This window comes from Mytilus galloprovincialis, chromosome 9 (assembly GCF_965363235.1).
Source record: "Mytilus galloprovincialis chromosome 9, xbMytGall1.hap1.1, whole genome shotgun sequence".
NCBI lineage: Eukaryota > Metazoa > Mollusca > Bivalvia > Mytilida > Mytilidae > Mytilus > Mytilus galloprovincialis.
The window spans coordinates 16828243-16950138 of record NC_134846.1 but is presented as its reverse complement, the minus strand read 5'-3'; the positions used below and the strand labels follow the sequence as shown (position 1 = coordinate 16950138).

The 121896-nt window shown below is 33.1% G+C and overlaps 1 protein-coding gene and 1 long non-coding RNA gene across 2 annotated transcripts in view; one reads left to right on the top strand and one right to left on the bottom strand.

Moving 5' to 3' along the window:
• Window positions 1-19378: 19378 nt before the first annotated feature.
• Window positions 19379-71990, top strand: LOC143044520 (tubulin-specific chaperone D-like). The gene is made up of 37 exons (XM_076216575.1): window positions 19379-19556; window positions 21898-21948; window positions 22420-22517; window positions 23070-23171; window positions 26093-26239; window positions 27047-27185; window positions 31630-31725; window positions 33646-33778; window positions 34408-34547; window positions 35277-35337; window positions 37407-37513; window positions 38484-38546; window positions 39826-39982; window positions 40806-40893; window positions 43071-43237; window positions 43766-43839; window positions 45465-45582; window positions 46277-46337; window positions 47310-47364; window positions 47766-47828; window positions 50697-50758; window positions 52750-52831; window positions 54384-54438; window positions 55318-55473; window positions 56210-56350; window positions 58443-58526; window positions 59494-59595; window positions 60334-60387; window positions 61735-61873; window positions 62748-62869; window positions 63684-63761; window positions 64421-64510; window positions 64967-65054; window positions 65493-65602; window positions 67739-67817; window positions 71023-71079; window positions 71752-71990. The coding sequence occupies exons 1-36, from the start codon at window positions 19400-19402 to the stop codon at window positions 71068-71070; spliced, it is 3567 nt and encodes a 1188-aa protein (XP_076072690.1). The 5' UTR covers window positions 19379-19399; the 3' UTR covers window positions 71071-71079; window positions 71752-71990.
• A 44088-nt stretch (window positions 71991-116078) lies between these two features.
• LOC143044519 (uncharacterized) overlaps window positions 116079-121896 on the bottom strand; it is a 13448-nt gene continuing 7630 nt past the window's right edge. Inside the window, exon 2 of the long non-coding RNA XR_012968699.1 lies at window positions 116079-121896. This exon is cut by the window's right edge and continues 590 nt beyond it. This is a non-coding gene — a long non-coding RNA (uncharacterized LOC143044519).

The following is a 121896-nucleotide window of genomic DNA, read 5'->3' as shown; positions in this document are numbered from 1 at the left end:
GATAAATTATTTTCACTGCTACTGATAAATAGACAAATGAATTCATTATAGCTCAATTTATCTCTCTCTGTTTTTCTACACAGCTGTCGTTAAATAACCCAATGGTATTTCAAAGTATAGAATAAAAAGACAGACGGTTTAGTTAAGGGCCATCGGGTCGATGGCAAGGCATACATTTATTCTACACCGCTGTCGTTAAAAACTTGAAAGATCCATGTCGTATTTCAAAGTATAGAATAAAAAGACAGCCGGTTCAGGTAAAGGCTACCAGGTCGCTTTTGGATATATTATTTTCACTGCTACTGATAACCACACCAATAATGCATTATAGCTTAAATTGTCTCTCTGTTATTCTTCACGCTTGTCATTGAATACATGTAAAATCCATGACCTATTTCAAAGTATAGGATAAACACTAGGGATGTCAACTTGGTGGAAATTTACTACTCGATTACTCGTTGGATTTACCGAGCGATATTCGAGTACTAGCTCGGTAAAACATTTACAAAAGGAAAACACAAAATTATGTCCCTTTTATGTATTGTGTGCCGATGCCTAATGATAGTAAAAACCCCAACATTATCACAAAGGAATTTTAAACCTTAATACTAATTTACTACTTGTACTAATTATTTAAACTGGTAATTAAGTATTATCTATAGAAAAATTATTACTCAAATATTGTTTGTGACAGTAGTTGGGAACCATAAAAAAAACATTTAATGATCAACAAAGAGGGGAATGACTAGATGTCATTAATAATTTTCTGAGTGTTGATACAGGATAAAAAATATGTTCTTATTTGAATTACATTATCTTGCCCACTTTTTTTCCCGGGACGTATCGATTTCTCAAATTCAATAGGTAACTAAGAGTTCTGCTGTTGAAAATATATGCTCTGACGATACAGATGGGGTAGTCACTAGGATTAAGGAATTGTATATATTAGATTTAAATAAACAATTCTTTGCTAGGATTATTAATAGTTTAAAGTTTCAGGCAATTGGAAAAATGCTCGTGTTCATATGTCCTACATGACTGTACAGCTGTTTGGAGAAAATTTTAAATGACAGTTAAAAGCAAACATTCGAATTATATTTCAGTTCTTATTAATTTTGATATATATCATATAATTTATCGGCTCTCTCGATGAACATATTTTTGTTTAAAGTTAAGAAGTAACAACATTTTAACAGGAAACCGATTAGTCGAGTATCATTTTGGTAATCGATACTCGGTACTACCGAGCGATACTCGAGTACTCGTTGACATCCCTGATAAAAACACAACCGGTTCAGTCAAAGGCTACCAGGTAGATGACAAGCCAATGGAGTCATGCATTTTAACAAATCCCCGACATTTTACGAAGTAGGAGGTAAGGGAAGTGAACTACACTTTTTCTGCAATGTCCTATGAAGATTTATGTTATTCGAAATATACACTCGCTTTCATATGTTTGAAATGTATTGTTTTGTACGGATTTTTTTAAACTTCGCATTTAACTTTTCCAGCACGCTACACAAAACCCCACTAATATGGAAGAAGGTTACATTTCTAAATTCTAAAGCGTATGAAAAGAATGCGGCTACAGAACCCAACTCCTATCAATGAAGTATGTATTGAAGAGGCCTTCCGAGTGTTCAACCGATCATTCTCCTCAGATAATGCATGTTCAAAGTTCAGAATACAACAGTTGTTTTTCAGTCGTTTCGTCAATTCATTTACCCCATTGACGATTTTTCGTAAATATTTCAGAGTTCGGTCTTTTAATTATTTATTTGTATATTGATATTGTCAAATTCACTATAAGAAATGTTAGACTACTATCATAAACGAACATCAATCCCAAAATCTCCTGTTGACATATTTGAAGTTGTCTGTGCGCCAATTTTAGAGTCACATTCTTATTCATACGTACTTCTCTTTATATAACATGAAGTTTCTCGAAGTAAAATTAAAAACATCGCCTAATATCTTACGGCATAAATATTCCACAGAGCACAGATTCCATACAACAATTGCTTCTAAAACCATTTAATAGTTTGCTGTTCACGAATTCACTATTAACAAAGTATTTGGATTTCTTTGAAGCGAAATATATTGAGTCATGTGCGTGGTGCTTATAAAAATGAACAGGCCTTTAATGAAGCTGATAACATATCATGTCATCAGCGTAATATACTGTCAATGAACTGTCTCCTAATGACTTTGAAAATACAAGTAATATTTGAAGCAATATTGTCGTAGCTGCCACATGTTAAGCAAGATCTGCTTACCCTTCCGGAGCACCTGAGGTCACCTCCAGTTGTTAGTGGGGTTCGTGTTGTTTGGTCTTCAGTTTTCTATGTTGTGTGTCATGTGTACTATTATTTGTTTGTTTGTTTTTTTCATTTTTAGCTATGGCGTTGTCAGTTTATTTCGATCTATGAGTTTGACTGCTACCCTGATATCTTTCGCCCTCTTTTTTCATAATGTTCTACTACTAAAGGCACATAGAGGTTGTAGAATATTGATTTAGCATAAAGTCGATGTCGACAACTTGTTTTGTAACTTCTAACGTTGAAAATACACTTTTTAGAAACCCCAAAAATTGACAAAAGGTATATAATGACACTTTGGGAGCAACCAATACACTTAAAAGGGGTAGGAGGGTTTTTTATGAGTCAGTATTTCTTTCGCGCCAACATCTTTATTTAGTTTTTCGACGTTATCCATCATACTATTATTTTCAAAACTTGATACTATAAGGTATAGATGGGGAAATCTGGAGTAAGATTTCTTTTTTTTGTCATCTGCTTGGACAGCATATTCTTTCTTTTTTTCCATCAAATTGGGGATCCGAATATTTTTAGGAAACTCTATACCACCGCCTCTTTAATGTTAAATGGTCGTTTCCTTAATGGAAATTAAAATCACAAAAATACTGAACACCGAGGAAAATTCAAAACGGAGAGTCCCTAATCAAATAGCAAAATCAAATGATAAAACACATCAAACGAATGGATACTGTCATATTCCTGACTTGGTACAGGCATTTTCAAATGTAGAAAATGGTGGACCATTTATTTTTATATGAATTGATATATATAAAAAAACAAATGTATAGCATCAGATGAATATGAATAGTTTATCTGCAAAATCAACTCTTCTGCCCCGCATCCTCACCCCACACTTATACTACATATCAAATGCTCGTTCCTTTATAAGCTAACGTTCTTGTCAAGTCCCTTCTTTGGCACAAGAAATGAAGATTTTTCACGAAATGAGATTTATTAAAATATTACAATCAATTATTATTCTTTTCCCAGTTACTGTTGTAAATAAAAAATATCACCAACAATAAAGCGTACTACTTTGAATCAGTTGTTTTACTTTGTTTTGGTTCCGACTTCAGACTTTGTACACGACTTGTGTTTAAATTAGCAACAGCAACAAAGAACCCTTGCAGTCCACAAAGAATTGTAAACAATATGTCTAACCACTGTATCTCATAGATTGCAGAAATGATTCCGGTTGTCCAAAAAACTCCCGACAAGGCAACAATTCTGAGGTAAATCTGCGCATCTCTGTATAAATTTAATTTACGTATACGTCTCAGCTCCAATCGTACCCTACAAATCTGGGAAATAATGTATGTTAGACAAACAAAATCTATTCCCACTGCCAAAACTACGGGCCCCGAAAACAAAACTACATTTGAAGGAAACCGATTAGGAAAGCACACTGCACCACCATATCCTAGTGACCAATATTCTGGGCCAGTTTGATCAATTACAATTCCTGACACAACAATCAGTAAAGGGATAAGAATACCAATACCAGTAACATGGCGCCGCTTGCGTACAAGGTCTCGTTTTGGTACTTCTCGACGAGATTTTATTGCTAATAAGTTAGACATAATGTAAACAACAGCAATCGACATGAATGCAAAGACAGTCAACCATAAAAAGTTGAGAGTAACGCCAACAACATAGCATACTACTGGAACACTTGACGCTCCAATACCAAATATAAACAACAGGTTTGATAGTAAAAGTGATATGGACAAGTTCTCTAAATTCGAGCCAGGAATGCTTGCATAAAGATCTTGTTTCCTGTTAAAAATTATCAAAACGACTAATGAAATAATGGACACTGAGAAACAAATATATGTAATAATTGCTGAAGCTGACCAATTTGAAGATATCTTGCCATTACCATTATTATGGGTAATATGACAACGAACATTACCTGCATCAATGTTAAAAGATCCATCAGGCTTGACATCAACAGTTACTTGCTGATCTATACAAAAATCATCAAATTTTGCATGATTATAAATATCAAACCGTTTCAATCTTCGCAAAAGAAATGAAGAATCAGCGAACACAAATTTAAGAACGTATAGTGAATTAAATTTAGCTGATTGATTTCCTGTGCTTAGTATAATATCCTTTCTGTTTTCAACCCGAAAAATGGACTCCGTGTCATTTCGTCTTATAACGATACTAGTTTTACGTTCATGAAATGAGTTTTCAATTAAACGTTTTTCAAGATGGAATACTTTCTTCAGAACTTTCAAGATTACGTTAACTCTAAGCATCGTTTTACTTTCGCTCACTGCTATAACAGTTCGTCTTGTGAATTGCGTAAAGTTCATAACGGACAATGGTAAAATGGCTATAAGTTCTAATCTAATTAACTCTTCGTCAGTATAATTCTTTGTCAATATCACATAATAAACCAGATGTATTTCGAAATTGAGATATGTTTCTAAATGTGTACACATATGACTTCTCTCAACCTGAAAAAATAATGTTAAAAAAAAATCACATACACACATGTGTCTCTCTATCTCGTTTTTCCTTGTTTAAACGGTTTTGGAGTATCATTATTAAAATCAAACATTCAATACAGGTTAATTGATACCTTATTTAATGTCTGGACGTTTTAGGGAGAGCCATGCTTATTGTTAAAAACATCATACCCATGTAAATATGGGTTTGAGTATCTGTGTCGTGGAGTTGATGTTAGAATGGTGTGAACACCAGATAAATTATACAAAAACAACCACATAGCTAGATTATCAACGTACAAAAGAGGCAACATAAATCGTAGACTTACAACGAACAAGATCAGAAGTGTGATATAATTAGCGGATCGCAACAAGATAGATAAATTGAATAGCTTACCGGTGAAATGAATCATTTTCTGATTCCACTTCGTATTTGTTTATTATAATCTCGTTGCATGTTAAGCAGAATCTGCTTACTCTTCCGGGACACCTGATATCACCCGTGTTTGGTGAAGTTCGTGTTGCTTAGTCTTTAGTTTTCTGTATGGTGTCTATTGTTTGTCTGTTTGTCTTTTCTCTTTTAGCCATGGCATTATCAGTTTATTTTCGATCTATGAGTTAGATTGTCCCTTTGGTACATTGTACGTATCTTTCGCCCCTCTTTTACCTTAAGTCGTAAATATTAAATAAGTGTAAATTAAGGTATTCTTATGAGTGATTACGAGATTGTAATAATTACACGTTAAGCTCATGGTGTATAGGTAAGTCCTTATAGACGGTCCATGTGAGATTGTAATAATTACACGTTAAGCTCATGGTGTATAGGTAAGTCCTTATAGACGGTCCATGTGAGATTGTAATAATTACACGTTAAGCTCATGGTGTATAGGTAAGCCCTTATAGACGGTCCATGTGAGATTGTAATAATTACACGTTAAGCTCATGGTGTATAGGTAAGCCCTTATAGACGGTCCATGTGAGATTGTAATAATTACACGTTAAGCTCATGGTGTATAGGTAAGTCCTTATAGACGGTCCATGTGAGATTGTAATAATTACACGTTAAGCTCATGGTGTATAGGTAAGCCCTTATAGACGGTCCATGTGAGATTGTAATAATTACACGTTAAGCTCATGGTGTATAGGTAAGTCCTTATAGACGGTCCATGTGAGATTGTAATAATTACACGTTAAGCTCATGGTGTATAGGTAAGTCCTTATAGACGGTCCATGTGAGATTGTAATAATTACACGTTAAGCTCATGGTGTATAGGTAAGCCCTTATAGACGGTCCATGTGAGATTGTAATAATTACACGTTAAGCTCATGGTGTATAGGTAAGCCCTTATAGACGGTCCATGTGAGATTGTAATAATTACACGTTAAGCTCATGGTGTATAGGTAAGCCCTTATAGACGGTCCATGTGAGATTGTAATAATTACACGTTAAGCTCATGGTGTATAGGTAAGTCCTTATAGACGGTCCATGTGAGATTGTAATAATTACACGTTAAGCTCATGGTGTATAGGTAAGTCCTTATAGACGGTCCATGTGAGATTGTAATAATTACACGTTAAGCTCATGGTGTACAGGTAAGTCCTTATAGACGGTCCATGTGAGATTGTAATAATTACACGTTAAGCTCATGGTGTATAGGTAAGTCCTTATGGACGATCCATGTGAGATTGTAATAATTACACGTTAAGCTCATGGTGTATAGGTAAGTCCTTATAGACGGTCCATGTGAGATTGTAATAATTACACGTTAAGCTCATGGTGTATAGGTAAGTCCTTATAGACGGTCCATGTGAGATTGTAATAATTACACGTTAAGCTCATGGTGTATAGGTAAGTCCTTATAGACGGTCCATGTTTACTTTTTTGATGTATACATTAATTCAATTATTTCTTGCCTTGTATCCGTGTAGTCCATTGCATTATATCAAACATTGTACGTTTAATCGAGAATTTGACCCTATTTTCAATGTTTATTGATCCAAGTTCGTGATATCAACTACAATAAGACAACTGCAAAGTTAATAATTACCTCTATAGACCATTCTTTGCAGGAGTAATCATCATTTACATATGACTTTGGTTCTCTGAAGGAGAAAATGACAGACAAACTGTGTACGTCATTAGATTGCCATACAGAGTTCAAGAGGTATGGGAAACATTGAACCTCAGGCAGTCTTGCATTACTAGATATACAAAACGAGTTCCTGTATGCATCAAGACGTCTTCCATCCATTTGCACTATTGGATTGACATACCTCTTACATAAAGGATGGCTATTTTCTATCATTTCTGCTACACATGTCCTTAATTTGACTCCTTTGAGAGGTATGAGTTCGTAATCAGCATTTGTGAACAAGAAACTCAGCTTTGAATCTTTTGTTAAATTTTGAAAATGGTCCATTTCATCGGCAGACATTTTTGCATTGTAAAATTTTATATCAAAAGGAATATAGTCAAAAACATTATTACAGATTGCACAGTACATATTTTTGAAAATATCCTTTTTTTCATAGTCTACAACGGGGGGACCATTTTCTACCATGTTGTCTTTCAGGCATTTCTGTTTAATGGTATTATCGCGATATTTCAAAGAACACATCGATATTGTCTGAAATCCTTTTAGATGGTATTTCTCGGTATTCATTCTAACACACTTATATCTATCCTGAGCAATATTCGTGGTCGTATTATGTTTCTCACAGCAATCTTTGTAATAATAACATTTCTCATCACAGTAGCAATACCGATCTATTAAACGTTCCTGTAATTTACACCCACCGAATGCCGAACATTCATCTTCTATCATATTGGGGTTAGTAGACGTTTGTTGATCTGACTTGGTTGTTTTCTCTATAGGATTTCTTTTGCCAGTTTTATTCCTGAACACCGCAGTACCATTAACTTGTAATATACTTCTAGATGTTGTATCTGACGTTGTTGTTTCGTTTACAGTTTTCCTGGACACGTCCGAACCAGTGATCATACCTCTATGTATTGTATCTGAGGTTGTTGTTTCATTTACAGTTTTCCTGGACACGTCCGAACCAGTGATCATACCTCTATGTATTGTATCTGAGGTTGTTGTTTCGTTTACAGTTTTCCTGGACACGTCTGAACCAGTGATCATACCTCTATGTATTGTATCTGAGGTTGTTTCATTTACAGTTTTCCTGGACACGTCCGAACCAGTGATCATACCTCTATGTATTGTATCTGAGGTTGTTGTTTCGTTTACAGTTTTCCTGGACACGTCCGAACCAGTGATCATACCTCTATGTATTGTATCTGAGGTTGTTGTTTCATTTACAGTTTTCCTGGACACGTCCGAACCAGTGATCATACCTCTATGTATTGTATCTGAGGTTGTTGTTTCGTTTACAGTTTTCCTGGACACGTCTGAACCAGTGATCATACCTCTATGTATTGTATCTGAGGTTGTTGTTTCATTTACAGTTTTCCTGGACACGTCCGAACCAGTGATCATACCTCTATGTATTGTATCTGATGTTGTTTTTTCATTTACAGTTTTTCTGGACACGTCCGAACCAGTGATCATACCTCTATGTATTGTATCTGAGGTTGTTGTTTCATTTACAGTTTTTCTGGACACGTCCGAACCAGAGACCATACCTCTATGTATTGTATCTGATGTTGTTGTTTGATTTATCCATTCTCGTCCACGCACAAGAAGTGGTAAACACAAAACAAAAATCGAAGCAAATAAAAACAGTGAGATCTTCATCGTTCCTGTTTTAATTTGTTTTAAGGCCTGCTCTCATGAACACTGTTTTATACAACAGACACGCTATTTAATATGTATGTATGAATGCTAATATTCTTAGATAATAGATTGTTTAAAGGGTAGAATAGATCTTTAAATTATGATACTAGCGTAATTGTGGTTTATTAGTTTATTGACATGTCCATTCGTTAATTGTAACGCTAGACTCCGCCGCATTGGGCGGAGCATATTTCGTAATTAACTCCATCAGTTTAAACGCGTTTGTTAGTTAAAGAGATATGAAAAAGAAAGCGGTCTATAATATAACATTTATATAGTGTAAATGAATCGTAGGTCAGTTGATTAATACTACATCCAAGACTCATCTGCCAGTAGTCCTTCATCATGGTTAGCGGGCTGACAAGCTGACCAATCTGGTCCTGAAAGCAGCTGTTGTGAAGTAAATAAACATCAAAATAGTAAAAACCAAAAACAACTCATCAAGACTAAGATGGCGGCCTACCTAAAATGGCGTCCTCACATGTTCCTAACCCACCGCAGAAAATATTTAAAAGCTTACCAAACGCCTTCGGGCACCGAGCCGACCGTTTGAGGGCTGAAAAGTCAGTCAAGGTCGTTAAACACTTCCATCATCATATAGAAGAAAAGAAAATATTAAATTTACAACATTCAACATATGAACTCTGTTTCAGCTGCAGGTACTACGAGATGAAGGACGAACATCGCATTGTTTAAGACAGTAAATAAATACTAGTCATCTCTTAAAATAAAGTAAAACATGAAAATAATAATTAAGTTAAGACCAGAATATCATGCGGTCTCGCAATAACGGTTATACTAATATATGTTTACAGGGTCAACAATTTGCTGTGTATAAACTAATCATCGGATATTTCCAAACTTGCGCAATAAACTGTACAAGCAAACATAACATATTTTAAAAAAAGATGACTGTATATGACCTTATTTTATCAGTTTTGCTTACATCCGATTGCATATAGTGTTTATGTTTTCAAAAAAACATACAAGACTACCCTCATTTCAGAGTAGACTAGTCCGACAGATAACAAATCTATCTGTCTTTATGACTAGACTACTTCGAAAGCAGGCCAGCATACCTTACAAACTAATGACTTCACGGTTCAGGTAGCAAGCAAACTAACCAAAGATAATGCCTTTACCTACATATTCAATGCGATTTGCTGTAATTTCTACATTTTCGTTTGTGTAATAACGTGTTTTTAAAACCTTGGTCAAATAGTGAGAAGGTATAAGAAGACTTAAGACCAAACAGCAAGAAACCTACAAAAAGCTCATGCATGTTTTAACCAGGTAATATCTCTAACAAAAAAGGTCACATTCGGGGGAAATGAGGATTGTGGTTACGACGATTCTAAATAAAGGCAACAATAGTATACCGCTGTTTAAAACTCGTAAATCTATGGACAAAAAAACAAAATCGGGGTAACAAACTAAAACTGAGGAAAACGCATTAAATATAAGAGGAGAACAACGACACAACATTAAAATGTAACACACACAGAAACGGACTAAGCATTAGACAAAATCCTATGAGAATAAAAAATATAACAGCAAAACCAAATACATGAATTTGGGATAGAAAAGTACCGTGACACGTCTTATAGTAATGTGAATTCACACTCAAATATAAGAGAAAATAAACGACATCCGTCGTCATCATTCGGCAATCCTTGGAAAAATCCGCTACTCTCCGTTTATCCCTAGGTTAGATGAGGGTACGGAATCGGCCGAGTTGAGACGAATGCCGTCGTCATCTGTGAAAGAGAAATTCCGAATGACAGTCAGAAAACTCGAGATGGCAAAAATATTAGGTGAGAATAAATAATGCTATAGTGTTTAGAAGGGAAATATCAATAAAACTACGCTTTTAAGAAACAAATAATGCTTGATTAATATATTTTGTTGATTTTTTTTTTCTTTTATCTATTTCATATATAGACAGAAGATATATCAGAATACAAATTACTTCATTAAAAACTAATTATCTCTCATCTGTTCCTGTTTTCTTTTTGTTTGAAAGGAAGATAGATATTTGGTAAAGAATAAAACAGTAATAGAATAAAATTACCACAGGTTCAATCAAAGGACAACGGGGCTAGTTCAGTGACCAAGGGTATACGTAAAGATTTATTCGAGGAAAATTTTGAACTGAGTTTTTGTTCTTCTTAGAATTTCAAGCAAATACTTTTTAAGGCACAGAAATGGTTGATTTTGTTTTTAATTCTTAAAACTTAATTGCTATGGTACTAGCCATTAAGATTTTATTAAAGACGATTAAACCTAAATTATTGTTCCATTTAGAAAAAGAGTAGCCTCCTCGTGGTTTTTTTTATTATGTGTCTACTTGCATGGGTTTTTTGATTATGTGTCTACTTGCATGGTTTTTTTTATGTGTCTACTTGGCCGTTTTTTATAGTGATTATTTGACTATCAGACCAAAGATGTCATATCTGGGACTGTCTTTTTTATTATTTGATTATCTTGTTAAAAAATAAATAATTATTTAATGTGTTATTATATTGGACAAATATTTGTGATTATGTATTAACTTTGACAACCCCATGAAGGCCCTCTTTATGTTTTAAAACGTATATTTACCAAAATTGAAACCATTTGTAAAGAATCCGTACAAAATAGATTATTTCAGTTGTATTTGGCAACATTTTTAGTGGGATTTTAGAGTATCTATATGGCATTTTGTTTTTACCTTGTTGACATTTTTGTTTGTTTTTATACTAATGAGGATTATAACACATTGTTGACTGCTGTACCCCTATTTTGTAAAGAATTCGTACAAAATCGAACGATCTCGGCATGTGCTGAATGAATCCCTAGGGAAAACGGTACTATTTCATTTTCCCATCATTAGGTTGGCCTTTTGTGTACCCAAAGACAGGTGAAGGAAGTCAACTTATGAGGGCTGTGATTGGATGTAAGGGTACAATATATTTTTTTATTTATCTATGAATAACTGCAGTGTGTAAATTTTCAATATAAATTTTAGAAACCTATTGAAATATTTTCTAGATAATAATTCAAAGAGGTTTCCAAAATTTCATAAATTTGGTGTAAAATGACGGTTGGCATGGATAACATAAACAAGATCCGTTTGAAATTGGTCATGATACTATTTGGCTTCAATTTTTAAAATAAAGTAATAAAGTACTAACACCACATATAACTGTTTTATCCAGGTTTTTATTATAAAACTGGTAAATTGAAAAAATGTTAGTATTGTCGCCTATGGCAGAAAAAATAGTACCGTTTTCCCTCTAAGAAGATATATAACAAGTAAATAGCTAATGTATTTGTCACGTGACACATTAACTTGTCACTGCTGCCGTAGGTTATTTCCCGAGAACCATCACCAGCCCAGTAGTTAGCACTTCCGGGTCGTGTCAAATGGAATATCATTGATGTGTTCATAATTATAAATCAACACTTTACACAACTTTGATGAAAAAAACTAATAAAAAGATTATTTCAGTTGTATTTGGCAACATTTTTGGTGGGATTTTAGAGTGAATATATGTCATAACATTTTGTTTAAATATACTTTTTCACTTTTTTAGTCTTTTGGAAAATGTTGTTTGTGCTGTATTTAGACCCTCCTACGACGAAATTTGTTTTACATGTACACGTATAAAAATTGCGGTTTTTATCAAACGCAATCATAGGTTTGAACATAGTTTTCAATTTAGACTCGTTTATATTTTTTCGTTTGGGCTTGTATCATATTTTCCCTCCGGTGTATTTGATCCGTTCATCCTATATTGACTCTTAAAATTCAGGGAGAGATCCGTTTGCGCCAAAAATGCGTCCTTTTGCGCCACAACTTTTTTTGTCCAATGCTACGTTTGCGCCACCTGTTTTAAAATTACATGGTATCATTTGCGCCAAAAATAACACATACGATTGCGCCATTTATAGAAGAAAAATCACTTCCCTCCTCCTTTATTCGGACTTGGAACCGGCAGTTTACACGGCAAATATTTCCTTTTCTGAAACATACTTTCTTCTTACCGCCTTACTACTTCCCAATTTAATGTATGTAGTAGCTTGTAACTTCACTTTATTGTCCAAAAAGACAAACATTTAAAGATGAAATACATAAAACAGTTCATAATAATTCCTGTGGAATACTTCTGTTCTATTACTGATAGATAGAGTTTCAGCCCAAACGGATGGTGGGATCACAGCACTGTGTCATCAACATATGTGCATGGCTAAAAAAATTATCAGCAAAAGCTTCTATTTTCTTCTCTTTTTTGGCATATCTTGTATTAAATATTCAGCAAAGCAATAATGTTTCTTCTCTCTCTGTACATGGACTGTCTAGCTAATACACTTCAAGTCTCCAGAAGCTCATTTTCATGGTGAAATATATCTCCGAACATATAATACTTTTTAAGCCAAACATAAGAATAAATATTAATCATTAATATTTATGATATACATGTGTACAGGTAAAGTGGCGCAAATGAGTTCCGAATATTGGCGCAATTGATACATTTGGAAAACAAAATTTTGGCGCAAATGATACCACTGAAAAACGGTAATTGGCGCAAAAGGAGTGTTGCCAAAATTCAAGAGTCTATCTTAAATTGAGGGTAAATTATATGGCCTTCCAAATACCGTTTCGATCCCTAACATCACTGAAGAGACGTTTATTGTCAAAATTCGGATCTGGTGTACTAAAAAAATATTGACACCTTATGTTTGTGGCATAACATCTTGGCCCCAAGTTTATTGTTTTCTGTTTAGTATTAAAGTTATATTAAGATCCATTTCGTTACATCTTGTGATCAATTTTATTTGGCAATCGCCAATGGCAGTCAGCAGGGTTAAAGAACATCAGTTGTTCGACCTGTTAGTCAAATGCGTTTTGTTTAAATATACTTTTCCATTTTTTGGGTCTTTTGGAAAATGTTGTTTGTGCTGTATGTAGACCCTTCTACGACGAAATTTGTTTTACATGCACACGTATAAAAATTGCGGTGTTTATCCAACGCAACCATAGGGTTGAACGTAGTTTTCAATTTAGACCCGTTTACATTAATTTGTAGGATCCTTTACTATATATAATTTAGCTGATCTGTAAAAATAACATCACCATGCCTTATATATCACGTACTGTAGTACGACGTTAGATTAAAACTGACGTGGAAAGGTAACACCCGGCCACCGAAAGCTTCATTTTTATGAAGCCTAGGTGGTGATGTGGTCTAGCGGTACGGCTACAGTGCAGGCGATTTGGTGTCACGATATCTCAGTAGCATGGGTTCGAATCCCGGCGAGGGAAGAACAAAAAAATTGTGAAAGCAAATTTACAGATCTAACATTGTTGGGTTGATGTTTGGACGAGTTGAATATATATACATTTATATATATATAATTTTCATCCATTTGTATATCATTCTATTCTACTAGTTTAATAATAGTGCAGTACAAGTACATGGAAGACACTCTTCTGTAATAATTCGATTTTTCTAATAGATTGGATTTGAGTCGGCACTCATATTTTCCCGCTAAACGATCTTGTGATATTTTTCCACAAGCCAATTTTTAACATACCTTTAAAATCTTATAAGAAAGAAGAGACCTCCCGAACTGAGGAACCATTAAAACTAACCCCTGGTTTTCTGGACATCTTAAATTAGTTTACTATTGTAATAGATGTGACTTGATGTGGCTAGGTTAATTCCCCTTAATTTTGACAGATTAATTATTTAGTATTTAAATGTTTATTTTACTATATATAAGTTTAATTTGATATAAACATAGTAAGACTAAAGTAAGGATTGTTTATTTTACTGTTTTTAAAAGTATTTAACTTTTGATGTTTTATAGTGTTTTAAGAATATTCATTTATTCAACTTGCTTTAGTATCTTTTCTATTAAAGTTAGTTTGATTAATGACAAGCTTATAGAATTTCATTTGATATTCAGTCGGAGTCGGCCTTGCACAGGCCTCCAAATACTCGCCGGAATGTATTATTCCACTCGAGGCTCTCGGGAACTAAAATAGTACCACCGGAGCATAGAGGATTAGCCACCACTTCGGTGCAGTTTGCCAGAGTTAGTCACCCCTTTTTGGTGCAAATTTTACTACTTTAAAACACAACGAGAAGCTAATTGGCTTAACTTTTAAGACTATCTCTGGGAACACTTTATTTTCATTTTACATTTGAAATTAAATAAAACTCTAATTTTGAACATCGTTTAAGATCACCCCTAGTTTTTTATGGGGTTCGTGTTGTTTATTCTTTAGTTTTCTATGTTGTGTAATGTTTACTATTGTTTTTCTGTTTGTCTTTTTCATTTTTAGCCATGGCGTTGTCAGTTTGTTTTAGATTTATGAGTTTGACTGTCCCTTTGGTATCTTTCGTCCCTCTTTTAAGAAAGTTATATACTCTGTTTATTTCCGACTTTGTTTGATGCAATTATTGTACATTTGTGAATAAAATTTGTTTCATTTGATTTATTGTCTGTTGTTCAGCCATAATCTGATATCAGGTATCCCGATGGTCGAATAGGGGCGAAGTACTGGCCACTACACGTGCCGGGAGGTGTCTTCACCGACCCCCTCCGTTACACTATGTAGCGCATTAATCCTCAATGTCAAGTTTTATAATACAAACTGATAGACAAGTAAATTTTGGCTCAAAAGGGTCTTAATACATTTTTCTTTCAACAAAACTTTCATTTCGGCCAATATAGGCACTTCGAAGCCATACTCCTTTGTTGGTTAGTTTAAATTAAACAATGACATCAAATGTATTATTTTTGGTACGAGTAGTGTGCATAGATATTAATGATTATTTACCTTTATATATATTTCTAACGACAAATCATTTTTATATTATTAATTTATGTTCTAAAAAAATATGTTTATGATTATTTATTGAATAAATAATTTTTAATGACTGTTATTTTGCACTCGATATTGTCCGCGAATTTATACGGTCGGTTAAAATCGAAGGTAAAACCTCTGTGTGGGTTTGTGGTCTATTGGTTAAGACCGATGGCTACAGTGCTGAAGGTCCCGAGTTCGATTCTCACTCGAGACGTCGAATTTTCAGTACATCAGTAGGGTGATTTTCACCCTTCCACACACATCTCTGGTATCCAGACTGGAGTTTAAACTAGATTGAATACCTCGCGATCGGTAGGACAAAGTTGTTCCCAGCTTGACCTGAAAATCAATCTTCTGAAATCTCTTCGGGTTGTCTGTTCCCGCCGAAAAGCCCGGTGGTTCTCTCCGAGTACTTCGGCTTCCTCCAACATAATAACAGACTTCCCGGTGTCCTACACGCTCCCTTTGGTGGTGTTGGGGTGTTGATTGTTCTGGTGGTGGGTTTATTATGTAAAGGACACATCTCCATTAATCCTAAGGGAGTGTGCAGGAATCCGCAGTACCATTGCAGTCAATCAAGGGGTGCGTCTACACTGGTAGGAATCTCGAAGACAATACATACATACATGTTGCAACAATACATCGGAATGCCCTCACGGTCATCGACGCGATGTAAAAATGGTCAAATAGATTATGATATGACGGTATAATATCGTCAACTACCCCGATGACTTACAATCCTATCAAGGATGAGAAAGACATTTCTATCAATGATGGTCTTGGAGGAGGTGCGTTCATAAAGTGTTCCAAAAATGGTTAGTCTAATAACTCACGTAATCATTATCAAACCAAATTGACGACACAGCACCACCAAGACAATAAGACGACAAACATTTCTACTTACTGTAAAAGCTTTATGACAAACGGTATCAACTACATCTGTACGTTTTTTATTCACAAGCGCTTACCAAAATTCATTCTCCGTAAAACATGTTTGAAAATCTTAATCATACATATCCGCATTCAAACTAAAACAAACTTACAGCGCTCATTTCCGACAGCGGAAGTCACGTCCTATTCAGACTGGTTTGCATTCAAAAAAATGAATTGGAGAATTATATCTTTATGGAATTTTCTTTGCCATGAAATATCTCGATTACATCAACTAAGGCAATAACATTCATCTGAAATCAGTTCAATCTAAACTGAATACCTCCCTACTTAGTTGATTACGTACCTATCATCTCTTACTTAAGAATGAAAATGGGGGATGTTTCAAACAGACAAGACCAAAGGACAGAAAATATTTACCTATAGCAAGCCTATTGCAATTTAAAAGTTGACGACTTTCAAAAATAAACGTGACTCCAGCCCTGTGCTATTCCCTTATTCATAGATAACAGAACATTGTCAAAATCTGGGAGATGTGTGATTCAAAAGTTCAAAATAACGTGAGCCAAATCATAGGCGGATCCTGGGTTGGGGGTGGCTAGGGCACGCCCCCTTTTTGTGAGGAAAATTTGGTTGATTATATAGGGAATCACTGAAGCATGACTGGAACGGGCTCCCCTTATGAAAAGTTCTGTATCCGCCACTGCAAATATATCAGATGGTAGCACAACTTTAATATACTAATAGAGTCAGTCGAGAATTATACCAGGCAATGGTCTTTAACCGAAAAAGAAGACATCGATTTAAAACCTAAATATTGCTAAGCATAATAATTATGTTTTACCTCAATCAAAAATATGTTATTATCCCCGTTAATAAAGCCCCAAACATCATTGTTTTAGAGTGATTTACACATTACATTAAATGATTGATACAGGAATATAATAAGGTATTGACGATTGACATCGATAGTCAGCATATTCTCCCAAAACACTTACCAAAGTGAAAATCCTGAATAATCGTGGGTTTGTCATGTGTTCCTTTCGAATTTCAACCAAAGATGAAGAATTGAACTTCATTTTTTTAAACAAAATACACAAGTGTCCTAGAGAAGGCAGGAAAATATGGTAAAGCATTTGAGTGGCCACAACCCAAAGATTAGATATGGATAGAAAAAATATAACATACTTACTGTATTAAAAGAACCACGAATCGGAGGAAAATTGAAACGAATCAGATTTCAATTTGATGTAAAGGAAATAAATGCATGAGATTAAAAAAAAAAAACATTTGATGAATGAAGTTATCATTGTTTATTGTGTTTTCACTAAGATTCTTGACTGTTCATTTGCATATTAACTCAGTGTGTTCATCTTAATTAAGGCAAAGCGGTTCATGTCAATTGCGCATGTTATACTTTTTTGGGAGGAAATATGATATATAAAAGAAGAATATGTGGTATGATTGCCAATGAGACAGCTGTCCACAAGAGATCAAAATGACACAGACATTAACAACTATAGGTCACCGTAAGGCCTTTAACAATGAGCAAAGCCCATACCGCATAGTCAGCTATAAAAGGCCCCTATGAGACAATGTAAAACAATTCAAACGAGAAAAATAACGGCCTTATTTATGTAAAAAAAAAAATGAACGAAAAACAAATATGTAACACATAAATAAACGACAACCACTGAATTACAGGCTCCTGACTTGGGACAGGCACATACAAAAATAATGTGGCGGGGTTAAACATGTTAGCGGGATGCATACTTTGTTGTTGTAATAAAATTGGGCTACATTCTTCACATGCACATCTGTATGGTATTCAAGCTATCATTTGTCTGGTACGGGTCAAAAACAAAAGGAGTGTTCTTCCAAGATTAATTTTGAACTTATACTTCAAATTGATGCATGATCCTACACATATTATTTTTTTATAAATAGCATGAAAATTACATTTAAAAGAAGAAAAGTATATATAATACAGGTCCGTCAGTTATATCATCTGTTTCTGTTCTTTCTTACTACATGTACTAATAACTTCCGTAACGAAATTTTTTGCAGGTTTGTAAAATGAGTCAAAATATAAAAATGAAAGGATATTTGTGGGTATTTTGTTGTTTTCTTATCACATTGTGTGTTTATAAATATATGAAGGAAAAATACTACATAGCATAAATTTGGGGAATATTTCAGTTTTCGCTTTATTTTTTTGGAATTGGTTCAAATTGACTGACTGAAATTTGTTCAGCGTCGTTATATGAGCGTCACTGATGAGTCATAGTAGACGAAAAGCGCGGCGTCTGGCGCAATTAAATTGAAATTTTCAATCCTGGTATATATGATGAGTTTATTATTATTACTGGGTCTTCCACGAAATATTTCCAAGACAATTATAAATTACAGTATAACGGGCTTTTTAGAGGGTGTCATTTATTCTCGTTTTAGGGGCAACAAAGAATACAGAATTTGTGGCGGGTTCTTGATTACCAATTTAAAAAAAAATGGCGGATACTGAATTAAATGCTGTTAAACAAAATACGAAAATAGGAAGAACAAAGTGATTTTTTCCAAAGTGAAAGTTTAGTATTTTTGTGATTTTACTTTTTACTGTCTACAATGTAGTTAGGATATTTTGATGTGATACATGTTTTATTGAAATTATATATGTCTACATCTTTTCATTACATTGTTAATTGTTTTTTCTGTCTTTGGCTTTAATTGAAGTGCCTTACATTGTATCCGAACAACCATGACCACTCCCCTCGCACACACATAATTTTATGATATTTATCATCTATTCAATATTTTTAATGTTTCCTGATTCTTACTGTTATTTTTTAACGATGAACCAATCATTTCTCTTTGGATTATCACTTTTGAAAATGCTGTCAGGTGTCGAATTTAATATCGAGTGGCGTTTTTAAATTTAAATAACTGCCGAAAGAGCCGAATTGACTTGGAAAAAAAACCGCGAAAATCAAGGGCAGATAATGCAGCAAAACCCGATGACTCTCGTATTTTTCCGATACATCAACAGAAAAAGTCCGTAATGTTATTCGATTCCTAAGCATGGCGGACAACATCGAAGACGATGAAAAAGAAATTGGAAAAGGCCACATACTTGAAGAATTCAAGGAAATCAATGAAATCAAAGGACTGATAGACAATCTGAAAGATATATTTAAAGACCAGGTAGCAGTTGAAACCACTGTCGAGAGATTTACATGTAAGAAAGCTACGATAAAATTTGTTACACTGATAAAGACAAACAAACATAACTCATGACTCATTAAAAATAGTTAAACATGATCAAACATAATTTACTGTAATTGAATACATATTTCAATCAGAAATTATGACCAGCACCTTTTAAAAGTTCAGATTTGTGAACCAGGCATGAAAAGTAGAATTGAACAACAGTGCCCAACTATAAACATGAAAAGAAAAAAAGGGGGATCTGATTTCGAAATCCAGAACTTAATTTGATTGATTGATTGATTGTTGGTTGCTTAACGTCCAGTGGCAAATATTTCATGCATATTCAGGACGAGAACAAGTTCACAATAAATACAATAGGTAGGTCTTGTCATAATAGAGGCCATAAGGGATGATAGTCAGGGAAATTTCGACTGCCACTGGAAAATGAGGTTATATTGGATAGGGACAGAAATTTTGCCTTACAACAGGCCACCTACGGGCCCTCAACAAGTTGTTGTAAGGGTTCTTAGCGTGCAAAGAGCGTGGCACTCTCTATACACTAGACATCGGATTTAACGTCCCAATTCTAACCGGACGTGACTGAACTTAATACCAGAGTTCGCTAAATCTTTTTTTCCCTGGTGGTCCATGAAGAAAATCTACTGGTCCTCACTACTAATTCTATTGAAAAATACTAAAATTGTGTCAGTCCTATGAAAATTTTGGTGGTAAAATCCTGACGACTGACACTTTTCGTGAACTCTGTAATACATCCCGCACAGCCAAACGGACGCCCCACTTTGGCAAGCGTTTTATTGCCGGTTGGGAGAAGACCAAGTGACCATATTTCTATTCCCCAGTCACCCTTGGGGGAGAATTTAATTTGAAAAAACGTGCAAAATTCTAAAGACTAAAGTGATCTGGGAAAACACAATGGAGATTTTTTTTTAATTTAAAGTAGACAGGTATGGGATAGTTATATATTATTTAATAAGGATTTAAATGTTGCTTTATACAATGTTACGTATTATCATGATCAGTGTTCCCTCTAGGTCGTTTTCAGAGGGCGCGGTGCCCGCCCTTCCTGAATGCCGCCCTGTGCCCTTTTTACAGTTTCCAGGGCGCCCTGCCTTTTTGAAGATTGATTGTATATTATTTTGTTCCTATTAATGATATGATGCGCTAATTACTAAATTTTACCTGGCGATAAGTTATGACTTTGTTTACGACCCCAAGCTAATCAACGGTTTTAACTGGTGTCATAATCTGTTGTTATAGGTAATCCGTTTATTGGATGGGTCATTAATGATCATCAACATTAATTCATTCAAATAGAATCGGTCAATCTGCAATTATATTTGAAGAAATGTGCATACGACAACTTAGGCACAATTTGCAATGTTTACCGTAGTTTCATGGAGAAAATGTAATGACAGAAAGTTGAAAACCATAAACAACTCGTGGAAGACATCGTTCTACTGGTTCTCCGTGAAATAAATAGCAAATTCAGACGTATTTGTTATTGACTGCCCTCATATTATTGTTGATCATATTTACATCTTCTAAGTACTGTTTATAATCCTCCAAAGAAGGAGCACACCTGAATAAAGAAAGATAACTCAATCTGATTATTTCATAGCATTGAGTAACCCACTTAACATATTCTAAAATATGTCTTCATACTTCTTGCTTAAGAATATACATGTATATGTATAAGTATTTTGAGTAATTGGAAAAGTTAAAGAGGGTCTTAGTAGCAGTGTTGGTAGGGTGTCTTGGTCATCTTTTTCTGTATTCTTTATTTTTAATACAAATTTTCACTGTTGCTATATCCTAACACTGCACACAGCTGTTTTGTGCTGTATTGCCATTAAGCACAGCAGAGGTAGAAATGTGAAACTGGTAAAGTGTGTCAGACCATAGAAACAGAATGAAGCAGGTCACCTTTCAAAACATACTGCATATAAAGCTCAACTGTGCCAATCAATGAACTAAAAACTTGTCTGACAAGCTGTTTGACAAGTTTTTCAGCCTTAAAAGTAGAAAGATAGAGTTCTAAATGGACTTATGATGTTGCTCTTGTGTAACCAGTGATTCAATGAATAAATACAATGTTTGATAAATAATATCTTTATTAAAACATGCCCTTTTCATATTATCATATTACGCGTTAAATGCCCTTTTTCAGGATTGGCACCCTGCCCTTGTGGAATCCTAGCTGGAACACTAATGATTATCATGTTTATGATGTGCATTATCACACAAGACTTGGTGAGATCATGTGACGGGTAAAGTTTATCATGTGACGGGTAAAGTTTATCATGTGACGGGTAAAGTTTATCATGTTTATACTAGTCTCTATTTTACAGTTATTGTTGACAAGTACCAAGAACAGCCTCATCTAATAGATGGACATTTAGGTATGTTTTCTGATATATATGTATAGATTGTCTGAGACATCTAGGTAAACGTTTATTGATTGTCCCACCTACGGTAGTGTTATTTTCCGTATACATATACATCTTGGAACTATTAACAATAAGCTTCCCCTGTAATGAGCTGCTTTGGAATCATAAGTACTATTTGTTGATATAACCAATTTTGATGGATTTTGTGGGTTAGGGATAATCCTGTTCAACAAAGCAGTAATTTTTAAACGCATGTAAGCAAACATGCACAAAATCATGAAATCAAATATACTATAAAACAAAATTGTTCCTCAATCCATGAAAATTGATTCCCCCTTAAATAATGAATCCGTATTTTAGCCAGTATATGTATTCAGTAGTTTATAAATTCTTATTCAAGATGAGTTAAAAGAGTTTTTTTTTTTCCAAAATTATAAGAAAGTTTACATTGAAAGATTTTCACATTTAACATTCCTTTTGTAGAATCGTTGATGACACAGCTGTTAGAGATCATTAGAAATCCTTCATCACCAAACCCACTGATTCATCTGACCTTCAAATGTTTGTATTTTATAACAAAGGTGAGTTACCATGGTTACCAGACATCCTTTATCACCAAACCCACTGATTCATTTAACCTTAAGCTTCAAATGCATACATTAGGGTACATGTCAATAACCAGAAACTCTCTTCCACTTATCAGAGTCTTCTAATGCACACATCACCAAAACACATTGATTCACAAGACATTCAAAGGCCTGTATCTTTTAGCCTTTACTAGTAATAAGAAATCTGTTCAACAAAACCTGCTAAACAACATGAACAACTGGACATTCAAAAGTGAAAAAAAACCAGGAAAGATGCAAGAAATTAAAGGACAATTTAAGACTGACATTCAAAACAATTTCAAGAAAATTTGGTTATCTTATACAAAGAATCTTCCCAATGCTATAGTCTCATGAAGGACAGTTTGTCTGATATTCATAAACATCTTTTTTCAACAAAATTTCTGTTTAAGCTCAAGCCACGATAAAGCTGATGTTCAGATGTGGCACTTTAAGGAAACATAGATCAATCTCATCATGCTCAATCTAATTGTTTTTTTTTTATAAATCTTTAAAAATCTTTAATAGATGAGAGGTGCAAAAGTCATAGTTAGACTGTTCCCACATGAAGTTGCTGATGTTGAACCAGTCATAGCTTTATTAACAGCACAAGATCCTAAAGATTATGAGGTATGTAATAAAATCCTGCTTTGTCATAGATTCGTATTATGTTCTGCACTTTATAAGGACTATTCCATTAAAAATGTATTTGGAAGGGTAGGAAGGGAAATTTAATTATTGAATGTGGGTCATGGGTCTTTTTTCAGTATTCATCTATTAACATTATGCAAAATTATCTAAAATAGTTCTTGGTTGTTGAAAGTCCCTTCGTACCCTTGCAAATACATTTAAATGAAATAGTCTTAACTATTTCCTAGGTATATAAATGCCCATATAAAAATTTTGTGCTGACTGTGCAAGGGCTGTATAGTCAGTCCAGGTCGTTAAACCTTCAATCATCATTTATTCTGTGTCAACATTTAGGTTTAGTCTGTGTTGAAAGTTTTCTATCAATACAACTTTGACAAATTTTATGAAATTTTATAATAATTTGACAGAAGATTTTTTAATTAGCAAAAGACAGTATTCAGAACAAAATTTAGAATTTAGAATTTTTCAGTATTTTACTGATAAAATTGACACGTTTTTGTGGATAGTGATCCGGCGGCAGCGGCGGTGTTAGCTCACTTCTTAAAAGCTTTATATTTTAGAATGTGAAAGACCTGGTGCTTCATACTTTGTATATAGATGCCTCATGTTACGAAGTTTCCGTCAGTCACATGTCCAATGTCCTTGACCTCATTTTCATGGTTCAGTAACCACTTGAAAAAAAAGTTCAGATTTTTTGTAATGTTGAATAAGTAATAGGATAACTATATTTGGTATGTGCGTACCTTTGAAGGTCCTCATGCCCGTCAGACAGTTTTCACTTGACCTGGACCTCATTTCATGGATCAGTGAACAAGGTTAAGTTTTGGTGGTCAAGTCCATATCTCAGATACTATAAGCAATAGGGCTAGTATATTCGGTGTATGGAAGGACTGTAAGGTGTACATGTCCAACTGGCAGGTGTCATCTGACCTTGACCTCATTTTCATGGTTCAGTGGTTATAGTTAAGTTTTTATAGTCCGTCGTCTTTTAGACGGGACGTATTATGGTATACCGTTGTCCGTCTGTCTGTCCGTCCGTTTGTCGTACCGTTTGTCCGTCCGTCTGTCCGTCCGTCGTCCACACTTCGGACAATAACTCAAAAATGCTTTCACCAATTTCCATGAAACTTAGTGAATTGTTTATATCTATTGACGTGAGCTCCCTTTGGTTTTTTTAAATTTCAGATTTTAAGTTTTGGATTTATGAGGCTTTATTCATAAAAAAGTGGGTCTGTCGTCCACACTTCCGACAATAACTCAAAAACGCTTTCACCAATGTCCATGAAACTTTGGTGAATTGTTTATATCTATTGATGTAAGCTCCCTTTCAATTTTTATAAATTTCAGATTTTAAGTTTTGGATTTATGGGGCTTTATTCATAAAAAAAGGGGGATTTTTAACACTTCGGACAATAATTCAAAAAGGCTTTCACCAATGTCCATGAAACTTTGGTGAATTGTTTATATCTATTGATGTAAGCTCCCTTTCAATTTTTATAAATTTCAGATTTTACATTTCCGTGTTATGAATTTTTATGCTAAAAAAAGGGGGGATTTTCCAATTTTGGGACAATAACTAACACTTTCAAAAACAAGTTAAAAGAGCAACGGGCGTATCATGCACTAAAGCGCAGCCCTTTATTGTGTTTTGGTCTGTTTTTCTCATACTTTATGCAATAGGTCTACTATATTTGTTGTATGGAATGATTGTAAGGTGAACATGTCTAGCGGACAGATGTCATCTGACCTTGACCATATTTTCATGGTTCAGTGGTCAAAGTTAAGTTTTTCAGTTTTGGTCTTTTTATCTGATACTATACGCCATAGGTCAACTATATTTAGTGTTTGGAAATATTTTATGATTTATATATTAGTCGCGCAGGTTTTATTTGACCTTGACCTCATTTTCACGGTTCATTGCTCAGTTTTAAGTTTTTGTGTTTTGGTCTATTTTTCTTAAACTATAAGTATTAGGTCAACTATATTTGTTTTATGGAGGGATTGTCAGCTGTACATGTCAGCCTGGCATGGTTCATCTGACCTTGACCTCATTTTCATGGTTCATTGGTCTTTGTTTAGTTATCTTGGTTAATGTAACGTTTATGTGACAGTTGTAATAAAGCTTTATACTTAGGACTATCAACATAATATCAATGATTAGTAAAGAAGGTGAGACATTTCTGTGTGTGCACTCTTGTTATACAGTTAACATTCAGATTGAGTCTAAGGTTTAAGTTTGTCAGTCATTAGTAGTATTGTCAAACCTTCATGGAATTTAACTTACTGTGAATTAATTTATTTTTGTGGATGATTCATTTATTTTTGTGGATTAAGAAAGACATGCGTTTTCATGGATATTTAGTTTTCATGGATATTTAGTTTTCATGGTTTTGGTAGTCGGTGAACTTTCATGGAGAAAATTTGAATTTCCTTGAAAGTTTAAATTTGTGTTTCCCATATGCTTGTACCTATGAAATCCAGGAAAATTGGTATAAAATTGCAATGAATATTGATTAATGAATCCACAGTTTTAAAATTGGACAGAAGCTACAATCAAGACAGACTTTTACTGATAAACATGATAAAGGACTTTTTTTTGTAGTAAACAATTAGTTACAGTGTGGGATTAAAAATTGTAACACATCAATTACTTTGTCAAACCATTTGTACGATTTAGTTAAACTTTGACAGCATGCACAGCAATTGAAGGATAGACACAGGGTTCTACAGAATCCTTTACAATTTTTGTAATTTTCCAGTCCCAAATTTAAATCTCCATTAAAGTTGTTAGTTGTGAAGGTATTCTTTTTTTAAATAAACACCTCACAACAATTTTCAAATTTACAGTACATTTCAGACAAATGTGCATTTCAAATAAAGATTAAGTCAATATTTTTCAGAACTGGGAAACGAGATATGAGTTATTACTTTGGATGTCCATGGTAAGTATGATACCATTTGATATGGTCAGGCTGGACAGTAATGTGACCTCTGAGGATGGAAAGAGAAGGAAACCAGCCATGGATAGAATATTAGATCTTGCTAAAGTAAGTTAAATAAATAATTACAAACAATAAGAACTAACCATGGGGTCATTCAAATATCATATGCTCAAATGTTAGATGAAGTCATAAAATTGAGAATGGAAATGGAGAATGTGTCAAAGAGCCACCACACTTTCCAAAAAGCAGCCACCAATGGGTTTTCAATGCGGTGAGAAACTCCCTATACATGCTATACTATACCATGTTTAATAAATAAAAAAATAAAAAAAAAACAGTCCTTAAAATAGACAGAAAAATTGGGGAATGCGTGAATTCCATTTTTCAAGGATAAAAAATTACATTTTGTGCTTACAGGAAAATGAATTCTGTCAAAGTCATTACCTTTATACTATAGCGACCATGTAAGGATCTGGTAATAGCTAGTGGCTGATATAGTGTTAACAAATTAACAAATGGGAGATAATCTTATTCAGCTCCTCAAATTTTTTTTTTTTAAATCTGTAAACTTATTGTTTGAATTGACTTTTATTTTTGAGTGATCTCTAATTGACGCTATTTTGTGTCATGTTATTTAGTACCTAACAGTGGATGATAAATCCAGAGACACAGGTCTGTAATTGTATGTATGTTTTCAATTTGCATTTTCAGTTATACCTAACAGTGAACAATAAATCCAGAGAAACACTGTCTGAAATAATTGACTTTGTATTTTCAGTTATACCTTACAGTGAATGATAAATCCAGAGAAACACAGTCTGAAATAATTGACCTTGTATTTTCAGTTATACCTTACAGTGAATGATAAATCCAGAGAAACACTGTCAGAAATAATTGACTTTGTATTTTCAGTTATACCTTACAGTGAATGATAAATCCCGAGATGCAGCAGCATACTTGGCTTCCAGATTCATGACTAGACCAGATGTACAGAGAGAAAAGTTACCAGATTTCTTAGACTGGAGTTTACAGATGCTTCACACAGCTAATAGTGAGTTGAAATATAAAAAGCGTAGAAATGGCTTTTTAAGAATTGATTTTTGTGGTTTTTGGGGGGAGGGGGTTTTGAAGACGCTTTTATCAAGATAAGTTTATTTAAGAACTATAATCTGAATTTTATAGGAAGTTATCAATTAAAATGTTATGCATGGCAGGTTACATAAAAAGTGCCTTCATAATCCCATACATTTTTTTCAAGAACATTCCTGACTTTATATTGCCCCTTTTCTAATATTTTTGACATTTAGCATCTTTTTAAAGATCTTAGTTGTTATGTCTGTCAACAACATACATCTTATGGTGTCTGTCAACAGCATACATCTTATGGTGTCTGTAAACAACATACATCTTATGGTGTCTGTCAACAGCATACATATTATGGTGTCTATCAACAGCATACATCTTATGATGTCTGTCAACAGCATACATCTTATGGTGTCTGTCAACAGCATACATATTATGGTGTCTGTCAACAGCATACATCTTATGGTGTCTGTTAACAGCATACATATTATGGTGTCTGTCAACAGCATACATCTTATGGTGTCTGTCAACAGCATACATCTTATGGTGTCTGTCAACAGCATACATCTTATGGTGTCTGTCAACAGCATACATCTTATGGTGTCTGTCAACAACATACATCTTATGGTGTCTATCAACAGCATACATATTATGGTGTCTGTCAACAACATACATCTTATGGTGTCTGTCAACAGCATACATCTTATGATGTCTGTCAACAGCATACATCTTATGGTGTCTGTCAACAACATACGGCAGATTTTACAGTATTGTGTTCTGTCTCCTACTTTCATGTTGCTAACGTGACAGAGACAAAAATGAGTAACGTTAGCGACATTTGGACATGTCACATGAGCAACAACATCTTTAAAAGTTAAAATGTATGCACACAGTGATGTTTAATATATGCCTGGAGTAATAAAATTGTACAGTCTGGTTTAGAATTTCTAAATATACAGAATGTCATTTGCAGGTGTACTTTATATCAAATGAATACACAAGAAACCAAAAAATTAGTAACGTTAGCGACATTTGGACATGTCACATGAGCAACAACATCTTTAAAAGTTAAAATGTATGCACACAGTGATGTTTAATATACGCCTGGGGTAATAAAATTGATCAGTCTGGTTTAGAATTTCTAAATATACAGAATGTCATTGGCAGGTGTACTTTATATCAAATGAATACACAAGAAACCAATTCGTAATAGTAACATTAGCAACATCTACTATCATGACATTACATTTTGTTGCGAACGTCTTTTTGGTGGACGGAATACATTTAAGGTCTTCTTGTAACGATATTACATACAACTTACCTTCTTTGCTTCCCCATCATGTGAAGGAACTGACTCCAAATCTATTTCTGCAAAGGGCGATATCATAACTCCTATACAGGAGAGTTACAGATCTAAATATATGTTGCTCACGTGACACTGATTTGGACGGAAACGTCGAGCAGTAACGTTCGCAAAAAATAAAACAGCCAATGATATTGATTCCTCAAGTCCTTTGAACCCCTTACGTCATCCAAATTTAATATGATTGCTATTTTCAATTATTTATAAAACCCGGGATAAAAATAACTACAATGGGCTGTCTGAGAACCATTAAGAAAATTGCGATCGTGACATACCACAATGGACGGAAAAGACGTGACGTTAGCAACAATATTATTAAATTACCTTTTTTAGCCTTTACCAATAAAAATCTGCCTTAAAGTTATGATTAAAACACAAAAGAAGACTTTTTATTAAAATAGAAGTCCATGTTATTAGGCTCCACTTATAAATAATACTTCAAAATTCCACTCCAAATAAGCTGGATGTCAGTAAAGTAGGTCATGATGTCTATTCCATGTCCAATATTTTGAAATTGAAAATCCTCTAATTCTAACAAAAAACACAAACACAGAGTAATTTTTATTTTTATTTACTCAGAAAGACACATTTTATTCAATAACATAATGCATTACTCCATTACACAGTCTGTTTCACAGTTTCAGCAATTGCTTTTTTGATGGATACAAAAAAACAATATTTCCTTCTTATTGTAAAATCTGCCATACATCTTATGGTGTCTGTCAACAGCATACATCTTATGGTATACTTTTGTTTGTGTAATGATAATATTTTTGGTACTTTAAAGAAAACCAATATTAAACCCATATAGATACAGTTATTATACGACCGCAAAATTTAATTTTTTTTTCGTCGTATATTGCTATCACGTTGGCGTCGTCGTCTGCGTCGTCGTCGTCGTCGTCCGAATACTTTTAGTTTTCGCACTCTAAATTTAGTAAAAGTGAATGGAAATCTATGAAATTTTAACACCTGGTTTATGACCACAAAAGGAAGGTTAGTATTGATTTTGGGAGTTTTGGTCCCAACATTTTAGGAATTAGGGGCCAAAAATGGCCCAAATAAGCATTTTCTTGGTTTTCGCACTATAACTTTAGTTTAAGTTAATAGAAATCTATGAAATTTTGACACAAGGTTTATGACCACAAAAGAACGGTTGGGATTGATTTTGGGAGTTTTGGTTTCAACAGTTTAGGAATTAGGGGCCAAAAAAGGGCCCAAATAAGCATTATTCTTGGTTTTCGCACAATAACTTTAGTTTAAGTAAATAGAAATCAATGAAATTTAAACACAATGTTAATGACTACAAAAGGAAGGTTGGTATTGATTTTGGGAGTATAGGTCCCAACAGTTTAGGAATTAGGGGCCAAAAAGGGACCCAAATAAGCATTTTTCTTGGTTTTCGCACCATAACGTTAGTATAAGTAAATAGAAATCTATGAAATTTAAACACAAGGTTTATGACCATAAAAGGAAGGTTGGTATTGATTTTGGGAGTTTTGGTCCCAACAGAATAAGGGGCCCAAAGGGTCCAAAATTAAACTTTGATTTCATCAAAATTGAATAATTGGGGTTCTTTGATATGCCGAATCTAACTGTCATGACTGTGTATGTAGATTCTTAACTTTTGGTCCCGTTTTCAAATTGGTCTACATTAAGGTCCAAAGGGTCCAAAATTAAACTTAGTTTGATTTTGACAAAAAATGAATCAGTTAGGTTCTTTGATATGCTGAATCTAAAAATGTACTTAGATTCTTGATTATTGGCCCAGTTTTCAAGTTGGTCCAAATCGGGGTCCAAAAATTAAACTTTGTTTGATTTCATCAAAAATTGAATAAATGGGGTTCTTTGATATACCAAATCTAACTGTGTATGTAGATTCTTCATTTTTGGTCCTGTTTTCAAATTGGTCTACACTAAAGTCCAAAGGGTCCAAAATTAAACTTAGTCTGATTTTAACAAAAATTGAAATCTTGGGGTTCTTTGATATGCTGAATCCAAAAATGTACTTAGATTTTTTATTATGGGCCCAGTTTTCAAGTTGGTCCAAATCAGGATCTAAAATTATTATATTAAGTATTGTGCAATAGCAAGTCTTTTCAATTGCACAGTATTGCTCAATGGCAAGAAATATCTAATTGCACAATATTGTGAAATAGCAAATTTTTTTTTAATTAGAGTTATCTTTCTTTGTCCAGAATAGTAAGCAAGAAATATCTAATTGCAAAATATTGTGCAATAGCAAGATTTTTTTTTAATTAAAGTTATCTTTCTTTGTCCAGAATCAACTTAAATCTTTGTTATATACAATATACAATGTATATTCACTTTTTACTACCAACTGATAAATTAAAATAATCTTTACCATTCAGTGATAACAAGCAGTTTTTTTACATCTTAATATTTTATGATGTATTTAAATGAGTAGTTATTGTTGCAAACTCCATTAGAAATTTTAATTGAGATTAGTTTTGGAATAAGGGAAAGGGGGATGTGATTAAAAAAATTGGGTTCAATTTTTCTCATTTGAAATTTCATAAATAAAAAAGAAAATTTCTTCAAACATTTTTTTGAGAGGATTAATATTCAACAGCATAGTGAATTGCTCTAAGAGAAAACAAAAATTTTAAGTTCATTAGAACACATTCATTCTGTGTCAGAAACCTATGCTGTGTCAACTATTTAATCACAATCCAAATTTAGAGTTGAATCCAGCTTGAATGTTGTGTCCATACTTGCCCCAACCGTTCAGGGTTCAACCTCTGGTCGTATAAAGCTGCGCCCTGCGGAGCATCTGGTTGGAAAACTGTTCTTAGAAAATAATGCTGCAAGTTAATTTATAGAATGAGCATTATATGCTGTATAAACTTATGCTCTGATGATGTTAGTAACAGCTTTATTGAAATTTGCAAGCTTTATCATATAACAAATTAATCTGTATTAACTGAATGTGTGAGATCTTAATAAGAAGTCAAGGTTGTTAAACTCCTGTAGTTGTATCTGTCATACATTATACAGTTAATCACTCATTGCAATTTTATATTTTCAGTTGAAACCATGATGGGAGTCAACTGTGCTAGTGGCACCCTGCGAGTTCTGTCTTTATTATTTAAACATGGAAAACGAGAGGATTTACTGAAATATGGTAAGTACAGCTTAAATCAAAGCATTAAGCTGAGGCTAGGGCAAAATCTATAATTGGAATCATCAGTACAAGTTGCACAATCCAAATCTTGTCTACTATTTATTCATGGAAAAGCGGTAAGTATGGCTTTTTTGGATTTCTTGGGAATAAGTGAACCACCAATTAAAATGTTCAACGAAGCAAAATTTGCTTTAGGCTCGTATGCAGACTTTGACAAAACCCTAAAATAACACACGAGTATCTTTTAAAGAACGAAATCCAACCATAATGTATACCTTTTGATTGCAAGTATACAATAAAACATATTTTAATTGGCTGTATAGACTTTTCCAATATCCGGAAAAACATTTTAATGTACACATGTAAATAATATGTACGATTTATTTAATAATATTTCTGTTAAAACAATTGTTTCTTTTTTAAAGGAAATAAGAATATATTCCAAATATGAATTTATTATATAAGTTTAAAATGATTTTAAGTTTTTATCATGTTATCTTATTCACGATTTTTTATTTGTAAATAAGTATTTTCACTTTAGACTAAAGTTTAAATAAAATGTAAGACTTTTTGTCTGCTTTTAAAAATAAAAAAAACGTCTTGTTATGATATTTAAAATAGCTCTCACCTCAATATAGCCTTTTGGTGCTGATGCGGTGTAAAGCAATCACCAATTGATCAATCAATCCAAGACAATTGGTATCCACCAAAATGAATAAATGTACAGAAATGTCACAATCCTGTCTTTAGTTTATGAACATATCATGCATTGAACATGGGAAAAAAAGCAGAAGTGGGCGACATAACATACTGGGTGTGGGCCTGTCTGCATGCATCTGTCTGTCTGTCCAGGCTTGTAAGCACTCTCAATCCTATATTTATTGTCGAAAGTTTATATCAACAATGTTTTGGACAAGTTCAAAAACCAGATTCCATCAACATTTTTAAAAATTTTGGCCCATGGAAATCACATCATATGAAAAAATTGCATTATAAGCGCTTTCACAACTACATTTTGTGTCAGATTTTTATGAAATTTATATCAAATATCTGTTTCAGTAATGTCTTGGATGATTTAAAAGATCAGTTGCTAATCAATGTTATGCTCATTGAAAATATAAATTATTTTTTTTTAAATTTAATGTAAGCGCTCTCAAGCCTAGAAAACTTGTCTGATTTTTAAGAAAATTTATATCAAAAATGTATAACAATTTTTTGGATGAGTTTTTTAATCAGCACAGATTAATTTTTTTTTACAGCAGTTATGCCCTAGTTAAATAAAATTTTTATGGGAAATTACATTGTGATTTTTAAAGGGGGGAAAAATATTGTTAATTATTGCCCTTAGACAAACAAAATATGTGTTGTGGCAAGGGAGATTGGTTAATAACCTCTATATGTCTTTAAGTTTGTTTGTTTTGTTTTGTTGCTGCCTGATTGATGTAAACCACACATACATTTATTGACACATTTCACAATCTTATGTCAAGTTGGGCCTTTTACTTTGTACTCCATAAAATCTAAAAACATTTAACAAAAATATAGACTTCTCCCAAACACAACATTGTCTAATTTTTATGCCCCACCTAAGATAGTAGAGGGGCATTATGTTTTCTGGTCTGTGCCTCCGTTCGTCAGTGTGTCCTTTCGTCCGTTCGTCCGTCTGTGCGTCTGTCCGTTCGCTTCAGGTTAAAGTTTTTGGTCAAGGTAGTTTTTGAAGAAGTTGAATTCTAATCAACTTGAAACTTAGTACACATGTTCCCTATGATATGATCTTTCTAATTTTAATTCCAAATTAAAGTTTTGACCCTAATTTCACGGTCCACTGAAGATAGAAAATGATAGTGCTAGTGGGGCATACGTGTACTTGGGACACATTCTTGTTAACGTCTAATTCATATTTTTTAATACTTTGTTTAGCTCCTGTTGTGAAAAAGAAAGTGGAAGAATTAAAAAAGAAAGAAACTAATGATACATTGTTGAGAAAATCTGTGATAAAGGTCATACAGAGGTTAGGTCTAACATTCCTCAAAAACAGAGTAGCTGCTTGGAGGTAAGATCATTCTGTAGATGGATTGATATTTCGCAAATTCACAATACTAATAGACCTGATTATAGGGATCGATTTGAACTTGCAATGAGATGTGACCTTTTGCTCCCCATTGAAGACAGCACTGTGACTTTAAGATGAATATCAGCAATTAAAGTATGATTCCTTTATTTTTGAAACACTTTGATTTGTAGTCAAGATAAACCTTTTCCTTAAACCTGTTGCTGTTGTTTGAAAGTTCATTTTATTATTTTCAAGAAAGTTTTCTATTTAGAAGTATGACTTTTCGTTTAGCTTTACTCAAATTCATGGCTTCTAGCGAGATGTCTCAGTCACACCCTTTAATTTCAGGGACGATTCAATTCTTCATTTTAGTGGATTTCCACACTTGTTTATCTGGATTTGTCCATTACAATTTTAAACCTGATGCAATTTTATTTTAGAGAGTAAAATGTGTTTGTCCTGTTCTTTATCACTTGTTGCTGCCAGGCTAACACCTTCAAATTTATATGGGTATGCGAGTAGGCTCACTAAAGATTTGTACATAATTTTTGGCTTCTAGTGTAGCCATTTCTCGCATTTATTTTCAATGACAGAAGATCTTTTTGCTGATGTGTCAATCAATTTTTCAGGTATCAGAGAGGCAGTCGTTCATTGGCTGACAATTTGTCCACTACCTTTGATAAGAACAACTCTCAGCAGTTTGTGGGCGTGGCTAAAGATGATGAAGATGAGGAATATGATATTCCAGATGAAATAGAAGATGTTATTGGTATTTTACACTTTTAAATACATCTCTTTGTATATATTCATATTGTTTTTCCTATACTCCATGGCTAAAACATATAACTAAAACACAAATATAAATTTGACAACAGCTCGTTGTACATGATAGAAAGTAAGGGTAATTAAAGTGAACGTCTTGTTTATATTTATCTTAATTCTTTTGTTCACTTTGAAAACTATAATAGATTGATAACAACTGAAAAAAAACATAAAAGGTTAGCAAGACAAGATCTACCAAAATGTCAGAATTGCTGGGGGAAAAAAAATATTCAACTTGGTTGCCTTTCAATGATGATTTTTACCAAATTTTTGTGTGTTTTCCTGTTATCTTTAAATGTATAAGAGATAGATAGAAGTTTAAATGGCAAAAAAATCAGCAAGACAAGATTTCCAAATAAGTCAACTTGGTCAAAATCGTCAGTTGACTCCTGATAGGAGTTATTTCTCTTGAATTATAATTTTTACAGGTTTTTTTGTGTTTTTGCCAATTAACATGAAAATTATATTAGATAGATACAAACTTTAAAGCAAATATAATCAGCAAGACAAGATCTACTATAAGCTCATCATGGATAAAATTGTCAGTTGGCCCAAAGGATTTATTGCCCTTAAAATGAAGTAATAATTTACTATTTTTAGCTTTTCTCATCACTTGTCATATTCATGATATTATTATAATTAAATAATATATTTATTTGATTGTTTTAATTTTCAGAACATCTACTTGGAGGCCTACGTGACAAAGATACTATTGTTAGATGGTCTGCTGCCAAAGGGTAAGGTATTTCTAGAAAACATTGCTGTCATTGTGTTCTTTTTAAATAATCATGTGTAGATTATAACATTTTGGGATATGAGATCACAACTTTTAAACACACTAGATGAGACCGCAACTTTTAACACACTAAATGAGACTGCAACTTTTAAACACACTAAATGAGACCCCAACTTTTAAACACACTAAATGAGACCCCAACTTTTAAACACACTGAATGAGACCCCAACTTTTAAACACACTAAATGAGACTGCAACTTTTAAACACACTAAATGAGACCGCAACTTTTAAACACACTAAATGAGACAGCAACTTTTAAACACACTAAAAACAGAAAGACTTCTAAAACTCAGGCAAGATTTCAAGACTAAGAAATCTATGGTAATTTTTCCTGTCAATTCTGACTCATGTGTCGTTTCCTGAATACTATGTATTCCTTATTATTTGTGGGATACCAATTTTTCATGGAATTCAGGGGTATACTTAATCTATTCATTTATTTTTGTGGGTACCAATTTTTGCGGACTGAGGCAATGTGAGGAGAAAGGTATTTTGTGGATATCTGATTTTTTTCGTTTTTCCAAATTCTTCATAGAATCTTAAAGAAAATTTATACTTCATTGAAAATTTGTTCTCCTAAACCAACGAAATCCACAAAAATTGGTTTCCCTCTATTCACCATTTCAGAATCTAATGCATTCTGTGTAATATTTTCAAAAGAGTACACCAAAGCGACGTGATTGGTTAAAAAGTCCCAAACAATTGAAATTCAACCAATGACGTGACGTTATTTTCATTTTTGAGGTACGAACAATAAAATTACCCATAGTCCTTTAGATTCTGAAACGCCCAATTAATAATGAACAGGTGGGTGAGCAACAAATTGAAAAGTTCAACAAAGTACATATTGGTAAAATCAGGAAATCAAATATCCACAAAAAATACATTTTTTCCTTTATCCAAGAAAACTGGTACCCACAAAAATTAATGAATCCACAGTTTACATTTTTTTCAGCATTATATTTTGAATTTCTTGAATATCTCACAATGTGGATGCATTTTCATGAACTTTTCATAGAAAAGAAACACATTTAAATTGTTTTGTTTTGTTACTGATATTTACCCTACAATTTATTCATAATGCAGGCAATACTCACAATTAAAAAATGGCGTGGGGGGGGGGGGGGGAGAAGATATTAGAGATCTATTCAAAACCTCAAGTTGAAGGAAAACACAAATCTATGGCCAAATGGAAATGAAAAAAAGACAAAACAACAGTAAAAAAAAACACTACACCGTAAACAACCAAGTAAACTAAAGATTAAGCAACATGTACTCAAAAAAAAAAAAATAAATAAATGGGGTGAACTGCTCCACAAGGAGTTCTTGTCCTTTTGCTATTGTAAGTATAAATCTGGTTTAGAATTGAAACAGAAGAAGTTTTTAATTCATTTTAATCAGTATTATTGAAAATGTAATTTCAATTTTGGATTTTAACTGGGTTTTCAAAGAAAAATCTGGTTATTAGTTTGGTGAAGTACAGCTGGAGGGTAATGGGTTGCTGGCTGTCAAAAGTTTCTATGCAATAACTTATGAACCGTTCAACTAATGCTTTTTCAAATTAAATATGTTGATACTGATGACAAATGGAGATCAATATTGATATTGACGATTTTCACTTTTACTGTTCAGGAGTTATGGTCCAAATGACACTTACAGTCATTTCTGTTCAATAACACATGAACACTCCTACCAATGTCTTTCAAATTATAGTATGTTGTTACTGATGACAAAATGGTGGTAAAGAGTGATATTGACGATTTTCACTTTTACCGTTCAGGAGTTATGGTTCTTGATAAATTAGAAAATAAACATAGAATGTGGCAGGTCAAAAAAGCCGTAAAGCACCTGAATAATACAGAAAACCCTGTTTGCTGTCAATTTGACAGGTTATTCCATGAAAACTAACTTTGCTTTAACAAGAAGATAGAGACAATTTAAATGTTTTGTTTTTTAGAATTAAAATAAAAGCAGAAATTATGGTATCATGTTTTCTTCTATTTTTACAGAATAGGAAGAATAACAGGGAGGTTACCAAAGGAACTAGCAGATGAAGTGGTTGGATCTGTGTTAGAACTGTTTACAATTCAAGAATCCGATGGGGCCTGGCATGGGGGTAATAACAATTACAATTTACATAACACGATTAGGGTTTTTTATATTCAGGGTTGGTGGAATAAGATTTGATTGAAATACAAAATGAATTTTGATTTGAAAATTGAGATAACTCAATCAGTTAAAAAGACTTAGACATATTGAATCTGGCAGGGGGATAACTGTAAAATTTATTGAAACAAATGATCTGTTAGTCACATTAGGTAGCAACAGAAAAGTTAGCTGTTGTTTAAATGTGGACATGGAAAAAATTGTATCACTTGATTTTGATCTATGCATCCACTTAGGTTTTGACATATATGTGAATCAACAAATGCAGTATTAAGCACTCCCAAAAGAAGTGCAGGATTTTCTCGCTGTGTTGAAGACCCATTGGTGGCCGTCGGCTGTTTTCTGCTGTTTGGTCGGGTTGTTGTCTCTTTGACACATTCTCAATTTTATGGTCAAATAATCAGCTATATTTGCAAAGTGCAACTTCTATATAGTTTTCTTAATGAATTAGTTTTGTATCAGGGTTTTTTGTTTGTCCCTTCAACATAGAAATACACACAGTAAATAGGGTTACGTAAAAATCTTTTGTCGGATCATCTTAAGTGCAAGATCATCACTGGTACATGTATTGAAATAGTCTATGGGCAATGTCTTGATCAACTTTGCTTTTCCGAAGTCTTTTTCATCACATTTATAACCTTTTACTGAAAAATATTACCCAATTTCACCTCTGGTAGATTTGGATGTAGTCAGTAAAAAAATTTAAGGATTGTTAAATTTGTCGTTGAATATTAAATTCCTGGTTCATCTGTTCCCACGAAATCCACAAAATATTGGTATCTAACAAGTAATAGTTAATCCACAGTATATTTTATTTAATTGTTATAATGGAGAATTCCTTAACTATTGGAAAGTTCTAGATCCATCATGGATTTCTTTATCTGTTAAGTCTTTCAAAGACACAAACTTTTCTTTTGCAGGTTGTTTATCTTTAGCTGAGCTTGGAAGAAGGGGTTTACTCCTGCCACAAAGACTTCCTGATGGTAAGTATTAAAATTGCACATAAATAAAGACTCTCTGATAGCAAGTTTAAAAGTGTCACATATATAGCAGGTTTATAGTCACACAAACTCCTTGATGACAAATACAAAAATGGCACATATATAAAGACTCCCTGATGGCAGATACAAAAATGGCACATATATAAAGACTCCCTGATAGCAAATACAAAAAGGCACATAGATAATGGCACGTAGATAAAGACTCCCTGATGGCAAGTTCAAAATAGTTACATAAATACCTGGTTACTGCAGTCACACAGAATTCCATGATGGCAAATACAAAAATGGCATATAAGATAAAATCTCCCTGATGGCAAATACAAAAATGGCACATATATAAAGACTCCCTGATGACAAATACAAAAATGGCACATAGATAAAGATTCCCTGATGGCAAGTTCAAAATAGTTACATAAATACCAGGTTACTACAGTCACACAGACTCTATGATGGCAAATACAAAAATGGCACATAGATATAAACTCCCTGATGGCAAATACAAAAAATAAACTCCCTGATGGCAAATACCAAAAAAAACCTCCCTGATGGCAAATACAAAAAATGGCACATATATACAGATTGTGATGGCAAATACACAAAATGTCACATATATAAAGACTCCCTGATGGCAAATACAAAAATGGCGCATATATAAAGACTCCCTGATGGCAAATACAAAAATGAAACATATAAAAAGACTCTCGGATGGCAAGTACAAAAATGGCACATATATAAAGACTCCCTGATGGCAAATACAAAAATGGCAGATAGATAGAGACTCCCTGATGACAAATACAAAATAGTTACATAAATACCAGGTTACTACAGTCACACAGACTCTATGATGGCGAATACAAAAATGGCACATAGATAAAAACTCCCTGATGGCAAGTTCAGAAGTGGCTCCTTAATAAAATGGCACATTGATTCCAGGTTACCATTGTTAAAAATACTCCCTTATGAAAAGTACAAATGTGGCAGACAGATACCAGGATAACAATGCCACAAAGACTCCCTGATGGTCAGTACAAAGGTGGCAAAATGATAAAAGGTAAATGATATAATTGCCAATGAGATATATGGAAATACATATCCTAGGAAAAAAATCAAGAGTTAATAAAAAATTTTAAAAGTGAGAAGCACCAAACCCTTAGCATGAGATTGAAAAAACTAAAGAATTTTGAATCTCTTTCTTCCTCTAAAAATACCTCATTCTTCAATCTTCAGTCTTTTCTAATTTAATCTTATTTAATAATTTTAGTTGTACCTGTAGTATTGAAAGCTTTAGACTATGATGAAAAGAGAGGGAATTTTTCAGTTGGAGCACATGTTAGAGATTCAGCATGTTATGTGTGTTGGGCATTTGCTAGAGCATATGACCCACAGGAGATAGCCCCTTATGTCAATGATGTGGCCAAGTAAGATTAGTTACATAAATTTTGTATACAGAAAAGGAATCTTATGTATGAAGGAAGTGCTGCATTAAATTTAGATTGTATTACCATTTGCAGATTAGATAATTATATATATAATTATACATTCCAACTTCTCAAAATATCCACATGAACTTTAAGCACAAGAGGACCTATCACATCTCAACTTTACTTGTCAGAATTGTCAACATATTTAGGTTTTGAATGAATATATATATGTGCTTAACTACCGCTTTAACTCCTCTGAATTCCTGTTTTCGGATATTTAGTTTTATATATAATGGAAAATTTTAAGAATCCTTCAAGTCTTTCCAATGGTACTGGGTTTGGAAAACATTACATTATAAAATCTTTTGTATAAAAGGACAACATTGTTTCAGATCACATATAAAAAGTAGGTAATTATCAAACAACCACATTATAAATATTACAGCATTAAACTTTTATGTAAAACAAATTATTTTGCAAATGTTTAACTCTAATTTTTCAGATTTAATAAAAAAATCAATGTCATGAAAAGACTAAAAAAAAAGGAAGATTTCAAGTGGCATTAAAACATGAGTAGAAGAAAACAATTGACACCATTGCGAAAAGAAAACAGACAACAACAGTCGACAAAACTCTACACATTAAATTAATGATTGAGCACCCATCATGTTGCTCACAACAAGTAACAATCAATCTGTTGAAAAGTTGTTACAAGTTACAAAAAAAATTAAAAAAAATAGGTTAACTCATGTTGTGTGAAGATAGGCTATTAGTTGTCAAACATATTTCTTCTAAATACGATGTTTTAACATATTTCCAGTGCCTTGGTAAAAGCATCAATATTTGACAGAGAAGTCAATGTACGGAGAGCATCATCCGCAGCTTTTCAAGAAAATGTTGGTCGTCAGGTAACTTTGATTACTGTTAAAATTGTATTCCTATGCCCTGTTTACAATAGTATTAGGGAATTATGTTTTCTAGTCAATGCATCCACTGATTTGCAGGCCTCTACAATAACTTTTTTTTCAACTTGTCCAGTAGGACAAACATAGGAAAAGTACATACCAAAACTTACTTGTCCGAATGAAATTGTAAAAAATCATAATAATAACCTTTTTTGCATTTTAAGTTGATTTAAGGAACAAAATGAATTAAAACAATAGAACAGAATTTGATTTATAAATATCTTTTGAAATACTTTTCAAAAATATGCGTCTAGAACAATTGAATCTTGTCATGTCACAGGACTTAGGTTATAGTTTACGTCAATGCCAAAGTATCATCAGATTTGCACATGAGGCACTGTCTGATAGGCCTGTCAATTTACACTCATTGGATTTGTATCCTGGTTTTTAAGTTAAAAAAAGTTTATTCAAATGCAATCAATAAAGAAAAGAAGACGAGGTATGATTGCCAATGAGACAACTCTCTGCGAGAGACCAAAATGACACAGAAATTAACAACTATAGTTCATGGTATTGCAAGTATTGTTTTTATGCCCCACCTACGATAGTAGAGGGGCATTATGTTTTCTGGTCTGTGCGTCCGTTCGTTCGTCCGTCCGTCCGTTCGTTCGTTCATCCGTCTGTCCCGCTTCAGGTTAAAGTTTTTGGTCGAGGTAGTTTTTGATGAAGTTGAAGTCCAATCGACTTCAAACTTGGTACACATGTTCCCTATGATATGATCTTTCTAATTTCAATGCCAAATTAGAGATTTTACCCCAATTTCACGGTCCACTGAACATAGAAAATGATAGTGCGAGTGGGGCATTCGTGTACTGAGGACACATTCTTGTTTCTACATACAATCAAATATGAATTTGTGAATTTTATGGTAAATAATTTAATTTTTTTTTTGTAACTATTTTTGTTAAAAAAAAAATACTGGTATGGTATTTATTTTAAAACAACTATAAGGTAGGAAAACGAGGTACTGATTTATCTTGGTCCCGAAGTGTCTCCTGAGTTGCCAAACTGTCTATCAATCATGTCTGTCAAATATGTCTCTTACGGTGCCAAACTGTCTATTAAACTTGGAGCAGAATCGAAACGAGCTGTCTTGTAAAGTTACCTTATCTACAAAGCGCATCGCTGAGTTTGTATAAGAATAAGAAGTATGATTGCCAATGGGACAACTCTCCACCAGAGACAAAATGACGTAGAAGTTAACAGCTACATTGTATATGTCACCATAGATAGGGCTTTCAACAATGAACAAAGCCTATACCGTATACTCAGCTATAAAAGGATCATACATAAAAATTGTGAAACAATTCCAATAATAAAACTAACGACATAATTTATACAATACAATTAAAGAAAAACAAAAATGACAAATATGGAACATAGACAACTACTGAATTTCAGGCTCTTGACTTGGGACAAGTACATAAAGAATGTGGCTTGGTTGAACATGTATATGAGCACTCAACAAATTCTTTTGTAATGTTAACTTACTAGTATTTTTATTTTTGCTGTTTATTTATTAATTTGTTGTATACATTTATACTAATGTTTAATGTACTATACTCAATAGCAGTAGCAGGTGAGAAACAAGGTTCCATGAAACAATTTTAGAATTTCTTAGAGGTAGACCAAAGTAGAATAGATGAACATACCCCAGAATTATTTCTTTACTTATGACATTGCTATTCTGACTACATCAACCATGCATTACTTTTTTTTAGGGGACATTCCCACATGGAATAGATATTTTGACTATGATAGCCATTTCTTCATTTTAGGGGACATTTCCACATGGAATAGATATTTTGACTATGATAGCCATTTCTTCATTTTAAAGGACATTCCAACATGAAATAGATATTTTGACTATGATAGCCATTTCTTCATTTTAGGGGACATTCCCACATGGAATAGATATTTTGACTATGATAGCCATTTCTTTGTTTTAGGGGACATTCCCACATGGAATAGATATTTTGACTATGATAGCCATTTCTTTGTTTTAGGGGACATTCCCACATGGAATAGATATTTTGACTATGATGGCCATTTCTTCATTTTAGGGGACATTCCCACATGGAATAGATATTTTGACTATGATAGCTATTTCTTCATTTTAGGGGACCTTCCCACATGGAATAGATATTTTAACCATGGCAGATTACTTTGCAGTAGGGAATAGAAATCACTGTTACTTAGAGCTTAGTATATTTGTGGCCAAGTTCCCAGAGTACACCAAATCTATGATTGATCATCTGGTGGATATGAAAATTAATCATTGGGATGGGTGAGTATTTTATACCAGGCATAAAGAAGATAACTTTTGAAAGTTATGTTTATGTCCACCATTTTCATCTAATATATTCTAATTCAGTTATATTTGACCTTTTAACTTTTTTGATTTAATGATGTGTTTCATGTTATTATATATGGTTGTTATATTTCATGTTCATGTTGATGTATTTCATGGTTGATATATTTCATGGTCGATGTATTTTATTTTGATGTTTTTCATGGTTGGTGTATTTCATGTTGACGTATTTCATGGTTGATGTATTGATTATGGTTGATATATTTCATGTTGATGTATTTCATGCTGATGTATTTCATGGTTGGCGTATTTCATGTTAATGTATTTTATGTTCATGTTGATATATTTCATGTTGATGTATCTCATGGTTGATGTATTTCATGGTAAATTTATTTCATAACTGTTGTATTTCATGTTGATATATTTCATGTTGATGTATTACATGGTTGATGTATTTCATGGTTGATGTATTTCGTGGCTTATGTATTTCATGTATCATTTCAGTATAATAAGAGATTTATCAGCACAAGGTCTCCATAAGTTAACCAGTTGTAGTCCTGACTACATGGCAAGTCAAGGTCAGTATATGATATTAAAAAGTAAAACCTTTTCAATAGAATCAGTTTGTATGGATTTTATTTTGGATCACAAACAGGAAAATATTGTGTCTTCTTAGAGTGTGGTTCAATAATATATTCGGCCCTCCTCATAATGTTCAGTTAGTAAAAGATCTTAACTCATTTGATATTGGAGTTCATGACAACCAAAACACAGCTGCCAGTACAAAAATACTGAAAAATAAGGGTCCTCATAGTTACAAAAGCTAGCTCAGAGTACTGAATCTATTGATATAGAAGTCCTGTTTTCTGGCACTATAAAATCAGCATCTATATTTCGAAAAAGTTCACAATCTTGTGAATGCCAAAAAAAACCCCAGAATTCCAATAATAATTAAAAAAAAAAATTTACTATTTTATCAATTCAGATATCAATTCCATAAAATAAAAGGTGCAATTAACTAATGGCAACAGTATAAATATGACCTTTATCAAGAAGTCTGTTAAGTCTGTTAACATTTCACTTTACATTACTCTACAACACCTGTCCAACATCCAATATGGCTGGCATTGAGGCTCATAGTTTTATATAGGACTTAATGGAAGTGTATTCTTAAAAATCTCTTTAAAAACATATAGTTCATATCCTCCCCCCCTCCTCCCCCCAAAAAAAAAATGTTCTTGTGTCTGACCAATGCCAATTACCTTATAGATGGCTTCTATTATCATGTCTTAAAGTTGTTTTGTTATCTAGAGAATTTTGTGTTGACTGCAGATCTTTGACAGTTACTGTATAATTTATTCACAATTCTTATAAGAATCATGATGATTTACAGGTTGACAATTTTATAGACATCTGTCTCTTGTTGATTGAACTTTGCCTTCTTAGTCTCTTGGTCTCATTTTGTAGAATGGTTGCTGTCTCATTGGTGTATACCCTGCATCTTTTAGCCATGTGTAATCAACAGTTCCAAGGGTGTCTAGCTTCAAATTTGCAACCTGCAGTGTAGTGTTTTATTGTAAAAGTAGTTTTTCATTTGGTCTTAGTAGTGAAAGCATTTTCATTTTTACCATTTTTTTTACCAGAATAAGTTGCCTTGCTGCCCAAGTAAACAATTTCATGTACAGATATATTTTATTTCAGTTTACATTTGAATAATTTTGCTGTAGATAGTAAGAGTCAGAAACCTCTTAAAAAAGTAAAGATACTGAGATTTACTATAGTTTGTATAATTCACAATAGGACTTTTGCACAATCAAATGTAGGTTGGGGGTTGCTTGGTGGTTGAAATTAAAGGAATTTATACCAAAAAAACCTGTCCCCCCTCCCCGCTCGCCTGTACAATATTAATAAGAATTTAAACGGATATTTGTGTGAAAACTGTTTGTAACCCCACTACCATGACTACTCGTAAATTATTAATGTATATAAATGTATTAAAAAAATGGGGAAAAAATATTATGGGAAATAATGCCTCCCATGCAATTAATTCTGGTACATACCTGACAAAAGATTGCATACTAAATAAAAGAAAATGTACTTTTACTTGCCTTTTAAGGGTAATGGAAGTCAGTTGGGTGAATTGTCTTCATTGTTGAATCTACACTCATCGTTTTCTTATTATAAACTTTTGTATTTGTTTCAGTATTACCCAAAATGTTGCCCATGACAACAGGTATAGATCTGTATTTGAGGCATGGATCTATTTTAGCAGTGGCAGAAATCACACATGCTCTGTCAAAAGTTTCAACAGCAAAGGGCAAGTAAGTATTTTTTTTCACAAAATATATATATAAGCCAAACAGAATAAATCTTTAGCTTCTGTGACCTTTTTTAATTTAAATGAAACCAGGAGAGTAATATCGAAATAAAAAAAGAAATTTATTACAGAAATCGCTCAAATTTTACAATAATTTTGTTTAAGTACAGCATATATCGAAATTATATTAAAAAATATAGGTCAACGATGAGTTAAAAGAGATATTTCAATTTAAAGCCAAAAAATGGCATTTTTCCACCAAAGGGAGATAATTTGGAAATTTTTCAATGATGTTTACATTTTAAAAGTCATCTGGGGCCAACACGAATTAATTGTTTTGAATGTTTTTTGTACCATATGATTAAGTAACAACTACAAAAGGTAATAAATAAAATTTGTAATGAAAAACAAATGTTTAACTTTTTTCTGAAATTTTTATACCCTCGAGCCTCCTTAAATAAGTGAAAATCAGAAATTTGGAACCACAAGGGTCAGGTGGGGTATGGCAGGAAGTAATTCTATTGTTTCTTTGATTAAGGGGTTATGAGGTATGTAAACTAGGGCATTAAGGTGTTGTAATTTAAAGACTAATATAATGAGGTATGTAAACTAGGGCATTAAGGTGTTGTAATTTAAAGACTAAGATAAGTATCGAAACAAACAGAGCAATAAATTTTACAAGATTTTATTAATTGTAGAAAAATTGAAGATGTAATTAGTAAAGATGTGATCAACGGTTTGAAGAACATTGCTGTCAAGGTAAGGACAATATATACATAACACCTCTGTTAGATTTTGTTATTTTTATGGTATAATAATTTAATTTTAGATGTAACACGTCTTCTGATTGGCTGAAAGTTTTTTGTCTATTAGCTCATAGACATAATTTTGTCATCAACTTTTTTTCATGATTTACCCCCCTCCCCCCCCAAAAAAAAAATGAAATTTAGAATTAAATTATAAGGAATGACTGTAATATTTTTTCTGTCTATTTGAAATAACCTCAAAAATGTGGTGCACACTTTTAAATAACACACTACGCAGGTTATTCAGTGTGCACTGTATTTTTTATGTTATTTCTTCTTATTTATTCTTCATAGACAGAAAAAATATAAGTCATTCCTTAAGTAACTCATTTAAGTTTATCTAAAACTGGAGCTGTACAATATAATGTAAAGGGATTTGGTGGCAGATAAATCCTAACGAACAGCGGTAACCTCTGAAAGGTTGTAGTTATATTATTAAACTCTGTGCTTGTTGTATTCTCCTCTGAGATTCTTCTACTTGTCTTAATAAATATTTTTTATAACATTGTGTCTTAATCATATTGAATCACTTGTAATCATTTGTATATAATTAATGTTGATTGTTCTGCTCCTTGTGGGCGCTTTGATTAGCAATAAAATATATTTGATTTGATTTGAATAAATTTGTAATGTAAAGCCGGAATCTCATGAAATCTGTATCGTCATACGTCATGAATTTGACTTACGGTACTGTGCATGCCTTTTCACAGGAAACGTTACGTCACAGTGCATTCTTAAAAAAATGAGAAGAAAATATTTCTTGATGGCCCTAGATTTAGGAGTGGCCTTTTCGTGTAGTTTAGTATCACAATGTATCAGTGAATAGAAATCTATAAAATTTAAACACAATGTTTGAAACCTCAAAAGGAAGGTTAGGGCATAGATGTTCTTTACATCCTTCTAAACTGATTTTTTTAATTTTAAGTTGACTGAAGCTAAGATGTTTAGAGGTTATGGAGGTGATTTTATGAGAAGATCAGGTAATTATTGTGAATGAGTTTTACATTAATCTTAGGCATGGAAACATGGATGGCAAATGCAAAAAATCAGTTTTCTTTGTTTTCATGAAAAAGGCCTACATTATGACGTAATTTTGACGTCATAACATCAAAGATTTGAAATGATTCTAAAAATCTGTATTTTCTTCGGCGTTTCGTCTTCTTCCTTTGCAAAAAATAAAGACCTGGTTTCCTGATAGTGTGAAACATTGGGCATTTAATGTAAAGTTATTTTGTTGGGGGGGGGGGGGGGGGGGGGGAAGCAGACAATATCCCTTCCATATGAATTGATCAGTCGATAAACAATCAAGTGAAATCTATATTTTCTTTGGATACCAGATACACATTTATTCTTCAATAAACTTTTCTATGTTCTATTTCAGTTAGCTGTTTGATAGAGAAATTATCTTTGTCTAAATTACCATACTATGATGACCCTGTATTAGGTAAGATCCTTGATTATAACTGTTAAATATAAATTCACACATTCAGGTAAATAAGCTAGGATCCTTTTTATACGACCGCAAAATTTGAAAAAATTTTCGTCGTATATTGCTATCACGTTGGCGTCGTCGTCTGCGTCGTCTTCGTCGTCGTCCGAATACTTTTAGTTTTCGCACTCTAACTTTGGTAAAAGTGAATGGAAATCTATGAAATTTTAACACAAGGTTTATGACCACAAAAGGAAGGTTGGTATTGATTTTGGGAGTTTTGGTCCCAACATTTTAGGAATTAGGGGCCAAAAAGGGCCCAAATAAGCATTTTCTTGGTTTTCGCACTATAACTTTAGTTTAAGTTAATAGAAATCTATGAAATTTTGAAACAAGGTTTATGACCACAAAAGAACGGTTGGGATTGATTTTGGGAGTTTTGGTTTCAACAGTTTAGGAATTAGGGGCCAAAAAAGGGCCCAAATAAGCATTATTCTTGGTTTTCGCACAATAACTTTAGTTTAAGTAAATAGAAATCAATGAAATTTAAACACAATGTTAATGACTACAAAAGGAAGGTTGGTTCTGATTTTGGGAGTTTAGGTCCCAACAGTTTAGGAATTAGGGGCCAAAAAGGGACCCAAATAAGCATTTTTCTTGGTTTTCGGACCATAACGTTAGTATAAGTAAATAGAAATCTATGAAATTTAAACACAAGGTTTATGACCATAAAAGGAAGGTTGGTATTGATTTTGGGAGTTTTGGTCCCAACAGAATAAGGGGCCCAAAGGGTCCAAAATTAAACTTTGTTTGATTTCATCAAAATTGAATAATTGGGGTTCTTTGATATGCCGAATCTAACTGTCATGACTGTGTATGTAGATTCTTAACTTTTGGTCCCGTTTTCAAATTGGTCTACATTAAGGTCCAAAGGGTCCAAAATTAAACTTAGTTTGATTTTGACAAAAAATGAATCAGTTAGGTTCTTTGATATGCTGAATCTTAAAATGTACTTAGATTCTTGATTATTGGCCCAGTTTTCAAGTTGGTCCAAATCGGGGTCCAAAATTAAACTTTGTTTGATTTCATCAAAAATTGAATAAATGGGGTTCTTTGATATACCAAATCTAACTGTGTATGTAGATTCTTCATTTTTGGTCCTATTTTCAAATTGGTCTACACTAAAGTCCAAAGGGTCCAAAATTAAACTTAGTCTGATTTTAACAAAAATTGAAATCTTGGGGTTCTTTGATATGCTGAATCCAAAAATGTACTTAGATTTTTTATTATGGGCCCAGTTTTCAAGTTGGTCCAAATCAGGATCTAAAATTATTATATTAAGTATTGTGCAATAGCAAGTCTTTTCAATTGCACAGTATTGCGCAATGGCAAGAAATATCTAATTGCACAATATTGTGAAATAGCAAATTTTTTTTTAATTAGAGTTATCTTTCTTTGTCCAGAATAGTAAGCAAGAAATATTTAATTGCAAAATATTGTGCAATAGCAAGATTTTTTTTTAATTGGAGTTATCTTTCTTTGTCCAGAATCAACTTAAATCTTTGTTATATACAATATACAATGTATATTCACTTTTTACTACCAACTGATAAATTAAAATAATCTTTACCATTCAGTGATAACAAGCAGTTTTTTACATCTTAATATTTTATGATGTATTTAAATGAGTAGTTATTGTTGCAAACTCCATTAGAAATTTTAATTGAGATTAGTTTTGGAATAAGGGAAAGGGGGATGTGATTAAAAAAATTGGGTTCAATTTTTCTCATTTGAAATTTTATAAATAAAAAAGAAAATTTCTTCAAACATTTTTTTGAGAGGATTAATATTCAACAGCATAGTGAATTGCTCTAAGAGAAAACAAAAATTTTAAGTTCATTAGAACACATTCATTCTGTGTCAGAAACCTATGCTGTGTCAACTATTTAATCACAATCCAAATTTAGAGCTGAATCCAGCTTGAATGTTGTGTCCATACTTGCCCCAACCGTTCAGGGTTCAACCTCTGCGGTCGTATAAAGCTACGCCCTGCGGAGCATCTGGTTAAAACAGTCTATTGAACTGAGGACAGGGGACTCTTATAATATTTACTTTTATTGTGTATATTATAGCTGACTATGCAGTATGGGCTTTGCTCATTGTTGAAGGCCGTATGGTGACCTATAGTTGTTAATGTCTGTGTCATTTTGGTCTTTTGTGGATAGTTGTCTCAATGGCAATCATACCACATCTTCTTTTTTATATTGCCATCTTTTTTTTTATAGATTTATTGAAATCTAGATAGAACCATTTTTCGCCAAATTTTCAATTGATTATATCATTTGTATATCTCAAAAATTATACCCTTATGCATAAACCCTTGGATGGTAAAATACATGTATGAACAAAATCCATATGATGAAAGATAAAACCTTTTCTACTCACTCTCATGAATACTACACTCCATCACAAATGAAATTGTAGAATTTTTTTCTTGCAAGTGGTCAATTGTATTGTAATTTTTTGGAAAGCTGTTTTGAATAATATCAAATATATTAGGTAAATCTCAAATAGAGTCACTTGAGCAATATTCACTTCAATTCTTAACAAATGTTTGAATAACTCCAGGTAAAACTCAAATTGAACTGACCAGTAACAAAATAATTAGTTTCATACCTCTTGTTTGATTTTAGGTGTAAATTTTCTATTTTCACCACCTTCCTCCCCATCTTGAAATTTCAAGTTAAAACAATCTTGTTAAAAATTGTTAATGTCTGTGTCATTTTGGTCTCTTGTGGACAGATGTCTCATTGGCAATCATACCACATCTTCTTTTTTATATTGATCAAAACAAATAAATAGTTTGTTGTATTTTAATTTTAGATCTGTGGCAGAATATTTTAGATGAATGCCTTGGAAGTATTGATCCAGATAATATTAACCAGGTATGTTTTCTTGTCTTGTCTTGTCTCAATGCCTTGGAAGTTTTGATCCAGATAATATTAACCAGGTATGTTTTCTTGTCTTGTCTTGTCTCAATGCCTTGGAAGTATTGATCCAGATAATATTAACCAGGAATGTTTTCTTGTCTTGTCTTGTCTTGTCTCAATGCCTTGGAAGTATTGATCCAGATAATATTAACCAGGTATGTTTTCTTGTCTTGTCTTGTCTTGTCTCAATGCCTTGGAAGTATTGATCCAGATAATATTAACCGGGTATGTTTTCTTGTCTTGTCTTACCATTATTTCTGGAATCATAATTTTTGTAAGCATTCCCAATTAATGTCTCTAACTATTTTAATGCTTCTATTTTTAGTGTTTATCTTATGTTTATTAGTAATACCAATAAGTGATTTTATAATAGAAACATGTGACATCAATAAACAAATCAAATCTGAATAGTATGTTATTAAAAGATATGAGAAAATCAGCCCTAATACGGATATATCAGCATGTGCAATACTGATGACATTGACCTGTCGATATCAATTTAAGTTAATATCTATAAAAGCCATATTGGCCCATGGGTTAATACGGGGAACGTTCACTTCCAGTTTCAATTTTCTTAAGCCTAAGATTACTTAACTTAGGACTTATCATTATGCATAAAATACATTTGTATCATATTTTTAACTTTTAAATATCATAAAAAAAGTTTAAATGATGTAGTGTTTTGTAACATCGTGAAACGGAAATATTTCACAGCCTTTTCAAGTACAACTTTGGATTATTATCATTGTTTCATTTCTGTTAGTCAATCATCAGAATGCAGACAATTAAAGACTCAGAATACTGTAAACCAACTTATTTTTGCAACTTTCTTGAGTAGAGAAATAACGCAAATATAAATCCTCACGAATATGTACAACTTAGATCGTTCCTTATTCAACTACTTCAAGTAAATTTGAAAATCGCGAAATTAAATTCCCGCTAAAAGGGATAGAAAGGGCTTTACGTGAAATATAGTATTCGTGGCTGTCTGATTTATTCTTCCCAGCTACTTTATATTTGCTAGATAAAATGAATTGAAATAGCATAAGATTAAGTACTAGGATGAGAAATCAGAAATTACATCTGACAATGTTGACAAAAAATCCAACGTTAATGGGAAAAGACAAGTTCAGATATGAATTTCTGTATCTTCTTCACAGTAAGTTTCTTAGTTTAATCGAAGAATTAAAATCATTTAATAAAAGTGTTATGAACTGGCTGTTTCTGTATTGGCCCTGTTATCTGGTTATAGATTCTCGATCAGCTGTATTGGCCCTCAACTCTACGAGTCTCAGGTCCAATACAGCTAACCTTGAATCCGTAACAGGTCCAATACAGCTAGCCTTGAATCCATAACAGGTCCAATACAGCTAGCCTTGAATCCATAACAGGTCCAATACAGCTAGCCTTGAATCCATAACAGGCATAGGTCCAATGCAGCTAGCCTTGAATCCATAACAGGCATAGGTCCAATACAGCTAGCCTTGAATCCATAGCAGGTCTAATACAGCTAGCCTTGAATCCATAACAGGTCCAATACAGCTAGCCTTGAATCTATAACAGGCATAGGTCCAATACAGCTAGCCTTGAATCCATAACAGGCATAGGTCCAATACAGCTAGCCTTGAATCCATAACAGGTCTAATACAGCTAGCCTTGAATCCATAACAGGTCCAATACAGCTAGCCTTGAATACATAACAGGTCCAATACAGAAACAGCCAGTCAATAACACTACATAATATGGTATTTTTATAATTCCTCTAAAGTAAAGGTCTGTATTAAGTGTTAAGAAAATGTAAGTTTTGAAAGTATAAAAATATAGTGATATGTTAAATTCAGTGAAGTTACAATCTAGGAAAAGAGGACATGATTGTGGCTGCAACAACTTGAGCATATAAGCAGTCATCTGGCACACAGATATATAAATGTGTTTCTCTCTTCCAGACTGCTGCTGCTTCAGCTATCCCAGCATTCTTCACAGAATATTATAAAGATAAAAATGGTGGTGTAAATACTAAGAGACAAGGTTTGTAGTTGTTTGAATAATACTCCAATTTTTATGTTGCATTCATTTGCATAATTTGACAACCCTGCATACCAAGGTATCTATCGAAACAATTCACACAGGCGTTGGTTCACCAAACAGAGTTTAAATTGTTTAAATAATGTACACAGTTTAACCATTCTTTCCGGTTCCTAATTGCTCCACATATACTATTCTTAACTTTCCAGTATTATTTGATTTTGGCATTCCTGATTCAGAAAAGTGCTTTGAATTCAACTTTTATTTATTATATTTTTTTGTGAATTTCTTCTATCTGTTCTTGTTTCTGGACCTCAAACTTAAAGTAAGTGCATTTAAAAAACATCTAGCAAAAGTCCCTAGAAATGCCTTTTATATTAAAATAGAATTATCAATATTTCATATTGGGCAGACTTATTTAATTAGGGCCCCGCCTTTAGGCGTGTCGCCCTATAGTGATCAGTCTGTCCGTCCGTCCGTCCGTCCGTAACACTTTAACTTTGTGTCCACTCCATATCTAGATAACTGTTATGATTTTATACTTAATACTTAACATGTTTACTAACCAACACCAGAGGGTGTGTCATTATGTATGTACAACTTCCTAGGTCAAAGGTCAAGGTCAAAAACTTTGGTTTCAGTTGACAACCCCATGTCCTGTGGTGAAGATCGTGTCCGCTCCATATCTAGATAACCGTTATGATTTCAAAGTTTATACTTGACATCCATTTTAACCACCACCAGAGGGCGTGTCATGATGTATGTACAACTTCCTAGGTCAAAGGTCAAGGTAAAAAAAACTTTGGTTTCAGTTGACAACCCCGTGTCCTGTGGTGAAGATCGTGTCCGCTCTATATCTTGAGAACCGTTATGATTTCAAATATTATACTTGACATCCTTTTTAATCAACACCAGAGGGTGTGTCATGATGTATGTACAACTTCCTAGGTCAAAGGTCTGTTGGTCTGTCCATCGCTTACAAATTTGATCCACACTATATTTTGAGAGGACAGCTGTTATTATTTCATACTTTATACCTGACAAACATTTTCAACTTAACATATACATTAATCAACACCAGAGAATGTGTCATAATGTATGCATCCTAGGTCAAAGGTTAGTCCGTCGGTCTGTCCATCCGTTCGTATTTCTTAACAAATTGTGTCCACTCTACCTCTCGAGTCGTATCACTATTATACTATGAAAGTAAGTTGAGAATATTTATCAGTTTTAACTTAAAATCTTAGAATAAAATCACACATGAGACTATGTAATAACTTCAAATAATGCTTCATATCAGATTATCCATACAACTTATTTACCCCACGTTATTGACAGTGGGGCCCACAAAGATTGCTCCCATCTCAATGGTATCTAGTATCTTACAATTTTCTAAAGGGTTGTGATAATTATTTTAAGGGACTTAAAGGTTAAACTAGTATAACCTCTATTGTTTGCTTTATCAAACAGTACACAGAGTATATAAAAGTAAGAAGATGTGGTTTGATTGAAAAAATTATTTAGTTGTTATTATATATTTTTTTCTTTTTGGCAGAAACTGTGATAGAGAAATATTTACATGAATTAAAGAGCCCAGTGGAAACAACAAGGTAGGTGTATAGTGTATTATTCTCTGTTGGCATGGTTGGGTTTCATCTTTTATGTTCGCCTCAAGTTTGGATAGATTTTTTGAGTTAAACACATTATTTGCTGTTTCTCTAATAAGCACATGACATTTAGGAGCAAGATCAATGACTGATTGGTTTGGAGTTGAAATAATGTTTCTTGAGTATAATGACACATCTTACTGCAGACCTTGTGAACTAGTTTCTGAAGATAAGTCCCAGTATAATAGTCTAGTACAAATCAGGGTCTTTATTCATGTCACATTACAAAATGTATCAAGTTCTCCATCTGAATCTGCATTTAGTTTTCCACTGGTTGTTAATCAGCCTGTTATCATCTGTTGGGTTTATCTTTTTTACTGAAATGATTGATACTGTAAATTTAGAAATTATTGCGAGGTTTTTATTAATGAGAATAATGTAACTGGGTGAGTAACACAATAATAAAAACTCTCACTCTAATATTTATTAAAAAGATCTGTATGCAGATTTTCCTGAAATCAAATAAAGTAATCTCGTATTATTGTCCCATTTTAATAAAATCACATTAATAAATCCACATGGTTACAATTAAACCAGATAGACATGATGTTTAATCAAGATTTTGCCTTTGTCTCATACAGAAAGCCTTGTATACATTGTTTATCGGACTCCATGCAGCCCAATTGTTGCTATTATACGAAATGGACTTCTTTCTTTTGGAGGAGTTTCGTTCCATTGATTGTGGAATGGGTTTGTCCATTATGGCCTTTTATTCTGGAGAAACCTTAAATTAAGGTCCTACTGAATAAACTATTACAGAATATATTAACTCTTACTATATTTTGTGGATATTTGTAGAAAAAGAACTTTTTCCTTTTTCAGAATGGGTTTCGCTCAGGCAATAGGAGCCATGCCAGGTTTCTTCATAAAAGGAAAGTTACGCAGAGTTTTACAAGGTTTAATGAAAACTACAGAAATGACTGAAAAAGAAATGACATGGGCAGAATCACGAAGACAAGCTTTAAAAGCTCTGACTAGGTAATATTTCTCACCAGTATTCTTGAATTTTGTGGGTAAACCACAAATTTAAATACTTGACGAAATACAAATTTTTAGTTTTTTTAGCAAATAATGAAAAAAGGTATAACAAAAATACCGAACACCAAGGTAAATAAAAAAAGGGGAAGTTCTTAAAAACTGACAAAATCAAACATAAGACTTTATCAACCAATGAAAATCTAACATTAGACTTTATCAACCAATGAAAATCAAATATTAGACTTTATCAACCAATGAAAATCAAACATTAGACTTTATCAACCAATGGAAGGAAAGGAAAACAATTGTCATATTGTATGAAACCACAGAATCACAGTAATCAAGGAGCAATGAGCCTTTATAAAAAATATCTGAAGATGGATAGATCTTGTTTGTAGTACACATTTCAGCAGCTGACAAAAAGGGATAGCCTTATAGAGGAACTATATACATGAGATTTCAATTTCTATTTTTAAAATGATTGAACTGCCCCTGTTTGATATGAAGGAACATTTGGAGGAAAACTTGTCTTGTGACGCTGTGACATGAAGATATTTGCCTTGTGACATCAAAATTTTCCAGGAAAAAGTACCAGCTAGAAGCTCATGTATTGAAACAAACAAAAAAACAATAACATTTTTGAACTCAGATTTATAAAAAAAACTTTGTTTATCAATGCAAGCAATGACTATGCTAGTTTTTCGATTACTTCACATTTGCACTTAAATCATTTTAGCATATGTAACACAGTTGGAGTGGACATAAATGGCAGCTCCTCAGATGTGATATGTAAAGAAAATCTACCAGAAATTTACGATTCATTATTTATAGCCATGAGGGACTATACATTAGACAGTAGAGGAGATGTTGGAGCCTGGTAGGTATTTATAGCTCTGATCACACTCTTGAGGCTTGTCACACAATCATGTTCTGTCAACAACACGCCATTGGTCCTAGGCAGATATATAGGTCAAGAAATTACCAACAACTAAATTTTTGCATTAGTATCTACAGGGTTTAAGCTAGGATTTTGAGGGCTTTAGTCACTTTTGCGCGCTATTAAAATCAACCTTATTTTGTGTATAAGCAATAGAACAATGATGTATAGTACTAGCTTCATCTTTTGACTTAGTCAGATTTTAAGGGATTGAGGCACCAGCATGATTGGCAGTTATTGTATGATTTGACTGTATTGGCTATTATTATGAAAGATTCTGACATGGAATCACAATTTCTCTTCAGTTTATTCCAGGGGTCATTCCTGAACAACAAAAGTTGGATTCTATTTTTTTAAACAAGGAATCACAGCAGAAATCAATTTGCAATGATTATTTCACTGCATAATCATTATCCTTATAAAACGTCTAAGTCGATATTTGGATATCATTTCTATCAAGTTGGAAATGTATTATATCCTTTTTGGAACGATTATAATGACTGAAAGGAGGTTGTAAACAAATCAACAATAGATCACGTTTACTACTTTCGGTTTTAAAATGAAACGAAAACGGGAAGTGACACGTGGATAATAAATTCAAAACGAGTCCGGATTCATCAGGAAATTATTATTTTTCGATTTAAATTCCTTTAGTAAGAGATATATATTTGTCTCTCTCGTTTAATTGATTCTAAATGATTTCGTATTTTACGTTTTTAATGTCTATAAATAGTCAAAGGGATACTTTCACGCATGCGTAGAACACAATACAGGAAGCACCTGTTTAAAACATTTCTCGTGAACTTTTTGAATAAACACATGAAAGTTCTTTATATTTTAAATGGAAATTGTTGAAAGTTTTTGATGAACATTTAAATCAAATATGACGAAAATGCGTTCGAATGACGAATCTACGACAAACTAACTTCAGATTGTGATCGTTTGGGAAATATTGAAATTCAAATGCGAACTGTCCGGGTTGTTACATTTTTGATTAAATGACGAAATTATACTCCTGGTTGTTGAAATGCCGACTGACTGATTTTCCTGGGGAAATAATTATGACGGTCATTCAATTATGGGGTTAATTAATAAATTATGGATAGGTGACCCATCTGATGGCGATAAGCGGATTAGTTGTAATCACAACTTGTAACACCTGTTGAAAATGTTAATTACCTGGAGGTCATAAACTTGTCAAAAACATGAAGACAGGTAGATTTATAGTTTTTATTGCGAATTTTTTTTTACACTTTCAAAATTAAAGTGACGAAATTGATTTGAAATACTTTCGTCAATGAGAAAACCCTTTCGTAAAATACGAAAGTGACGAGCGCTAGCAAAATCACTGAGTATCTATCTGCCAGCGGTCAGTATGACTATTTATTATGATAAAACCTTCTTTATATTATTTTCAGTATCAGAAGGGCCAGTATTTTTAAATTATCTATGGTCGTATTCAAAGAGGGATATCACTCTTGGTTGAGATTAAAGCTGAGAGACGTCCTCAAGTTTGAGAGACCATTGATGATCAGTTTATCACTAAAAGTCTATTTTCCTAAGTTAACCTTAATGACCTTGGGCAAATGCATATGATGTCAGCATTTTCTCACTTCACTGAGAAAAAGCTATCTTCATCTGGTAGAAAATAGTACTTACTTGATAACAGCTTGTTTTCTGTCTGTATTAGCATTGCAGAAGTCAACAGGAAAACAGGATGTAAACTTGTGTTTTGTCAGAGAGGTCAGTATGACAGGTTTACATGATATAACCTTGTGTTTGTCATTTTCAGGGTTAGAGAGGCCAGTATGACAGGTTTACATGATTTAACCTTGTGTTTTGTCAATTTTAGGGTCAGAGAGGCCAGTATGACAGGTCTACATGATATAACCTTGTGTTTTGTCAATTTCAGGGTCAGAGAGGCCAGTATGACAGGTTTACAAGATATAACCTTGTGTTTTGTCAATTTCAGGGTCAGAGACGCCAGTATGACAGGTTTACATGATATAACCTTGTGTTTTGTCAATTTCAGGGTCAGAGAGGCCAGTATGACAGGTTTACATGATTTAACATCCATGGTTGTAAATAAAGACCCCTCACTACTGTCTTCACAAATGTAAGTATGAAACCTGTACAGATATCACTTAGTTGGACATATAATTTTGTATTTTATTTTAAGGTGAAAGAGTAATCGCTTTTATCGGATGTCTAGCTCTTATGATTACTCAATCCTGCCATAAAATATTTTGAAGTAACTCTCATGTACGAAAATGCTAATTGTTATTCATGTATGAAACTTTTTGTTGTAATCTTTTTGGAACTATTGATGGGCTGTTCTAGAACGAATTGTTTTGGAATGTCGGAAGGCACTTCTTTTAAAATATTGTGGGTGTTGTTAGTTTATAAAGCTAGACTGAATATTAAAAAAAAAATCAAGATTTTATGCACGGTGCGGTGAAAAAAAATTTGCCTCCCCTATATTTATGTTTAGATCAGCCCATCAGAAATTCTCTTCTGTTGCAGCAATTTTCTTGTCTTGTAAAAGGGAGGGGGGGCACATTAAAGAACTCTTTCAGTTCAGGTTAAAGTTTTTTATTGCTGCAGGTTAAAGTTTTTGGTCAAGGTAGCTTTTGATGAAGTTAAAGTCCAATCAACTTGAAACTTTCTAAATTTAATACCAAATTAGTGTTTTTACCCTATTTTCACGGTCCACTGAACATAGAAAATGATAGTGCGAGTGGGGCATCTGTGAACTATGGACACATTCTTGTATCATTTGACTTAGCTTACCATGTTTGAACATGTAATACAAGCAAGTGGGATAAAAGATCCTTATTTGTTCAAAACGATATATTGAACAAGGCTTAAACAAACTAATTTTTTGTATGAAAACAACTTTTTATATCTGCATAGTCAATGTTGAATTAGGGTTATTTATGAAGGAACTTGTTTTATTTTTTTATGTTACATTGCCCTTCAACAAGACAGAAAAGGGAAATAACTCAAATTATATCAATAGAAAACTGTATATGACCCATATCTCCTTTTATTCATGCTACTGTTAATGTTTTATATGTTTATAGATCCAACAATATTTTCTGTTGCTTACTACAGCAGGCCTGTGAGAAGATAGACCGAACAAGATCACATGCTGGTCTTATATTTAGTCAACTGTTATATCACAAGTAAGTTGTGTAAATACACCCAAACTTATATAACTGTTAACCAATTTACTTGTTACTGGTTATTAAGACAAGAATTTTACCCACCACTATTTAATCATTTGTTAGCTATTGAAATGAACATTTCTCTGTTAGCTTTACCTAAGATGTACCTGAGTTCTTCCAGAAAATATTTTAATGGTGACATGTTTTTGGTTTGAACTTAGAACTAATTACACCTAATAAACATTTAAAAAGCTTGCCACATTTTATTTAAAACAAAACTCTTGGTAATAAAACTTTCCTCACAGTAATTGGAGTACAAAATTTGTGCTTGAAACACCACTTCTGTATTTTGATTGGTTGAATTCTGAGGCTGTGTAATAATAATACTTGATTTTTATGACTGCTAGACTAGGTCATTAGTCTGGTATTGAATTCAAAGAATTTTATTTTGCCTGCTTCTAATTACTAATCACAAAACATTTTGGAAATTGACAAAAGGAAGATGATAAAGGGGGAAATATTAACCCAAATTCAAAGAAAAATAGAAAAGACAAAAAAACATACAGATAGGTTTATATGAAGACCAAAGGGCTGGTCTGTTGGGTTGCTTTCTCATTGAAACAGAATTGTCCTTTATTCAAAATTATAAATTTATTACTTGGATATTAAGCACTTATCCATGTTGTGGGGTTAAACTATTTTATCTTTTGATTTATAACACTACAACTATCAAGCAATTTTTTTTTTTTATTGCAGACCTGAGATTCCAAACATACCACATAGAGAAGAATTAGAGAAGATATTTCCAAAGTATGTACTTATTATAAATAAGAAGATGTGGTATGAGTGCCAAAGAGACTTCTGTCCATCCAAATCACAATGTTTTAAAAAGTTCACAATTATAGGTCATAGTACAGCCTTCACCGTGTAGCCTTGGCTCACACCGAACAGCAACTAGAAAGGTCTTCAAAATGACTAGTGAAAAACAATTTAAACAGGAAAACCATCGGTTTAATTTATATAAATATCAAGAAATGATAAACATTTATGAACCACACCAACAAACTACTTAACAACAGGCCCCTGACTAAGTACTGGTGCATAAAAATGCAGTGGGTTTAAACATTTTAACATGTTTATCATATTTAGACATATTAAAGGTAATAAAAAAATTAGTAATTTTAGTAGCAAAAGATCGCTTTTCAAAGAACATATAATGGACAAGTATTTTAAAGTTATTATTATATTAAAGTATATTTCTGAACTTTTTTGAAATATTTACATATTTTCTATACATATTAAAAATTCCATTTTCTTATATTTGATTTTCTATGTGTTGGCAAGTTTAAATAAAAAAAATCTTTTGTTTTTGACCCTTTTTTTTCAATTTTTTTAACAGTATTTCAACAAGTTTTTTTCATGAGAGAAAAGCATGTTTGGAATATGTCAAACTTGAATCTTCTCTCGTATTAATTCCCCAAAATAGTTATAACATCATGAAAATGTTAAAAAAAAGTATCTTAATAACGGGTTTGTGGTGTAACACCACTAATTCGGGCCAGGCCAGAAAGCACATACCAGAAAGTAGTACATATTTTTCACAAAATATTTTCTACGCATGAGTGTAACTTTCAAAATATTTAGAATATTGAGGTATTTTTGGTATCAAATGAAAGTTGAAGGACTGGTGATCATTGTTGAACACTTTTTGACTAATAATTTTGAATATTAAAAAAAGTACATCAAATTTTAAAAAGAGGGTACATTTAGTTTGTTTGTCAGATCTGAAGTACCTGTTTTGGTACATCCGAAGTTCCAGGAACCAGTTCTTTCTTAAATGCCGTAAAAGGTATGTTGATTTTTTCAGTACAAGACACCATAAAGTGTTGTTATGAAATGCAATGATTGTCACTTTATTTGAACTTTATACAGAAGAGGGGTGCCTGCTTGAAACGGAGGATTTTAACATAGAAAGCAATGGGGCCATGAATTAGTGGTGTACTTCCTTATAGAATATTGTATATTCCATAATATTCCATAATACAAATACGGTTCATATATTATATAATGGTAAATTTCCATCTTTCACTGATCAATCTGGTCGAACATACATGTATATGAAAATGTTTTTAATCTTAAAATGTTTTTTATTTGTAGATCAGAAATAGAAGACATTAATTGGGCTGCCCCATCAGATACATTTCCACGGTTTTCTCAGTTGCTAGGTTGTGAATCATATGCATATAATGTCCTTTTAGGTTTCACTGTAAGCGTTGGTGGAATCACTGAATCTTTAGTAAGTGTTTATTTTTTATATGAATAAAGGATACGAGATGTACAACATAGAGATATCATTTTATAGTTACACAAAATATTTCATATAAATAGATATAAGATGTGGTATGAGTGCCAATAAGGCAACTCTCCAATCAAGTCATAATTTGTAAAAGTAAACCATTATAGGTTAAAGTACGGTCTTCAACACAGAGCCTTGGCACGTCAGTTGAGATATATTTCCGCCATACTACATTAAAAGTGGGCACAGGGTAGGCAAACTTTATTTATCTACCTTGCCCATCTTGTTGAGAAGACATTCTGTTTATTTTGCTTTATCAAACAACTAACTAGTACAATAGATCTGTTGATATACTCAAAAAGGCATTTATATTTAACATTTAAATATATAAAATTAAACTCTGTTTGGTGAACCAACGCCTGTGTGAATCATTTCGATAGAGTCCCTGAAGTGGATACCTTGGTATGCAGGGTTGTCAAATTAGGCAAATAAATGCAACATTTAAAATATACTCAAAGTTGACAACAACACTTCAAATGGTCTGCAATTTTGTTTGCTATGGTCTACATGTTTCACCTGCAAGGCTGGCTTCATCAGGACAATTTTTATGCAGAAATTAATTACTGAAGTACTTAAAGTGGTACATTGAATTTGACGTTGTCATGGTGAGAGAAACAATGAAAAGTGAAAGTAGCAATACAGAGTTATAAATAGATAAGATAAATATAGAAAAATAGAAAAATGAAGTTTGTTTACAATGTAACTTGAGTTTCTTTTACTTTTATATGATACAGGTCACAGAGATTTTTTTTTAATCACTATGTGAAAGTATTGAATTTTGTATTTTAAAGTTTTTTTCAATTTTTCTTTGTAGGTAAAATTTTCAAGTACTTCCATGGAAACATATTTAAGAAAAATACAGAAAGATGAGCAACAATTACACAAGTTTACACAAGTATTAATACAGATATTTAAAGATTACTTGAAAAAAGATAGGTACGTATTTAGTTGGCCTGAATGTTGTCTTTACAAGAGTTTCATTCAATATTTTTGCACAAAAAATCTGAGACTCCTCTAATTTCAACGATAGTGTGAAACAAATTTTTCCATATTTTATAAATTAAAAGAGTTATAGTTTAATGCAGTTATGAATTATGGAATTGAAATCTACCAAAGCAGCTAGTATAGACTGCATCTCACATTTGTCTTTCGTCATACTTTATATGTGAGACAATATCCTTTGTTGTTGAAAACTTTGGTGTTGATGGTGGAATTTGATATTTAAGAATTGTCCTTATTAAATTTAATGACATCCTTTTCAGACACATGGCGATTGTAAAATTTATTGACAACTTTTTTAGATACATGGTGATTGTAAAATTTAATCACATCATTTTATAGATACATGCATATATATGGTGACTGTTAAATTTTAATCAGAATCTTTTCAAATACATGTAGATAGTTTAAATTAATCACATCATTTTAAGATACATGGTGATTTCAAGCTTTACAAATGTATAGACACCTGTCTGTTGTTGCAGGCTGTATGTTGTCTTTTGGATTCATTTATAGCTTGATCTATGTTTTGTTCATTGTTGAAGCCCATACTTTGCACTTTAGTGGTAATTATCTCAATTCTTTAGTCTCTTGTGAATAGTAGTCTCATCTGTATTTATACCACATCTCTTTATCTTTATATATATATTTTATTAACTTTCTATGTTGTTGGGTTGCTGTTACCATTGACATATTTAACTTTACTCCCTTTATTCCTATAGATAATATTTGTCATTTGTTTATATTCCAGAGTATCAATTCCATTGTTAAAGATGTTGGACCAGTTATTATCTAAAGGTTCTTTTGATGTCCTGGCAACAGATACAAGGTGAGTTGTTGAAGAATAACAATACTGAATACTCTGAATTCATTTATATTCGTGGGTACCAATTTTTGTGGTTTGAGGAAAATTTGCATATTTTATTGATATTTGATTTTGTGGTTTTTGGCAAAGTCTTCATACAGTCTTTTAGAAAATTTGTAATTCGTTGAACATTTGAATTCGTGGTTCTCTTATACCCACGAAATCCATAAAAAATGGTATCCAACGAATATTAATGAATTCACGGTATGAAGACTTGTTTTAAAGAACCCATGATCAATTTTTAATTTGACAGTTGCCAATAAACTCATGATAGATATCAGGATAAAAGCTATGTACACTTGAAGTTTTATTCGTCTTCAAAAAGATTCATTCTTGACGGTCAAATCAAAAGCTTTAAAAAAGGACAAACTAAGTGTGGTTGAAGGACCCAAATTTCGGAAAGGAAAGCTATGGCAATCAATTCTTGAGTTAGCAAATCAGGAGATAACTGTATTGTATTTTAAGCTTGACCTTCGTAAAATGTAGATTTAACTGTCGCAAACTGAGTTTACCTAGCGACGCGAGACAATAAAATTAAGCACTAATTTGAGTTCACTTTAGGGAAAGAAGCAGAAATACATTATTAATTTTCATTTGTGACGATTCTCCATACTTGTTTTCAGCAACACATTTCCTATAGATATTTTTGAATTAACCAAGAAGGAGATTTTACGGAGTGGAGATCCTCACAAACTTATGGCCAGTGCTGACGTGTAAGTTATTTGTAATTTGGTAAAATTATTAATAAATTAAAACATGTTCCTCTGATATCTCTGGATTGGATTCTTTGATAAGAAAAGAAAAGTGCCTAGGGATAATCAGGGGAAGATGTACTGAAGCACTTGTTATTGATCTTTTATGTCATAAAAAAAAACAAAGAAAAATATCATCATTTATATGATAAAAAAACAAGAGAAAAATAACTTAAGAAAAAAACAATGAGAATTCACATTGAAAATAAATAAATAAAGTAGTAAATAACATTACTGCCAGAAACTAATAGTATACAAAACATTTAAGAAAATTTGAATTTAAGAAAATAACCAAATTGGATGATTTAAAAGAGTTTATATTGTAATATTGGTTATTAGGGTTTTTAGAGAAAAGTAAATGCTTTTTACTTCTTTTGAATTAAACTAAAACAATATTATAGATGGACTTTTTTGTAGATTTTGTGGATTGCTGCATTTTGGTGAAGCTACAAGAAAGAAATCGCTGACCCAGTTACTTATTTTAGTCTGTCATAAATACCCACGGGTAAGTACCTTACTTGAAGGTCAAAACAGGATTCAAAATGGCCGAACAACATCATGGCAGATAATATGCAAATATAGGAAATAATTAGATATGAGTGTCAAGAAAATGAATATTTCAACATAAATACATGAAGGTACCTTATATCATTTAAAAATATCTAAGAAAACAAACAACATTATGTACATTGACAAGCCATATACTATATTTTTTATATTTTTCTTTTGTAATTTGTACGGTAAGGAAAATTTGTATCCTGCATAACTAGTAACACACAACAAATTTGTTTCTAACATACTGTGATTTGTCCTAAACTGTAACCACTGCAATGTCCATATATAATAATCCATACTTAAATTTTCATGTAAATTCAAGTCTAAGTCAAAATAAGCTTATTAAAGAAATGAAATGATACATTTTAGAAATATATGAATATTTCAGGTGAGGAAAACTACAGCCAACAAGCTGTATGAAGCCTTGGTGACGTATGATGACGTAGTTCCTGATGACGTGTTGGATGATGTTATGACAATGCTTAGTGAAACTGTCTGGTATGCTTCATTCAGTACACAAAGTATTCTTGTTGGGTTACTGTCTTATTGACATATACCCTAGTATATTATTAATCTGTAGTATCAATATTTTATACATTATTGCGAACCCTATTATAGTTTTCCACAGATTCACCTGCAAGTTACCCGTCCATTTAAACTTTTGTAAGTTCTATTGTCCCATCTAACAAATACAATAGCTATTGTTTTCTGTTTAGTTTATTCAATGGGACCTTTAAATTTCTTGCAAGAGAAATCTATCACTCACTGATTAATTTACCTGAACAAAAAATTGAACTGCCAATGATGGAAATACATGTGCAAATAAGTAATTATAAAACTGCATGTGATGTTGTATTTATTTAATCAATAACACATTTTCAATTTGTTTAATATAAACACTGATTTAAAAATTAAAAGTTGATTTCTGATCAAATTTCAACATTTACCTATTAAAATTTGCTCTTTTTAGTCTGTTCACATATAAAAACATGAAATGATAATGTTTAAATAAAGGTCTTCATAAATGTATTCTTTTATATTTAAGATGAAATTAAACAAGGCCCCAGGGCTGGACGGACTGAACGTTGAGTTTTATAGAAAATTTTGGGAACAGATTAAAGATTACATAGTACCAGTTTTCAACTATTGCTATAAAAAAGGATAATTAACAAACTCCCAAAAAATTGGAGCCATATCTCTTTTGTTTAAAAAAAAATGATCCCCTCTCCCTTGATAACTATAGACCTATTACATTATTAAACTATGATGTTAAATTACTAGCTTATGCCTTAGCGCAACGACTAAAATCAGTACTACCAAAAATCATTCACTCTGATCAAAAAGGTTACATAAAAAACAGATACATAGGTTTTAACATAAGACAAATCCAAGACATTATTGATTATTCTGAAAAATTTAATGTAGATGGTGCAGTTTTATTTTTAGACTTTACTAAAGCTTTCGACTCACTTGAGTAGTGCTTTATGTTTGAATCTTTAAAAAAAAAATGGTTTTAAAAAAGAATTCATAAAATGGGTTGAAACTATGTATACAGACATAAAAGGATGTATTTTAAATAATGGATGGGTGTCTGCCCCCTTCAATACATTTCGTGGGATTAGACAAGGATGTCCGTTATCTTCGTTAATTTTTGTCTTGTGTGTTGAAATAATGGCAATTAAATTAAGAGAAAATAAGGAATTAAAAGGATTTGAAATCAAATTAGATGGAAAATCTTGCTCACTAAAAATATGTCAACTGGCAGATGATACTCAATTGTTTTTAAAAACACGCAAAGATATAAGTATTGCCCTTAATATCATTGAAACTTTTGGAAGCCTTTCTGGGCTCAAACTGAATAGAAACAAAACAGAAGGCTTATGGCTTGGCAAATTTAAAAAGTCAAAAGATAAAATTGAAAATATAAACTGGAAACAAGACCACATTAAAAGTCTAGGAATATATTTTGGATACGATTATCAAGAATGTCAAAAATTAAACACAGAGAAACAAATAGATAAATGTGAAAAATTGATTCAAGGATGGAATAAACGAAACTTAACATTAATAGGAAAAATTACTGTAGTAAAGTCCCTAATATTTTCCACCATATAAAGTGTGATATGATATTTCTCCATTTTGACTGTCTAAACAATACATATATCATTCAATTTTTCTGCAATCTGACAGTCCAATTTGATTTTTCTGGTGCCTCTTTACTAGAACTTTTATAAATTAGTAATGCTCAGTTTAAACAGTCTATGGTAAGGCTTCCATTTAAAACCCTCTTATTTGTGTAGGTTTCTATTCATTTAACCTGGGGGTTGAAATTGATTCTGTCCATTTTAGAAAAGCTTTTAACAAGACCTTAATAGCATTCTCAGCATGTAAAGAAAGAACTACCAAAAAATGTATCACAAAGCAACTTAAAAACTCCTTTTGAGATTTAAGTGCCAATTTTGACTGTACTTGACTAATATTGATCGTGAGTCATGAACAATTCAGAATACTTAAGACCAATCTTAGTCGTACAATTTTTTTGTGAAATCGACTCCTGGTATTCAGATTTGATATATATGATTTCATCTTGTTATGATATTGACCTTTCATTCAAATATATGACTTTTTTTACAGGGACAATGATCTGAGTGAAGTTAGAATGATAAGAAATGACTTGTGTGATATGATTGGAATACCAAAACCTGTAGTTGTGGTAAAGTATTACCTCTATATATTTAACAAATAATAGCAGATGTTTTAAACATAGGTGCTTGAGGACAGGATTCTGTTATGAGCCCCCCATAGTCCCTCCCCCTTATTATCATAAATCTCATATTTTTAAATATATATCACTTATTTGTACCATATATATACTAATATACCATATTTTTACTCTAAATATGCATGGTTACTATCAACGTGAATCTCGACTATAGAGCGAAGCAAAAGGTTGCCAACTTCGTTTCAAGAAATTGGGGCATCGGTCAGGAAAAATTGTTTTAAAATGTGATAAAATTTCACTTACCGGTTAAATAAACGAGTCCTTGCTCTTTCCAGATGATTTTCCTTATTGAATATGGATATCCCGATGTAGTATAATACTGTTTTAACACTTTTATTTCATTTTTTCCGCAAGTTATGTTGCTTTTTTTTCTCCATTTAACTTCGATCAACGGAACTAACAATACAACGACATCTGTGTGGTCTTCAGCTCAAGAAGGATACCTCCACATGTTATCCCAAAACAAGCATTTTTCTAGTTTGAGGATAATAACTTGTGTAGAAGTATTTCAATTGCTCTGAAATCATACTGCAATGTTTAAAACCACAATTAGAAGGTTTGGATTCATTTTTAGGGGTTATGGGGCCAAAGTTTAGGAATTAAGTGCCAAAAAGGGGTCAAAACAAGCATTTTTCTAGTTTTAAGACAATAACTTATGTGTAATTGTATGGATCTCTCTGAAATTGTACCACAATGTACCATATAACAAAGGGGAGGCTGGGATTAAGTTTTGGATTAATTGTCCAAAATATGTTGGAATTAGGGGCCAAAAAGAAGCATGTTTCTAGTTCCCAAACAATCATGACAATAATTTGTGTTAAGTGTATGGATCTCTCTAAAATTGTACTACAAGGTTCAATCCTGCAATGGAAAGTATGGGATTGAGTTTAAGGCTTTTGCTTCAAGGGGGTTTCAAAAAGAGGGGGGGGATTTTTTGTTTACCATTTTTTGAGAGCTTCCTTTTTTTTTAATTTTTCAAATTTAGAATTTTTAAAAGTTTCAAGAAGAAATCTTCAATTGCACAGTATTGTGCAATAGATTTGTTAGATCTTATTTTATTTCATCAAAAATTTAATTCTTGGGATTCTTTGATATGCTGAATCTAACCATGTATTTAGATTTTGGATATTGGACCATAATAGGTAATGTCCAATTTAAAATTTAAAGTTTTTAAGTTTAAGTTCTTTGACCACATTAATTTTGTGACTAAAACCTATATTATGTCAAAAATTTTGATCACAATCCAAATTCAGACAGAATCAAGCTTGAATATTGTGACCAAATTTGCCCCAACTGTTCAGGGTTCAACCACTGGGGTCGTATAAAGCTGCGCCCTGCAGAGCACCTGGTTGGTTATTATCTTGAATACTATTATAGAAAGCGATAAACTGTAAACAGCAATATTGTTCAGCAAAGTAAGATCTACAAATAAGTCAACATGACCAAAATGGTCAGTTGACCCCTAAAGGAGTTATTGCCCTTTATAGTAAATTTTTTACCAATTTTTAATAAATTTTTGTAATCTTTTACAAAAATCTCCTCTGAAACTACAGGGCCAAATTTACCAAACTTGCCCACAATCATCATTGGGGTATCTATTTTAAAAAATGTTCGGGTGACCCAGCTGGCCGTCATAACTAAAATTAGAACATAGGGGTAAAATGTAGATTTTGGCTAATAACTCTGAAACCAAAGCATTTAGAGCAAATCTGACAAAGATTTGCCCTGAAATTTACAGATGAATTGGACAACCGGTTGTTGGGTAAATTTTTTAGATTTTTACAAAATAATTTCCTCTGTTTACTAATGGGCAAAGTTCATTATAGATAGAGATAATTGTAAGTAGCAAGAACGGTCAGTTAAGTAAGAACTTCAAACCCATCACCATCACCAGAACACAATTTTGTCATAAATCCATCTGTGTCCTTTGTTTAATATGCACATAGACCAAGGTGAGCGACACAGGCCCTTTAGTTTTATTTTTCTTTGTTTTATATACTGTTGTTTGTCTTTTGTACCTTTTTTTTACCTTGGGCTTTGCCAGTTGTTATATTTCCTCAACTTTCTCTTATCTTTTCCTGGTAAAAATGAGTTCAACAATCTGAAATGGTTGTGAGGGGGGGGGGGGGCAATATTATAATAGGAGGGTCTTGTAAATATGTGTCCCTATAAATTTCTTGCATGAAAGGTTCTTGTCTGAAGGAAAAAAACAACATAATAATCCTACATAAAAGTGTTTAGAAATATATATGCCCTACAGTCACTGTAATAAGCTCCTCCCTTTTATGTGTGTTTGGAAGGAGGACACGTACAGAACATTATTATATCTTGCATTTAGCTAAATACAGAAATAGTATCTTATAAGTTAGCTGCTGAATGGTGTCCATATATTAAGAGCAGCTGTTTAACTCTAAATTTATTAATATCAATTGGGAAGTAATTTTCATAAAATTCATAGGTATAGGCATAGGTAAACTTGAAACAGTTGATTATTCAACAAAATATGAGTTTCTCAGGTCTATTAAAGGAGTTCGCTTCTCAGTTTCAAAGTAATAAACTTTTCAAAACACTAGTTTATATAGATAGAGGATTAATAAAGGAATCCAAAGAGCAAAAAAAATATATAGGTCACCGTGCTTGTTTTCGAGATATTAACAATTGAAATTTTAGTGGGAAAATATTCTCTCTTGACTTTTCATACTTTATCATTGACAAGTTGAAGTTCTCAAAAACTGTCAAAAAGTAATTAAAAATTTTATAAGACCTTTACAGATGGCTTATCATTATACGTGTAAAAGATTTACCAAAAGAAAAATGGGGGTCACCGGGCAAATTTTTTCAAGGCATTCAAATGGATAAAACCAGAGGATTCCGAAAATCTGACAAAAGATCTAAAACATGACAAGCCAGCTTCCTTAAAGCTTGTATAAAGAATTTAATTGAACCATGCATGTATTAATCATTGATTTCAAAACTTAAAAATTTTTCCTTGATTGCCCAGATTTATACCCAAGAAAAAGATAATTTCAATATGTGTATATTTTTAGATACTCCTAATAGAAAGGTTTTGATATATATAAAATGACAAGATATGTAAGTCTTTACTATGGTTACATTTTTGTTTATCTTTTTACAGGCAAAGTCAAAAACTAGTGATACTAAAACAGAAACACCAGACAGATGACACTAAGAAGTATGTTATTCTGATTCTTGTTCAATATATATAGGAAGATGTGGTATAAGTGCCAATGAGACAAGTCTCCATCCAAATAACAATTTATAAAAGTAAACCAGTATAAGTCAAGGTACGGCCTTCAATGCGGAGCCTTGGCTTGCACCGACCAGCAAGCTATAAAGGGCCCCAAAATAACTAGTAATGCAAAACCATTCAAACGGGAAAACCAACAGTGTAATCTATTTAAAAACGAGAAACAGGTATGAACTACATAGACAGACGACATGAACTACAGTACATCAGATTCAATTCATAGATTTAAAGTAACAAACTTGTGTCTACAAGTTTTAGATATGTTTGCAAGTTTCAGATATCAATATAAACATCCTATGATATTTTTCATTTTATTTGAAGGAAATTTTAAACTGTATTCAATTAAAAACAAATATGGCTTCAAATGATATGAAATGATAATGTCATCTTTGTGTCCATTTCTACTTGTGTAAAACTTACATTTCCCCCTTATAGTGATGCCAGAGTATTAAACAAATAATGATCACTAGTAAGCATAAATAAAATAAAAAAAACAATACCAAATACCGACATTGTTATTCTCTGATTTTTATATGCACAACTTTTATTTACTTCCTAGCAGCTTTAGATGATATAATAATCCATTTTTCATTTCAGATGTAATATCTGTGTTGTTTGAATTCTGAAGACTGGATTTCTTTAATACATAGAACAAACAAGAGCAAAATATTATTGAAAAGACCTAAATATCTGCTTATGATTATGGTAGACCTGCAAAACTGAAAATTTGATGAAAAACTAGAAACATTATTTATATATAATTTGTTAATGTATTTATTGATGTCGCTTTTTTATCAAAAGAATAAAACTACTACACAATTACGTTTTACCCTTGTTAAGTTACAGCCAAAATTTACATGAGATGAAGAACAGCAATTAAAGAGCTTTCCCTTTGATTCATTTTGTTTTAGGTTTTGTGCCATGAATTGATACATTGTATCCTTATGTTTCCATTATATTAATCAATGAGTTTGTGATCAGTCCTATTGATTTTACCAAGAGCTAATAATATTTCCATAACTACATAAATATATTAAACTAGAAGTCTTTTAAATCTAAAATGTGGAAGGATTTGAATTCAACTTATGATTAAGTGAAAGAGTCTCAGATTTCTTGTGCAAAAACATCCTATGAAACTTATCTGTCAGCCATCAGGGTTACTCCTGGTGGGTTACTTCCTATATTTTGAGTGGTATAAGTTTGACGCAAAACAGGGTCACTTTTCCATACCCTGCTGGTAAGAACAGGGTTGCTTTAGAATGTCCTGCTGTTGAGAAAAGGGTCTTTTTATAAACAAAGTATTTGTCAAGTACAGGATCGCTTATTTTACTGTTTAAGATACAGTCCTGAACCCGGGTCTAAAATTGCAACTATTTTATATGGTCTAGAACAGGGTATGTTTTTCAATTTTTTTGTTTAGAACAGGGTATGTTTTTCAATGTTTTCTGGTTAGAACAGGGTATGATTTGGCAAGTGCTATCGACACAGTTATAGTTATACCAAAAGGATAGTCAGTAAACACCCCATGCAGTGGGGGGGTTACTATTTTTATGCCACACCTATGATACCACCTGCGATAGTGGAGAGGCATTATATTTTCTGGTTTGTGCGTCCATTCGTCTGTCCGTTTGTTTCTCTGTATGTCTGTTTGTTCGTTTATTTGTTCATCAGTTCGTCTGTCCTTTCTCCTTCAGGTTTAAGATTTTGGTCAAGGTAGTTTTTGAAGTCCAATCTACATGAAACTTAGTACACATGTTCCTTATGGTATGATTTTTCCAATTTTAATGCCAAATTAGAATTTTGACTCTAATTTCACAGTCCACTGAACATAGAAAATGGTAGTGCAAGTTTCAGGTTCAAGTTTTTGGTCAAGGTAGTTTTTGATGAAGTTGAAGTCCAATCAACTTGAAACTTAGTACACATGTTCCCTATGATATGATTTGTTTTATTTGAATGCCAAATTAGAATTTTGACCCCAATTTCACGGTCCACTAAACATAAAAAATGTAATGCGAAATGGGGCATCCCTGTGCTTTGGACACATTCTTGTTGAAATTGATCTTGCATGTCTTCATTAGGACTGCAAACTTCCAACACTTTGTCCTTATTTGAAACATTAATTAATATTAGGATACGAGCAACAACTTTGATATAATTGTCATTGTTTTTATATGCCTGTTTAGGGGACGCATTATGGTATATCCTTGTTCATCTGTCTGCCCTTCCATCTGTCCGTTGTCAACAAGTCAGACAATAACTGAAAAACGCTCTAACCAATTTGCACAAAACTTTGGGAAATTGTTTATAGCTATTGACATGAGTTCCCTTTTTAATTAGCTCATCTGGTGTCGGTGAGCTTTTCTCATCACTTGGCGTCCAGTGTCGTCTGTTAACTTTTACAAAAATCTTCTCTGAAACTACTTGGCCAAATTTAACCAAACTTGGCCACAATCATCATTGGGGTATCTAGTTTATAAAATGTGTCTGATGACCCAGTCAGTCAACCAAGATGGCCGCAATGGCTAGAAATAGAACAGGGGTAAAATGTAGATTTTGGCTTATAACTCTGAAACCAAAGCATATAGGGCAAATCTGACCTGGGATAAAATTGTTTATAAAATTATTTATCAAGTCAAGATCTATCTGCCCTGAAATTTTCTGATGAATCGGACAACCGGTTGTTGGGTTAGTAATTTTACAGAAATTTTTCAGTTTTTCGCTTTTATCTTAGATATTATTATAGTATCTAATAATATCTTATACTATAAATTATGATTTTTAACCTTATTTTACATGATTTTCAAAGCATCAGTAAATACAGATGAGCGACACTGGCTCTTTAGAGCCTCTAGTTTATCTAAATTTTAAATTTTACATTTCTGAGTTAATCATTAAAATAAAGGTGATTTTCCGTTTTCAGATAACAACTCAAAAATGCTTTCACCAATTTGCAAGAAATTTTGGTGGATTGTTTATGATAACTTTACTTATGGTGTAAAGAATACATGTCATTTGTGTGGATAATAAATTGTAAAACTTTTCTGAAATACCATGGAGTTGTAACTGTGGTAAAACCTAATATAAGGACTTACAGCAATTGATTGAATCATAATCAGTAAAGTCAGGTGAGACATATTTCAGTGTTCACTCTTTGGTATTTTGTTCAATAAAAAATCTAGCAAACACGGATTATTTACATTTGTACTACAGTTAAGGTAGCTGGGGTGTCTTCCTCCATCTTAGATTTTGTAAAAATAGATAACAATCGGTCTAGCCATTTAAATAAGGCCAAAAATAAAATATTGTTTGTTTCCCCTCACACGACCGACCCGGTAAAATCACTGCTACCCGAAAAATTTTATTGGCCATTCTTGTCCACTATTTTGTTTTTTGCTATGTTGGTTATTGGTGATATCTTTCCGATGCTGAAGTCAACGATCGTTGGGTTTTGGGGATACCTTTCCGATGCTGTAGTCAACGAGCGTTTTAAATCAAGGTATTTTTGCATTGAAGCGTCTACATGATTCGGAATTAGGGAAAACAAACAAAATGCTTTCCCACACGATTTGTTTGTTTGCAAGGGTGATCTTTTTTTTTTAAATAAAAAAAAAAAATGAAGCATCTTTCAATCCGCTGAGTGCATCTTCATTTGCTTTGTGTCTAACCTCTGTTCCTGTTTAAAGGATAAAATCTTCAAGACTTTTGAGTAAAAATGGTCTGACTCGTGCTTTAAAATCTATCTACTTTGTCTTTGAACAGGTTGGGCACAAGTCAGGAAATGTGGGATACATGTATTCCCTGCTTTCAGGGAACGTCCCTGTTTTCTAGTGTAAAAAAAACCAGTTTAAATGGGATTTCCTTTTTCAATTTATGGCATGAAAATTACAAAAGGACACGTTTTAACGTTATACCTGCATCAGTAGAATTCGTAAATACTTATTAAAAGTATTTTAGGAAATACAAAACATGAATATAAAGGGAAGCCTTGTTTCTTCTAGAACTCGAAAAAAAAAACCATACAAATCTTTGTTTGGGAATCAATTGACCAAGCTGTATGATCCAAGTGTAACTGAACATAACTGAATTATGTTCACTTCTATTGAAAAATTTTATTTATTGAATTTTAATTCCCAAGTGATTAACATACATGTATCTTTTTGTCATCTCATAATTGATGATCAAGGTATGAATTGGTGAACAAAGGAATTGTTTTGTTGTGAGTTATGCATCAAATTAGACTTGAAATAAGCTTGATTTTTTAACTAAAAAACACTTGCTATCAATAGGCATTAGTATCACAAGTAGAATGTGCGATTTTGTAGATTTCATTAAATTAAATGAATAGGAAAAAAAAGAAGGTCCCTGTATACTGTTTTTTTAACACCAGAAAACTGTGGTGTACACTGAATTAGAATACAGGGAATACCCCACTTTTCTTGACTTGAGCCTTACCTGTTGAATTTTGCACAAATTCAATATAGAAAACCATATCAAGGAATAAAATAAAATAATTTGCCTACCTACCTACCCATACCCTAACAACCTCAGTCGGGAGAGGGGAAACAAAGATATTTTTAATGTTGGCCTAAATGTGCTTTCAAAAGTACATTTTAGTATGTAATTCATGTAAATATAGATGCTAGTAATTATGTGTTTTATCATTTTACGGTTGTATTTAACAAAAATCAGAATATTTTTATTTGATTCTTTTTTTTCAACTCTGCCACATCAGGGGAGATTACTCAGATATAGTAACTTTTATAATAGAATGTGTTGTGAGTTTACCCTTTTTATTATGTATAGCAAGAAAACGAGTCCGGTGACCCCATTTTTTCTTTTTCTTATATGAAAGCTTATAATATTTAAGCTATCTTCTCAGATTTTATCTTAACATTCTAGGGCGAAGTTTTCTGTTTATCACACACAATTGGTTTTTCTATGCATAACCAATACAACATCTGACAACTGAGCACAACCTGTAGCGTGAAAAAAACGTGCTGACCAATACTTTTTATTATATTTTTGAAAAAAGCTTGATATATACTGACAAGTTATTAGAGAATACTATGGATTTCAAGTTAGAATCCCCCCCCCCCCCCCCCATCTATTTATTTAACGTTTTCAGTTCATAGAAAAACTTTTTAATAAAGACAAATTAAAAACATCAATTATTTGCATGCAAAACGCAGTTTAGTGATTGTAAAACATATGTATATGTCTTTTAACTACTCTGGAAATTATAAAGTTCATATTCCTATTTCTACGGTAAGGACTTTTGTAAACTGTATTTACAAACTCAAAATTTGATTATGACATACAGTGATTTAATTTATTCTAAATTGTAAACAATGCAATGTCCATTTATAATAATCTCTACTTAAATTCTTATGTAAATACAATTCTTCACATATCTTCTGATATTAAATTATTTTACAGTTAGTTAAAATTTTGGAGGACACTGTGATTACATAATTGACATAAACAATCATTTGAATGTTGATCTATAAAAGAGGGGCAAAAGATACCAGAGGGTTAGTCATACTCATAGATCGAAAACAAACTGACAACCCAATGGCTAAAAAAGAAAAAGACAAACAGACAAATAATAGTACACTTTAAATCTTTTCATAAGTGAGATTGAATTTTGTTAGGTTGATGCCTCTGTTGTCACAAACTATACCATACGATTCGTTATTTTTATAATAAACAAACTTTAAATCCCTCAATCCATCACTGACTAGTACTTTACTATCCTCTCCATCTTTTGATATTACTATTATTCTATCAGAGTGATAGTCTGCGACAATAATGTTGCCATACATATCTGAACAAAGCCCCTTCGGTCCTGCTAAATCCTTTTTATATTGCCAGATCTGTTTACCTGATTCATCAACACATGTAACTGCTGTACATGGGCTACCGTAAGAATATTCACTAAGGATTACTCTGTCATTACAATAAACAAGGTAACACGGTGTTATTTTACTCTCAACATATATTGACCTCAGCATATTTCCTTCCATGTCTATAATACGGATTTCACCCTTTCTCAAACCTACAGCAAGGCAATGTTTTGAGCATGATAGACCGCTGCATTGTTTGTCTAATGTGATAGCTTTGGTAACTGTTTCATTCTCCATATTGAAGATCATAATGGTTTTTTTAACAGTATAAGTTATGGCGATAGTATCATGATTTATCTGTGTCACACTAAAGGCTCCATCAGGTATTGGTAACTGTTTCTGTAATGTGCCTTTAGAAGTTAGTAGTTTAACCGCACCATGATGTTCAACTACCACAACTCTTCCATCCACCAGACAAATCATGTCACTAATACTATGATTTAAGTTGATTTCTATCTTTGTCTCAATATTCATTGTCATGTTGTTTATGGTGGTTTGCTTTTGTAATGGTATTTGTGGTTCCCTACTCACACCCATTTCCCTGCTCATAGTTATTTTACTTTTAACAACCTTCACTTCTCCAAAGGATTGTAATGATTGAAATTCACTAAGTATATTTTCAATCTCATCATTATGCTTTATAATGATGTCAACTTCGGTGGCCAGCTCATCATTTTCCATATCTACCGCATATTGACACTGATGTACTTTTTGTTGAATCTCATGGATCCCCAGAAATGATTGAAGTTTCGAACTGTTTACTGTGACTGTATGCAAATCATTTTGTATTTCCATTAACTCTTTCTTTTTTTCTTCAATGTCAGTGATTAAATCTGTTAGGGTTGATTTCTCCTCACTCCATATAGTATCTGCTTCTTTGTAAAGCTTTGTCTCTAGGTAGTCTAAATGCTGATTGATATCTTCCCGAATTTTACTAATTGATTCTTTTATGCTTTTATGTTGTTGGTCTCCTTTAATTATGTTTCTTAATTTTTCGTTTGCCATTTTATTCAGTAAAAGTAATATGGAAGTTATATCTTTTTCTACTGAAACTTTTGATTGTTCTATCTTTGCTTCTGCCACTGCATTCTCTAGACTTTTTATTCCTGTGCATTTGACATGTTTCTTTGAAATACATTCATCACAGCAGGGTATTAAATGAACGGGGCAGTACGATTTGAGTTGTTGAGTATGTTTGTCACATACCGTTTTTATGGAGCCAATTGAAGGTTTATAGCTTTTGATATCAATGATATTGTGATCACCATTTTGTTTTATTTTTTTGTGTCGACCAGAACATTTCGAGCAAAATCCTTTGTCACAGTTGTAACACCATATTTCAGCTTTTGTGTTTACCTGTTCTTTTTGACATGGACCACATGGCACAGATTGACTTGAAGCCATAACCTAAACATAAACATTAGTCAGTTATTAATCAATTGAATATATCACGTAAATACAACAAAATAACGTAAAGAGATTTGGTATGAGTGCCAAGAAAAATACAATCCATTTTAAACAAAGATGGTACAGTTATATATAGAAAATTGAAGAGGTTAAATTTCCAAAATATCGATATGTGGCCGTGGAGCCTTGTTTTAAAACGTAAATTTTGCAATGCCATGGGACTTTCAACCTGGTAAATTTAATCAAAGAGCTGAATATTCTGAGGAGAAAGACGGCCCTTGTTTCTATTTAATTATTATTTTTTTTTTTGGGGGGGGGGGGTATCTTTTGATAGTCTTCATATAAAGAATGAAAAAAAAGAACAGCTAGAACATGTAGAAAGGTTGACAATATTGAAATCAATTGTTGTTTAATGTAATTTCGTTTCCTTAGTTTAGGATTCAATTTGGACCAATGGAAGAGATCTAAACATTCGATTAAAGTTGATAGTTAATTATCTAAAATTCAACTGAATTCTGTCATTTAACAACAACTACAATATTTTTTTCGAAATTTTAATAGTGTACGACTGAACTGCAGGCTATAAGGCCATTTTCCATTTTTTGTGACAGCACTCTACGATTTTCAATTTTTTTCTTAAGAAAGTGAGGACTGAAAAATCTATTCAGTTTTAAATTTCCATTGATAAAGTTCCCAGTCACAACTCTCATCACAGGGATACAGGTACTAATAAACGACAACATGATTGATGTAAACTGTGTGAAGCTTGTTTCCAAATCCTACATTTTGAAATATTTGTAAATTTCATGAATGAATAGGTTTAAACTGCAAAATGCAAACTTTGTAATTTAATTTTTGTTTGTTACCATTACAATGATTATGTTGGTACACAAAATTTAGTTCTAATGGAAGACTACTTATCATATACGAAATGTCACATTTTAAGTGTTGATAATTACTCATCAATTGAGGTGCTCCTGAATTGGAGGAAGATTCTCAAAACAGAGTTTTACAGAAAAAAATGAAAAAAAAATCCGTTTTTCTCCCCAATCTCATGTATCCCCACGGACTTTGTTTACTTTGAAAGTTGTTGACCTACAAATTAAAGTATTGCGTGTTGATGTTTAATTCATCTACAGCAAAAATGATTCTGTTTAGATTTAACAAATACCATTTTTAATCAGTAGTGCACGATCTTTGAGAATGATTTAAATAGCCAGTGAAGGATATCCCTGCGTAGTGTGACATTCCAACAATGACGTCATTATATAAATAACACATAGCTGAGAGGGTGATAGAGCAGATTGGTACCCCGAGAAAACATTGTCAACCGCGGCGAAGCCAAGGTTGACAATGCTTTTTCAAGGGGTACCAATCTGCTCTATCACCCTCTCAGCTATGTGTTATTTAATTTATTATACTAAACGTCCTACCATTTTTGTCTTTTACAGATAAATTTTATTTCAAATGGATTTTCTATGACGTCACGTACATAACAACGTTACGAGTATTAGAAATGTATAAAACAACAAGATGTTGGGTTTTTTTATTTTGACAGTTAAATAATAAAATTTGATCCAAAACGTCAAACTTAAGCATTGTATTCAACTACTTGATGTAAATTCAATCCATTGTCCTTTAAATTGTCGATTTTTGATTGGTTGAGACGAGAGGGTAACATTCAAAAAAATTGTCACCCTCTCAGCTATGTGATAGAGTAAAATGACACCCTCGTATTAGCCAATCAAAATATGGCATTTTAACGTGAAGTATAATAATAGAAAATATAATGTAGGTTGGATATATTTAGAATATCTAGTCATACTGATTTTTCCGGATTGTAAAAGAAACGTAAATAGTGTAGAGGAGAGCTCAAGATACGATCATTTCGAGAGAAACAGAAGGGAAATGTGTTTCTATTCATTTGTGTGTCTCTTTCTCATCAATCTCAGTAAATTTGTTGGGGGGTTTTCCACACTATAAAAACAAAATGAATGATGTGAGGGGATGTAACTCTGGTCAACCCCATGGGGATTGACTGCTTGAAGCCGTCTCAGTTCCCCAAAAATATAGTATTTACACTTGGGAAACGTTCTTTGAACTTTAAACATTGATTTTACCTTATAAATGTGTCATTAAGTAACTATTAAATCCCAAACTGTTATATTTTCCTTGAATTTAGCCATGTATGTACGAAGATCCCTCCGTGAACGGACCACCCCTCGATTGCTGCGAGGGTACAGTGGAATCCGTGTACACTCTTTATCAGGATTAATGGAGATGTGTCACTAACTTATATACAACCCACCACCAGGACGATCCCCAACCAAACACAGAGGAAGTGTTAGGAGACACAGAGAAGTCTGTATTATGGTGGAGGAAACTGAAGAATTCGGGGAAAACCACCGGGCTTCTCGGTGGGAACAGACAAACCGAAGAGATATCTATAGATTGATCTCCAGGTCAAAGTCGGGGACCACTTTGACCAACCGAGGCCCCCAAAGTACCCATTCTAGTTTAATCTCTGGTCTAGGTCCCAGATATGTGCTTTTTATTAAGAGGAGTTCTGAAAATTATTATCTCTCTAGATTTTTCAATTGGGTGCGTTCGGAGATATTTCTCTGTGCGTTTTTTTAAATCGATGCATAACAAGTTTTTAATAGTAATTTCCATTGGTTTAACTAATGTGTTGATATTTCTTATTGGATTTATAAATTTAGATATAGTTCCTATAATTATAATTTAATTAGTATATAAGGCCCACATATTCTTAATATCATTGCTTTTTATGCAAGAGCCACTTGTCTGTAACAGACTCTTAAGGTAGGTGATGCTTATTAATTAGGACTGTTTTTCTACTAGCCAGCTTTAGTCTTCGACAATTAGCAATTTGGCTGATGCGTTAGTTACGGCTTACAATTTTGGCTTGTTGTAATACAACACTTTAATTTGGCAAAACATTTCAAACTGTTAAGCTTCCACGTCTGGTTTTCCCCTTCCCAAACTTAGTTAAGTAGCCCGTTTATTTTATAAAACAAGTTTAGGTAACTAATGTTAAGTAAGAAGGAAATTAAGGTTTTTCAATATTATTTTAGAAAAAGGGAGATAGCTTTGCCCAATTTTCATCATATTGTGCTTTATAGGTGAAGTGTTGATTTGATGTGAATTTATATTAAATTCTGACATGTAGATTTGTCGTTATAACAACATTAAAGTATGTGAACTTGATTGTCTTTATATAAATAAGCTACCAAGAGGAGTCAAAGACTCAGGATCGAACTACAACAGAACCTAGAGCTTAGATATACCCTGTATTAAAGTTTAGTCATTAACATGACACTTTTTATATTATTTTGGTTGTTTTAGTCATTGTCAATAATTCGGGTTGTTTCTTTTTGGTTTTTGGTGGTTTGCATCTTCCAATTTATCATTTAGGTTGATCTCCTTGAACAATCATACCGTACTAAAACAAGACATCAACATTTACAAATAAACAATTCAGAAATTACATGAAAAAATAAGACAGGATAAGTAGCTCCGGTTACACTTAGATTGTATATATGAGTCATATATGTAACTCTGACAACGTTACTCTGTAATTTCAACATTCAACAATATTCCTAAACAGCAATATTTGAGTTTAATCTATTCACACAATTAAAATAAGTTTAGGTTGTATGAGCGCCAATGAAAAAACTATCCATCCAAGTTAAAATTATACAAAAAGTTACCAATCATAGGTGAAAGTACGGTCTTCAACACAGAGCCTTCGCTAACACCGAACATCAATCTACTAAATGACTAGTGTAAAACAATTCCAGTGGCGTAGCTCAAGCATCCACATCATTTTGACAGGAAAAAAATTATAAACTGTTCGCAGCAGTTAAACTCGGAGGTATCCGTATGTAACAAGGGTTAGGATATAAGGATAACATCCAATTATTTCCGATGAAGTATGCGTGGTCTTTTATTAAGGATAATTTAGTTCATGTAATAAAACAAGATGGATAAATCGCAGAAAAGTGTTCTCGATTTTTTTTTTCGTAAAAAGATTACGTCGTCGGCTACGGCAAGGGCAGAGGACGATGCACAGATCCTCGGACATGTTTCATCTGAAATTGAGCCTAGCGGAGCGATGGTTTTTACAACTGACTAACAACATAACTGACAACTAAACCACCATATCCTGATATCGTTTCCTGTGACATGAAAGACGACGTGAAAAAAAACTAATCTATAATAGAGTGTGATCATTCCTAGGCTTATCAGTAAATTCCAGTTTCTATCTAGGTCCACATATTCATTTTATTTTCAATAAAAGAACAAAGTTTCTATGTCCCCTGTATTGCACATATTTTATGTAACCAAGAAACAAGGGCAATAACTAATAAAAAATAATGTTTTTCCTTTTCCTTTTATTTTTAATGGAGAAATAAAAGCTTCAGAGAAAATGCAATGGGATTTCCGTTATAATTTATATTAAAAAAGGTCAAAGCTTAGGACTTATTTTCGAAATTGTCATTGCTGATGATATAAAAATCTGGCAAGAATTGTACACATGAGAGTGCAAACAAGACCAGATGGACGGACACCAGGAATTTCGATGATGTCCCCTGCTCGGACGCGTTAATGGAATCGATTCAGTTCCTGTATTCCGAAATGCTGCTGTGATGGGGCCGTTTTTTGAGAAATGCTAGGAAAGGGGATCACTTCAGTTCCTTTATACAGAAGTGCCGCTGTGATGGTGCCGTTTATGAGATGTCAAATATAAGATTGGTGGGAAACTTTTACATCAAATAAATAAATTATAAATTACATTCAATTTCGAGAATTTCGAGAAAACATTAAAATTTTGTTTGAAATATAATTATATGAATTGGTGGGTAATTTGAAATTAAACAAAAATCTAACCAGTGTCGGATTCTAGGGGAGTACATGTGCTTACAGGAACAATTTCTGAAAGAAAAAAAAAAATTTCTGCATAAAATAGTCTAAAAAAAATTTCGCATCGTTCCGCTCGGCGAAGGCATCCACATCATTTCAACCCTGCCTACGCCACTGAATTCAAATATGAAACCAACGGTAAAATCTATATGAAAAATACTAGAACCCAGAATCACCTATTAATCACACCAACTAACGACAACCACTGAACAAATGGCTCTTGACTTAGGACAGTTGCATAAAAATGCAGCAGATTTAAACATGTTAACAGGCGCCAAGTGAGACAGAAGTGTAACTTTACAACATAATAAGACATTTTATAAAATATCAATTGAAATGGCTTAACTCGATTAAAAAGACATTTGAAAAAAAACCAAGTGAATATGCACTGAACGAATAAGTTTAATATACCAATACAGGGAAATTTAAAATTGCGGTGTTACATATACTAGTATACAATTTAAAAGAATTGCAATGAAGGAATTTTGACCCTTCTGACTTTCATAAGTAATATGTTATGGTATGGAACAAAACAATTAGCAAAATCTATAAAAACCCAAAAGTGAAAAGAGTTAAGATTTTCAGAAAAAAAGCAAAAAATTGTGGCATGTAGCAACCAACAATTACCACTGTATTACAGGCTTTTCTCTTAGTAGTGGAATTGAACATGTTAGTGATCTTGGCCAATCTTAATCTAACTTTGTAAGAATAAGATGCCACAGTAGCTATATACTTCAATGTCGGATATTCTAACTACAAAGTGACTCTATTGCGCAAGAACATGATAAAGTTTTGACAAATTTGAACATACTTTTTTCCTTCATTTGGCTGAACATACAAAACACTTTATCTTTAAGAGTTTGGATCAGAAACTACCTCATAAATCCTGCTATGGCCATTACTCATTTACCCAAAGTATTTGATCTCGAATTTAAACATGTTAAAGTTTGTGTTTGGTAAAGTAAAATTGTAAATAGAAAAATATGAAAAATGTATTTACCGCTTTATTCAACGACTCAATTTAGTTGTTGTACTTTTTAAACAGCAAAAATTACTTCATTTTTCAAAATGGCAGTCTACCAGGAAGTAAAGCAGTTCATGTTATTACCTGACCAAGTTTAACTAAAGATTTAAATGACATTCATGACATTTGAGGTCATTTAATATATACATAGGAAATGATCAGTAAATATAATGTATCGATTGTAGAGGGATTTAAGTCTTTTAACAAAAGAACGTCGAAATAAAATATGTCTAACTTTGTTGGGTTAAAGGTTAAAATATAGAAGTTTTTATAAGAACATGGTAATTATATCCAACGCAAGGGAATTAATAGGAGAGTATATTTCTTTAAATCAGTCTGTTTCTATTTAACAACTCGTCAACCCAATATCACTTTGTTTTCTCGCCGTTATTTCTATCTCGGGAATATATTACTTTAACTGTTTTAAGCAAAACATTAAGAGTATTTGGCCCCAGTAGTCAGCACTTCTGTGTTTGAGTTGTCATTGATATGTTAATAATCATAAAATTAACTGTTAACAAAACTTTGAATTATTGAAATACTAAGGCTTTCTACCTCAGGGAATAGATTACCTTAGCTGTATTTGGCAAAACTTTTATGAATTGTTAGTCTTCAATTCCCTTCAAATTCGTACTTTATTTGGCCTTTTTAACACATTTTGATTCGAGCGTGACTGATGAGTCTTTTGTAGACGAAACGCGCGTCTGGCGTAAATATAAAATTCCAGTCCTGATATCTATGCTAAGTTTATCCTCAATACTCTCCAACTTTGCTCTTTAATTTGGCATTTTAACTCGTTTTGATTCAAGTGCCGTGGATGGCTCTTTTGTAGACGAAACGCGCGTCTTGCGCAAATACAAAATATCAATCCTGTTATGATGAGTTTATTATTATGAATCATATTAAAACATTTAGATATGAGTTCTGCAGATTAGATCATTATCTAAATAATTAAAAATGAGGACCGTGTTTAGTGCATTTCTTTGATTTTTATTCATTTCAAATTTGTACAATCGTTTATTCCTAAATAACGGGAAAAAAATGAAACAGATGATCATTTCAATATACATGATGGGACTGTTAAAAAATATACTGCATCAATTGAAAATTCGTTTCAATTTTCTTGTTAAAATCCATGTTTTCTTGTTATGATGTTAATCATTTAAAACACGTACTAGTATTTAAGCCACACAATCAAACGTCAGAGGAAAGGTAAGTTTTACTTTAAATTTTTTTCTAAATTGTGACTGTTTAAATGATTTCAAAGTTGGAAACACTTTTTTTCAAAATACTTTTCGAAGGCATTTACAATTTGGTATAAACAACTCTCCTCTCCAGTCTTAATCAAGTCATTAAAACGTCTTGGAAGGTTACCCAAATTATTGAAGTCTTGCAGGTCAAAATTAAATAAAATGTTTCCCATTGTTTTTAACACTTCCCCCTTCTCTAAAAAAAAAAAAAAAACAGGTGTACACCATGTGTTTCTTGTCTTTATCCTTCCAGTATCACTTTCAAAGATATTGGTTAATATCATTTAGAATAAGACTATGTTCACGTTAATTCATAAACTAGTACACGCGATCCATATGATTTGACCTTTTAAATCAGATAACCATAAAGTTAAACACAGTTTGTTCATGATTACAAAGTTCAATGATAGAATTGGAAATAGAAACGGAATACAACATGTACAATGTACCAGCAACCCGACCAAAAAACAGAAAACACACCAAGACCACCACTGGGCCTTCAACGTCTTCAATGAACATGAACATATATGATGGAGAAAGCCAGGGGTGATAAGAATTCCAGCAATATGAGTCATAAATCAGATGGACATGCTGTTGTCTGTAAACTTTACAGCAGCTGTGTCTTGCCTGTACTTTTGTATGGTTCAGAATGTTGGAGGATGACAGAACAAGATCAAAACAAGCTGTCCGTATTCCATACTAAAAGTCTAAGAAGGATTCTGCGAATCTTTTGGCCACATAAAATCTCAAACGAGGACCTCTTCATCAGATGCCAACAACAAGATATAGCCACAACAATAATGAGAAGACACTGGAGGTGGATTGGGCATGTCCTGCGGAAAGACCAGGAGGATATCACAAAGACAGCACTCCACTGGACCCCAGAAGGTAAAAGAAAGAGAGGAAGACCCAAAATGACATGGAGAAGAACTGTAGAGACAGAGGCTAGTAAATACCAACAGACATGGGGCACACTACAGAAAACTGCCAACGACAGCGGACAAAAGTGGAAAATCTTCGTTACTGCCCTACACGCCAATGGCGTACAAGGGCAGTAAGTAAGTAAGTAAGTAAGTAATACATGAAAGAGTTTATAATATTGTTCTACTCATACAAAAATGTAAATTCACAAAAAATACTGACCTGAAAATTCAAAAAGGAAAATCTCTGATCAAATGACAAAATCAAAAGCTCAAACACTTCAAACGAATTGATTACAACTGTCATATTCCTGATTTGGTACAGACATTTTTTTACGTACAAAATTGTGGATTCGACCTAGTTTTAAAGCTCACAATGTGCTATTATTTAAAAACCTCATTCTCTGTAATATTACCTGACAGTGATTTAATTAGTACGTCCGAAATCCAAGTTTATCATGTTAAATGTGTACAAAACAGAGTTTGTCCCTATATGAAACGTGATACTATATTTCCCCGTTCATATCATCACAACAATACATGTATGAATAATTTTTCCAGCAATGTGAAAGTCCAATTCACAACCTACAAAAAAGTATCGCAAAATAACTTGTCTTTAGATAAAGTATCGATTTTGAATGAACTTGCAATATTCAGATTTTATAGGTTTTGATAATGCCATTTCAATGAAAGATACTTCCTTTTTACAGTAATTCACAAACTGAAACAAATTTAAATCTTGAAATTTATTTTAATTTTCTGGGGGTTTCTGCACATCAAAATACTATACATGTTTGTTAATAAAAATAATCTTCAGAAAAGATGAATTTTGTTTGGTGGAGACAATATTTACTATTTTACTGGGGAAGGGCTTTAATTTTTCATTCATCCTTTTTGAATCATGATAATGTTGATTTCACAAATCGGAACCTACATGACCTAATAATAGTCCAATAATTAGAAATAATAATTCAAAATTAGGTGACTATGTTGAACATCTAACTTGAGATAAAGAATACCACAGATACAGTTAAATATGTCTTATAGCTTGACTCATATCTATAAATTGACAATGTGGGTCGGTTGAAAACAAAACTTTACCACAAAAGATATGAGTTAAGCTTTCAAATTGTGAACTTTTTATTTCTATGTAGCAACATTCTAGCAGCAAACGGAGTATATACCTCCAAGTTGAGATCATCCCCACAACCGATCACTTGTATCAAATTCCATTGTATTGACAACGATGTGCGAACAAAACAAACAGACATAACAGGTAAAAATATCAAAAAGGGGTACAACAGTCAACATTGTCTTATAATCTTAATCTCTATAAAAAAAAATGTAACAAAGAAGCACTAAATGACATATGGACCAAGCATATTAGAAAACAATAAAGACAATAATACACAAATTTATAGTACAATAACACAATGACAGGAAGTACAGAGCCACGTCATATATGTATCAAAGACACATAACTAGAGGCTCTAAAGAGCCTGTGTCGCTCACCTTGGTGACGTTGGTCTATGTGCATATTAAACAAAGAACACAGATGGATTCATATCAAAATTGTGTTTTGGTGTTGATGATGTTTTTGTAGATCTTACTTTTCTGAACAATCTTGCTGCTTACAATTATCTTTATCTATTATTATGAACTTGGTCCAGTTGACTTATTTGTAGATCGTACTTTGCTATACATAATTGCTGTCTACAATTTATCTTTATCAAGGCTAATATTAAAGATAATAACAAAACACTTCAAAGTTTTCTTAAAATTACCAATTCAGGGGCAGGAACCCAACAACGGGTGGCCTGATTTGTCTGACAATTTCAGGGCTGTTAGATCTCGACTTAATGAACATATTTTAATAAATAAGTTTGGCTCTAAATGCTTTGAATTCAGAGATAATAGGCAAAAATTGCGTTTTACCTCTATGTACTATTTTTAGCCATGTCGGCCATCTTGGTTTGTTTGACGAGGTCATTGGAAACATTTTTACAACTAAATACCCTTAAGATGATGGTTGCCAAGTTTGGTTAAATTTGTCTAAGAAGATTTTTTTAAAAGATTACCAAAATCTAAGAAAAATTATTAAAAATTGACTACAAAGGGCAATAACTCCTTAAGGGGTCAACTGACCATTTTGGCCATGTTGACTTATTTGGATATCTTACTTTGCTAAACATTATTGCTGTTTACAGTTTATCTCTATCTATAATAATAGTCAAGATAATAACCAAAAACTGCAAAATTTCCTTAAAATTACTAATTTGGGGCAGCAACCCAACAATGGGTTGTCCGATTTATCTAAAAATTTCAGGGTAGATAGATATTCACCTGATAAACAAATTTACTTCAGATTTGTTCTAAATTCTTTGGTTTTAGAGATATAAGCCAAAATGTATATTTCACCCCTATATCTACTTTCAGCCATGGCGGCCATTTTTGTTAGTTGACTGGGTCATCGGACACATTTTTTAAACTAGATACCCCAATGATAATTGTGGCCAAGTTTGGTTAAATTTGGCCCAGTAGTTTCAGAGGAGAAGATTTTTGTAAAAGTTAACGGACGCCGGACGCCGGACGAAGGACGACGAACGGCAAGTTATAAGAAAAGCTCACTTGGCCCTGTGGGCCAGGTGAGCTAAAAAGGGATATAGACCAAGCATATAAGCAAATATTAAAGACAAAAATACACAAATTTATAGTAAAATAACACAATCATGACAATGACGGAAGGTATAGTACAGATCAACGTCGTATATGTATCAAAGCAACATAAAACTAGAGGCTCTAAAGAGCCTGTGTCGCTCACCTTGGTCTATGTGGATATTAAACAAAGGACGCAGATGGATTCATGACAACATTTTGTTTTGGTGATGGTGATGTGTTTGTACATCTAACTTTACTGAACATTCTTGCTGCTTACAATTATCTCTATCTATAATGAACTTGGCCCAGTAGTTTCAGAGGAGAAGATTATTGTAAAAGATTACTAAGATTTACGAAAAATGGTTAAAAATTGACTATAAAGGGCAATAACTCCTAAAGGGGTCAACTGACCATTTCGGTCATGTTGACTTATTTGTAGATCTTACTTTGCTGACATTTATTGCTTTTTACAGTTTATCTCTATCTATAATAATATTCAAGATAATAACCAAAAACAGCAAAATTTCCTTAAAATTACCAATTCAGGGGCAGCAACCCAACAACGGGTTATCCGATTCATCTGAAAATTTCAGGGCAGATAGATCTTGACCTGATAAACAATTTTACTACTTGTCAGATTTACTTTAAATGCTTTGGTTTTCGAGTTATAAGCCAAAAACTGAATTTTAACCCTATGTTCTATTTTTAGCCATGGCGGCCATCTTGGTTGGTTGGCCGGGTCACGCCACATGTTTTTTAAACTAGATACCCCAATGATGATTGTGGCCAAGTTTGGTTACATTTGGCCCAGTAGTTTCAGAGGAGAAGATTTTTGTAAAAGATTACTAAGATTTACGAAATTTGGTTAAAAATTGACTATAAAGGGCAATAACTCCTAAAGGGGTCAACTGACCATTTTGGTCATGTTGACTTACTTGTAAATCTTACTTTGCTGAACATTATTGCTGTTAACAGTTTATCTCTATCTATAATAATATTAAAGATAATAAACCAAAACAGTAAAATTTCCTTAAAATTACCAATTCAGGGGCAGCAACCCAACAACGGGTTGTCTGGTTCATCTGAAAATTTCAGGGCAGATAGATCTTGACCTGATGAGTCAGATTTGGTCTAAATGCTTTGGTTTTTGAGTTATAAGCCAAATACTGCATTTTACCCCTATGTTCTATTTTTGGCCATGGCGGCCATCTTGGTTGGTTGACCGGGTCACCGGACACATTTTTTAAACTAGATACCCCAATGATGATTGTGGCCAAATTTGGATTAATTTGGCCCAGTAGTTTCAGAGGAGAAGATTTTTGTAAAAGATTACTAAGATTTACGAAAAATGGTTAAAAATTGACTATAAAGGGCAATAACTCCTAAAGGGGTCAACTGACCATTTTGGTCATGTTGACTTATTTGTAAATCTTACTTTGCTGAACATTATTGCTGTTTACAATTTATCTCTATCTATAATAATATTCAAGATAACCAAAAACAGCAAAAATTCCCTAAAATCACCAACTCAGGGGCAGCAACCCAACAACGGGTTGTCGGATTCATCTGAAAATTTCAGAGCAGATAGATCTTGACCTGATAAACAATTTTACGCCGTGTCAGATTTGCTCTAAATGCTTTGGTTTTTGAGTTATAAGCCGAAAACTGCATTTTACCCCTATGTTCTATTTTTAGCCATGGCGGCCATCTTGGTTGGTTGGCCGGGTCACGCCACACATTTTTCAACTAGAAACCCCAATGATGATTGTGGCCAAGTTCGGTTTAATTTGGCCCAGTAGTTTCAGAGGAGAAGATTTTTGTAAAAGTTAACGACGACGGACGAAGGACGCCAAGTGATGAGAAAAGCTCACTTGGCCCTTCGGGCCAGGTAAGCTAAAAAGCATATAGAAAAAGCGCATTAGCAAAAATGAATGACAAGAATACAAAAGGAGTTGTAGCTTCTATATACACAAATAGTTTTTCTTAATGTAGAAGTTCAAGCCATCAGTAACCGCATGTCTTTAAATTAATATACATAATACTTATTCAAATTCAGATGCGTATCAAAGTTGCATTTAAAAGTAATATCATTAGAATTGTTAGTAATTATAGATATAGCTATTCATAAGATAGATTAAACTTTGCCAAGTTAACGCACATGTTGTCACAAATAAAACCATAAGACTCATCCTTTTTATAACAAATAAAATGCATGTCCTCCAATCCATCATCTTTTCCCAGCACTACTTTACTAATCTTCCCATCTATTATTATTGCTATTATTCTATCAGAGCAATAATCTGCTACAAGAATATTACCGAAATTATCAATACAAAGACCTTGTGGTCCGTCTAAATCCTGTTTATATTCCCAGACAATTCTACCTGAATCTTCATAACAGTATACTGCTTTACCAGTATAGTCACTAAAGATTACTCTGTCATTAAAATAAACAAGATTATACAGATGTGATTCACTCTGAACTTGTATTGACTCTAGTGTGTTTCCGTCCATGTCTATAATACGGATTTCACGATTTCTTAAACCCACAGCAAGGGTATCGTTGAAGCATGATAAACCATAGCATGCTACCGGTTTATCTAATGTGATAACTTTGGTAACGGTTTCATTCTTCATATTGAAGACCTTAATCTCCTTCTCTTTAGGATAACTCATAGCAATAGTGTCTTGATTGATTTCTGAACACTCCAGGAACCACTGTCTATTGGTAATTGTTTCTGAAGTTTGCCATCAGAAGAAAGTAGATTAACTTTACCACTCTGTTCAACTACTATCAATCTCCCATTCATCAGACAAATCATGTCATTAATATACTTCCCAAGGTTGATTTTCATGTTAATTTGTTTCAATATTCATTTGCATGGTCTTTATATTGGATTGTTCTTGTAATGCAACTTGTAGTTCCATATTCACACTCGTTTCTCTCTTCAATGCTTGTTTAGTTTCAACAATATTTACCTCTCCAAAGGACTTTATTGATCTTAATTCCCTGAGTATTTTTTCTATCTTATCGTTTTGCTTTAATTTGATTTCAACTTCCCTTGCCATCTCATTGTGTTCAATATCTACATCATATCGATGTAGATGTACTATTCGCTCAATCTGGTGCATCCCTAGAAATGACTGGAGTTTGGAACTTTTTTCTGTGACTGTCTGCAAATCATGTTGTATGTCCTTCAAGTTTTTCTTTTTTTCTTCAATTTCAGTTATTAATTCTGTTAAATTTGATTTTTCCTTACTCCATTTGGTATCTGCTTCTTTGTATAGCTTTATCTCCAGATGCTCTAAATGCTTATTAATTTCTTGCCGAATTTTACCAATGGATTCCTTTATGCTTTTATGTTGCTGATCTGCTTTCATTCTGTTTTTTGATTTTTCAATTCCCATTTTATTCAAGAAAAGTAAGATGGAGGTGATATCATTTTCTATAGATGCTTTCGATTGTTCTATATTGGCTTTCTCCACTACACTCGCTAACGGTTTTCTTCCAGGGCATTTTGAATGATGATTTGAAATACATTCATCACAGCAAGGTATTAAATGACTGGGGCAGTACAACTTAAATTGTTGATTATGTTTGTCACATTCTGTTTTGATTGTGTCAATGGGAGACTTATAGCTTTCAATATCGATCGTCTTGTGATCACCAGTTGGTTTAAATCTTTTGTGTTGACCTGAACATATTGAGCATAATCCTTCATGACAGTTGATACACCAGATATCAGCTTTAGTATTTGCATTTCCTCTTTCACAAGGTCCACATTGTACAGATGTACTTGATGCCATGACCTAAGCATAAAAATAAAAGTAATGTACTTAACATATCACTGAATACAAAAAAGTTAAGACATGTGGTACATGTACGATTGCCTATATTAGACGACCATTCATATAAAATAAAATGGAACAATAAATCATGGAGAGCCAAAGTGTTCAAATTAAAAATTTGCATTCCCTAAAATATAAATAGGTATCTCCATAATTTGAAATTTTAATTTAGCAATTTTTAGTTTGTAAAAGTACAACCCGGCCATATGAATGTAAAAATTAAGGCTCTTCAACATCGATGGTCCATATTCGCAACATGTATATATGTTTATTTGAGATATGCGCATTTTGTAATTTTTAATTTGCAACAACCATTACAAATAAACATCCTCAGGTTAGGGAGAGGTTTGTGATCAATTTACATGTTTAACCCCGCTACATTCTGTGTGTATGTGCCTGTTCCGAGTCTGAAGCATGTAATTCATTGGTTGTCGTTTGTTGATGAGTTACATATTTGTTTTTTGTTCATTTTTTGTACAGTAAATTAGGCCGTTCGTGTTCTCGTCTCAATTGTTTTACATTTGTCATTTCAGGGCTTTTTGTAACTGACTATGCGGTATGGGCTTTGCTCATTATTAGAGGCCGTACGGTGACCTATAGCTGTTGATTTCTCTGTCATTTGGTATTTGTGGAGAGTTGTCTCATTGGCAATCATACCACATCTGCTTTTTTTATGTATATATCAGAAATATAATGCGCTTTTTAACAAGTTAGTGTCATCAAGGTTAACATGTTTTAAATATGTGAGACCTATGTTGCAAGTCATAAGAACGTCAACTCATTATCTGTTCAAATAATGGTCTACATCACATTTATCAATAAATGGCTTCGACCCCCACACAAATTGGAAATGAAAAAAAAATCAAATGAAAACAAAACTGCCCTATGATTTTATGGGTAAATTACCAATAAAGGCAACAGTAGTATACAACTGTTCAAAAGTCATAAATCGATTAAGTGAAAACCAATCCGGGTTTGAAATTAAAACCGAGGATAACACGTACATCATCTTAAACAACAGAACAACAGAAATACTGAACAGCAACAGAACAACAGAAACACTGAACTGCAACAAAACTAAACGCCAATCAACAAAGAAATCGACCATTTGATGGCAACTGCCATTTTCCTGACTTGGCACGGGACATTGTAAGAAAAAAATAGTGGGTTGAATCTGGTTGTATGGCTAGCAAAACCTCCCGTTTAGATGGCAATGTTTAAACTATCGCTAAAATGACAACATTTCGTGACAGGAATATATTCCAAATAAACTTATGTAGAAATGTTATGACTTTAATTTGAATTTCTTTGAAATTTGTTATTACCCAAAAGGGACAAAACAGATGTCAAATTGCAAAGATCATATTTCACCTATCGTTTGTAAAAGACCGAATGATCGATTCAAAATAAACTCCAATAATATGTTTCTAAAGTCCTGAACAAGCTAGATGCAAACATTTCAAGTAAATAAAGGTAATGATTTCATTTTTATCTATCTATTACAAAATGAACGTGTATCACCCGAGGAGATGAAAGTCTATAAAAATTGTATTTACGTACCTCAAGCTCTCAATTCAATATCGCTGCTTTTTAGCAAGTACTGTTCCTTTATTTGTTAACAATTTCAGCCTACCAGGAAGTGAATAAGAGCATGTTTATACCTGACTATTATTTACGTAAAGATTTAACTAACATTTACCATTTTTTTATTTTAACTTTCAGAAAATATGATATGTATCAATGATACCCTTTCTTTTGTAGAGGGATTTAAATCTATTAATAAAAGAACGTCTTAAAAATGTTATATATGTAATAAATATGGACTAAATTTCTTATTTTTAAATGACGATGGTAATTATACACAACGCAATGAAGTCAGGGAGTGTGTATTTCTTTTGACATGATGTTAATCATCTATCTGCAAATTTTCACCAGGATTGCATTTTTTTTAATTTTTCTTTCTTTTCATTCAGGATTTCCATTTATCAAAACTGCAGTAAGTGGTATATTTGTCTTTAATCAGACTAATCAGAATAGAGGGACCATAATTGTCAAAGGAAACTTGATTTTAAAATTAAAGAACCTTAGTGAGCGCGTGCACATACCCACGCCCCCACATTGTCACTGGACTAACACAATAACTCTAAGAAAAAAAATTCATAATTTTCTGTCGATATGCACATCTACATAGTATGTCCTTATTATCTGAAAGGTTTCATGAAATTCTGTTGTGAAGTTTCAAAAGAGTTTTTATGACAAACAATTGCAGTAGTAAATTGAGGCAAATAAGTTCAAATGGGGGTAACTCCTAGATAAAAACATGAATCATAGTTTCCGGTCGATATGCACATTTACATAGTATGTCCTAATATCTACAAAGTTTCATGAAATTCTGTTGTGTGGTTTCCGAGGAGTTGCGATGACAAAAAAGGACTGACGGAGAGACTGGTCAAAAACATTATACACTACGCGTGGGGGGAAAATTATCACAATTTATCCCATATTAATTGTGGACACTGGGATATTTTTAATTTTGTTCTGATCCACTGAAATGGATGATAAATTTAGCGTACTGAATTAAAGTAAACAATATAAAGTTTTGTTTATTTCGCTCAAAACAGGTCTTTTTATTTTATTAAGCGCTAAACTTGTACAAGACTGTTTGAAAAATCTGGCTCCAATTTATCTCCATTTTGAAAGTCATTTTTATTCCCTTATTTAGTTTTAAAACCAATGTATTTAGACATTTTAAATGTTTCCCATAGCAAAACACACATATAACGCAAACAGATTTGTCCTCAACAATAAAAAGAGAGTATATTGTACGTACCTACATATTTTCCTAAACTGGTAAATGGTTATTTATTTAAAGATGCATTGTTATTGGGCATCTTCTGTAGTATTGTTTTCATCTTGCTTCAAAGCTTCATTTGAGCAATCTTCATGGGATACATTTTCACATTTTTCACTCATCACATTCTGTTGATCAGGTGCCATGAATTAGCATTGCTATTGTCCTAATTATAAATTAACTCTTAACAAAAGTTTGAATTATTTTAAAAATTAGGATATTGTACACAGAAAAGAGAAGAATCCGGGTCCGTTCGCCAAAAAACACATTCGCTCCCAATCACTTTCCCACCCTACACGTTGGCACCCTTAAAATAAAGTAAGATTCTGACTGTGTTTTTGTGTAAGTGCACTGCTTTAAAAAAATCAATGTTTCCAAATAAAGTGAGATTCTGACTACGGTTTTTTTTTGTGTAAGAGTATTTCTGTACCTCCTAAAAAGGTCCGATGAACCATTCCAGGCAGACATGTACAGCTAACAATTCTTCCATACAACAACTATAGTTGCCCTGTTGCTTATAGTTTAAGAAACAGACCAAAACACAAAATTAAACACTGATCAATGAACCGTATAAATGAGGTCAATGTCAAATAACACCTGTGCAACTGACATATAGATAATAAAATATTTCCAAATACCAAATATAAATGACCTATTTCATCACTGGGGTAAAGCTGATGACCGTAACTGCATTCACGATCATCCCAAGATGTCGGATGAAAAATTAGGTCAGTTTCTGTATTGTCTGTTAAAGTGTTTCTATATCATTTTCTTTACAAATCATACATTGAAACGATGAAAATTAATAAAAGAATCACTCGGAAATCACTAATTACTTCCGAAAAATGTGCATGAAACGGGAAATTCGATTTGAAAAAATCGTGAAGATGACCGTAAATCATAATCAAAATATTTTCAAGATGACCGTAACATATAAAAAGGATGACTGTGATTGGTAAAATGATGACCGTAACTTGTAAAGGATGACCGTAATTTGTAAAGACTGACTGTAATAAGGTATTATACCTAAACAGTGTACCAAATATGTTATGCTTTAAAAAAAAATACAGGTAAATCTTAGGTGAAATTCTAATTAACCCTGATTGTTATAAAAACAAATTATTTATCAAAACATCTATTGTTATTTGCAAGTGGGAATAGAAGGAATAGTATTTTTAAAAAGTGGGAATAGGAGGAAGACACCACTGTAATGTATATAGGACGACTGTAACTTTTATAGGATGACCGTCAATTCTAAGAAATATCCGTATTTGTATTGAAAGCTTCTTGTTGAGTTTGTCGATCTCAATAGGGGCTCGGTTGGCGGATATAAATATGTTTCATAATTTTCTTTTATTTTTAAACTATAATATAATTGGCCGTATTTGGGATTTATGACAATGATAGTAAATTGCATATTTCTCGTAAACAATGAAATATTTATTGATAACGACGTTAAAATTTTAACACAAATTGACAGCGATACGACGAAAATTTGAAGAAACATTAAGGTTCATGTGGACCCTATGGCTAAAATGGCCGTATTTTCACCTCAAAATTTTCTCTGAGTACAGGCAAACCTGTGCATCTGGAAAAGTTTTAAGGCATAGCATGCCCTAGATAAATAGAATTCAAATGCATTATACGATTTAGAAAATTCATAACTTATCTGGATTTTGCCGTACACTTTTTTTCATCTCCGCAGAAGATGATAAAATTAACAAACAGTTGAATTTACCTTGATATGGTCCACTCAGGTACACTGTTTAAATAACCAATTATTGTCAGGTATCTATTGTCCATCTAATGTCCATGTTAATCAAAAATGCTCACTTTAATTTTTACTGTGGGGAAGTTATCAAACCTGTTTACCAACTTAGTTTATTTTGGCATCTTCTGGAGGAATGAAAAAAAGTGCACGGCAAAATCCTGGTAAGTTTTTATTTTTCATTAACATAAAACATATTTAAAATTCATTTATCTAGGGCATGCTATGCTTGAAAAAATTTACAGATGCGCAGGTTTGTCTGTACTCGGAGAAAATTTTGAGGTGAAAATACAGCCATTTTAGCCATAGGGTCCACATGAACCTTAATGTGTCCCTGGTACACGGATGCCTCATCTACACTATAATTTTCTATGTTTAGTGGACTGTGAAAATGGGATAAAACTGTTATTTGGCATTAGAATTAAAAAGATCATACCATAGGGAAAATGTGTACTAAGTTTCAAGTTTATTTAACTTGAAGCTGGACAAACGGACAAACAAACAGACGAACGGACGAACGTACATTTGTACGCACAGACCAGAAAAACATTATGCCAATTAATGGAGCATAAAAAACATTAATAATACATATAGATATTCGGTAATCGAGCCCATGTGTATGGTTCCAGAGCAAGCAGATTAAAATCTTAATTTGTCTTTATATATGCAGGCGGAAACACTCTTGAAATAAAACAAAAGAATCGAAGCTCTTTGTTAGAGAAGGCGATAAATGTTTACTGTAATGTTTACTATAGTGACAAATTTTTTAAAAGTTAATAGAAACAAATACAACGACAATTTTCTTCTCAATTACGAAGGGTTTTATTTTAAAAACACCTTTTGCATAAGTTTTCAATTTATCTATTACATAGTAATGCAAAACAATAAGATATCAAGTCGACGACATGGGTATCTTTCAAGTCGGATGTAGAAAATGCAAAACCTCCGATTTATTTAAATTTTTAACGAGGGACGGAGAACATATCAATCTTTTAGTTCAGAAATTTCCGTGTCTATTAATAAATTTCCATTATGTTAATCAAGAAAAAATTCCCCAAAATAGGTAACGATTGTATCGAAAAGAGAAAATCGAGTGCACCTTTTTATGTTAGGGCATGTTTGAGGTGTATATTTTGTCTTTAAAACGTGCAAAGCAAGAGTATTTGATATAGCATCTCGCTTCAGATTCTATCATTTTTATATATCAAAGCTACAGGTTGACTTTATAACATTAAAGTGTTATTTGGCCTGTCTCGCTGAGCTCTATGGTTACCCGAGGGGTTGGTACAAGCTATGCTTAGTGTTAGAGTGCCCTTACCTTCCTACAAGATGTCAGTCCCAGCTAACCTCGTCTAGTCTCAGATATCAGGCGCATTGCCTTGCTCGTTCCGTGGTGAGAGAGAGCTGTCTACCAAGAAGAGGCTGGAAGTACCCAACTGTTACGTCATGTCATGTGTCCCTTCGGATCCCTCGGTGATGTACCAGTACCCGTGTGACAGGTTGGGGAAACCCCCTAGAACTACGGGGCAATTACACTACACCCCCCTCCATCTTAAAAAGGAGGAACTACAGTTCCGACAAAAACGACTGTATATCTTACTAAAACTCCCAAGGGAAAGACTGGCAACGTCTTTTACTAATTAAACCATGACACAGGGTATCCTAAGTATCCACCCCCCTTAATCCTGGATAAGGGGAAAATTGACAAAACTTAATATTTCCCAAGGAGAAAAAAAAAAAAAAATTTAATTACCCATGTAAAAATAAACATATGAAAATCGAGCTCTGAACAGCTATCTTATCTATGGAGTACCAAACTCCCAACAATTTACACACCAGAGTTGCCACAGGGTGCCAACCTCAACAGGTTCTTCAGGACAAATAACAGCCGAACTCCAGGTCGACCATAGCCATATGCTATTCCAACTTATACAGTCCTGGACATGGGTCTCATTACAAGACAATAAACTGCGTGCTTAACACGTCTAAAAACTCTGACTCTGTGTAATGTTCACATACATATACATGTATCAACTGTTCAGACCTTAACTGACAAACTTCAAAATATAAAACTATCTCAATGTCTAAATGACAAGTTCATTAATACCGCCCTGAATTTCCAAATGAAACTAACTAACATGTACATGTATATCTTTATACATAATTTACAACCGACTAAATACTATAGGTCTATAATCCCAAAACTGGGAAGGATGTACATGATCATAAATAATTTGACTCTTGTCAAAAAAAAACCCACATATATAGTGCCTCTATATAAGGATGCATTTAACTATTTTACTACTTTAATAGTTAGTATCACCAAAATTTACATAATAACAGGGTCATGACACCACACTTATATATCTGTTTCAACTATTCAACATATTTGTACACTTTACATGTGAGAGTGTGAAACAAAAAAAACAAAAAACTAATAAAAATCACAGAAAATACAAAACTGGTTCACACTCAACATAATTTCAAAGGCGTTAAATCCCAAACTGGGAAAACTGTTTTTTTTTTTTTTTTACAATTTTATTACTGAAGGCGCCTCACTTCAATGTGAGGACGGTGACCTAACAGGTCAAAACATACACTATCTTCTAAGACTGTTCCCTCACAGATCAGTGAAACATTCCCACTTTCAGGGAATCTGTCTTTTACTACCTTGTACAGTTCCGTCATAGAACTTACTCTTGCCATACACTGCAAACCTTCATACTGTATAACCACAAGTGTTGGAACTTGAGGGCTCTGACTCAACTTGAGATGTGAAGAAGAATGCTCTACCTGGGATTCAGCTAGTTGTGAAACTTGGCGTCCTAGGAGAAGTGCGGTTTCATTCTTTGGAGTATGGTGTGCATTTGTTTCATTGTCAGCAATATTGGACTGCAATTTTCTCTTTTTGCTAGATGTTTCAGTGTTCAAACTTTCACTCTCATAGTGAATTTCTTCTATTTCGTCCATTACTATGGTACGTCCTTCTTGTTCAGACTGAACATTGTCTTCCTCCCCTTCTTTTTGAGGGATTGCTGACTCATCTTGAGCTTTGTTAACAAACACTGGCCAGAAACTGGCATTCATCTCAGCAAGTTCCTCAGGTTCAGGAGGATTTCTAGGATTGTAGCTAAATCCTTCGGCTACCATATCTTGTTGTTCAGGGCTTAAAAAGTTTAGAACTGAAGTAAGGACTCTCCAGTTGAGTAAACAGGCAGGGCTGTTTATCGGTCGCAAGCTATATCTGAAATAGTTTGTCCATCCCATCTCTTTACAAACTGTACGATGGACTTGCATTTGTATCCCTGTAACATGTGTAGAACGGGGCACAAAAGACTTCTCATTGAGGAAATTCACCAAGTCTTTGGCAGTCACTGTTTCCTGCCTGGTTAACCATTTTGCTAGGAGCATAACCACATAAGCTCTATGTTGGTGAAATCTTCTGTCCTCCATCAGTCTTTTGGAATGATAGGTCTGAAAGATATCAGAAAGATGTTCTTCAAAACAATGTCGTTTTACGTCTCTTCTATCGACCACTACTTGGCAGTTCTTTACAGGACATTTACGGTCTGTTCGACTTTGAACACAAGTCCTCTCCCTTTTTCCACTTTTGGGACAAGTATAAAACCCAAGGCTCTCTCTTGATTCTACCTTGTCAACCCTACTGTCTCTACATTGATCAGGCTCAGATCCCTGTGTAGATGTTGAGGCCCTCATGGCTAGGTTAGAATCTACTTGAGGAACGACTGTTTCAAGATGAAATTCAGCATTTTGCCTGCTGGCTGGGAACCTTTGTGTTGATCCTTCTGTTCTGGGTTTCTTATCTGACGATGAATCTGAAGTGTTCTTTCCATGAACAACGTTGACATTAGGTTCATGAGTTATATTTTCATCTCCTAGTAATAGTGACATGTTCCTATTCTGTACAGTTAATGTTAGTTCTCTTATATTCATGACAACTCTATTATGCATGATAAAGTCACATCCCAGTATCATATCACATGAAACTGGAGCTACATACAGTTGTTGATTGATCTGTATATCTCCAATCTTAAACTTTATAGGACTAGAAAGCCTGCATGGCATTGTCATGTTGGTACCAGCACCATGCATGGTAGTCTCCCTGATAACATAGCGCTTAGGCTCCAAAGTGTCAAAAATTGTGTCCTTAAGAATAGTTACTTCAGAACCTGAATCAACTAGAGCGAGTACTTTCTTTTCCGCAATATATACTTCAACTCTAAAGAGTTTGGCTGATCCTAGTGATCTAACTGTACTGATTCCAGATACTACTCCTTCAGATTCATGAGAATCGTCTTTGTTATTCTCATCAAAAGATACTTGTTGAGATGTTGGCTCTTTCTGTACTGACTGTCTTTCTGTTTTTTGTACATAAAGTTCTGGACAGTCTTTGATATAATGACCTTGCTGGTGACAATTAAAGCATTCATTATTATAATAACCCTGTCTGGTATATCTCCTGTCCCCAGAGTTATTCCCTCGCCCTCGACCATAATTACCAGTAGGCGAATAATCAGAATACCTGTTGTCTTGATTAGGTGACCTAGAATTAGGACTGGTTCCATGTTTGACTGATTGTTCCTGAACCAAACTGGTTACTGTTGACATCATTTTCTTTATATGTTCTTCTATGCGAGAGAGACGATTATCCATACTGGACTTGATGCTACCTACACCAGGAACTACTGGTGAGTTAACTGACTTCTCTGAAAGAGACTCCTCCTTCTTGCTAGTTTTCTGAATGGCACTGACTGCCTTCCTAGTGTGCTGACACCATCTAATCATATCCAAGGCTGCATCCATGGACTTTGGTTTAGAGATACAAGCTTCTGTTCCAGCAACAGTATCATTACAACCCTGACAAAACCTCATGATTGCTTGTTCAGTCATTAGTTGTTCACTGTACCTGCTATAGGCTCTAGTGGCGAGAGTCAACACTCTTTCCGACCACTCCTCCAAGGTCTCCTTTTCACCTTGGGCACATGTCTGAAACTGAATTTGTGCGGTTTCTGGCAGTTCTTGATGACCAAATCTCTTGTTCATATTAGATATGATATCAGAAAAACTTGCTGTTTTGTTATTTTCTAGGAGTAAGGTGTAGTACTCACTAGCTGCATCATCTAAACACCAGCAGAGCTGTTCTCTCTTTTGTTCATCTGTCCACTCAGCATTTTTTGCATAACCAGAAAACTTGGTATAAAAGGCTTTCCAGTTGCCCTTTCCACTATAGCGGAGCGTTTTCGGGATCGAGGACAGAAATTGTCTTTTCTCCATTTTCTCCTTTTTTCTACTTTCCTTACTGCTTTCAGAACTTTGCCCATCCGTGTCAGATTCTGATTGGGAGTCACTGGACCCTCTAGACCTTCTAGGACTTGAACGACTACGGTGTAATGGAAAACTCCTTACACTTCTTAATGGTGAGAAATCATGCTGTTGATTCTCACGAGGTCTGTTGTACTCAGGTTCTGACCTTCGCTTTGCTCTGGACTGGCGGTATGCTGAAACATTTGACATGTCAGAATCACCTATATATTTATGTCTAGGATCACTTCTTTCTTGTCTCCCATTGTAATCACTATTATATTCCTTCTGTCTTGCTGAAGGTTGGTTGTAATGCAGCTGAGGTGCTCCTGATGGTGGAGGTTGCTGCTGTGTGCCAGGTATAGGTAACTGAGGCACGTGTAATGGTTGTGACTGACCCAAACTTGGGTACGTTAAACCAGGTATGTATTGATGGTTGTAAGGCGTTAAATTTGTTGGTGCTTGTGGCGGTGGTTCATCTCTAGGAGGTTGATACATAGAAGTTGGGTGACCAATCATCTTATGTTGTTGAACTTCTGGTACAGAACTTGGTGGTTGAAACCTTGGTTCTGGATAATTTGGTTGTTGATGAACAACTTCACTAACCTGTTGTTGTAGCCGCTGTTGAGGTATAAAAACCGGCGCTGCAGCTAGATGTTGTTGTTGCACAGGTTGTGCATAGTTAATGACCCCTTGTTGAAGCTGGTCTGGCCGTTGTTGTAGGCATTGTACTTTCTGTTGCATTTGCACTCTTTGTTGACTCTTATTGAAGCCTGGATGTTGGTTGGTTGGACAACTATGTATATCAATCTGACTATGTACGGTCGGTTGTTGACTCTGGTTGACTTCCAGTCGGTGAAGACTGTTGAAGCCATGTTGATATTGGTTGACATAGTGGTGCTCATGTTGTACACTTGGTGAAAAGTGAACATGGTCAGGTGTAGGTGTATGTAAAAACCTTGGTTGTTGGTCATTATCAGGGCTATTATATCTTGGCGGAGTCTGTTGCACCTCTTGTTGACGGTCACAATCCTCCTGATGATCGACTACAGGGTGTGGAGTATGCCAGGTCTGGCTAAGCAGTGTAAACATTCTGTCATTTGGTTGTTTTAGGACATTACCGTCCTGTTGACTCTCTGGTTGAGGGTGTACAACCATGTTGGTCCTTGGTGGTTGAGTACGATACTCATTGTTACAAACACTCAGGTCTGAGTTCAAACTATCTGAAGAGAAACTCTCTTGTGGTGCTGCACCACGTGGCTGCTCTAACATAGTTAAATGTTCAGAACGCCTTTGTAGCTGTTCTAGGCAACGTTTGTTCCATTCAAGACTGGAGCAGGCTCCTTCCTCTGAGCAAGATGGTTCTACCTCATCTTGAGTATCGCATTCTTCTAACCATTGTTTTATGTTAGAATTGAAATCTTGCAGATGAGCTATCTGTTTCTGATCTTCTGTCCGTTTATCTCTCGGGACAGTGCGATAAGGTGGTGCCTCATCCTGTAGGATGCATGAAATATTTGTACCCTTTAAATCTGTATCGTGACACTCCTCTGGGTCCATATCAATTATCACATGATCAGGCTTGATCATATACCCCTGCATAATGACTTAGTACTTTTACAAAGTTATACAAATTTATTTGACTTTATTTCAATATAATTCACAACTCAATATATATACACTAATCAGCAATAATTCTTTATTGAATAAAAACTCAAGTCAATAATAAAATATACAACAGAACACTATAAAAGCAACTGCTCTTGTGTTTGTTTACATCCGTTTGTTTACATCTGTCAACAGAATCCAAGATGGCGTCCAAATCTCGCGACTCACGTGACCTCGCTATCACAAAAGCAAACTTTTCAAAAAGTTTTTCTCAGCCCAAAAAACTATACAAAACGATGTATTTCTACTCACTTTCACCTAGAAAGTAAACCACCGGACCTGGTTTGTCTCCCTTAGACAAAATACTTATTGACTTTAGGCACTCAAAATTTTGGAGTGATGCCAAAATGGCGTCCAATCCCCTACAGGACCAAAATTTAAACCACCCGCAACTACCAGTAAAGTGTTATTTGGCCTGTCTCGCTGAGCTCTATGGTTACCCGAGGGGTTGGTACAAGCTATGCTTAGTGTTAGAGTGCCCTTACCTTCCTACAAGATGTCAGTCCCAGCTAACCTCGTCTAGTCCCAGATATCAGGCGCATTGCCTTGCTCGTTCCGTGGTGAGAGAGAGCTGTCTACCAAGAAGAGGCTGGAAGTACCCAACTGTTACGTCATGTCATGTGTCCCTTCGGATCCCTCGGTGATGTACCAGTACCCGTGTGACAGGTTGGGGAAACCCCCTAGAACTACGGGGCAATTACACTACAACATAAAAAAAATGACAGTACGAAAAGATGAAAATTAAATATATGGGTCAAGTGAAATACCTATCTAATGAATCACAAAAACAGTAGGTGTGTTGGAATAGCTATTTTTTCTAAAAGTTCTTGACGACAGTCTTTTAATTTGGATGATGAAAATGAATATCTTCGAAAAAATATGATTTTCTTGTGTGTGATAACTAGGGTTTAATCTTCAACCACTGTAAATATTTAGTCTGCCCTTCCACGAAATATTTAATTAGATTTTTTTTTTTAAATGCTTAAGAATTTTCGAAAATTCTACCTGACATCCGATCAGACAATATTTTTAAGTTGAATCAATGCAGACAAGATCATTAACTGAAGCTCATTATCTAGTAGATACATTTGTCTTTTAAAATACAACTGACATATAAGCTTAAAGGATCATAATTGTGCTATGTGGATAAATTTGTCAGTTTTCAAGAGCAAAATTGGCAGAGCGTCATCCCTACATTAGCTTCCATTTCTACGATTGTGAGCATGAACTGGCGTAATGGGGGGATAATTTTGACGAAGTGTAATCCTGACTGTATGAATAACATTTCTGTATTATACAAATTGACAACGTTCCGCCTTGTGATACGCTATACGTACAAGACTATTTTAACGATCTACTTTGCTGGAGCTCACCTTCAATCACTAGTTTAGTCGTGTGATATTTTCAAAATATTTTCTGTGATTTTATTTGCACGACAAAATGGAAGACGATATAATATCAATGGGTGTACATGCATTGGCATTTTTAAAAATGTGTATTTATTATAATGCATTAAAAGGAATCCCAGAAATAAAAAAAATCTTTTGTCGTGTAGTTGGAGGCAGTGCACCACATTTTTTTCATTATACTTGTAAGGTGTCATTTTATCGCGCTTTTGTAGCATGTTTTTCCTACCTGTTTAGTTGCATGTCTTTTTGAAAATTCATTTTAAAAATTAAACCCTCTACCGTAAAAAAGATACAATCATATGGTAAACTTTGCATTTGAAGCACGTCTTATTTTCTTCTACCTATAGGATAATACTCTCATATTAATATGTTTATACCAACACGATTTATCAGTCGATACAAAAAGGTAGTTATATAAATACGAATATTTCTTAGAATTGAGGGTCATCCTTTAAAAGTTACGGTCATCATTTACAAATTACGGTCATCTTTAAACCAATTACGGTCACCCTTGTTATGAATCGTTGTTTCTGTTACGGTCATCTTCACGATTTTTTCAAATCGAAATTCCTGTTTCATGCACATTTCTCTGTAGTAATTAGTGATTTCCGTGTGAATCTTTTATAAATTTTCATCGTTTCAATGTATGATTTGTAAAGAAAATGATATAGAAACACTTTAACAGACAATACAGAAACTGACCTAATTTTTCATCCGACATCTTTTGATGACTGTGAATGCAGTTACGGTCATCAGCTTTACCCCAGTGTTCATATAGTATTAAAAAAAAGACCAAAACTCAAAGACTTAACTATAACCACTGAACCATGAAAATGAGGTCAAGGTCAGATGACACCTTCCAGCTAGACATGTACACTTTATAAGCATTTCATACACCAAATATAGTAGGTCTTTTGCATAGAGTATAAGAAAAAAGGACCAAAACACAAAATCATTTCCATATACCAAATATAAATGACCTATTCCATATAGAAATAGAAAAAAGACCAAAACTCAAAACTTAACTATAACCACTGAACCACGAAAATGAGGTCCAGGTCAGATGATACCTTTCAGTACATCCATACACCGAATATACTAGACCTAGTGCTTATAGTATCGGAAATATGGACTTGACCACCAAAACTTTACCTTCGTCACTGATCCATGAAATGAGATTGAGGTCAAGTGAAAACTGTCTGATAGTAACGAGGACCTATCAAGGTACGCACATACCAAATATAGTTATCATATTATATATTTTTTTTAGTAGTCACTGAACCATAAAAATGAGGTAAAGGACGTGTGACTGATAGAAACTTTGTAAAAGGAGGCATCTATATACAAAGTATGAAGCATCCAGGTCATCCACCTTCTAAAATATAAGGCTGTTAAGAAGTTGGCTGACGCCTCCTTCTGCTCACTATCCCTATGTCGAGCTTTCTGCAACAAAATCACAGGCTCAATAAAAATTGGGTGCGAACATATGTTTGGTGCCAACAGACTAAGGTCACGAACATGTAGGGTGCGAAAGTGTATTGGGCCCGAAATGACCTGATACCATAAGAGAGTAGCTTAGGTGTATTTGGCAATACATTATGGAAGTTTGGGTCCTAAATGCTCTTCAACTTCATACTTTATTTGGCCTCCTCTTTAACTTTTTTTTTAATTCAAGCTTCACTGACGAGTCTTTTGAAACCAAACGCCCGTCTGAAGTACAAAATTGTTAATACTGGTATCTATGATGAGTTTATTTACCTATTTTCAGATCATGTTCATGAACTAGTATTGTATTTTTCTCAGGAACCATGATTCAAAGGTTTTCAAGATTCTTATCTTAATACTTAATACTAATAGATTAACAGTTCTTACATCTATTTGTACTGTAGTTCTGTCCTGAATGTTGTCAATTAGTGTTATATATTTAACATTGACATAAAAGCGCGAGGTTTGGCTAGCCCAAAACCAGGTTCAACCCACCTTTTTTTTTAAATGTCCTGTACCAAGTCAGGAAGAAAATGGCAGTTGTTATCTTATAGTTTGTTTCTGTGTATGTTGCATTGTCGTTTTGGTTTTTTGTTGCACTTCAGTGTTTCTGTTTTATCGTTGTTTTCTTCTTATAATCGATGTGTTTACCACAGTTTTAGTTTGTAACCTAGATTTGCTTTCCTTCAATCGATTTTTGACTTTCTAACAGTTGTATACTACTGTTGCCTTTATTAAATAATAAGCTATTTACAATTGACTAAGTTATCATTCTTTGTGTATTCAGTTTTTAGACTGTGACTGATAATAACTAAGAGTTTTGTCACTAATTATATAAATGAAAATTTCTACTAAATTTTTTTGTTTTCCCCTGTTATCTTGATTACTATAAAATATAACTAGAGGCTCTAAAGAGCCTGTGTCGCTCACCTTGGTCTATGTGAATATTAAAGGAAGCAGATGGATTCATGACAAAATTGTGTTTTGGTGATGGTGATGTATTTGTACATCTTACTTTACTGAACATTCTTGCTGCTTAAAATTATCTCTATCTATAATGAACTTTGCCCATTAGTTTCAGTGGAAAATGTTAGTAAAAATTTACAAATTTTATGAAAATTGTAAAAAATTGACTATAAAGAACAATAACTCCTAAGGGGGTCAATTGACCATTTCGGTCATGTTGACTTATTTATAAATCTTACTTTGTTGAACATTATTGTTGTTTACAGTTTATCTCTATCAATAATAATATTCAAGATAATGACCAAAAACAGCAAAATTTCCTTAAAACTAACAATTCAGGGTCAGCAACCCAACAACGGGTTGTCCGATTCATCTAAAAATTTCAGAGCAGATAAATGTTGACCTGATAAACAATTTTACCCCCATGTCTGATTTGCTCTAAATGCTTTGGGTTTTGAGTTATAAGCCAGAAACTGCATTTTACCCCATGTTCTATTTTTAGCCATGGCGGTCATCTTGGTTGGATGGCCGGGTCACCAGACACATTTTTCAAACTACTAACCCAAAAGATGATTGTGGCAGAGTTTGGATTAATTTGGCCAAGTAGTTTCAGAGGAGAAGATTTTTGTAAAATATTACTAAGATTTACGAAAAATGGTTAAAAATTGACTATAAAGGGCAATAACTCCTAAAGGGGTCAACTGACCATTTCAGTCATGTTGACTTATTTGTAAATCTTACTTTGCTGAACATTATTGCTGTTTATAGTTTATCTTTATCTATAATAATATTCAAGATAATAACCAAAAAGAGCAAAATTTCCTTAAAATTACTAATTCAGGGCCAGCAACCCAACAACGGGTTGTCCGATTCATCTGAAAATTTCAGGGCAGATAGATCTTGAACTGATAAACAATTTTACCCCATGTCAGATTTGCTCTAAATGCTTTGGGTTTTGAGTTATAAGCCAAAAACTGCATTTTACCCCATGTTCTATTTTTAGCCATGACGGCCATCTTGGTTTGATGGCCGAGTCACCGGACACCGGACACATTTTTCAAACTACTAACCCAAAAGATGATTGTGGCCAAGTTTGGATTAATTTGGCCCAGTAGTTTCAGAGGAGAAGATTTTTGTAAAATATTACTAAGATCTACGAAAAATGGTTAAAAATTGACTATAAAGGGCAATAACTCCTAAAGGGGTCAACTGACCATTTCAGTCATGTTGACTTATTTGTAAATCTTACTTTGTTGAACATTATTGCTGTTTACTGTTTATCTCTATCTATAATAATATTCAAGATAATAACCAAAAACAGCAAAATTTCCTTAAAATTACTAATTCAGGGGCAGCAACCCAACAACGGGTTATCCGATTCATCTGAAAATTTCAGGGCAGATAGATCTTCACCTGTTTAACAATTCTACCCCCATGTCAGATTTGCTCTAAATGCTTTGGTTTTTGAGTTATAAGCCAACCAGGTGCTCCGCAGGGCGCAGCTTTATACGACCGCAGAGGTCGAACCCTGAACAGTTGGGGCAAGTATGGACAAAACATTCAAGCGTGATACAGCTCTGAATTTGGATTGTGATCAAATTTTTGACATTACATGGTTTTTTTTTACACAAAACAAATGTCAAGATTTTACAAATCAATTAAAGATTTCTTCTTCAAACTTTTTAAATCTAAAATTAAATAGTTGACACAGCATAGGTTTCTGACACAGAATGAATGTGGTCTAATGAACTTAAAATATTTTTTTTGCCTTTGAGCAATTCACTATGCTGTTGAATATTAATCCTCTCAAAAAAATGTTTGAAGAAATTTTCTTTTTATTTATGAAATCTGAAATGAGAAAAATTTAAACCCCCCCTTTTTTTCACATCCCCGTTTCCCTTTTTCCAAAACTGATATCAATTCAAATTTCTAATGGAGTTTGCAACAATAACTACTCTTTTAAATACATCATAAAATATTAAAATGTAAAATAAAGTGCTTGTTATCACTGAATGGTAAAGATTGGTTGGTAGTAAAAGTGAATATACATTGTTTATTGTATAAAACAATAAAAAAAACTTCATCAGCAACATTTTATATTGGCAAATTTCCAATGAAGTTATTTACATAAAGTTATTGGCAAATAAAAATAGAAAATGACATCATAGTCATGTCTGGCAAATGTCCAACATACATTATCTAAAAACATTTTAGATAAGATAAGGAAAAAAAGCTTCATCAGCAACATTTTATATTGGGAAATTTCCAATGAAGTTATTTACATAAAGTTATTGGCAAATAAAAATAGAAAATGACATCATTGCCATGTCTGGCAAATTTCCAACATATATTATCAACTTCTATTCTATACAAAGAAAGATAACTCCAATTGAAAATTAATTGCTATTGCACAATATTGTGCAATTAGATATTTCTTGCTATTGTGCAATACTGTGCAATTGAAAATTTCTTGCTATTGCACAATACTTGATATGGAATCCTGATTTGGACCAACTTGAAAACTGGGCCCATAATCAAAAATCAAAGTACATATTTAGATAAAGCATATCAAATAAGCCCAAGAATTTAATTTTTGTTAAAATCAAACTTAGTTTAATTTTGGACCCTTTGGACCTTAATGTAGACCAATTTGAAAACTGGACCAAAAATTAAGAATCTACATAAACAGTTAGATTTGGCATATCAAAGAACCCATTTATTCAATTTTTGATGAACAAAGTTTAATTTTGGACCCCCATTTGGACCAACTTGAAAACTAGGCCAATAATTAAAAATCTAAGTACATTTCTAAATTCAGCATATCAAACAACCCCCAGGATTCAATTTTTGTTAAAATCAAACTAAGTATAATTTTGGACCCTTTGGACCTTAATGTAGACCAATTTGAAAACGGGACCAAAAATTAAGAATCTGCATACACAGTTAGATTCGGCATACCAAAGAACCCCAATTATTCGATTTTTGATGAAATCAAACAAAGTTTAATTTGGACCCTTTGAGCCCTTTATTTCAAACTGTTGGGACCAAAACTCCCAAAATCAATACCAACCTTCCTTTTATGGTCATAAACCTTGTGTTTAAATTTCATAGATTTCAATTTACTTAAACTAAAGTTATTGTGCGAAAACCAAGAATAATGCTTATTTGGGCCCTTTTTTGGCCCCTAATTCCTAAACTGTTGGAACCAAAACTCCCAAAATCAATCCCAACCTTTCTTTTGTGGTCATAAACCTTGTGTCAAAATTTCATAGATTTCTATTAACTTAAACTAAAGTTATAGTGCGAAAACCAAGAAAATGCTTATTTGGGCCCTTTTTGGCCCCTTATTCCTAAAATGTTGGGACCAAAACTCCCAAAATCAATCCCAACCTTTCTTTTGTGGTCATAAACCTTGTGTTAAAATTTCATAGATTTCTATTCACTTTTACTAAAGCTAGAGTGCGAAAACTAAAAGTATTCGGACGACGACGACGACGCCAACGTGATAGCAATATACGACGAAATTTTTTTCAAATTTTGCGGTCGTATAAAAATGAAGAATCTACATACACAGTTAGATTTGGCATATCAAAGAACCCCAAGGATTCAATTTTTGATGAAATCAAACAAAGTTTAATTTTGGACCCTTTGGACCTTAATGTAGACCAATTTGAAAACTGGACCAAAAAACTTCAATAATCAAGAATCTAAGTACATTTTTAGATTCAACATATCAAAGAACCCAACCGATTCATTTTTTGTCAAAATCAAACTAAGTTTAATTTTGGACCCTTTGGACCTTAATGTAGACCAATTTGAAAACGGGACCAAAAGTTGAGAATCTACATATACAGTTAGATTCGGCATATCAAAGAACCCCAATTATTCAATTTTGATGAAATCAAACAAAGTTTAATTTTGGACCCTTTGGGCCCCTTTTTCCTAAACTGTTGGGACCAAAACTCCCAAAATCAATACCAACCTTCCTTTTATGGTCATAAGCCTTGTGTTTAAATTTCATAGATTTGTATTTACTTATACTAACGTTATGGTGCGAAAACCAAGAAAAATGCTTATTTGGGTCCCTTTTTGGCCCCTAATTCCTAAACTGTTGGGTCCTAAACTCCCAAAATCAATACCAACCTTCCTTTTGTGGTCATAAACATTGTGTTTAAATTTCATAGATTTCTATTTACTTAAACTAAAGTTATTGTGCAAAAACCAAGAAAAATGCTTATTTGGGCCCTTTATTGGCCCCTTATTCCTAAACTATTGAAACCAAAACTTCCAAAATCAATCCCAATCTTTCTTTTGTGGTCATAAACCTTGTGTCAAAATTTCATAGATTTCTATTAACTTAAACTAAAGTTATGGTGCGAAAACCAAGAAAATGCTTATTTGGGCCCTTTTTGGCCCCTTATTCCTAAAATGTTGGGACCAAAACTCCCAAAATCAATACCAACCTTCCTTTTATGGTCATAAACCTTGTGTTAAAATTTCATAGATTTCTATTCACTTTTACTAAAGTTAGAGTGCGAAAACTAAAAGTATTTGGACGACGACGACGACGACGACGCCAACGTGATAGCAATATACGACGAAAATTTTTTCAAAATTTGCGGTCGTATAAAAACTGCATTTTACCCCTATGTTCTATTTTTAGCCATGGCGGCCATCTTGGATGGTTGGCCGGGTCACCGGACACATTTTTTAAACTAGATACCCCAATGATGATTGTGGCCAAGTTTGGTTTAATTTGGCCCAGTAGTTTCAGAGGAGAAGATTTTTGTAAAAGTTAACGATGAGGACGGACGCCGGATGCCAAGTGATGAGAAAAGCTCACTTGGCCTTTTAGGCCAGGTGAGCTAAAAAGAAAGAGTCAATGGACAAATGATTAGACCTTCTTTGGTCTTCATGGATATTTAAAATTGAGAAAGGAAATGGTGAATATGTCAAAGCGACAACCACCCGACCATAGAGCAAACAACAGCCGAAGGCAACCAATGGGTCTTCAATGTAGCGAGAATTCCCGCACCCGTAGGTGTCCTTCAGCTGGCCCCTAAAATATGCATAATAGTACAGTGATAATGGACGTCATACTAAACTCCGAATTATACACAAGAAACTAAAATTTAAAATCATACAAGACTAACAAAGGCCAGAGGCTCCTGACTTGGGACAGGCGCAAAATTGCGGCGGGGTTAAACATGTTTATGAGATCTCAACCCTCCCCCTTTACCTCTAGCCAATGTAGAAAAGTAAAAGAATAACAATACGCACATTAAAATTCAGTTCAAGAGAAGTCCGAGTCTGATGTCTAAAGATGTAACAAAAGAAAATAAATAAAATGACAATAATACATAAATAACAACAGACTACTAGCAGTTAACTGACATGCCAGCTCCAGACCTCAATTAAACTGATTGAAAGATTATGTCTTCATCATATGAATATCAGGTACAATCCCTCCCGTTAGGGGTTTAGTATCATACTATTATAAAATATATGAGAAGAACATAACCCGTGTCATGCCAACAACTGTTTTTTTAGAAATAAATGTGTTTAGTTCCGATGCAAAGACCCTATCAGTGAATCAATGTTAAAGCCAAAATATGCAATCTTTAATGACCTGACAACAGTATCGTAACTATATCCCCTTTTAATAAGTCTATTTAAAGGTTTTGTTAGTTTCTGAGGAGAATACTGACATTTTTGTGCTTTATAAAGAATATTTCCATAAAATTTTGGATGTGAAATACCTGAACGTATAAGATGTCTGCATGTTGAGTTATATTTACGAATTATTTCCTTATACCGGTGATAAAATTTAGTAAATGTTTTGACCAGTTTGTGATATCGAAAACCCTGGTTTAATAATTTTTCAGTAATACATAAATTTCTCTCGCTAAAATCTAATACATTGTTACATACACGAGCGAATCGTACAAGTTGAGATATATAAACACCATAAGATGGTGACAAGGGAACGTCACCATCTAAAAATGGATAATTAACAATAGGAAATGAAAAATCATCTCTTTTATCATAAATTTTTGTATTAAGCTTCCCGTTTATGATATAGATATCAAGATCGAGGAAAGGGCAGTGGTCATTGTTATCATTAGCTTTATTTAAAGTAAGTTCTACAGGATAAATTTCTTTAGTATACATACTGAAGTCGTCATTATTTAGAGCCAATATATCATCCAAATATCTAAAAGTATTGTTAAATTTTTGTATCAAATGTTGTTTTGATGGGTCTTTGCTAATTTTAGTCATAAATTGTAACTCATAACAATACAAAAACAGGTCCGCAATAAGTGGTGCACAGTTAGTCCCCATTGGAATTCCAATAACTTGACGATATACGGAATCTCCAAAGCGAACAAAAATGTTATCAAGTAAAAATTCAAGTGCATAAATAGTATCAAAGCATGTCCAATTGACATAGTTCTTTTGTTTATTGCTACTAAAAAATGATCTAAAAGAGTTTGAACATATGTACTCGCATTCCGACTTTTTAAATGCCCAGTTAATTAGGGATGTGAATTTTTTCTTAATAAGAATATGAGGCAAAGTGGTATATAGGGTAGAAAAATCAAAACTTTGAACAGATTCAAAATCACCAATATATGCATGCAATTTATCAAGTACTTCCAACGAGTTTTTGACACTCCAAAAGTAATTAATTCCACTATTTTCAAAGGCCTTATTTGAACAATTTATTATCAGGTTTTTTATTGTACCAAGTGTACTAGTAAGTAAAACAGACAATTTAGTAGTTGAACAATGGCTGGAAGATGAAATAAATCTATATTTGTAAGGTTTTTTGTGCAGCTTCGGAAGCCAGTACATAGTTGGGACTTTCATTGTGTTTGGTTCTGCTTGTAAAGAAGTAGCTAAAAGTTTATGTTTGTTACAGATGTCGTTTTCTGAAAATGAAGTCAGTTGGAATGTTGGTGAATTCGTGATTTCCTTTTGCAGAACCTCTATATAAAATTTACGTCAAACAATAATGATATTATTCGCAGCTTTATCAGCCGGGACAAAAACAAATTCCTTGGCTAGTTCTGTTAGTTTATTTTTGATACGCGAAATAGGGTTTTTATAGTTTTTGTTGAGGGTAAAATGTTCTTTAAAATGTTGTATTCGAATATCAACTATCTTCATTACTGAATTAAAAAAAGAGTCCAAAGATTTTTTGTCAGCTTTTTCCCGTTTTACCCATTTCAAACAGTAGGCGCGGAGTGAGTCGTTGATGATATTACGACACTCATTCCAGTTAATAGTTGACGGGGGACGATATTTAGGTCCTTTACTGAGGAATGATTTTAACTCTCGGTCGCGAACGATGTTAAGGTCTCCTGTTATAACATGTTATATTGTCTGAATGGCAAACATACCACACCACCTAATTCTAAATTAAAAAATTGTGAAAAATAATTTGAAGTAAATTTGACAGTCTTGTACAATTCCCTGATATATGTAAAATAACACACATTTATAATTTTCATGAAATCAACATTTAATAAATAAACACAATAAAATTATTTTCCTATAAGTATTTAATTTCAGTAAAACATAAAAACTAAGAAATTATTAACCAACAAATAAAAGCTCATCAACAACATGAAGTAGATGTAGATTAAGGGGCATAACTCTTCAAAATCAGCTTCATTTGTCTAAATCATATATCTAATTATTAAGTAAGCTTCCATGTAATGCAGACTACAGAGTTATGTCCCTTTACCAACTTCTACTTTCACAAAATAAAATATATTCTAAGATCATTCCTTGCTTTCTTAAATAAACAAATAACAATAACAAAGGAGAAGTTCTTATAAAGTCTTTTTTTGGCCCCTCGAAATTAGAAAAAAATTATTCTTAATGAGGCCACAAAAAAGAAGAGGTTTGTTTGCCCAAACCCTACCTACCCAGAAAAAAGCTGCCTACTCAAATTCTTTATTGTCCTGATTTGAAGAATTTTTTTGTGAAGACTAATAAACATCTGATAGGTAAATTTCTTTAAAAGAAAAAAAAAAAAAAATGCCTACCTACACTGCCTCAACCTTAGGTAGGGTTTGGGCAAACCAAAACATTTTTAATTGTGGCCTGATTAAGATTCGTTATCTGTTGTATATCAGTATATCTTTGGTATGTGTCTTATTAAAGGGTTCAAACATCTTTCATTTAATGCAAAATTTTAAATCTTCAAAATAGGTTCTCTTTAAGTTCCTGTTATATATTCAGATTTACAAAATACATATATTTTGCTACATGATTTCTTTAACAAAGATATAAATTTGGATACCATATATTTTTGATCAATTATCTTGCTTTACTCATTTTATCAATACCTTTGTGCAAATGTCTTCTTAAGTAGAGATATGTAAATTCTTACATGCTTATAAGTCACATTAATACCACAATATATACTTTTTTGAATTGAATATTCATTTTATATCTTTTAATTCATTTATCATGTTTTTCATTAAAATTTGACACAATCATGACAATTTGAAAGGAATTAGGAAATTCACTATAATTACAATTTCAGGGGGCCAAAAAATGGTCCTTACATCAGGTCTTCTATAACAAACAAAATAAAATAATAGTATGAACCTAAAAACAAACAAAAAAGCATTCAAAACACATAAAAAATATGTTTTCTTTCTAACACCAATTCTTACTTAGTAAGGGCTTCAATATTTTAATTAGTTTTACTAGCCATGCTACAGCATGCATAGTGTGTACTGGTATACAACAATTATGATGATAATGCACACAATAACAGTTTACTGTGGATTCAAAAAGATTCATATTTTCATTGATTTTGTAGGAACAAATGAACCACAAATGAATTTAAATGCTTAAGGAATTACATATTTTCTACAGGCTTGCATTTGAATATTGTTAAAACCACAGAATCGATTATCCACGTAAATGCAAGTTTTTCTCGTGCAATCCAAGAAAATTGGTAGCCACGAAATTAAATGAATCCACAGATAATAGAAATTATACAAATAAGGATCAGTAAATACAACACATATTTGAGTCCCAAACAATAGTCCTTTTGTCATGCCAGATAAGCAAGCACAACAGATATTTATCATTAGCAACTGCAAGAATTAAAATGACTTGAACTTGGGTTAAAAAAAATTATCAAGCAAATGATTTTATTCCAATATTAATTAACAAATCATCTTATACTATGTATTTGTCACCTAGCATAACAATTATCACATTATACATGTTATACATTTATAAGTTATATATATCTAACAAAAAACTACATGTAAAACAAGTATAATTTTAAAATTGTCAGTTTGGTAGGATAATTAGCATTTAAGCACTAAAATGGGCACATAAATCATCATTTACAAACAAGAAATCTTGAGGGAACAATCCTTTGATTAACATGAGGGGGGGGGGAGTTATGAGGTCAAAACAACCTATTTGCAACATAAAAGAGGCCAGGTTATTCAGTTTTACTAAGACCAGGGTCAGAATATTTGTTTTTTATGCTCATCAACAAATTGACAAAAAAGAATGCTCTTCCCCCTCTAATAATCAACTTTTCTTTCTGTAATGTAAATTACAAAAATGTAACTTTTGTAATAGAGATCTTTTTTTTTTTTTACAGGAAACACATATCATACTGTGTGGCATACAATTTATTTATATGAATATATACATGATATAATAGCATTAAAATCAATGGAGGATCTAGGGTCCATAGGAAAGAGGGATGCTATTATCCAAAATGATAAAATTTCTGGCGAGGGTAGCGAGTAAAATTTTGTTGTTAAAGATTTTATGAACAAAAATGTATCTTTTCAGGTCAACAGGAGGGTGATATACCCAAATCTTCTCCAAACAACCATTTAAAATACGACAAAAAAAAAATTATAAATCTTTTGATTACTGCAAATATTTCTTAATTATCAGTTATTGTGGACATGGTGGATAACTTTGTAAATGTGGCCTGGGACTAATAGACAAATGCATGCAACTTAATTATTTTTTTTTCAGTTTCATTGTCCTGCAAAAAAGTTTTATTATGACTGCCAACAAATGTTGATAAAATATACATAACATTGAAAATGAACCATTTTAGGGTGCTAAGTGTTTATTGTTATTCTGTTGTCTAAATATTTACCGACAGTGCGAGGGATGTATATCCAGTCAAGGTCGTTAAACACTTCCAGTTGTTGTCTAAATTAAGAGAACTTTTTATTGTAAAGAATATTTTAATGTCAAAAAGTTGCAATTAAGTTATATGACCCTAACATTTTCTTTATTGCCTGATATTTTATCATCCTTAATTTAAAAATGGATGGAAAAGAGACTTTTATAGGGTTTAATAGGCTACTATTTTATTCAAAATACAGAAATTAAAATAGGGGTCCATTCATCATGTTGATAATTAAAATCGTACATTTCCTTAATTATGTTTATCTAAATAATAAAATATATACAATTAAAATGTATTTGTTAAAAAAGCCCTATGTTTATAAAATGTGGAATAATTAAACAGCTTTTAAAATAATTGTATGGCATTTTGATGATTTTGTTTAAACCAGATAACTAACAAGTTCTTGTTATGCAATTTAGCCTATCACTCAAGTGAACCATTGATAACTGTTACACAATAATGGCTAAATAAAGCCACTAAATTACAGATTACAAAATGTAATATAGCACCCATTTCATTTTTTATACTATATAATATAGATTCCATTTTCATATTTTCATATAAAATATACATTTCTATAAGATAAGATAACTTTATATAGGCACCACACACATAAACAATAAATTGATTATGGCATCAAAACACAGACAAACTACAATATCAAAATTACAATAAAGGATTGACATTGGATTTAATTAAATATGACAAAAAAATAAGTAAAATTGAGTATCTTTATACATTGTATAAACTGTTCCCAATTCTAATTTTACAGGGAACCAGATGGACCTTGAAATTTAATGCATATGGTTTCCAATGGCACTCTGTATGTAATCTTTTAGAGGTATTGAACTATTGAATTCAAAAGAAGTTTTTCTTGTGAAATTGAAGAAAACTTTTACATGCTTTTTCAAAATGATTCTTTAACAAACAATATAATCAGCATGGCTCTTATTTCTTCTTACAAAAATTGACATAAAATTAAACTCTGTGCTTGATACCATGTAATTAATCATTCTTCAGACAATTTTTAGATGTTTTGGTTTTAGAATTGTATTTCCTCTGATCATGCTGATGTTTTTCTTTCTTGAAACACTTGAAGCAAATTATCAGGTGTTTAAACCACAAAGGGTTTTGGTTTATTACTTTTTGGACCACGCCTGTTTGGAATTGGATTTTCATGAACTCTTTTGACATGTGTTAGTAGATTGCAATATGCTGCAGCTCTATATGAACACTTATCACAACCAAATGGTTTTTCACCTGTATGGGTCCTTATATGTAGTTTTAGTTGCTTATCAGTACGTAGCTTCTTATTACAATATTCACACTGGTAAATTTTTTTTGAATCTGCTTCTCCAGTGTGTATAAGTTTATGACGTGTAAGACTGGTCGAGCTTGAAAACTTTCCATCGCATTCCTCACACTTGTACTTTTTATCTCCCTTTTTTTTAACCTTATGCATGTACATGATGTGATGTTGTAAATACCTCTTGAACTGAAAAACACGATTACAGAATGGACACACATGACTGCCCTTCTCCTCGTCATCATGAAGGGTAATATGCCTGGTCAAGTTACATTTTGTCGAGTAAGACTTATTACACACGGTACAAATCCATAACCCGGCTGATCTATCGTGAAACATTTTGTCACTGTAATTTGTAGTTTTACTCGGCGTTCTGGGATTTTCTCTATGACATTGTAAATGTGTATACAATAATGCTTGCGATTCAAAAGATATATCACAATGTGCACAGACAAATTCTGACTCTTCAGCCATTTCTGGTCCAACATTATTGTGTGTCGTCTCACGATGTGTTGCATAATCTTTAACAGAATTACAAACTATACCACATTTTTTACATTCAAATGAAATTTTCTGATCAACATTTTCAATTGTTTTCTCTGTCGTAACAATAACCAAATCTAGCATGGGATCTGTCTGTATTTTTTTGTGACCCATTTGTATATGTTCTTTCAAAAGACCATTAGTTTCGAAATTCAAATTGCAGTTTGGGCACCAATATTTGTGTTCTAATTTTTTACAATTTTTCACATGACTGAACAGACTTGACTTGCTCTCAAAGTTTGTACTACACTTTGCACAATGGTAAATAATGGCTTTGGTTACTGCTGAATCTTCCGCTATACTTTTAAGATTTCCGATCGAAACGGAGAAAATATATTTGTTCTCAGAAAAATCAAAGGTCTTCTCATTTTTCAACTGTTTATGAATTTCATCAGGTTTTTGCAATAAGTTCGATATATGATCTTTTGCAAATTTACGATTTGCAAATTTTCTGTCACAACATCGACAGACAAAAATGGTTTTGTTGGTATTTAATACATCAATGTTTGGCTCTCGAATCTGATATTCATTTTGATAATTTACATGTGAACTAACGTGCTGCATAAAGGACGAAATAGTTTGAAAAGACAATTGGCAGAGAACGCAATCTAATTTTGCAATGCTTGGTTCATCTTCCTCTAGATCTACTATTTTTGAATTTTCGGCTAAACTTGATGTTTGTATCTTTTTTGTTGTGATGCAACCTTCATTTGACTCGGTCGAGACAGCGTCAACATATCCTATCGAATTATCAGTATGTCTATGTATGTGAAAACTCTCAGTAAAATCATCAAATTTCTCTTTTTTCACAACTTTCTTAATGCTGTCGTTAGCTTTTTTTGTAAGTTTCCTTATCTTTCCTAATTTTTTGTGAAATACAGATTCGCTTTGTTTATGCTTTGCATTTATATGTCGGACATGAAATTTCAAATGTTTTTCAAATTTTTCTTGGTCTATCATAATTCTGGTACAATACAGACATTTATAAACAGCTAAATCATCCATGTGAGTAAAAGTGTGTTTTTCAAGTTTTAACGGAGTATCAAAAACACTTTTGCACGTCTGACATTCAAAAAGTGAAATATGCCCGGATATATGTCGAAACATTGCCAATTTCAAAATAAACTTTCTTCCACATATTACACACATGTATGGCTTGGCATTGAAATGAGATCTCTGGTGAATTTCATATGTTCCACCCTGGCAAAAACTTTCTCCACATTCTTTGCATAAATGTTGAACGATTTTCTTATTTCGCTTCTTCCATATTTTAC

Coding starts and splice junctions, on each gene's coding strand:
- LOC143044520 (XM_076216575.1), top strand. CDS start 19,400: ATGGCGGACAACATCGAAGACGATGAAAAAGAAATTGGAAAAGGCCAC. Junction 43,840..45,464: donor TGACTACATGGCAAGTCAAG/GTCAGTATATGA, acceptor TATTTGTTTCAG/TATTACCCAAAATGTTGCCC. Junction 58,527..59,493: donor TCACTACTGTCTTCACAAAT/GTAAGTATGAAA, acceptor ATATGTTTATAG/ATCCAACAATATTTTCTGTT.